The sequence below is a fragment of the Aptenodytes patagonicus genome, chromosome 1 (assembly GCF_965638725.1).
Source record: "Aptenodytes patagonicus chromosome 1, bAptPat1.pri.cur, whole genome shotgun sequence".
Taxonomy (NCBI): domain Eukaryota; kingdom Metazoa; phylum Chordata; class Aves; order Sphenisciformes; family Spheniscidae; genus Aptenodytes; species Aptenodytes patagonicus.
Window position 1 is genome coordinate 130,243,998 of NC_134949.1, and position 140,311 is coordinate 130,384,308.

Here is a 140,311-nt window from a genome sequence, read left to right on the forward strand (position 1 = left end):
AGAGCGGGGGCCGGCCAGGGTGGAGGAAAGGGAGAGGTGCAAAGAGCGGGGGGGGGGGGAGGGGGGAGCAGGCAAAGCCACCAGCCTGCAAAATGCTGAGTTTGCAGCATGCCGAGGAGCTGGGGCGCGCTGCAGTCCCGAGAGCCAGGGAAGGGGCGATGGAAAAGCAGCCTGAATGGGGCAACGACTGTCTCTTACAGACCTGGTGTGACCTATGGCTTAAAAAATCTGGCTTCCCTTTCTAGTGCCAGGGTGTACCTGCAGGGTAGTCTCAGCCTTTCTGTCTCCCGTCCCATTATTCCAGTACAGTCTAATCCTTGTGTTGTGACCTACAGCAGCGCTCTGATTTATTTTTAATGCGTTCCGATTCCTGTTCCGTTGTCAAGAGATGCATTGAGATTCATTTTCCATCCCCTGCTTTTCAGACTTCTGTTCTGCTGGAGGGACCCGCCAATAGAGTTTAATTCGATTTGATGTGATTTAATGAACACCTTTATCTTTTGTTTTTAGCGGGAGGATAGAGAATACAACCGCATTCAACTTTTGCTAAATCAGACACGTTTCCCACCGAAATTCTATCTGGTGACACACACTCACTGTAACATTTCATTAACAACCCCCTTGATATATTGATTTTTAATATTTGTATTAAATGTTGTGTAAAATTGAACTCAGGCGTTAGAAGAGATTGTGCAAGTCACAAGACATGACTCCTACTTAATTGTTATTTTTTTCGGTCCTGGAACAACAGTTGGAAAGAGGCCAGCAGGAGGGGGAAAAGAAAATTAAAAATAAATTCTCCACGGGGGGGAATAAAGGGCAGTGCCCGGGAAAGCGCGGGGGAGATGGGGAGAAAGCGCAGCCCCTCGGGAGCGCGGGCAGCAGGGCCCGGCCGCCCCCCCTCCGTGCCCCCCAGCTCCTGCCCGTCCCGCAGGCCCCGCCGGGGCCATCCCCGCCCGCCCCAGCGCCCCAGGCCGCGGCGGCCGCCCGGCTCCCCGCTCCTTCCCCTGCTCTCCCGGCTCGCTCGCGCCGCGTCGCCTCCTTCCCTCCTGCTCCATATGGTTTCTCCCCTCCTCCTCCTCCTCCTCTTCTCCCCCCTCCATGTTGTCTCCGTGACTCTCCCCGCTCCATGTTACGCCTCCGGCCCCCGGGGGAGCGTTTCCCCGCTGCGGCGTGGAGGGGCCCCGCACGGCGGCCCGGTCCGGCCGGGATGCGTGCCGGGCTCAGCCGGGCCAGCACGCAGTGCGGAGGGGCGAGGAGGCGGGGGGGGGGACGACACACACACAGCAGGGGAAGACTGGGGGTCAGGAGAGGGCCTTGGGGAGGGGTGCCAGCCAAAACTCGCGGCCAGAGAGTTTCTCGGCTGTGCGGGAGAAGAGCTTGAAGAAGTTCATCTCCCCCACGCTCCCCACCTTCTTGTTTTCTTTCTCTCTTCCCCCCTTCTCCCTCTCCCCCCCTCCCCAGGAATACAAGGCATTCACAGATCAGCATAATTCACCTGCATCAAAAAAAACCTCGCGAGCTATAAACTAGCGGCTGATCCTCCGCTTAGACTAGTGTTTAGCCGTTCATGCATCATGACTGTCAAATAAATGCCTGATTGAGGCCCTCAGCGGAGGAATTAGCTTTCCTTGTGCTGGAAATGCATAATAGAGAAAGTGCTGAGGCATCCTCCCCGGAGTTAGCTCGGGCTCCGCTCCCTGCGCTCCTCGTTTCGGGAGCTTTCCCTCCCGCACCCCGGCTCCGTCCCCCCCCGCCCATTGCCCGCCCTTATCAGCACGCCCAGCTGGCCAGGGGCGAGGGGAGCCCTCCGGGGAGGGGGGGGGGGACCGGGGGCGGAGGGAGCAGCCGAGCACCCCTCCCTGTGCCCGGGTCCCCGGCGCTGCCCCGCCGGCGCTGAGGGGGCTCCGCGGGGAGCGCTGCCCTCGGGCCGAGACGGCGGGAGCGGGGAGCGCCGGGGGGGGGGGCCTCCCCTCAACGAGCTGCTTGGCGCTTGGCCACCCTTCCGCGCCGGGGGCCTCATCCTGCCGGAGGGTACGACCCAGCCCCGAAGTTTGGTGGCGAAGCGAGGGGGGAGCCGGGCTGGTGCAGCGCTCGGCTCCGCCGGCCCGGCCGCCCAAGGCGGCTCTGCTCCGGGCTCGCTGCCCGGACGGGGCCGAAGTCGCCTCGGGCAGGGGATGCCGCCGGCGCTGAGCTGGCGGCTGAGGCACACAGGGGTTAACCGCGCCGCGGCCGGGAGGAGCAGTTAAAGTGCACGGGCTGCAGATGCTTTTCAGGCCTCGGTGTCTACCGTTTTAAATTAAAAAAATGCACCCGGCCCGACCATGCACCAGTGACCTGCAATTTCCCCTTCTTTTCAAACTGAAATATGGCCAAACTATCTTCAAGTTAACTTAGGGGCTGGGGACGGAGGCGGGGGAGGTTGGGGGGGGGGGGGGGCGGGAGGAAATCGCTCTGGGTTGAGATCTCTGTGTCAAGTTTCATCCCCTCCTGACATTTCTGGCTCCGCGCCAAAGTCCTGAAAATGGAAAATTGGGGAAGGGCGGGCGGTGGGGGGTGGGTGGAGGGCGGGGGGGGGTGGGGGGGAGCGGGCCAGAGCTCTCGGCGGAGCGGCAGTAGCGAGAGGCTCTGGCCAAGAGGGATGCGTGAGCGAGCCCGTCTGAGCGGAGCGCGGCGGCATCTTCCGCCATCCGTTCCGCCGCCCAGGCGCGTGGAGAGCCGCCGGCCGCTGCCATTGTTACCGGCGGGCGATGCGGGGACCGGAGCCGCCGCTCCGGCGAGAGATAAATAGCCCCTGACAGCGCCTCTTCGCACCCACGGCTCGGCAGATTGCACTCGGCGGACGGCCGCAGGTCTGTGTCGCTCCCTTGCGCGGGAGTCCCTTTAAATCACCGCTTCCCCCCCCTCACCTCTCCCGGGGGATGCTGCCGACCTTCCCCCCCACTCCCCCCCGGGCCCCGCGCGCCCTCCCCTGCGCGCTCCCCCTCCCGCAGCCGGCCGCGGCCCCGCTGCCACGGCTCGGCCCGGCGCGGAGCCCCGCCGCGGGGGGGGAGAAAAGTCTCTGCTGAAATACTTTCGGCAGCCTGCGCCCTTGCCAGGAGGGGTCTTAGCGCCGGGTCTTTTGTCTTGGGGCCTTCGCCTGCGTCCCCCGGGGTGGCCGGCGGCTCTGCCGGGAAGAGCCTCCGGGGAAAGCGCCGGGGCGTCCCGGGCTGCCGCCGCGGGCAGCAGCGCCCCGGCCCCCCGCTGCCAGCGCCCGGCCGGCACTTCTGCAGACTCGCCCGCCTCCCGGTTCCCCTCTCCCGCCGCAGGAGCCGAGGGGCTCGGGTGAGTCCTGCCCTCCGGAGCCCCGTCCTGCCCGCGCCGCCCCTTCGCGTGGTGAGTGTGACAGTGGCCCGACGGGGAGGTCCCTCGCCAGCCGGGGTGCTCCCCTCCACCGGCCGTCCCGGAAAGGGGGCCTGGGGGCAACTCCGGTAGCCAAAGCGCTACTTTCCAGCTGCCCCCCCGCGCCCGGCAGCACCGGGGCGAAGCGGCCAGGCATGTGCGCTCCGGAGCCCCTGGCACCTCTCCGGGCTGCCTTCGCCCGGGACACCGGGGAGCGCCACGTCCCCCGCGGGCGCCGGCGTGAGGCGAGCCCGCACTTTATATTTTTCAGCATCCCTTTCCCCCCCCGCCCCAGCCGAGGCCGAGCCGGTATGTGTGTCTGCGAGACGAGGTTATCGCCAGCCCGAGTTATTATTTCCAGGCCGGCTGCCGGGAGAGTCTCTCCCAGGTGGAGCCGGTGCGGGCGGCCGGTACCCGGGGAGACAAAGGCGGGAGCCCGGGCTGCGTCCGGAGCCCCGCGGCGCGGACAAGTGCGGGCGCTGCCGGCTCGGCCAGGCTCGGCCTGGCCCCCCCGCCGGCGGCCGGGCTCGGCCGGGGCCGCGGGGTGCTGCCGCCGCCCAGGGGAGCGCGGGCTGGGTTTTCCGAGTGCGTCTTGCCAGTTACATTGAATGCACTTTTAGGCGATTGTTTTCCCTTTCCACTTGTTTGTCTCCTGCTAGCCTCGTAAACTGCCTCATGATTTATTACCTAGGCTAAGTGCTTAATTTGTGAATATGAAACAGATTAAAAGGAGATCGGCGTATTTTAGCAGGCAGGCCAGAGCAAAGCCCGGCAGCTGTTTCGAGTTTGTAGGCATCTCCAATCTCGTGTTAAGCAGGCTAGCCTGCTAGTGATCAAGGGGGTATCCCCGGGCTCTCTCCGAGAGGCCCACCGCCGCGGGCTCCTGGTCCGCGCGGCTGGCGCGGAGACCGGCCGCGGGATGGGCGCTGTGGGGTTTTTTGGGGGGAGGGGACACCGATGCCGTCCGTCAAAGCGACACCCGCGGCTGTGGGATTCAGGACCCGCTGCGTCTCAGCCGAAGGCGGGCTCTGCCGGCGGAGGGCCCAGCAGGCACGCAGAGGGTTAACGACGACTCTGCCCTCTCCTTCAAAGGACTCACTCGAGATAGAGTAAATACGGTCGGGGCGGGGGGGGGGGTGCCGCTCTGGCCACATGATGCAAAAGTAAGACAAGCACACTCCGGAGAACAAAGGCTTCCTACCCCTTTCCTCCCCCTCCCCCCAAAATCTGTCTTAATTCTGCAAGTAAACTTGCGCAGCTATAAAACAAAGGGGAACGAGGGAAGTTATAGCCAAGGGACAAACAAAATAAATACCTTTGACGCAGTCCAAGCACGCACTCGGTATTTTCTGGACCCCCCCCCCTACCCTCAGCCAGGCGGGACGTCGCGGGCTCTCCCCACGACAGGGTTGACGTGCACCGCTGGGGTTGTGGCTTGGGCCGATTTAGGCCCCAGGGAACACCCGCTGCCCCGGGCCAGCCCCACCTCGCAGCCCTGGGGGAGGCAGGCCGGGCCGGGCTGCGCCGTCGGGGCCAGGGCCAGCGACGGCAGCAGCAGGGCAGGGCTGCCCCGGGTGTCCCACGGGGCCAACTTGCCAGGAGGACTGCGGGGCCGGGAGACATCCCGGTGCAATGTGCCCAGGTCCCCGAGGAGGCCATGAAGCACAGCGTGGGGCAGGGAGCGATGTCTGGCCCTGCAGCGAGCCGTGCCTCGGCCCTGCGGGCGCCCGACAGGAGCCAGCCAGGGTGGTTTGCCCCCCGACCTGATGGTGGCCTCGGCCCCGGGTCATGCAAGTGACACCTCCCTGCCCGCGACCCCCTGATCTCGACTGCCCTGGGTTTGCAGAGCAGGCCAGCTACTTTCATGCTTGTCAACAGCACCCTGGGGCAATTCCCAGCCCCAGTGGTCCACTGAGCCTGCCTGCTCCCTCTGCGCCCCCCCGCTCCTTGGCCAGGAGGAGGTTTTAACGCATTGGGCATGGCAGGGGAAGCGAAGGGGGAAAGCAGCAAGCCAGCAGCCTGTGCAGCCGAGCAGACAGCGAGGCCTGCCAAGTACAAAGTGCCACTCCTAAGCCCAAAAGCCAGAGAGAGGCAAAAATCTATAACCCACCCTGTACCTCTGAGCGCCGCTTAAGAACCAGGAGGAAGAGCACTGTGTCACTCCCGCTGGAGCACAGCAGACAGGGCTGGCTAGGAGGAAGATGACTCATGTGCCCTTGTTGCACCTCAGGTGGTTGCTCTCATGCTGCAGACACGGCTGGTGTCGGAGCTGTGGAAGGAACGGGAGACGGGGACAGACCCTGGGCAGAGCATGGGGACCAGGTGTGCGGTGGCACATGTCTGGGCAGGCTGAGCCCCAGTCTGCTGGGGAGCGGGAGAGCAAAAGACCACGTACATGGCATTTGGAAAGATCCCTATGTGTGTGCGTGTGTGAAGATGTCAGAGTAACTCTTGTCTGGGGAAAGCTGAATATAAGCTGTGGCTGGGAAGCCACCGTAGGTACAGGTGAGTGAGGGCTTGGGGACACCCCCTCCCACGGCAAGGAAACACCTGAAGGAAGAGTGCAAGAACGAGACAACAACAGATATGTGTGTGTCTACGCAACTGTTTCAGGTTGACTTGAGACAAGGTCCTTCTTCCGTATTTGGGGCAAGGTTTGTGGCAAACCAATGCTGGAACCCATTTCCCAGGGGCCTCATGGGGTTTGGGTGTAGTTGACGGGTCCCTGCCTTGTGACAGGAGAGATACTGCATAGGTATTATACGCCACCGCTGTTTCTAGCCCTGGGCCTTGTTGTTCACTGACTGAAGGTAGGACCGAAACTTTTGAGCAATCTGAAGAGCAGTAGGCAAAAATGGCCCCAGGGTCTCCGCACCTCCCTGTCAGTTCTGCACAGAGCTGTTCTCTCGCTAGGTACCTCCAGCATTTTAGCAGGGAGAGAAAAACACAGGCTTGTGTCATGATGGTAAGATACAGCGCTTTTCTCTTCAAGTAGTATACATAACGAGAAGCCGGAAAAAAAGACAGTGGCAATGGAAAAGAAAAAAAACCCTTTCCAGCTTGTTGGCTTGGCCTTTGCAGTCATCCTGACCTCAGGGAGGGCTACGGCCACAGCATTAAGCCTTGGTTACACTACTGAAATTCACCACGCTAAAAGTCACCTGGTCCCTCAAGCACTCTTGTAAAGCACTCCAGGTCCCCACAGAAAATGGTTTGCGTGTGCTTAAAACTATGTGAATTGGATTTGCTTCCAACAGCGCATAATGCCAGTTTCAGCCTGATCCTGTCTGGCTTTCACTGAATTAACGCCTGGATGGATCTAAGTCCAAATGTCTCAGACCAAAGTGGTTCAGATAGTCCTCCTGCTGCTGTCCCTCGCTGCCCCGAAGGCATTTTAAAATCTCCTTGGAAGTGCTCTTATGTGGCGATGGCTAAGCCTCAGAAACAAAGCAATGGAGAACACTACTAAAGCAGAACGGGCAAACCCCGATGGCTTGGAGCAGTCAGCAGGGACACCGAAAGGTATGAAAACTGCTTCAGTTTGGAGCACAGGCACACCCAGGATCCCTGCATAGCCCCGGCCCTTTCCTGCCAGCAGTAGCAGGCTGCAGGCGTCCCATCCCCGCCAGCCTGCAGGCCTTCTTGCAGCTGGGCTTACACCTTCGATGTTCGCCCAGTAACAGTTTCTCAAGTCACAGCATCTCTCTTTTTCACTGCTTCTTAACACCTCACCGCCTCCAGAATGCTCCTGAGAAGGGGAAAAATGATTTCAAAAGTCCTGTCGCCAAAAACTCTTAAAGACTTCCATGTGACCACCTAAACAATGTCTTCATATTCTTATAACCTCTGTTTATGCTGCCTGTCTGGGCTCCGTTTAGATTTGTAAGCTCTTCAGGGTATGACTGCCTTGCATCGCCTAATGCACTGTGGCTATCATCTAAACATAAAACAGCGGGGTGAAGTTTTGGACTAGGGTAAGGCTCAGGTTGTGTAGAGATAAATGGGGGGATCAACACACGCTAAATTTCAGTGGTATTTTATCTTTCCAGGTTTGCAAGTATTGTGTTACCTGACAGCAGCTTTAGTGTACTGGGCAGTCTGTATGCACAGAAGGCAGATTGTTCCTGCCTGTCCAAAAAGGGGAAGCAAAACTGTAAAAACTACAATGGCAGATGACCAGGAGAGCGATGCCGGTGGTACAGGGAGGCAGGCGAGCTCCCGGCTTCAGCCGCGGGCTCCTTTGCCACAGCTCTCTGAGGCCACCGCTCCCAAAGCCTGTGTCCTGCAGTTAGAAGAGAACAGTGTGCGTTTGTATGCGTGTGTTCATGTGAATGTAATTTTGTTTCTACATAATGTGGATTATCTTTCTTTTAGCAGCAAATCCGTTCAGGGGTTTAGATAAAAAGAGAAATCCTGCAGCCGTTCCCTCCCTGGGAAAGGGCATGTCTTCTGTTGCTTTCTCTGGTCCTTTTTCCGAGCGGTCCCCAAACACCCTTTTTCCTAGCTCAGCATCCGATCTCACCTTGAGAGCCTGCCCACTCTCAGGGTGAAGCGCTCTCACACGGAGAACAGAGGGAAAACGCAAGGAATGAGGCACAGCAGGCGAGGTGCTGCTCGGATGACTGGGAGGAGAAGGGAACCGGGGTGTAGGGCATAGAAGTACCCCCCAACAGCATTGCACTGGCTGGTGCAATGTGGGGGTTACACCCCCACAGTCCCCCAGGAAGCCCCCCTGGCAGGGAGATCGGGTGTGCCGTAGGTGCAGGACACCTAACGGGCTCTCTTCTTCTGAACCCCGGTAGGACTGCTTGGCTTTACAAAGTGTGAAGGCAACCTTGTCGGGAAAGAGAGCTCCATTGATTTAAATGTAAAATTACCCTCCCGCAGTTCTAATTTCCCAGGCGAGGGCCATGCAGGCTCTGAAAACATGGAAGTTGTTGATGTATTGGTTCAATTAATTTTTAAAATAAGTTTGAATGCCATTTGTTTCAAATTTGATAGGAAAGTGCCGTAGATTTTTGCAAGCAAAGACTGAGGTGAGTGTGAACGGGGTGTGTATTTTGCATAGCCTTGAACAGAGGGCTTAAACGAGGCATTCATTTAGTACCAGGCCTCCGCGCAGCGATGAGTGAGACCCGCGGTGAAAGAAAAAGACCTGAACATCTGTATTTGCTAAGTGGCACCGGCAGCAGTCAGCCAGCTTGCAGAGAAGAGCAGACATGGGGGTGTGAGGCCCAGTGGAGACTGCTGGGTCCCTGGTGCTTTTTAAAAGGAAATAATAGCTTGTGGGGGAACCCTTTCTGGTGGCCTTGGCTCCCGTGACCCCCCCTCTGATGTATGATATTTAAACAAGGAAATGTCAATATTGGTTTTCCACATACAGCCTCGTTCTGCTCTCCATGAAAACTAACGACAAACCCCTTGGAGAGTTAAGAGGAGAGCAGACCCCAAAACTGTTGCTCAGACCCAAATACAGTTGGCTGCAGCAGCCTGGAAGGAGGAAAGAGCAGGTTGTCACGGGCGGCTGGGCAGTGTACGCTTGCAGGTAAATTAGAAAGAGGAGAAGCAATCCCATCCTGCAGTACGCAGTGCCTCAAAGCTGCAGGTCTGATGGTTTGAATGATTATTGCTTTTTAATATTACAAATTGCATTTTGGTACAGCGAGTGAGGATAATGCGCTGAATTAAGTGCAACTCAAGGGTGTTTTGTTATAACAAAGGTGACTTCTCTGCACTTGCTTTTTCATGGCCGGGGCTAACGGAGAATTTGATTTGAACCCGATGGCTATCAAGCAGTGGTTTTGGAAAGGAGTGATGCCAATTGTACAAGAAGATATCCATAAACTGGGCCATCAGATACATCTTCTGATATACGTGTCCTCTGAGGTAGGAAAGTGTAAGTCATAGGAAGAGAGGGCAAGTGTGTCTGACTCATAGTAAAACGAGGGCACATGGAAAGTATAAACAAAGGGAGGGCTGCTACTAGTAGGACATGAAGGCTGTGCCATGTGTCATGGGAAAAATAATTTTATTGTGGATAATTTAAGCTTAAAGGGGCAGTTGTGGTGCAGCTGCGTGGCACAGAACATGAGGTGGGGCATATTCCCAAAAGCAACTTAGCCCTTAATCCTGTGCTGCCCTCCTCTTGCTGTTGGTTTATGCAGGCTGGGCCTCTCTAGGTGTTGCAGTAGCAGCTTCAAGGTCCTCTAAAATAACGTGAACTTCATCACAGTTCACCCCAGGGCAAAAAGCGTAGCTACACAGGCTTTACGCTGTATTGGCACTGTGTCCCTGAAGGCAATAGCAGAGTAAGTGGTGTATGAGTCCCTTAATCAGCTCTGTGCAGATGGAGAATCACTCCTATATGGGGAACAGCTTTCCTGGGCAGGTCGTAGCTGCTTTCCCACTAGAAGGTGGCCATGGTGCAGGCCCACTACGCTCACCCAGTCTCCAGCATGTGCCACAACCTCTGTTAGGGCAGAGATGTCAGTGGGAACCACCTGGGGAACTGAGCAAACTAGAAGATGCCGTGGGCCGGTCTGATTGCCATTGGCGGGAAAAGCACCTTTGGTCTGGTGCATGACTGTGACATCATGATTAACGTCAATCTCCAACTGGGACTATGGAAAAAGACCTATCGTTTGGGAGAAAAAAACCCAAAGGAGTGTTGCTCAGGTATGAGCCCTGCTAGGAAGCACAGGGACCATGTATGAAGCTGAGGCCCAGCCATTTCCAAGACCATGTCTGTCCTATGTGATTTTCTGCTTTTGAGGATAAATGATATGGAAAGAGATCTTTGGGGTACAGACTGTTTCACCCTCGTTATGTGAGGCCCAGCACAACGCAGTCCTAGCTACAGCTGAGGCTTTTGCGAGCCTCTCTCACCCAAATAATCCAGGGCATCTTGGCTACAACTCAGGCCACCTCTCACACAGAACAGAGTCCAGGCTTGCAGCACCCAGTGAGATGGCACTCACTGCATATGCAGTGTTTCCTGGTGTAGCGCAAGAAGATCGGAGATTGGGAAGGTACTGGGGCGGTGCAGTTAATACTTCTGTAATACATAGACCTTGGTCCTCCGGGATCCTGCCATTCCACGCTACCATTGCACAGCAATGAAAAATGAAAAATGGATGGACTGAGAAGTGGATGGGCATCACCAGGATAGGCAGAGGAAGGACAACTCCTCTTTCTTTATCAGAGGACATGTTTCAGCTGGTATCTAGTAGGATCAGCTGGTATCTAGTGAGACAGCTCTACTCTGCTTACTGTCCATCCTTTGGATCGGATGTTCACGTGTCTTCATAAAGGGGGGAGCCCTATCCCCCCATGAAGGGGGATAGGGAATGGGCTCGGGTGTGAAAGCAGACCGTTTGCTGTGGTTGAAGAAGCCCTCATGGAAGCTGTCTGTGAACTATCTGGAGAGAAATGTCTCAAAACCGAGCCCCACCATGGCCACTGAAAGCATTGAACTACCCTGAGTCTTGCTGGAACTTCACTGAGGCTTTGGCATTGCAGGAGAGGAAGAGGGAAAAGAGGGAATGGTGGAGCTCTGTGCGCGCACTTCTCTGTTAGTGCACAGCCAGGGCCAGTGGCATTGTGACAATATGCAGCAGTTGGTTCTTACAGATAAAAGAAAAAAAATACGAAGTCCTACTGAAGGCTAGGGCTGATGGAGCCCTGAAAAAGTCCCAGCTAGAAAAACTAAGCTAGCTCTGCAGTTTGGTCAAGCAATGCTCAGCGTTGTGAATTTGATGAACAACACTCGTCTGCATGAAGACAGGCGACTTTTTAAATGGGGTTTTAATAAAGTCAGTATTGCTAAGGCTATCTATAAAGGTAATCTGCATAGGGTTTTAAACAAGTAAACTTAATGATGCCGTTAACGCTTCCGACATGAATGAGACCGTTGCTGGAATACCGTGTCCAGCTCTGTTGTGGTGTTTGCACGTTAAAAGTGCATTGGCAAATTAATACGGGATCAGAAAAGAGCTGCAAGAGTGATTCAAGGTCTGGGAATCGCATCTTATTGCAAAAGACTAAAGAAATCCCATCTATTAATTTATCCAAGAGGAGGCTATGACTTGGTTTGATCATAGTCTTTAAGTGCCCTAAGTGTCTCTATGGGGAGATTTCTGATAGTAGAGATCTCTTTAATGTGGCAGACAAAGGCATAATGAGATCCTATGTTGGAAAATGAAGCTCTATGAATTCTGAGCAGAAATAGGTGCATTTTTTTTTTTAACCAGTGAGGGGACATAACCACTGGAACAACTGAGGCAAGCAGTGGGTTTTCTGTTACTTAAAAGTCTTCAGAGCAAGATTGGATGCCAGGCTAAAAGCTCAGCCAGAATTTATGAGTCTGATACAAGAACGTCTGGCTGAAATTCACTGGCCCATGATATGTAGCAGGTCAGACCAGCTGATCACAATGGACCATTCTTGGTTTAAAAAAATCTATGAATTAGGTATTTCAAGTCCCCTGAGCCCCGATATTACTGGAGGTCTTGAAGGAATGCATTATAAGCTGTCATCATTTAATTGTAAGCAAGCAGGGGGATTGCCTTTTTTTTTTTTTCATTAATAAAACTTCTTTTCCAAGAGCTTGTTAGGCACCAGAGTCAAGCATCTGCTAACAAACATGAAAACATTTTTTAAACAGTTCAACTAATTCTCCTTCTCCCGTTTGCTCAGCTTTGTTTTGCAGCGGCACAATTTCATTAACACCGCATCTACTGATGCTTCTCTCGACGCAGTCTTAAATCCCAGCAAAATAAAATAACCTACATACTTTGGGTAGCCCCCTTACCCCGTGCTCTCCTTCACATGCATCCCTTCATCCCACAGATAACATCGCAGGCTTTCTCTCCGCATCGTTGCATGAGCAGAACAGGGAAGAAGTCCATCCGTTTTCTAGTGCAGGCCCCTCGGAGAGGTGGGAATCCATTGTCTGTCACAGGAGCGCTTGGCCTGCAGAGCTCCTGGCTTGTCTGAATGAATGGCAGGGAAAGGGAAAAAAGGTATTAAGCAGACACCTGGTATTCCTGAAATTATGCAAGCTATTAACCTCCTTGAGGTTGCATAAAATGGCCTCCAGCAAATGGTCAGAATGTTTTTCTTACACGGGAGGAGTAGTTTTCAAGACAGCACAAACTTTCTTAATATTTCTTCGAAGGGGGGGGGGGGAGAAGATAACAAAAAATCCCAGTCATGGCTCTCGGGAGTCTTGAAAATCATACCCACAGTTGCGTGGACATACTAAACCTATGATAACATGCAGTGCCTCCTTAGTCTCAGTTATCAGAACCGAAACAAGAGGGGGTAAGGAGCGCAACAAAAGATGGGAGTTTAAAGTCGCTCGGGGACTGCGCTCCCGTCGGCGGGAGTCCTCACCCTCTCCCTCCCGCCTCCGCGTCTAAACCCCGCAGCGTTTGATGCAGGCAGTGAATCAGAGGGACGAGGCACCGGGGCTCGGCGAGCTGCTCGGCGGAGCGGCCGGGGCGGGGGGCGCCGCTGCCGCCCGGGGCGCGGGCGGGGAGGCCGGCGGGGAGCCGAGCAGCGGGGGGAAAGGTGAAGCCGGAGCCGAGCGGGGCACAAACCCATTAGTCGCACATAACTTGGGAAGACGCTTGGCCTCGCCATGACAACCGGCAGCCCGGGCTGCTTCCACGTCCCGCCGCCTCCCCCGGGAGCCCCTTTCCTTCCCCTTTCCCGGCGTTTGGGGAATGCGGGGCTGGAGGGACGAGCCCGGTGCGGGTAACAAAAGGGGATGAAAGGAGCTCTGTAGTTCACTTTACACGTCCGAGAGGCATTTTCGTGCTCCGTAATGAGAAGGGATCATTCCGAGGAAGTTCAGATCAAAGGGGAGAGCATCCCGGGCATTTGCATAATTGCCGGATTTCGGAGCACAAGCAGCCGAGCGGCGGCTGGCCAACCTGGGCACCGCACCGGGGGCTGCTCCTCGCCTCGCCCAGAGGCCTCGGGGAGGCCCGGAGAGAGGGGAGGCTGCAGATCGTGCCCCCGCGGGGAGACAGCGAGGCCTGCCCCGGGAGCGGGGATACGGAGGCCGCGGGGCCCCGGGCGCCGGGCGGGGCGCTGGGGCACGGCTCCGGTGCCCGACGGCAGGGAACCCTCGGGGGCTCCGAAGAGCGAGAATCCCCCGACGCGCGGCCAAGCGGTGCCCGGCTCCCCGGGGGCGCCCGGCTCCCCGGGGGCGCCCTCCCCCCCCCACCGCTGCTGCTGTTGCGAAGGTGGTGCCGGTGGGGATCGGCTCCCTGCTCCCACCCGGCGACATCCGCGCCGCGGAGCCAGCGCGGAGCCAGCACGTCGCCTCCCCGGGCGGCTGGCGGGTGGCTCCCGGCCCGGCGGCTCGCACCGCCACCAGCGAGCGGGGATAAAGGGATTAAGCGGCACGCTCGCTCCGCCGGGCGGGGGGACACTTGGCCGGCTCCAGCCTCCCGCTCCCCCCGCACGCCTCCCCCGCCGCCCGCAGCCCCGGCCCCGCGGCGCTGCCCCCGGCCGACCCCGGCAGCGGGGAGGCACCGGGCGCGCCCGCGGTGGCTCATTGTTCCCGTAACCAGCCGGGGCTGCCGCAGGCGGCCGCGGTGCTCGGGGCGACGGGGCTCGCCGCTGCTGCTACCGGGGAAGGGATGCCCGGGGACACCCTTTTCAGCCATTTTAAAGCGGCACAGCTGGCGTCTCGCCGCGGGTGCCCCGGCCCCCCCTCCTCTCTGCGGAGCCCACTCCGCGCCCGGCCGTCGCTCCCGGAGATGCGGGGCTCCCCTCCGCCCCGAAGCCGACACCGCCCGCACACGCCCCGCACCTGCGGTCCCGGGGCGAAACCCCACCCCGCCGCTCAGCGAGGACACCGCGCTCTCCCCCGCCCTGGATGCGGCCAGCCCCGGCCCCTGCTCCCGCTCGGGTGCAGCCAGCTCCTGCCCCGCGTCCCGGTCCAGCCCGTCCCCGCCCGAGCCGCAAGCTGGGATGCAGCCGGAGCCTGCCCCAGCCCCGGCTCGGGGTGCAGCCAGCCCCAGGCCGGGGTGCAGCCTCCCCGGCGGAGCCGCGGCTTCTCCCCGCATGGCCGGGCCCAGGCGGGCTGGCCGGGCGCCAGGGAGGTGAGGTTAGCCTCGGAGCTGGCTGGCGGATGGCATGTTATTGTGAAAAGCGAGCGGGGAAGGCAAATAGGAGCATGGCACCGTATAGGCTCGCCACGTGACCGAAATGTGTTTATCTGGCCCCGGAGAAGCCGGGCTGCCTGCGGAGGCCAACCTCGCTTTCATGGCACAGGCACAACTCCCCTGGCTGCGGACGGGGCTGGGCCCTGCGAGAGAGCAGAGACCACTTCTGTTTGCTTTTGCTGTCGCTTCGGCTCTTATCATTTGCCTTGTCATTCATCATCAACCTCTCCCGGTCCCCCTCCCCCTTACCCTCCCCCCGCCGCCTCCCCCAGGGTCAGTCGGGAAAAGACTGGGAATCCATCTGAGAAGGGAGACGTGGGAAGAAGGGTCGGATGGAGATGTGGCTGGGGCGCGGGGGGGGGTGGGGGTATAAAAGCAGCTGCATGCAGAACAAAGGTGCTGGAGGGTGGCTTTTGGTAGTGGAGCAGAACCTCGTAAATGGGAGATTTCCGTTCACAAGACTCCGCTTGCACAGTTTCTGTCCTGCCCTTGAACTGACAAGTGAATATCTGCATCGCAACCAGAAAGTAAATCACACCGAGCCTGGCTCGGGGAGGGAGCGCACAACGCTTCGGTCGGTTGCTAAGTGCGAAAAAGTGGACGATTTCAGCTTTCCAGCGCAGCCCCGCTTCTCCGATACAGTATTTACTTTGGGAGCCCGGCGAAATGCGCTCAGTGTTTATTACGGAGAGTGCCGGAGCAAGCTCGCATTTGCGTGATTAGGAGCAAGCGGAGGAGCGGCCGCGGTGCGGAATATCAAAGCGAGCCCGCCTTGGCAGGGATCCCAGGCAGGGCTTTACTGGCACCCGCGGGATTCCGCGGGACGGGGCGAACGCGGCCCGGGCGGCGGCGGGGGCTGCCGCTCCCCGCTTCCCGCTCCCCGCCGCCGGGGCACGGGGGGAGCCAGCAGCCCTTCCCGGGAGGCCGAAAGCAAACGTCGTTTCTGCCGGCGGCTCCGCGTTAACGAGGCGCGGGGCGCTCGCCCCCGCCGGCTGCAGCGGCTGGGCCGGGCTCTGCCCGCGGGCTCGGCGCTTCGCAGCATCAGCTGCGGCCAGCCGGCCGGTAATCTCATTAGTGCCGTCGCGTTTGGGGAGAAAAGCGCCCGCCGTCCCCGCCCGGCCTCAGGAGAGCAGACAAAGGTCTGCGAGGCAAGGCCCCGCGGCCGTGCCGCGGCGGGCCGGCCCTGTTTAATGTTCAATCGGGAGCGGGGGAGCCCTGCCTCGCCTCCCGGCTCCGCGCCGGGGGCGGGGGGGAGGCGCCGACCCCCGCCCGCCGCTGCCGGCCAGGCTGCGCCGAGGTCGGTCCAACGCAACGCGCCTCTCCGTCCTGCCCTGCCCTGCCGGGATATTTTCTCCTTGGAAGTTATGCTAAAATAACATTTGTGTGCACGTTAATGATTTATTTATGTGGCTAATAACGCTCACATTCTCGCTGATATTTGTCTAGGCGAAAGACCAGCTGCGAAATGCCCCGCAGCTGTAGCCAGTGCTAGAACAGAGTGCCTTGGAACCAGAAATCAATGCTCCTGAAATGAACAAGTGGACAACTTATTAGGCTCAGTCACTCCACACGCCGTCCCCTGATAACGAATAGATGAAGTAGGCGCTGGAGAAAGGACGCGTCTGGGAAGGCCACACATGCCCACTCCTTCGCGGCGAGGCTGGGTAATTCCACGGGGCGCAGCCGGCCGCACGGACATCCCTGGGCAGGGCAGCGGCTGCGACACGGCACTCGCGGGCTACTTGGGGTTAGATGGCAATAAATACGGCGAGCGCCCGGGAGAAGGGCTCCAGGAGTCATTGATAAAGGTGTCCGGTTTCCCTGCCGCTCCAGAAAGCACAACCGACAGGTTCAGCGAGATCACGTAATCGTGGCGTCTCTGCCTAAAATGGTCGCGCTAATTTTGCATTTTTACCGTCCACGGGGAGGAAAAATACCTGTCCTCCCGCAATGCAAATCCTTACGCAAATAGATCTGCGGGCGCGCAGGGAGCCGCTGCCACCCTGACCTCCCAGCCAAGAGTCACTGGCCCCGGATTCAGAGCGGCCGGCCGGCAGCAGCACGCCCCGAAAGCACACGGGATCGTGCAAACTCCTCGGCAGCCCCTCACAACTCGCTGCCGGCTGAGAAAAGTCCGAGCAGGAGCCTGCAGTTAATCTCCGAGGCCTTCATGCATCCCTGGTGAGCAGCGCCCCAGCGCTAAGTGCAATTAACATAACAGACACTAAAATAGGAGAGAGCGGCGCTGAATTTAATTTGCAGGCTTAAAAAAAAAAAAAGGGAAAAAAAAAAACAACTTAGCACTTGGAGCGGTCTGGTGATGAACGCGGGGAGCGAGGTGAAGAGTGGCGGAGCCGCCCTCCTGCCTCGGAGAGGGACCGCGGCCGGTCCCTCGGACCCGCTCCGGGAGCCGGGACCACCTTAGTGCGCGCAGCACCGTAAAACATTTCTAGACGGGTAAACTCTTCCGACGGGGATGCCTCCGGCCGCGCCGCCCCAGCGCGGCTCCCCCCGCACCACCACCCCCCCCCGGCGGGCGCTCCCGCGGCGGCGGGGGCAGCCGCAGCGCGACCAGGTCGCCGGCGCGGGCAGGCACCTCCCGGAGCCTCCTTCCTGCTCCCCCCCCCCCCCCCGACAGGCACACACCTCGATCCGGCTCGCTTTCCTGTCCCCGCTGCCTCGGGGGAGAGGGAGGAAATAGATGGGGGGGAGGGAGAAGCGGCTGGGTAACCCCCTCCCTGCTTTTCCTCACATCCCCCCCCCCCCCCCCCGTCGCCTCCTGCAAACTGCCTCCCATTAGCCGCAGAAGTTCACAAAAGAGCGAGACATAAAGAGAGGGAGAGCGAGGTTTCCGAGAAAAGGGAGAGGCGAAAACAGCGAGGTAGAGATTAAAAAAAAAAAAAAATAATCGTCGCAACCGAGGGACCCACCGATCGGCTGGGAAGCTGGTGGTATCCGGCCGGGAGAAGAGGGGGGGAAGGAAGGGAGAAAAGAGGGCTTTAAAAAACTGGAAGGCAAAAGCTGTTGGGGAGGAAGTGTAAGCCGAGAGGGAGGCTGGGGGAGGGGAGAGAGCGCCATCTTTTCATGTCACAGTCACAGAGACAGCGCTGGGCTCGGCCACAGCGTCTCGGTTTCTTTTTAACAGCGGAAAACGTGCGATTAGCAGGCAGACGGGCGGAGACTACCAGCCCTGCGCGCACACACAGCCCGCAGCTCTGTCTCCGCGCCGTGTAATCCCAGCGCTCAGCCCTGCTGCACCCCCTCATTAAAAACCCGGAGATTTCCTCCTCCTCCGCTCTCCGAGGAAAACAACGCCTGCCACCGCCTGAACCCGGGCCGCGCCGCCCGCCCCGCACCGCCCGCCCGGGGGCCGCCCGGGGGCCCCGCGCTCCCCGCCGCCCTGCCCGGCCCTGCCCGGCCCTGCCCGACGGGCTGCGCGGTCCCCGCCGCTCGGCCCCTGCCTCCCCGCGGGAGGCTGATGTTTACCACCCCCCATCCCAAGGGCCGCCCCCGCGGAAGCGCACGACGGGGGGGGGGGCCAGGCTGCAGCCCCCCCGTCTCCCGTCCCCGGGGGCTGCTGCTCCCCCGCTGCCGGGGCAGCTGCTCGCCGCTTCCCCCCCGCGCCCTCCCTTCATCCATCCCGAGGGCGAGGGTGGGGTGCGCCGAGCCGGAGCTCCCCGGGCTGGGGCCGGCGGCGGGGAGCAGCGCCGGGATCCCCCGGGACCCGGCGATCCCGCGGCGGAGCCGGGCACCGCCGCCCACGGCCCCATGAACGGCGCTTTATTCCGCAGCGCTCAAACCCCTCATTGTGTTTGGCAGAATCACCTGCCTCCTCCGGAGCCGGGCGATTAATTTAATGCGATACAGAGCGCGCTCCGTCCCGGCCCCTCCTCGGCGGGGAGATCTCCGCCGGGCGCTCTCCCCGCAGCCGCGGCGCGGAGGAGGGGCACGGCACGGCGGGGCACGGCACGGAGCGGCACGGCACGGCGAGGCGGGCTGGCATCCTCCGAGCACCGGCTCTCCCGGCGGCGCCCGGGGAAACCTTCCCCGCCTACCGTAGCGGCGGTGGCAGCTCCGATCGGAGCCGCACAAGCAGCAGCCGCGCAGACCTGCTCGGTGCCCGGGGGGGGGGGGGTTGCGAGGCGGGCGGGGGCCGAGCCGTGCCTGGCGAGGGGATTTGCTGGGTCGTTGGCTGCGCCTGGGGAAAGGCGGGCGGGCGGGGGGGCTTGGCTGCGCCTAGCGATGGGGGATTTGAGAGGGAAGGGGAGGGGGTGGCTGGGCTCGGTGGAGGGGGGGGGACTGGCTGCCACGACTGCTGGGGACGACGGCTGTTATTATTGTTATTACTGTTATTGTTATTTTTAGGGGGCGGCGGTGGTGGGAGCGGGGGGGGTGGGGCGGGCCCCGCTCGGCGGGGGGCGATGTGGAAGGGGGGCCGCCGGCTGCGCCCGCGGAGGGGGCATGAGGTGAGGGCGGTGGGAGAAGCGTCTCCTCTGTTTCTAATAAAGGAAACGACTTTTATTGAACGATAAATGCAGGGGAACGAAAGTCGTGTGGGTGCGCCTGGTGGGGGCGATTGATTTGGCGGAGGGGGGGGAGGAGGCGGCTGCCCGTGCCGGCGCGGGGTCTTTGGGGCGGGGGGCGCGCAGCGGCGAGGGGCCGGCTGGCCTCGGCCGCTCCTGCCCGGGGGGGATCTCGGGGAGGGGGCGTTGGCCGCCCCGGTGGAAGGGGGCGAGGGCAGCCCCTGTTCGTGGGGGGGCTGGAGAGGGGGAGAGCGGGATGCTCGCGGTGGGGGGTCCGGAGGGGGGGGGGGGGGGCGTAGGCCGTGGGGTGGTGCCGCCTGCCCCTCTCGGGCAGGGGGGGCTGAGGGGGAGGTGTCGGCTGCGCCTTGCCAGTTGGGATTTGATAGGGGCGGTAGGAGATACGTCTCCTGTTTCTAATAAAGGAATCGGCTTTTATTGAAGGATAAATGCAGAGAACCAAAGTCGTGTGGGCTGCAGCCGCCGAGCTTCGTTAGCTGCCGATGTGACTGTGAAGATAAAACGCTCCACGATAACTCGAGCGCGAAGAGCGCCGAGGATGGGGACGCGCACTCCCCGCCGGCCCCGGCCCCGGCCCCCGGCCCCCGGCCCCGGCCCTCCGCCCCCGCCGTGCCCCGCGCCCTCGGCCGCGGCCCCGCGGCGGAAGGTGCCTGGGGAGCCTCAGACCGTGCTAACGGCTCGGCCTTGGGACTTCGCCAAGTTTCTCTGACTTAGGGGAACTCTGGGGATGAGTAATCGCGCCAGGCTAGGGTTTGGGAGGTTTTTTTTTTTTTTTTCGCTCGCTCGCTCTCTTCTTTTTTCCCCTTGTCATCAGCTGCTGACCCACTCACTTCGAGAGCACGGCACCGACGGGTTTCTGAGAAGGGCGGCGGGAGGAGACGGGGGATGCGGCGAGCGCGGGGAAGCCCCCCCACCGGCTCCGCTCCGGCCCCGAGCAGGTCGGGGCTGCGCGGGGTCCCCGCTATCCCGGCTCCCGTGCGGGGGGGCCCTGGATGTGGCTTTGCCGGGGGACGAGGACGCACGCACGCCCACGCCACGCACACTCTGCTGCCTCGCGTGGAGGCCCGTGCGGAGGTTTCCCAGGGCAGCGAGGACACGGCGCGGCCGCGCCTTGCCCTCGGGGAGGTGTCGGGAAGCCTTTTCTACTCGGCATCTCGGTTTATCGCAGGAGGCGGCGGCTCAAGGACGGGAGGGGGAAACTCCGGGCCCGGGGGGAGGCCCCCGGGGACGGAGAAGCAGCGGGTAGCCCCGGCCGTGGCGGCGGCGGGCGTGGGCGCGCCGAGCCCCGCTGCCCGGCGGCCGGGGAGGAGCGGCGCCCGCATCCTGCTCGCGGGCCCCGGGGCGGGGGCGGGCGCGGCGGGGCCTTGCCCGGTGCCGCGGAGGGCAGGGCCGTCGCCGTGTGCGCCGGGCGCCGTGCCCGCCCGCGGCCTCCGCGTGTGCCAGCCGGGCGGCGGAGCGCGGGGGCGGCCGCGGGGTAGGAAGCGGCCGGGGGGGCCTCGGGGAGAGGGGAGGAAGCTGAAGCGACTCGACGCCGAGCGCGGCCGCCGACAGCGGATCCTGCAGCTTGGCTGGGGGGAGGCCGGGGGAAGCATCGACGGCCCCCCCGCCCCGCCCCGCCGCCCCGATGCCGTCGGGAGTGCCGCAGCGAAACGACCTGTAAAAGGCAGCCCGGCTCCGCTCTGCCTCACCCGCCGCCGCGTGTGGTGCCGGCGTGGGGCTCTCCCCAGCGCAGCTCCCTGCCCGCTTTACGGGCAGCCAGGGGCCGGTAAGGCGGGCCGCGTCCCCCGCCTGCGACGGGGGCGGCGGGCGGGCACGGCCGGGGAGCGCCGCGGAGCGGGGCGCGCTGCTAATCTCGGCGCCTGGCAGGTTTCAGTCCCCTGATAACCTGCGTGATTTGGCTTCCGAGAGGCGCGCTAGGAAGCGGCTGCTGCCCTGGTTTGGGTACCGCGGCGGCGGGGGGCGGGGGGCGACGTGGGGAGATGAAGTGACGACGGGGTTTTAAATGGCATTTCTGAACGGAAAATACTTTTATTTTCCCTCGGTTTTTTGACGCTGCTTTCGAAATGAACATTTTCTGCGATAAGAGGTGACCGATCAGAATCGCTGGGGGGAGGTTGTAAGCAGACGTTTTGCCCCAGCTTACTGTTATCTTATCTTTCACACTTGCAGGGCGAAAAAGTGGCTTATCTTTATACCCACCCCCTCTCGCCTTAATTGCTAAAAACACTGTGAAGTGTTAAGTACAGGACTAAAGAATCTCTCCGCGTGTCTGCCATGCGAGTGAAGGGGGAAAAAAAAAAAAGGATCCGATTTGAAAAATTAGGGGCTTTTCTCTGGAAAAGTACACACGTGTACACACCGAGAGCCCCTCCCTGCCCCCGCTCCGCTGCCGCTTTGATGTTGCAGGCTCTCATTTCGTATGTATGCACCCCGGCGAGCCACCCGCCGCTGCCGGGCTTCCAGCCGGGGCGCAAATCCTGCTCCGCACGCCGGCGAGCCCGGGGGCCGCGCCGCGGGGCGCGGGCGCGGAGGGCGGCGGAGGCCTCCGCTGTCACCTCTGGGGCGGAGTGAATAACCCCAGTGTTTATGAACCCGGGCGCGGAATTGGTATTCAGCGCCGAGCCACGGCATCGTCTCCTCGCTTTCTCTCCCCACCCCCTCCGAAACAAAACACAACACAAAAACAAAACCAGAAGGAGGACGGAGGTGATTCATCGACTGTATCCAATTATTAACATACAAGCTGTAGTCTGCACAAACACACCTTCAAACCATGGCGGTTCCCCCGGCCGCCGTATTATATTTAAACTCGGCAGCGTGGTGGCTGCCGTGCCTGCGCCGAGCCGCCGCTCGCTGCCGCTCCTCCCAGGCCGCCGAGGGACGGGGACGGGGCGCAGCCCGCGCTCCCCGGGGCTGAGGGACCCCACCGGGAAAAGGGGGTGCAGCCCCCGGCTCCCGCGCATCGCCTTCAAAGGCGAAGGCTCAACCTCGCCCGCACCGCTCTCCGGCCGGGGCCGGGGTTTTGTCTGGCTTCGGCTCCTGTCCTCCCCCGGCGCCCTCCCCGCCGCCCGCCCGCCGAGCCCCGCCGCGCCGCCCGCTGCCCCCCGCCGGGCTGGGGGGAGGCGAGGAGAGCGACAACCTCGCCGGCGCTATTTTTACTCCTCTCCAGACTTGTGCGGCGCACGCCCCCTCCCCTGCAGGGCCTTGCCTAGCGGCTGCATCTCCCCGCTGGCAGGAGAGGCCGGGGCTGCCGGCGGCCCTCCTTTCACCTCCTCCTGCCCGGCCGGCCCGCCCGCCCCGCCACCGGCAGGGCCCGGCCCCTGCGCCCGGGGCAGCGCCCCGCAGCAGCCCTCTGCCCGAGGGGACAGTGCGGGGGCGGGGGGGGGGGACACAGAGGCGCGCCGCAAGCAGACAAAATGGCCGAGGTATGCAAGTGGGAGAGGTGGAGGGGGCAGCTCGCAGCCAGCCTGCCCTCCTCCTGCAGCGGGGCTGCCGCCCCCCTTCCCCAGCCCGGGACAGGGGCCGTGCCTCCAGCCCGTCCCCCCGCGGCCGCCCCGGTGGGCTCGGCGCTGCGCCTTCCCCACCGAGCTCTGCCCGGGCCCGGCGACCGCTTCTCCCGGCCGCGGCGGCAGCCGGCCCCGGGCGGCGGTCGGCAGGCCGAGCTTCCCGGCTGCAGGCTGGCCGAGACGTGCGTGTGTTTGTCTGCCTGTCCCTCCCGGGCTGTCCGCTCCGAGCGGCAAACGGGGCCTGGAGGACCGCGGGCATCTCCGCTCTTTTGTGGAGCGGGGAAAGGGTGCGGAGCAAAGCAAACACAACCGGAGAGATTTGTCATTCGCCTTTGTGAGAAAGATAGCGGCGCTTAGTCCGTGAACCGAGCGCGTCTCGGGCTCTTCTGGGGAGAGGGAGAGAAAATAATGGATCTCCTGTCAACAGAGTAGCCCTGAACTACGAAGTAAAATTATAGTACTTCAGCTATGCAAAACCCCCTTGATTGCACAGGGAGTTTGCATGGCGGTGTAACAATATGCTGGCACCGTGTCAGGTCTGAAAGCGCTGCAGACCCTGTATAACGCCAATTGAGGCTTGTCTTGTTTTGTTATTCAGATTTCTACACTTCCATTAAAAACAGCCTTACAATAAGCAATGATAAAGGTCTGATTTAAGACACACTCAAGCAGGGCAATTCAAAGCTCAGGACAGTGATCTGTTATTTATGGGCTTTTCCTAGCACTCATCACCAGGCTGGCTGAGCACCTCGCTGGCATTAATTCATTTTACCTTCGCAGCGCCCATCTCCCCTCTCCCTCATTTCCCCTGCCCGGGAGACCCGCGTGCTCCGGTTGCCGTTTGGTGGGCAGGGGAGCGGGATGCGGAGGGGGCCGGGGGCCCGGCCTCGCCGCTCCTGCGGTTTAACCCCCAACTTCCTGAGGTGCGCGGGCCGAGTGCGGGGGGGGGGGGGGGGGGGCTTCCAATTAGAGGCGGCGCTGGAGGTAAATGAGAGCCGGCGTAAAGCCATCCCACTTGGAAGCCTCCTGCGAGAAGCCCATTCTGCCATTAACAATGGATTTGTCTTTACGAGGAGGTTAAGTACTTCGCATTATCGGAGCAGCCGTTTTTGCGAGCGCATCCCCGCCCGGCTCCGCAGCGGCAGCAGCAGCAGCAGCAGCAGCAGCAGCAGCGCGGAGCCCCGAGCATCTGTGCGCAGAGGCCCCCCCCGCCCCTCGGCTCCCGGGGAGAGAGCAGTGTGCAGCGGCCTGACCCGGGGGTCAGCTCGCTCCGGGGCGTGTGGGAGGGGGGGAGGCGGCCCGGTAATCCGCAAGGCAAGAGCATGCTCTGAATTTTCCGGGGTTAGCTCGGCGGTGCCCGCACCGGCGGCAGGGGAAGGCGGCGCGGCACGCAGCCGGGCCGAGCCAGGCCGCGGGAGGAGTGAACTGAAGCCCCAATGTCTTCGCCGGGAGCCGCCAGCCTCCCGCTGCAAAGCTCGGGGACCCGGGGAACAAAAAAAGCACAGAGGCGAACAAGCGCGGGTCTGTTCCTCCCCGCCACGGAAGAAACTGCGTTCACAAAGAAAGAAAGTTTAACTACGGTTAAAAATAAAAGTGGAGGGAGTTTACCCCGAGATAACTTGAAGTCATTAGTTAAAAAAAAAACCCAGCCCCAACCACCCAGCCCCACGCTGTAGGCGCACACATGTGATCCGGAGTTTGCAGCCCGGGGGAAGGGAAGGGAAGTGGGCGACTTTTGTGATGCAAGTGCGGGTCGATGGCACCGCGGATCCAGACGTGCGGGGAGGGACAAAGCCCAGATCAATGCAGCTGTGAAGCCGCGGCTGCGGCCACCTCGCCGGGAGACGCGCTAGTTCTGCTTTCCTACCGAAAGAAGCAATTTTAATGAGGTTTTCCCTAGGAAAGGGGAAAAAAAAAAAACCAATAGAGGCCTTTCCTCCAGCTGTGTGCCTGTAACTCACGTGTGTTCAGTCTAATAACTTTTAATGTCTAGCCCTAAAACATCTTTATAAAAAATAGCTTTACAGCGTAATAGGCCAGGTGTCCTTCTGCTTGTTATCGGAGATTAAAAAAACGTGTGGGAGCCTTTTCAAATGCGTGGCCCGCCGCGCCGGGAATAAACCCGGCCGCCGCCCGGGGCCGTGCGCCCCGCCGGCCGGCACCCCGGGACCGCAGCCCGGCCGCCGCGCTCGGCGGCTCCCCGGACTCCCCTGCAAGGAAGCCGAGCGGTGCGGCTGGAGTTTCGGGTTTCAGACGGCGGATATTTCACTTCTGCTTTAAGACAGGCGAGTTTTTTAAGAGAGACGTAGCGAAAACCCAAAGCCCCGTGATGGCAGTTTCATGAAATGCCAACCCTCTGGCCGTGACCCAGCTGCGTGAGTGTGTGTGGGGTGTGTGTGCACTCTGCATCCCCCTCCCCGAACATCTGGAGACCCCCGCGTTTTTTCCAGACGTGGCTTAGATTCTCGATTAAAAACTTCTGGATTTTTTTCTTTGGGGGGGGGCCTTTGGTAGCGACAACTTTCGGGAACTCGTGCTTTTCCATCTTCAGAGATAAACAGCAGCGGCGGCGGCCAGGCAGGCAGCCCCGGCAGCCCTGCTCTGGCGCTGAATACTCACCGCCCTGCTTGCTGCTTGTGCGCTCCCGGCGAGGAAAGCTTTTGCAGCTCGCAGCGTCTCCGCAGCCTTTTCGCGCAGGGTCTTGGACGTGGCGATTAAAAATCCCCCCCGGGGCCAACTGTCCGCGTTAATCGCCTGGCGTTTGGCTGGCAGTCGCTCCCACACGGAGCGGCGGCGAGAAGGGCTCGATGCGGCGCCGGTGGCGCTGAGGTGGCAAAACTGCCGCTTCCCCGGGAAGGCGCCGGGCGGTGCGGGGGAGCTGCGGGCCCCCGGGCCCGCCTGGCCCTGCGGCCGGGGCCGCCCCGGGAGCCTCCAAGCCGCGGGCTCCGCGGGACCAAACCTGAGAGTATCGGCGGGGATGGGCGTTATGAACGTGAAATTTACGAGTCGAGCTCGCCGAGCCAAAAGTTGCCTTGCCAAAGTAAATAGATGCAGCCGATAACTACCAAGCCGGAGATTAAAGGGCTCCTCAACCCGGGCAGAAATCTTAAAAGCAGCCGTAGAAATGCCAGCGAGGGAAACGGCGCTTCAGTCGCCACCCACCCCGGCTTGCCACACCGCTCACACGCGGCAAAAACCGCATTAAGGGCTGCCAAAGCCGGATCAGGCGAAAACGCGCTTTAATAAGGTCCCCCCCCCGGCCCCCCCGCCCCGCGCAATGCAGACGTTGACAAACGAGTGGCTTTTTTTCCACCCCGCTTCGGAGCTCAGAGAAGGGGACCGGGGGGAAAGCGCAAATCAGCGCGGCCGAGCCGCGGACCACGCGAAGTTGGGGACGGCGGGTGGGACGAGAGAGGGGCCCCGGGGCCGGGGGGGGGGGGGGGAACCCCCTCCACGGGTGGGAGGGTGCGAGCGAGAGGGTCCGTGCGCGCTGTGACCCGTGCGGGGGGTCAGGACGGCTGCGAGCCCTCGTCGGGTCCTCGGGCGGCGGGGATGCCCTTGCGCGACGGGGGGAACCCGGAGCCGGCGGGTCTGGGTGGGGGCGCGGGCTGCACCGCCGGGGGGGATCCCGGGGGCCGCGGTGCGGCGGGGCGCGCTGGGGGGAGCGGGTCGTGGGGGCCGGGGGCGTACGGCAGAGGGGCCGGGGGCGAGCGGGGCGGCGGGGGGCGGCAGCGCGGCGCGACCCGCCGCGGAGCCTCGCAGCGATGTCTGGCAGCGCCGCCGCCGCCGGGGTTTTGACAGCTTGGCGGAGCGGAGTGAGCGGAGCTTTATGGTAATTGCGGTTCTCCACTGGCCTTCTGGGTAGCGAGCGAGGGGAGTATCGGCGGGGCGGGGGGGCGGCTTTCCTCTCCCTGCCGGCCGGGGAGCGCGGGAGCGCGGAGTCCCCCCGGGGCGCCGCAGCTTGGCAGCGACCTGTGCCAGCCGGGGGGAGCGGGCGAAGCGAGGCGAGGGGCCGGCGGCGCGGCGGGGGGGGGGGGGGGGGCAAATCAATTAGTCAGGGCAAGGGGGGGGGAAGCGGGCGAGCGGCCGGGCGAGCCCTGCTTGGGCAGGGAAACGCAGCCAGGGGAGGGGGAAACTTGCAGAGGGAAAAAGCGGTGGCGGCGCTGCTGCTGCTGCTGCCGCTGCTGCCGCTGCTGCTGGCGGCGGCTCCCTCGGTGCAGCGCCTGCCCGGGGGGAGGGGAAGGGAGGGGAGGCGGCGGCTGGAGGAGGAGGAGGAGGAGGAGGGAGAGAAGGAGGGGGGATGCGAGGGGAGCGCAGCGTGCAGCAGACGGAGCCCGGTCTCCCAGCGGCAAGGTGAGGAAGAGCGGCTTTCCCGGCGGACTAAAGAGGGGAGGGGGGGGGGAGAGGAAGAAAAAGAGAGAGAGAGAGAGGAGGAGAAGAGGAGGAGGAGAATTAAATCCCCAGCCACACACACACAAAGCCGCGGCGGCCAGGGCACGGGAGACGGCGGCGCGGGCGAGATGTGGGGAGCGCCGCGCTCGCCAGCGCAGGAACTTCGCCCGGAGCAAGCCAGCAACATGGCGCTGCCAAACCAGAGCCGGCAGCCGGAATGAGCATCGCGGGCTGCCGCTCCCGCCGCTGAGCCCAGCCGAGCCGAGAAGCAAAGCCCTTCCCGCGGGCACCTGCCCCGTCGGCGCAGGCGGCGGCCGCGCTCCTGCCCCCCGCGCCCTGCAGCTCCCTGCCTTCCCGCACCCCTTCCCCGGCCCGCCCGCGCCGGGGCAAGCCGCGGCACACTCACCCACGGAGCGGGGGAGGGGGATCGGGAAACTTTTCTCGCCCCCCCTCCCGACGGGGCTGCCCTGCCCGGCAGAGCAGCAGGGCGAGGCGACGGTGTGGGGACCCGCGGCGCGGACCGCGCACGCCGCAGCCCCGCGGCGCGGCAGGAAGGTCAGTGCTCCGCTCCGCGAACAGCTCCCGTGCGGAAGCGCCGCCGCCGCCGGCGGGTCCCGCGGCGACGGGGCGGCCGCGGGCCTCCCCTCGCCCCGCCGCGGGGACGGCAGCGCGGGGGGGGCGGCGGCGCCGCGGCCGAAAGTTACGGCGCGGGGCAGCGGGGCTCGGGCGGGGGTGGCGGGCAGGCGGCGGCGGGGGGGAGAGGGGTCTCCCGGTGCGCCTCCGGGGCTGCGGTGGCGGAGGGGAAGTTTGGAGGCAGTTGCTTGTGAAGATGCCTGTTCGGGGCGGCGGAGGGGGGGGGAAGGTGCCGGTCGCGCTGTCGGCTCCGGTGCGCCTGTGGGGGGGGGTGGTGGTGGTCCCGTCGTCTCGCACTTCGCGATCGGGAAGGCGCCGGGGCAGCGGCGGTGCGGGGCTCCCGGGGGACGGGGCGAGCGAGGAGCGGCGCTGCCGACCCGCGGAGCGGGGACGGCTCCCGCTCCGGGCGGGCCGGGCTCCGCGCTCCCCGCTAAGAGCAGCGGGCGGTCCGGGGGCGGCGGGCAGGTGAGCGGTGAGGAGAGCCCGCTGCGGGCTGCCTTCCCCTCGCCGGGAGAGCCCGGGGCGCCGCTCCCCCCCCTCCCCTCCGCCCCGGCGGGGCAGGCGCCGCCGCGCACGTGGGGCAGGGCGGCCCGGGGCTTTCCCGTGCGCGGAGCTGTGCTGGCGTGAGGTCTGGCGTGACACGGAAGTTTAGTCAGCCCTAAAATGTAGTTTGGAGTTGGAGAGCCAGCCGGAGGGAGGCTCGGGGCTTGCCATCAAAGGGCCGGCCGGAGCGGGACGGCCAGGCAGGGAGGCAGCGGAGGCTGCCTTGTGAAGCCGGGGCCAAGCGGGGCGGCTCTGCGCAGCATATGAGGCATGCATTTGATGTTCGCGGAGCGAGTCCGGGGGCGAGGGCTGCGGAGCGTTCACGTTCCTCTTTCTTTCTCGATGTGTGTGTGTTGTGTTTTTTTTTTTTTTTTCTTTCCCTTTCCTCCCTCTCTGTCGTTTCCGCGATGTCTGTCGGATCCCGGTCTTGGTGATCGCGGAGGGGGCGAGGGGGAGGCGAAGAGCACCTCCCCTCTCCCCTGACAAAAAAAAAAAAAAAAAAAGCGGCGACCGTAGCGAGCGGTGACAAAACTGACAAAGTACGGGGACTGGCTTTAATGGTATCGCCTCGGAGCTCCTCGCAGCATTAATGCCCACTAATGAATCTTTTCCAGAAACTCCGTTCATTGCTTTCATCTGCTCTTTGGAGCCTGCAGCTTTTGTATTCGTATTGGTATTAAGGGGGGGGGGGGGGGCGGGGGGAGCCGCACCACGTAGCCCCGTAGCAAAGCCCCGGATTTTCCAAAGGATTCTATTAACTCCCCCCCCCCCCCCGCCCCCCCCCCCCCCCCGCGGCCCTACCGTGGGGGGCGGCCGGCGAGAGCCGTGCCCCGCCAGGGCCGCTTGGGAACAAAGCTGGGGGCGGGAGCGGGCGGGCGGTGCGGGGTCTCGGCCCCCGGGGCAGCGCCCGCACCCCCCGCCGGTGGCTCCGCCGCGCCCGGGTCGTCGCCGCCCGCGCTGCCCCCTCCCCGCCCGCGCTTCTCCCGCAGCTTTGTGCGCGCCGCTGCCCGCCGAGCCCGGCGTACCGCTTCCTCCGGCCGCCGCTCTCGCCTACTTTCGTCCCCGAGACGCTGGTGATTGCCGATCTGTCTGGAGCCCGGTGCCGTGGCGCTTGCGACACACCGATTAATTTCCTTTCGGTTCTGCTGTCGGAGCCGCTGGGTGGTTTTTTTTTTTCCCCCTTCCTTTTTTGCTTCCCGAGAGGTAGCCAGCGCAGCGCTCACCTAATTGCTTTTAGGAGGATTAGGAGCAAATTCCTCTCCCTCCCCCCCGCCGCCTCCCCCCCCCCCCCCCCGGTTGCCTTCGCGCGCCGGGGTTGCAGTTTATCCCTGGTGCAGTTCTTTGAATTGCTGTCACAAATAGGTGACTCAGAGTTTAATTAGGAAGTATGCACCGGATCAATGGGCTGCACAGCTCATTAGTTATTTCCCCAGCCTTTTGCAGCGTTGGACCTCCGGCTCTTCGCCCCGTATATACCTCTTTAATACGCAACCCGGAGGGCTGGCAGGGACCGGGGAGCACTTCGGATGAGGGGGCTGGGTGCGGAGGGGCGTGATGAATACGGACCTTGAAGTTCCAGGCTGGGAGGTTGCGTGTGGACGAGCGGCCGGGTCCCATCTTTCCCCCCCCGCCGCTCTGACTATCGAACCTGCCTCCCTGCACGGGCGTGGAGGGCCCTCGCCCGCCCCCGAGGTCGGAGGACGAGCCGGAATGTTACCAAAAAAAATAGGCACCAAAAAAAAAAAAAAGTGTGTGTGTTTATTGGAGCGTACGCTGAGAGAGCAGACAAAATCTCATTTGTCAGGCATGAAGGTGGGCTGTGTGGAAGGCTATAAATATACCGGGGAGGATTGCATCGCGGTCACTTTTCTGTTCTTCGCCATTTCTAAGGTGAGTGGCGGAGGCTGAGGGACTGGGCAGGGGCTTCTCCTCGTATTGTTTGTCCGTCTGTGATAGATCGGTCTAGACAGCCGCTCAGGCTCCCTGCGAGCTCAGGAACCGGAGCCTGAAAGGGAGAGTGGGGGAGTCGGAGAGGAAAAGGTCACCGCGATATTTTTTTCTTCTTTTCTTTTTTTTTTTCTTTCTTTTTTTTTTTTTTTTTTTTTTGGTGGCGATGGTTGTTAACCCTTAAAGCCGAGAGGGGATCGTGGCCGGCTGCTCCGGCCTGGAAGGATGCGGGAGCAGCAGCGGTCGCAGGGATGCTGCCGGAGCGGGGGGGACGGGGCAGCGCGCCTCGGGCCCCGGCGCTGCCCCGTCCGTCTAATGGCTTTATAAGAGCTGTTTCCCACAACGGGAAAAGAATTCACGAGGGCGAGTGCCAGGTTATTTCGTTCCCAGGAGTTTCCTCTCCCTGGAAACTCCGAGGAGCGCTTGGAGCCGGGGTCGGGCGGCCGGCGAGGCTGCCGCAGCCCCTCGGGGTGGCCGGGCGGGCGATCCCCGGCGGCGGGGCGTCCCCGGCGGCTCTCCGCCTCCCCTGGCCCCGCCGTGGCCCCCCCCCCCCCCCCCCTTCCCGCGGGTTGCAGTGGAAACCCGCGGCGGAGGTTCCCGGTCCCGCGGGGGGAGCGAGTTTCCGCGGCCGCCTTCAGGTCCCGTCAACTTCTGCCCCGGCAGCTCGGCGCCCTTCGCCCCACGGGGCCGCGTGTGCGCTCACAGCGCGGGGCAGCCCTCGGCTCGTGTCTGTGCACGCAGAAGCCGGGCGTACCTGCCTCGGGGCGTTTGGAAGCCCACGGGGGCACGCACGCCTCGTGGAGCGCAAGGGCAGGCGGAGAGCAAGGTCTGCGTTGGGGCTCGGGTGGGTCGGGGGTTATTTGCAGCTCCTACGTGCGCGTGTGCTTCCTTTTGTACTGAGACGTCCTCGGTGGATGAGATGCGATCGTGGCGTGCAAGCCTGGGCGGCACAGATTAAAAGCAGTTAAGGCTTTAGAGCGATAGATAAAAGCTGGTTTTGTTGGATTCGCCTGCAGCGCAGACCATTCCCATTCCTCTTTGTCTGAGCCCTGGTTCCGGGCGCTACAGCCTTATTGGAAATGCTCCCGAGCAGGTCGCGCAGCCAGGGCAGCAGGCAGCTCAGCGCTTATTTACACGTCACCATCTAAATACATCTCTAATTAGATAGAAGCAACGCCGGAAATGGCAGATTTGTTGCATATCTAATAGAGACCAGTGCAAACAGACTCAGCAGGGTTTCCCTCTCCCCCCCCCCCCCAAAAAAAAGACCAGCAAGACCAAGCTAGTAATCTGAGACCAAACAGCAATGACTTCTCCCATTTGAGTGCATTATGAACCACACTGGCGAATGTCTCTATTCTAATATTTAAAGCAATACTTAGGATGTGTGAACTGAATGCCCAAATATGGACTGGGTCTTGAAACAATACTGGTGCCTTGGCTTTATTCCTGCGCTGGTGGACAATCCAGGCTCCGTGTCACGCACTGTATCTGCCTTTACCAGGACGTGCCGAGAGCTGCAGCTTCTCAGGCAGTTCGAAATCGTTGTCCCTTTTTCCCTCCTCTTCCCCCACCCCATGATAATTCACTTTTTTTAAGGCTGATAAAAAAGCCAAGGTCCCCTAAGAGGGATGCCGGAGGCAAGGCAACTGAGCTCCAGGGGCTCCTGTACAGTCCGCGCAAGCAAACTTTGTGGATCTGTGCAGCTGTGAGACCACACAAAGTTGTTGACATGCTTTCGGGTCTCCGTTTGCGGAGAAAATGGACCCAGGCCACCACAGCCCAAAATAATGAGTGCTGCGCATACCAAAGTAGTCCTAGCAATCTGTGGCTGTCGTTTAAAAGGTCTCTCAACTTTCACTGGCCCCTGCAAAGATGGGCAAAAGGCCTGCTCCAGCTCAGGTCGTAGCTCTAGCAGCCACATTGCCCTCGGAGTAAATGTGGCTCGGAGTAAATTCATGCTCGGCACGGGAGGAGGAGCGTGCTCTGATTTCTGTGCGTCTTGACAAAGGTGTGGGCTCTTGCTGGGACTCTGCAGCGTAGCTGGGTTGCACAGGTGATATGCGATACGCTATCTTTCCCCCGAACACCACAATAGATCACGTTTTAGTGCGGGCTTAGAAAGAACAGCGTGAAGCCGGGTTTAATACTTCCTCCTTAGGCTGGTGTCGCTTTAGAAAGAATTGATGGCTGGAGTGGGCCTGCTCCCCTCTTTCTTGGTTTTGCAATAACCTGAGCGGCGGATTCGAGCCGGCTGGCTGGGGAGAGCTGGGCTAACCCCTTTTAACTATGCCGAGCAGCTCTCGCTGGCTGTGCGCGTGTGTGCAGGAAGCAGCGCGGCGGCCTAGGCTGCAGGCAGGGGGAGTTCCCCTGGCCGTGAGCAGCTCCCGTTAATCCTCGTGTCCTTTCAGGGAACGGGCTTACGGCGGTCGTTGCTCCAGAGCGACCTTTCCCTCCGAGCCGACCCGCTCAGGTCCCGAGGCTGCGGCGGGCAGGGGTGTCTCTCCCAAGGGAGTGCGTCTTTGGGGGTTTCTCCGAAGCGGGCAGCCAGCGCTCCTTTGAATGGCCGAGCAGACGAGGTGGGGACGGAAAGGAGGAGTCCAAGAACTCGTCACAAATGTGGATTTAGGAAAGTTCTGCTGCTTTCCAGCAGGGAATTCATTTTTCCTTCTTTGCTGGACAGCAGTTCTTGGCCGAGCGGAGATTTTTTTCCCCTCCTCTCTTCCACCGCTGGAAAAGTTAGCAAGTGAGAGCACGCTTCAGTACCTGCCTGCCTGACAGTTTTCCTTAACTGTTGTCTGAATTATTTGGGACTCCCCTCCGCATGCAAGCGCTCCTCGCACCCCAAACCTACCTCGTGAGCTAATAGATTTGGTGCCGTGTGATTAGACATGCAAGGAAGTCCACTTGGAGAAGATCGTGACAGCATGAAATATAATTTGTGATCTGAAAGACAGTTTCCAGTATAATCTCATTATGCACCACAGACTCCCAGTGTTATTTGTAGAAGGCGGACAATGATCAATTTACATTGACCTGGGGCTGGGTGAGCTTTTAGATGGTAATTGCCATATCGATTTGCATGCAAAAAGAAGACCTGCTAAAATTAAAGACCGGAAGCTAAATTAAACTAAATTTATTGTCTAGGTGCAAACTAAAAGACTTGTTAAAGTCTAGGGTAGACTTGGAAAGCTATGAAATTCAGAGAAAAATGATTCTCATCCCAGTCGCTCTGGGAAATGAATCTACATGACGGAGACCGGGGCTGCAAAGACCCCATTGTGAGTGGAGGCACACAAGCCGGGGCTGTTCCGTGTAAGCCCCGACTCTCTAAACAATCGGAGAATAAAATATCTCCTCTGTCCAATGAAAATCTCGGCCTGAATGTTGGGATTGTCGTGCTAAGGAAAACAAAGCTTTATTTGGATAAGACAATTAAAGTGGAAAGCGCAGAATCCACCAGCCACACTGGGAATGGCTCGTATAAAGAGCTGAGTGTGTTCAATAGAGCGCTGGGGAAAGGGGAGGCTCGGGGCTGCGGTCCGCAGCCGAGCCTGCACCGGGAAAGCCTGGCATTGTGCTTCCTCCGCCTGCTCCTCAGCCAGGAGGGGCGAGAGCGCTCCCAGCCAAACGCGCTCTCCTTTCCGCGGCTCCCGCTGCTCTCGAAGCAATCTCCCACGGCCGGGAGCTGCACCGGCGCAGCTCTGCAGCGGGGTCGTTCCCCGTGCACCTCCAGATGGCCTGCGATGGGTTGCAGTACGCCAGTGCTGCCAGTCCACCCGTTCTTTCTCAGAGCGTGTTTTGCTTTTCATTTTCAGCTGGAGTAGCTCTCGCTCTTACCCCAGGTGTTCATTTAACGCTCGGGAATACCTCACCTAGGGGCCTCAGTATTTGCATATTACAAAACATTTGGGCCTGTATCCTCAGTTATAAAAGTCAGATCTCCTCCTCCACGGGAGTATCGGAGTAGCTGGCGCCTGGCACAGTTGATAGCAGAGAGAAGTACGCCCGTACTTGCACAGGCAGCAGACCTCATGCCTGGGGCAGCCCGATGGCTGTCCCTGTGCTTGCGTGGACCAGGTGCCGTGGGGCTGCCTGTCCCTCACCCGCTTCTGTGTTTCCCCCACGCTCCCCAGGAGTGGGGCGGCATTGCAGCCGGGGGTCTCCTGGAGGGGCTGGGAGAGCTTTGCGGGGCCTCATTTAGCCACTGCTCGAGTATGGCATTTGTGCGTGGTGGCAGGTAGGGACAGAGAAGTGAAATCAAAGCTGGAGGGGCGTATTCTCAGCTCTCCTTGAAATTCACGGAGAACTCGAGAAGGGGTGGGCTGAGCTCCTCTTCTTTCTAAGTGTAAATTCCCTCCCTGGGCCAAACTTTCTCCATGTGAAAGCTCCTGGCTATGGAGAGATCCTACAGGGATTGCTGATCCCCAGGCAGTCCCCTTTGCTCCCACGCCCCAGTGTGCTGGGTTGTGTGCTAAGCCTCTCCGGCTTGCCCACAGCAGTAGGAGGCTGAGCTGGGCATTGGGGGAAAGCCCTTGCCACAGGCTGCAGTCCCCCTGGCTCACCTTGCTCTGGCCTGGTCGTGCTCCCCGCACGGTGTTTTTCTTTCCTCCCATTTCAGTAGTCAAGCACGAAGTGGATTAGCAAAGCCCCGTGCAGAATTAAGCAGCCCGGTGTGAAGTTATGCCGAGCTCCGCCTGGAGGACTCGCCTGCCTTCTCCCGGCAGACCTCTCGTGCCGTGCCGTGCTTTGCCGTGCCAGGGCAGGCCAGGGCCAGCGGGCAGGGGTGGATGCTTCCCTGGGTCTCCACACAGCAGTGGGCGAGGAGAGAAATAGCTCCGGCTAAAGTTGCGAGCAGCAGGGGAAGCCGGAACAATACTTGCAAGCAGGAAGTGATCTCCCGGCGTAAACGTTTTAATGGAAGTGTAACCTGGCATTGCACAAAAACCCAACCCAGGGCGGCTGCTGCCAGCTGGGGAGGATGCAGGGCTCGGGGAGATGCGTGGGAGGCCGTGCTGTGCCGCGCCAGGGGCGCCCACGGCAGAGCCGTGTGTGCGGAGCTGGGGGCGGGCTGCGGCGCGGCCTGCCCTGAGCAGGCGGCTGAAGGTTGTCTTATTTTAGCTACAGAAATCTCTCTCTAGATCCGTTACTGCGAGATCTCGTTTGCAATAAACTGTATTGGCTCTCCTCTTTATACAAATTGCTGGTATGAAAGAAAACCCAGCCTATATGCATGGAGGCAGGCATGAGCTAGTGAGATCAGGTTTCCTACTGAGCTCCCGGAGGAGAAGTCAGCATTTGATTGAAGCTACACTTGGTTCTTGGTTCCCAGGGGACAGCAGCCCTGAAACACGAGAGCCCTCCCTCCTTTTTTTCCCCCTTCTCTCTCTCTTCCTCTAAAAGCCTTTGTGCTGAAAGAGCCTCAGTAGGCACGAATCGCCGGTCTCTCACAAGAGTGTGTTGCAGCCTTTGCCGACATTGTTTTGTTAGCAGTGGTTTTTACCAGGCCAGCAGATTTCTAGCTACGTATAGGCAATGAATAGTCGATGATACTGACCTGTGAGTTCGTACTGGCATCATTTGTCGGTGAATTCCGATTCGGAAGTTGATTGGAGACATATCACGTTGGTGCGAAGCACCTTACCTGCCTGGGGAGCACTGCCCTTTGGCAGGAGTCAGGCCAAGATGGAGATGTGCTCCCGATAAAATCAGCTATTTCCCCTTGCTGGTGTCGGCTCCCAAACTGCATATAAGCACCTAGAAAATGCACTTCCAGCTCCCGTGGCCTCTTCAAGAGTTCGTGTGGTACACAAATTTCAGAGAAAGTTGCCGCGTTGTGGTTTTCCCTTAGAGATGCACAGTTTGGGTAATGCTAGGAGTCAAACTGGGCAAGGAAAGGTTTCCTCGAGTTGATTTATTTTTCCCTTGCTTCTGTTCAGTAAATTCCACCTCTAACTTTGCCGCCAATACAAAAATAAGTAAGGACAAGTAAGGAGGTACAGGGATTTACACTCAAATTCCAGCTGTGCCCAACAAAAGGCCCGCTGAGGGTGTGCGGCACACTCCTTTGCTGCCAGGTGGTTGTATCGCGAGCAAGTTGGACTCGTGTTTTAGGTTATTGGGGTTTTCTGTCTTTTCTTGCTTACGAGGGAAAGGGCTGAAGGTGGAAACGCGTCTCTGCCGGCCGGCTGCGCGGCGGGGCCGGGGCCGCCGCGGGCTGCGAGCGGCGGGTCGTCGCCCGGGGCAAGGCCGGCGGGGCGGCCGGCGCGGCGGAGGGGCCCCTCGGCGGGAGGTTCGCTGCGATAACAGGTCGGGCGCTGCTGCCGCCGGCCCGGTGCGAGGCGGCAGGGCAGGGGGTGCGGGGGCGGAGAGCCCGGCCTCCCCGGGGAAGGGCTGCTCGGGAGCGCGCCGCTCCGCGGGGCCCTGCGCAGCTGCTGGCGCGGCTTTCCCCGCTGCTGCGGGGCTCCCCCTCGCCCTTCCCAAAAGCCAAACCGAGAGCGGAGCTCAACTTCTGATAAGGCTTTTCGTCGGGCCGGAGTGCGGGCTGGAAACCCCTCCTCGCTGCGGGCGAGAGCCCCGCAGCGCTCGGGACCCCGCCGGCATCGGGCGGCGGAGCAACCCCCCCCCCCCGCCTCCCCCGGCCCCGCAGAAGCCCCCCGGAGCAGCGAGGCTCCGCCTGACCAACCGCCGGGAACAAGCACGTTTCTGGCCCCGGGGCGGGGGAGGTGGGGTAGAGGGTGTTCCTTGTTTCGAGTAAACCAGCTGCAGGAGTTGATGGTAAAGCAAGGGAGGCAGACACAATGCTGCTGTTGTTGGTTTGATCTCTAACTGGGGATTGTTAGTCTGGATTTAACTGTGTGGCGAGGGGGGAAGGCGAAGGCTGTTTACAGCCAGTGCAAATAATGTGACAGCTGTTGGAGCGCGAAGAGCCCGCGCCTCGCCGGCACTCGCACCACACAAAAGCTCTCGCTGGGGCCGGAGCACCCCCGGGGCCGCCCCGCCGCTCCCGGAGGCACCGCCCGCCGCTGCGGGGCCCGGCGGGGCGCCCCGGGGCTCGGCGGGCATCCCGGGCGGCGGCAGGGCGCCGAGCCTTGCTCCCCGTGCCGCCGGCGGCGTCGCCGCTAGGCGGGGAGAAGCCGCCCCCCGCTTCTCTCCTCCTCCGCTTGATTTACAAGCGCAGGGAGGCTGCGGGAGGAGCGGCCGGCTCCGCGCCCGACCCCGGCCGGCTTCGGCGCTGGGAAATCCCTCCTGCCGGTGGAAGCGGCGGCGGGTTTGCGGCGGCCCCGGTGACTTTGCGAGAGCGGCGGGCGAGGCGTCCCGGGAGCCCCGCGGGAGAAGAGGGCAGCCCGGCTCGGAGCCGCTGCGGGCCTCGGGCAGGGCACGGTGCGGTGGCTGGCAGCGCCTGCCTGCTTCCCGAGCACGTGTTGGCGGAGAGAAGTTGCTGTCTCTTGAGATGGCAGCGCGCAACCCCTGATAACCTGGACGTGCAGGCACCCCTGGAGTAGGTCCTCGGTGAAAAACTCCTCCTGCGTTAATAGCCCGAGCAGCTATTTTCTCCTCAAAGCCTCTGCGTGTAAGCCCCTCGGTTCGCCTTTTGAGCGAAGGATATAAAATGCTGCCCTGTTCTTGAAGTTTGCTCCGGTACCCAAAGTGATCTCCCGGCCCTTTCAGAAGAGCCTCTGGAAAGTCGAGGGAACTTGGAGAACTGGGTTCCGGCCTATATTTGTACCTGACACAGTTTCGCTACCTACGAGAGTCGCTGTTTTATATAGTAAGTGACCTCCACGTACTATTGTCTTTTTGACGAGGTGGCTCTGGGATGGAAAGCAGGTAGGAAGGGGAGATGCTTATTTCCTCCCCCACCCCCCTTTTTGTAATTTCGGTCGATGGGTTGCCTTTATCTATTTTTCTCCAGTCAATCTATTTTTTTTTTCTCTTTCGGCCTTGACTGTCCCCTTGGTCCTTTATGGATTACGCTGTGCTATTAGCGGCGAAAGCGCGCCAGTAGTCATTCAACAATTTTACCATCAATTCCTATAAACTGGTGTTTTATATGACATGTGCCATTTTTTCTGCAAGAATACTGGTTGCGAAACTAGTTTCGCCTTGGAGCAAAGGCGGAAAGATAAACAAGCCTGCATAGCCAAAACACTGGCAATCTCTGCCTCCTTCCAAATCTTTTAAAGTCACGGAGTAATATTTCAGGATTATGCTGCTGCCTCTGAGGAGAGAATGTCGCTGGCGTTAAAAAAAAAAAAAAGAAAAAGAAAAAAAGCTAATGCAAATTAGAGAAAAATAATTTTCTTTCAGCGATATGCAATGTATTAGTCACTTGTTATCATGCTTAGAGGCAGACCTCATTTGCGCGTCTGCCAACTCGTTCACATCTGCTCAGAGCTGTTCAGGGCATTTTAACCTTGGCGGTGTCGTGTCGTAGTCCCACGGATCAAGAACGAGTAATTAAAGCTCTAAGCAGCAGCAAAAAATTCATAGCCGCCCATCTGCATCGCAGTTGATTCGCTGCTTTGTTTCGGCGCGGAGCGCCGGGATGCGAAGTCAGGCCGGCGGCGGCGGCCTCCGCGCTGCCCTCCTCTCCGGCGGGGCATCGCCGCCGCCCGCAACTTTATTTGCCTTTTTTTTTTTTTCTCTTCATTTCCCCCCTTTTTTATTTTATTTTTTTTTAATTTTTTCACGGGAAAACCGAGCGTTGTTGTTGGGTTTCCTTTTTTCCCCGGTGTTTCCCGCACGCCGAGACGGGCGGTGCGCGGCGCTGGCTGTGCCCGCCCTGGACGTGCGTTTCTCCTAAAGGTCTGGAGAAGGTGATGATGTGAGGCTGGGACACAGAGTTGCGGAGACGTTTGGCGAGGTGCTTGTAACGCTGCTTTTCGTAACCGAGGGCTCGCCAGCGCTTTCCAGAAGTGCTCGGGAAAGCGTTTCCCATCAAGGAGAAACGTTAGCGCCGTAAACCCGACATAAACTTTGGGGCGAGGCTAATTTTTATGCATTGTTTAGCAGAAACCGAGCTGTTTATTTGTTTGTTGTTGGGAGGATGGGGGGGGGGGGGGGAAGGAGGGAAAAGCCCCAACTTCCCAAGCACTTTTTCTTACATACGGCCGCCGAAGGTCCCCGTGCACCGGGTGCCGGCCCCGGCCCCGCCGCGGCTGTGCAGACAAAGCCCTGCGGGGAGCGGGAGGCTTTCAGGCCGGCCGCGCTAGGTAAAACGAGAGAGGGAGGCACCTAAGTTTAATATTTCGCTGTTGTGAGCCGGCCATTTGCTGCATGAGGCGCGGAGCCGCCGTCCCCCGGCGGGGCCGCGGGGCTGCCGCGGGGAGGGAGGGGAGTTGGGGGGAGCGGAGGGAGCCGCTCCCCATCCATCAGCCCCTCGACGCTGTTGCTCCGTAAATGAGGGAACCACAGGCCCTGTCAGCCGCAATTATGCAAAATGAAGTCGTCCGTGATCAATATCTCCCAACGTCCCCGACGGATGCGTGGGGGGGCCGCCCCCGCCCGGCGTGCCGCGGCGGCTCCGCGCCGGGGAGCGGTACGCCGGGGTGGCCGGAGGGAAACCAAGGGCATCACTCCACCCACCGGGGGTGCGGCGGGGGCTGGGGGAAGGAAACGGGGGCCGTGCTCCGGTATTTCTGCAAGGATAACGTTGCGGAAGTGAGCGCAGGCTTTCGCCCAACTCTCTCTCGCCGGAGCGCTGGGACTTTTGTATTCAATGTGGGGGGGTCTTCCCCCCCCCCCAGCCCCATAAGTTTTCCGAGCTATCAAAGGGGGAGGGGGGCACGGCGGGGCTCGGCGGAGCCCGGTGAATGGCGAGCCCGTGGCGCTGCGCTCGCCCAGCCTCCCGCGGCCGAACAATGGGGGACGGGCGGGGGAAGGGGCTGGCTTGGTGGTATTTTTCTTTTTTTTCCCCCTTTTTTTCCTCCCCTCTCTCTTTTCTTTCTATCCCCGTCATGAAAAGCAAAAGCCACACGGAATAAAGGCAACAATGAAGGGCTCCCGGGATGCCGAGTGCGCGGCGGGTTAATGGGGTGGGGGCGCGCAGGCCTGCGCTCTCCCTTCCCCGCGCCGGGAACGCGGCCTTAAATTACCTGAAATGCACATTTCTGCCCGGCCCGCGGTGCGTGGGTGTGCGTGCGTGCGTGTGTGTGCGTGTGTGTGTGTGTCCTCCTCCCGCTGCTGCCGCTGCTCCTCCTTCGCAGCCCGGGCTCGGCTGCTGCCTGTTGTCTCTGGCAGCAGCAGCGGAAACCTCGCTCCCGTGCGTGCGTGTGTGTGTGTGTGCGCGCGCGAGTGTCTGTGTGTGGGTGGGAGTGTGTGTGTGTGTGTGTGTGTGTGTGTCTGTAAATGGCGCGGACGGCCTGGGCAGGGAGATGCCGCGGCGGGTGGGCGAGGGAGGGAGGCCGGCTCTCGCCGGGGGGCCCCGTCTGCGCGGGGGCCGGGGGTTTCTGCGGCAGAGCCGGTTTGCGGCTCCCTCCACCACCGCCTCCTCCGGCAGCCTTGCTCACGGCACGGCGCGGCACGGCACGGCGCGGCCGGAGCGGTGGCAGGCTGAACCGCCGGGCTGCCCGGCGCGGCTTGCAGGGGAGGAAACCCCCGGCCCCCCCCGGAGAGAGCGGCCTGCCCGCACGCCGCGGAGGCATCGCCCGCGCCGAGGGGGCCGGGGGGGGGGGGGGGGCGGGCGGGGCGCCGTAGCGGCGGTGCGGAGCTGCCGGTGCGGCGGACGGGGTCGGTGTTTTCCCGCGAATCCCGGGAAGCGGACGGGGTCGGTGTTTCCCGCGAATCCCCGGGAAATCCTTCGTGTAGCGATGCCCTCAAAGTTGGGTACCAGCCACCTCGCCTCCTCCCCGGTGTGTGTGTGTGAGCCTTTGCAGCCCCTCTATCGCACCCCCACGATGCGTTTTAACCGGGGGGGGGGGGGGAAGAAATGGGAGCGAGGGCCCCTACCCTGCAGATGTCCCGTAGCCTTCAGGTGTGGGCATCGCCGTGTGCGGAGGCAGCCTTGGCCCCTCCGGGCCGCCCCAAGGAGGCGTGTGTCTGGGGGTCCGGGGCTTCCCCCGGGGCTCCGTGGCAGGCAGTGCCGTGCGGGCTCCGGGGGAAGGCGGCCAGGGTTATTTGAAGGATCGCCAGCCATTTTAACTTTCCCTTATTGGCCTCTCCCCCGCCCCCTTCCCCAGTTCCTAGGCTTATCATTAATTGAAAACTTTTTTTCCTCCCCCCCTTTTTGGCTGCCGCCGGCGCTGAGAGCGATGCAATGATTCGCCTCGCAGCATATGGGAAAGGGGGAAAGCGCCGCTGCCGCTGCGGCGCAGCGACTGTCTGTGCAGGGTCCAAGGCGTGACAGACGGCGCGGGGGGGCGCGGGGGGCCGCCTCTCCCTCGGGCCGCCTGTGTCGGGGGGGCCGCCCCGCCGGAGCCCCGCTGCGGGCGGAGGAGGCGGGGGGGGGGGGGGGGCGGGGCGGCGACGGCTCCGCCGGGCCGGAGCCAGGCGCAGCGCGGCGGCCTGCCCGGGGCGGCGGTGCCCGGCGGCGGGGAGGATGCCCCGGCGGCGCTGGCGCTGGCTCGGCGGCCCCGGCTGCCCTCGGACGGCTCCGCCGCGCCGTGTTTACACGGCAGAAAGTCCCGGTCGCCGTCCGTCACGTGACGGTGTGGCAGCCGCGGGGGGGGGGGGACGGGGACGGGGACGGGGGGGCGGGCGGCTGCGGCAGGAGCCTTAAAATAGACGCCGACCCCCTTGCGCTGCCGGCACGCTGCCTAAACCGAAATGCACTACTGTCGTGCATGACTCAATATGTATTTTAAATCGGTTTAGCGATCTCGCTGGCGCATTGTGCTTAGCTTTATGGTTAAATGAAATGCCACACGTCCCGGGTAAAGGTCAAACTTCTTCTCTAATCCGCGGATCCGTGCGGCGGCTACTTAGTCTGCAGCTTCCTCCTCTGGTTTACAAAAACGTGTCACTAGCGGTGATGCCGTGTGGAGATTGCAAAAAATAACCCACGGTACTTTTTAAAAAAAAAAAAAAGCGCAGCCACCCCTGTTCTTTAAATACTTGTCTAATATTAGATCGCTGGCTGCTGCCAGAGCTTTATACAGGACATCGTAAACGGTACAGCAATACAGCGTCTTTAAAGTCTCCTTTCTAGTGGTGGCACAGGTCGTTGTTTTTATAACTCGTAAATATGTAAGTCGGAGGTACAAGATAAACGAGGTACCTAAACACATTCATAAGCAGCTGCCCATATTTAAGCTTATAAATACCGTGCGAGCGCTGCCCTTTAAATCAAACTCCAGATGAACGGGCTGAGGGCTAATCGAAGTAGATCGCTACGAGTCCCCGACTGCTTTTCACTCCTCTCTCAGGGATTTTCACAAATCTAGAAATGATCCTTTCAGTGGCCTAGAACCGGGCGGCGGCGGGGGGCGGGGGAGGATGATGGGGAGTATCAGAGCCGGGTAATTTATTGCATCGTTTTTAATTTCCGAAAGGCCGGGTTGTTTGCCGAAGCGCCTGCTGCTCCGTCGGTGCCACCGGCGCTCGCAGAGTTGTGTTTTTTTTTTTTTTTTCCCTTCCCTTTTACCCCGCGCAGCCCTCCCCGCCGGCTGCCGTTGCGCTGCTGCTGCTGCTGCTGGCTCTGTGGCTTGTGCAGTGGAAAACTGGCGGGCTGCCAGGCGGAGCTCGGAGGTGGAAAAGAGTAAAGGCGCCAAAAGGGAACTCGTGCGCCGCTGCAATTCTCCTCCCGCCCCGCTTCCCTGGCTCGCTGCAGCCGCCGGCCCGCCGGGCTTCCTCCATCCATCCTCTCCTCCCCCCCCCCCCCCCCCCCCCCCCCCCGCCGGAGACTTTCACCTCGCACACTCCCCGCCGGGCACCCCGGGGCCGGGGGCCGAGAGCAGGCTGCCCCGGCCCGGGCGGCGCTGCCCTCTCCCCTCCTTTTTCCCCCGGAGGCACGGAGAAGCGGCGTCTTCCTCCTCCTCCTCCTCCTCCCCCCCCCTCCCCGCGGGCATCGGGTTTTTCTCGTTTCCACGCCAGGAGCGTGTTAACAAAACTTTTGCTGCTGCTGGCGTCAATGGCTGCCAAAAGTCTGTTGACGTTGCGAGGGAGACCCAAACGTTTCCTTTTCTAATCGGCTGCCCAAACAGCGCGGTGTGTGTCTCTGCCTGCCTCTGCGGCGCGGGGCCGGCGGGGCGCGGGCAGCGCCGGCCGGTGGGTGTTCGCGGCGCGGCTCGGCGCGGCTCGGCACGCCGGGGCCCCGCTCGGCAGCACGCCGGGAGGCAGGTTAGTGCTTGCAGGCGCTTTTTCACAACTGGTTTCACACGGCGGCATCGCTGCGGAACCGCGTGTGCGTTGCGCGTCTCGCCCGTTCCCTCCCCCCCCCCCCGCCTCCCCCCCGCCTCCCTCCCGCCTCCGTGCATTACCGTCTATATTTAGCCGCAAATGGCTTTATCGGCCGGGACACCTCCCGGAGGAAATGCCGTGCGCTCTCCGGCGGCCGAGCCCCGCTCCGCGCCCCGCCGCGCAGCGCAGCGGGGGCGGCCGGAGGGGGCTGCCGCGCCCTGGGGGAGCGCTGACAGCGGCGGGGAGCGCGGGGCGGGGGGAATGCGCGGTGGCCCGGCGGGTGATGGGCGGGGGAGGGAGGAGGGAGGGAGGGAGGGAGGGAGGGAGAGAGAGACAGACAGACAGACAGACAGACATGTCTTCGGTTTCCTCCGTGCGCTGGGGCGCTCAGCCCGCCGTCGGGGTTGCATAACGGGGCCGGCTGCACCCACCCCCGCGGAAGCTGGATATGAATAGGAGCGGTACCCCCCCCCCCCCCGGTCCCCGCAGTGCTGAGGGCTTGTGGAGCTGCCGGCGTTCGACCGAGCCGCTGGAGTCCCCTGCGAGCCTCCGGCCCCGACGGGCGGCCGCTTGCGGGGAGAGAGAGGAGGAGGAGGAGGGAAGGAAGGGGCGTGCGAAGAGTTAAAAGTCTGCTGCTTGTTGCAATGAAATTATGGCTGGCAGTGGCGCCGCTGCTCGTTCAGCAGACCTCCACTTTTAAACAGTTCACAAGAAGTTCATGAGCGCCAAGGGGCAGCTTTTGGGGGAAAAAAGGGCTGGCAGCTGTCGGGGCGCGGGCTCTGAGCTGCCCGGGTGGGCCCTGGGACATCTCGCTGCCTCCCCACGTCCTGCACCCTGGCAGGGCTTTGCCCTTCTCCAGGGGTGGTGGGACGTGGGGCCTCCAGATTACCCGCTGTGGCTGGGGAAGCTCTCGGCCCCCCGTGCAACTTCAGCGTTTTGCTATCTGCACATGTCAGGGATTGACGGGCTCTAATTCAGGCACCGCACCTTATCTTAACGATACACTTCCACTGAGGAACCAGCTGGCACAGGTGGCCCCTCCGAGGAGCAGCATGGGTTGGCCTCACGTACCCCCGAAGGAAAGCGGGGAGCGGGGCTGTGTGCCGCCGAGGCCCGTCTCCTCCGAGCCGGCATCCGTCCCTCACGGGTGAGGCAGTGCATGGGGCGGCTACTAACCTTATGTAAAACCCTAAATCACTCTCTCCATGCTGCTGCTGCCTCTATTGAAAACATTACGAGCGGTGCATCTGGAAACCAGTAAATCTGTCCAGAAACCGTCTTTCCAGTGAAATAACTCCTTTTGAATGATAGCGCGGTATCCAGTCTCCGTGGATTTTTGTTTCCTCGCAGCGATTTTTGCGGACTTCATTAGGGAAAGCTAACCGTTCTGGAGAGAGGAGGGTCAACACGCCGTTTCATTAATATACATTTGTTCCAGACGTGGAGTTTTGCACAAAAGGCCTCTCGGAGGGGAGAAAAAAGTGTTGGGGAACAAGGCTTTCCTGCCGTTTCAGTTCTTAAACCTCTCTGAACGTGTGTGAAGTATTGTGTTCAAGGCCCAATCTGGGCTTCTTCCCCATTAAATGCCAAAGTGATCATTTGCATATTTTGTAGCCTGACAAAGGAAATGAGTTTGCTGGGGAAGCATGGATGCTTTGGGAGACGTTAGGCATTAAACTCCCAGTGGTCAATCGCCCGTTACTGGCGTGTGTGTGTGTGTGTGTGTGTGTGTGTGTGTGTAAAAGGAGTATCATGCCTCCCGCTTAAAGGCTTCTATTTTTGTGAGAGAGGAAGAGCTGAGGGATATCCTGTGCATTAAAGGCTCCCCCTACTTATTAACCCAGCATTTAGCAGCAGGATGCAGGCTGAAGCTCAGTCAAAAGAAACGACTCAACCTCCGAAGAGCAATTAAAATCTTGCACTGGAATAAATCATGCGCCGCGATAATCCTGTTAATAAAACGCAGCTTGTCCTGACACTTCGCTCATGCAGCAAACTAGAATTTAATGTGAGCGGAGGTGGCATTAGGCAAGGTAGAGGGGAGGAAAAGCCTTTCCCTCTCCACTGCTGGACGCGAAAATGCGGTTACCTTTCACCTGCCTCTCTGGCTGCACACGGCGCCGATCCTCTTGGACTGCTAATACTTCTCCAGCGAGCCCGCTAATGATTTCTTTCCCTGGAGTGAGCAGGCATCATTGAATTACTGAAAGCACTCGCAGCAGCAGCAGCAGCAGCAGCAGCAGCAGCAGCAGCAGCAGCTCCGATGCAGAAGCCACCAGAGCTCGGTGCTTAATCAAATCAAGGGGTGGGGAGCTCGCCAACCCGCTTACTATTTTTAACCCCTTTCTCCAAGTTAGTCATGTGCAGATGCTAAAGGGGAGGTTTTTATTTAGATCTCTTCTATAGCAGCGTCTCTTCAGTTTTAAGTCCTCGCGTGAAAGCTTTATCAGCAATCAGCGTAGCTAATACACACGGTATGTGGCTGTTCTTGTGATGCACTCCTGCTCCTGTGCGTTCCTAATGCAGGGCTTTTGTGAGCGCCTGTGGGTAGTTTTGCATGTTCCCCCAGCCTGTGGGGTCTCCCTCCATGGTTCAGCCTGTGTGAGATGAAGGTTTGGGGACTGGTGTATACTTGGCCGGCTGAGTCATTTCTTGTTCAAATGAAATGCAGTGGAGAAACTTTTATTTGTCGATAGCCTGGAATGATTCTTAATTTTCTGGATGTGTGCTGGGGAAAAGATCCATCTCCTCTGACCTATAAATGCCCTCAATTTGCTCCTTTATTGCAGGGTATCTCCCTTAGCGGTTAACGTAGGCAGCTCACTCCCCGCACCAATCCTGCATTCATTATTAATTACCCGGAGGGAGGCTGGCTGCTCCGCCGTGATGTTTGCACTTCCTCCTAGACAAATCTGCTCAAATTTTTTTTTCTTTTCTTTTTTTTTTTTTTTTAGTAGAATATAAAACCGTGAAGAAAAGCGTCGATTTCTAAGAAGACGTCATGCTTTCTGCAACTCCCCTGTATGGCAACGTTCATAGCTGGATGAGCAATGAAAGGGTCCGCATGTGTGGAATTAATGAAGACAGGTAAATATTTAAGCTTCTGGCAAGTTAAACCACACTAATTCTGCAGCATGAGGTCTTGGAGTTCGCTCGCTTCCCTAATGCTGGAGTAGATAGGTGCCGCCTTGCATCGAGATCAGCCCAGCTTGGAGGGGGAGTGGGGAGGGAGAAACAAGACGTGCCTAAGAGCGGTAGAGCAGCCGCTGATTTACTATTTAACAGGCAACCTGGGTCAGTGAAGCGGGGACGCCCTTTAAAGAGATTACTCCCCAAAGCAGCCTTTAAACGCGCTTTTACAATTAATTTATTATTTCGTATTTGTGAAGGGGAATTAAACCAAATAGTGCACACGTTCTTGCGGTGACTCTATACGGCAGAGGGGCTCCTGCCTGCAGCTTGGCGTTCCCCGCCTTCGGACCAACAGCTTGTCCTGTGAAATAGGAACAGCAGCCTTTCCGTCTCCCACAAGTGAATTTCTCTTCCTTGCCACCTTTTTTTCCTGCTGAATATCATTCATTCAGTGATTAAAATTACAGTCTCTAATAATTTTCAATGGGGTGACGTGGGCACTGGCCGGTGTCCTCTTCCCTTAAACCCCAGCTTTTTAAAAAGTGAAACGACACTGAACAGAAGCTGCAGGTACACCTGTGGTTCTCTGTGCCAATTTTGTGTAGTTTTAGTGTTTTTCTGTCTTTTCTTTGAGCCCATGTTCTCACCATTGTGTGAAAAGCCTCCCAGAAGCTGGGGAAAGTTTTTGGTCTTTGCAGGGAAAAACTATTTGCAGACATAAACTGGAGGAAAACGGCCAGACCTCTCGCTCTGGCTTCGTACCCTCTCTCCCTGTTTTCCTCTTAGTTATTTAGGCATAATGTTTTTACGTATTACTTGCAGGAAAGGTGAATCTTTTAAAAATGAATAAACAAATACATGAAAATCTTAATTTCTGCCTTAAGGTGATGATGTGCCTTTAAGCACTTTGATTGAAAGGAGTTCTTTTGGGTAATGCTGAAACTTTCCTTCTGCTGCATGTCAGCGATTTTTATCCCTGGGATTTGAAATTTGGCACTAAGGTATATTCTCTGTTGGTGCTTTCTGTGATAACAAGTCCCAGTGCTGCAACACTGGTATGGCACAGATGTGCAGCTCCCTCTTTAGCATGGAACAGCTGACGTTCGTATGATATTAGCGTGTGTGTTTTAATTTTCTCATCGGCAGCGTTTATGGATGGTACATGAACAGGGTATGTTTAAAATAGTGTATTCTCTCCTTGGAAAAAAAAAAGGGCAAGGGGCAGAATAGAAAACCTTGACAAAGATCACTTGTGTTGGAAGAGGCTGCTCTGAGGTGTGCTCGGTGTGTTCTTGCTGTGAAAACCCTTTATACTTGTTTTCAAACGGTCATTGCTTTCTAAAGTAGTCGCTGTGCATGGGTACGGAGGAGGAGAAGTACAGTATTATATGGGACTTCTCTAGGGGAATCAAAATATGGAGGTGATGTAATCTTGTACTGATCTGAGATGCGCAGGATGTTTTCAAATAGTAAGCTGCTGTTTTTTAATAGGAAAATTCCCGTTAACGATGGCGATGCACCGAAAAGCAGACTGGAGTTGAGGGAAGAAAATCACCTGAATCACAGCGTGGTAAGAAGTTAATAGCTTCATGCTGCAGCTGAATCCGTGCTTGTCCTCCCCACCCTGTCTCCCACCTCTGGGTGTTATTACATGATCCATTTGGAGAAATTATTGAAATACCTTTCTGTTGCAGCTCTAGCCAGGCTTGGGCACATATGAGTTGTTTCTCTGAAACAGTGAAATGGGACTTTATTTATCTTGTTAATCTCTTGATGCTGACTTTGTGGTGTGTGTTGTAGGACATCATATTCTTACTTTTGCTCCATAATGGGTAATGTCACGCAGCATATGGGCCTGCGTAACAAAAATAGTTCATGTAAGCGTTAAATACATCAACGTTTCAGCAAAGTTGATGGTTTTCTCCTGTGAGTGTACGCGGGGAGCGGCGAGTGGGGAAGAAATTCAACGGTGGATCTTTCTTCGTGCTGCATCCTCAGACGCCTCGCCCTGTGAATCGTGTGGCGGTGGTGAGCCCTGGAGCAGAGCTGCAGCGGAGGGAGAGGTTCTGGAGGAGGAGGAGGAGGAGGAGAGGCTCTCCATCCTTCCCTTCCCGCTCTCCATGCCCCTGCCCACATCCTCTTGCTCTGGCTGGGCTGGGGCTGAGGAGCCGGTTGCCGCACGGGAACGGTGCCACCGAGCATTGTCTCTGGGCCGCTTCTGGCTGCTTGGGCTATGGGTCCTCAGGCCTTTGTTTCTAGCTGGTGAATTCTGGATGCGGAGAGATTTGTATGGATGTTTGCGGTGATACATATTGCTCCGTAGGTTCCTGTTGTCCCATTCTCCAGCCCGATCAGCCTCTGTATGTTTTCACGACTAACAGTGTGTTTGCACTGGTATTGTTTCTCTTCCAAATGCTAACATGTCTGTAGCTTGAGCGGTAGTCATTGTAGCAAAATGTGAAAGTAACGTACTTCTTGTTCTGTAAAGGTGGATGCAACTACAGCACATCGCATTGACAGTCTCGCAGCTCTGAGTATGGACAGGTCTGGACTCATGCGAGAAGGACTCAGAGTCCCCAATAGTATTGTCTATTCCAGCTTGTGCGGACTCGGCTCGGAAAAATCACGAGATGCTACGAGTTCGATAGCCGGGCTCGGATTTACTCCTGAAAGAAATCCAGAGATACAGTTTAAATCTAATCCCCCCGAAGCAGTAGAAAACGCAGCTGTCTCTGGAAAAGCCCCAAATGGCTTCAGCGCTATCTACAAAACGCCACCTGGAATACAAAAAAACTCTGTCCCGACAGGGGAAACACTGGGTTTGGACCGAGCTGCAGGTGACAAGCAGAGTCCCCTCGGTGTCAATGGTGCTAGTTACCTAAGGCTCCCCTGGGTAAACCCCTATATGGAGGGCGCAACACCCACCATATACCCTTTCCTTGACTCACCAAATAAGTATTCGTTGAACATGTACAAGGCATTGCTACCTCAGCAGTCCACCTACAGCTTACCGCAGCACCTGGCTTACTCGCCCGTATGTACGAACGGTGAACGTTTTTTATACCTGCCTCCCTCCCACTACGTTGCCCCCCACATCCCTTCGTCGCTGGCGTCACCCATGAGGCTCTCGACTGCTTCAGCTTCACCGGCGATCCCGCCTTTGGTGCACTGTCCGGATAAGAGCTTGTCATGGAAGATGGGTGTCAGCCCCGGCACCCCTGTTGATGCGCACGCCTACCCCCACATCCAGAGCAGCAAGCAGCCCCGGGTCCCTGCTGCCAAGCCGGCCCCCGCCAACATGCCGGCAGACCCCGCGCTCCTGCTGCCGCACTCACCCCGGCCATCCCCCCGCCTTCCCCTGCCCACCCAGGTTGGGGACGCCTATGCCGATTTCCACAAACACTTCCCCAGGATCACCACCTCTCCCTCCTCCGCCGTTACCCTCCCAAAGCCCTACGTGAATGTCGGCGGTGAATTTCCACCCTCCCGCCTCTCCAACGGGAAGCTTCCCAAAGGCAGCGACGCCGGGGAGGCGCCCCCGCCGGCTGCCCCCCATGCGAGGAAAGCTGGCCACGACCGGAAAGACGGCAGGTCCCCCCCGCTCCTGGAAAAGCAGACCCCGACCAAAGACGTCACCGACAAACCACTGGACTTGTCGGCGAAAGTCGTCGACGCGGAAACTGTCGGCAAGTCAGACCATGGTAAGAAAATGACGCCAACGGTGCTGGTGCACAGCAGGGCGGGAGGGGGAACCCACTTGCCCAGCGGCGACATCGTTCAGAAAGAAACCATTTCTCCCGGGAATGGCTGCCCCATCTACAGGCCTGAAATTATCAGCACGGCACCCTCCTCCTGGATCGTTCCTGGTCCCAGCCCTGGTGAGGAGAGCGGGAAGAGCGTCCAGCTGAAAAACAAGGCGCTGGACTGGGTGATTCCGCAGCAGCGGAGCTCCTCCTGCCCCAGGATGGGCGGCACAGAGGCAGTCGTCGGCAGTGTTTCGGGGACGGTGTCGGCCGGGGGGCGGCCGGCGTCGGCATCACCGGCTCCCAACGCTAACGTGGATTGCGCCAAGATGGCCAGGAGCTCCGCGGAGAGCACTGCCTCAGTCATACAGCACGTCGGGCAGCCTGTCGCCACCCCCGCAAAACACAGCAATAAGGTGGCCAAATCCTGCAGCCAGGAAGCCAACTTCAAGGCGAACGAGACCGCCCTGGCCTCCAGCCCCATCTTCCTGCCGCCCAACGAGGCGTTTCGCTCCCCGCCTCTGCCCTACCCCAGGAGTTACCTCCCGTACCCGGTGCCAGAGGGGATAGCCATCAGCCCTCTCTCCCTCCACGGGAAAGGACACGTGTATCCGCACCCCGTCTTGCTGCCCAATGGCAGCCTCTACCCCGGCCACCTGGCTCCCAAACCCGGCCTCCCCTACAGCCTGCCGGCGGGGCGGGGGGAGTTCATGACCTACCAGGACGCGCTGGGGATGGGGATGGTGCACCCCATGCTGCTGCAGCATTCGGCTTTGGAGATCAATAAGGAGGAGAAGGTGGAAAGGAGGTCGCGGTCTCACGAGAGGGTCCGCTATGAGGACCCGGCTCTGCGGGGCCGGTTGCCGGAGCTCCTGGAGAGCAGCGGGAAGATGCATTTCGAAGTACCTGGTGACAAGAGCGTGAAATTGCACCAGAGCTCCGGCCACAGTAAAAACTTGGCCAAAAGTGACAAACACCTCTTCCCGGATCTTCTGCGAGACGAGCAAGAGGCTAAAAGCGAAGCAAACGTAACGAAAGCCGGCTTTGCTGCGGAAAGCAGTAATCAGGCTAATGACCCTACAAAGCACAAGGTAGAGCAGGCGTCGCAGCACAGAGATTTTATTGTAACGAGAGAGGAGTTTGGAAGAAATAATGATCTTCATGAAACCTATAATTTCAAGCAAGCCCAGAGTTCATCGGTGTTCGGCTTAAGGAAAGAAGATTTATCTGTGAGCCAGCCTAAAGAGAGAGTGACGGTCCAGCCTTCTCCTGCTTTCTTGGAAAGTGCTCACGAGAGCGATGCTCCGGCTCTGGCTTTTGGCAAGGTGCAGGAGGACGCGAAGCCATTCTGCATGGGGACCGCACCGCCGAGCATCGATGCCAACCAGACATATACCAAAGACGGAGCCGACGACGCAGAATCTGCCGATGGCAAAATATTGAAACCCAAGCCCTCTAAGTTGGCCAAGAGGATCGCAAACTCTGCCGGTTACGTAGGTGATCGATTCAAGTGTGTGACGACCGAACTGTACGCGGACTCCAGCCAGCTCAGCCGGGAGCAGCGGGCATTGCAGGTGAGTCCGCGCGGTCCAACGACCGCCGCGCTTTTTGTCGTTATTTCTCTGTTGCAAGTCGCAGTCAAGTGTTAAAGTTGAGAGAAGCAACACAAGTGGGGAAATCAGAAATTTTTTTGCTAGGGCATACTCGCCAGAAACGGTTTTAAATAGCAAAGTAAGTTTGTTAATGAGAGCGAGGCGATGTAAAGAATAGTATGTATGGCTTTTACATATGTACGCGCTAGTAAGCTTTAAAGGGCTTTTACTAAGATCTGATAAAAATGTTAATGTACGTATGAAATGTTTGTGCAGTTACAGAGGGGAGTCGGACAGGCATGCATGTTACCTTGGCGCTAGCGATGGCTGTAATTTCTCGGCTGGCCTGTAGTGCCAGCTAGCAAAGCGTACCCAGAAGTTGTGATTAGTATGCCAAACGTGCCGTTTGATGGAGAGGAGTCGCAGCCATGCATTAGCGGGTCTCAGGCAACGTTTGCGCCAAGCGAACGCGTTAGGAAAGAGTAGGAGCGGTACTGAAGGTTGATGCTGAGGGATGACAGACAGATACTGTATAGGAATATCCTTAAGGTATTTTACTTTTAATGAAGGGATGAGTTAAGCCAAATTGTTTTGCATTGTTAAGAAAAGAATTGGTTTATGCTTATAAAAATGGATGAAATTATCTAAATGATCCATTGAGTGCCCATTTTAATTACATAGATGGAAGGATTACAAGAGGACAGTATTTTATGTCTACCTGCTGCTTACTGTGAGGTCAGTTCTTCAAATTTTTATTACTAGACTCTTACATAAACCTTTGAGTTAAATTTCATTTCCAAATACACAAAGGGAAGTTTGTGGGCCATGGTCGTCTTTATTCATTGTACAGTTTTGTGTTGTTTTTTTTTTTCTTTTTGTTTTTGTCTCTTTTTACCTCCAAAATGGAATGTTTTTGTTTTATATACAGTATACGTTTATATATATCTTATATATATATACACACACACTTATATATGAAAGAATTGTGTGGCTATTTGCATATAGACGCTAGAACACTGTTTTACAAGTCAGGTGTGTTAAACTCCTACCCTAGCTATCTAGCTCAAACCTTGGTTTTGAGCCGATTTTTCTTTGGAAATGCTTTCATATAAGGTAAGGTAAATGAAGTAGCTTTTATCGCAAGACTTTTTTTTTCATATCAATTCTCTTTCTAGCGTGCAATGATGCGCTTCTCAGAGTTGGAGATGAAAGAGAGAGAAGGCCAAACAGCTACCAAAGACTCAGAGGTCTGCAGATTCAGCCAGGCAGACTGGGAAAACTTGAAAGGAAACAGTGAAAAGAAGCCAAAGTCTGTCGCTCTGGAAGATGCCATTGCTGACCAAAATGACAATGACAGATGTAAGCGAATTTAGATGGCTTTCTGAAGCGCGTACGTGTCTCTATGCCGCGGCACCTTGCCGCAAAGCTGCGCGGGCAGCGTAATGTTTGTGTGCTCGCGGTGTTGCTGGTTGATGTCGCTGACCTCAGGCTCTGCAGGTACGGAGCTGCCATGGCTGGTGCTCTCCGTGCTTGTTTTGGGGTCTGCAAGTTACTGGTTACGGTTGTACTTGCTTTTTCAGGAGATAGTTAACTGTCACCGAAGTTACTGTCTTAAAGAGATCGTCCTTTTAATTGATGGGGTACCACATCAACCAGTGAAAGCAAAGGTCTAAGGCTATGTTTTAAATGCAGAAAAGAGGTGGGGGAAGAGTGAGAGGTAACAAGGAGTTCAGCTTCCTGAAGGTGCTGTAGCTCTGGGAGATGCCAATATTGCAGCTTCCAGGCAAAGCAAGGATGGAGGACAGAAGGGTGATGGGGAGTGGGAAAAGATGTGATCTGTCAGGCTGGCTTATCCATAAAAGCTGGCTGTAAAACTCCAAACTATGAGAAGCTAGTTTGCCTGGGTGACTTCTCGCTGCAGTTGCTGGGGGGGTACGTGTGCCTGGCTCACGCAGGTCCTCGAGGGCAGGCGGGGGGCTGTGAAATTCCCCATGGGGCTGGCTGCTCCCTTTAGGCCATGGCAAAGTATCAGAGGACTATGGAAAATGTGTGCTAGCAACCCTGCCCTAAAAGCAAGACAAACTTATAAATAAATAAATAAATGTGGTGGGTTTTTGTTTTTTTTTTTTTTTTCTGTATGTGAGAAAAAGCACTTTTTTTTGAACTCTCGGTAAGCATCTGGCTTCCATCAGGTTTCCCAATTTTTTTTCTTTTACTCATATAATTAAGGAATAGACCAGTTCTTCCTGCTGCTACTTTGTTTTTAACTCAGAAAAAAAATTATGCTGAAAGTATTGCAAAACAAGAGGAAACACACTGCAGACAGCATCGTGCGTGTGTGTGCGCCCGTGTGTGCACTGTGTAACTTGGTGGTTAAGTCTGCTCTTCCATAGGTGGAGATTCATGAGTAGGGCTAGTAGAAAATTTCATTCAGGCAATTTAATAACTTTGAATTATTGTTCTGGTCTTTGTTTAATGCTTTTGGCAGAGAGCATGCTGGTCAATCGTACTTGCTCGGTTACTCACCTAAATCAAGTTACTGTGGTATTGCTGTCACTGAAATAACAGCCTCAACAAAAATCGGCCTGGCAAAATAGCAAGGGAAAGTTTTAATTGTGGAAATGGAGAAGGTGCCAGGGTGGGGAGAGGCTGAGCCCCTAGAAGCTGAGCGGGCTTTCCCTTCTCCAAGCTATACCGAGGCGTCTTCGGGGAGGAAGGCACCGCTGCCATTGTGGTCCCAGTGCTAAAGCTGAGAGCTCACCAGGCTGCTGCCTCGGCTCTCCCCCTTGCAGCCCCCCTTGCTCCTCGGAGGGCTCCGGGCACCCTGGTGACATCCTCTGTTAAATCCCACCCTGTGTGTGCTGGAAAGCATAGAGAGCAGCAGCAGCAGCGGAGTCCTGCCAGCTTGCTCTGGCAGCAGGGCAAGATGGGTCTGGGGCGGGGAGAGGGGGACGGTGGTCTGTGGGGTCAGGGATGGGTGCAGGGGATGGAGGGAGAGCCTGCTCGGGGGGCGTGGGGCATGCTGCTCGGGGGGGCTGTGGGGAGGAAGAGCGTTAGAGCATAGTTGTTTGCTGAAACATCCCCCCTCCCATCCTTGCAAAAGGCTGATGATATGGTGCGCCCTTAAATTCATCATTTAGTGAGGTCTCCAGCGCTTGAATCTGCTGGCTAAAATGTGTTTGAGGTTGTTAAATGACTGTTGGAAGCAGGGAAAGTATGTTTAGTCTTATGTTAGTTCGTTCCTCTCCTCTTCTAATTAACTCTGACTTAACAGGCTATTTCAGAGTTTGGCCAAATGTCTAAACTCCTAAAAGCGCAGATCTGTTCTGCTGAGGGAGCTCCTCTTCCGTATGCCCGGCTGTACAGCCACGAGTACTTACCGGTACAGATTCAGTTCTCGGCAGAAGTTTTTTATCGTGGTGGTTCACCTCCTGCCCCTCGGGATAGCGGCTGATAAATCAGGAAGCCGAGTTTCACACTTCTTGAATGCCTCTAGTGTAGCGGCTTGGGCTCTGGTGGGGCTTGAGCCGCCAGCGGTCTTGATGCATCTCTCACCGAGCGACTGGCAAAGGGGCGATGCGCTCTGCCTGCTCTTCCCCTTCATTTATCACCAGTGAGAGCCAGGGCTACTTATCTCTTGCCTTCCCTTTCCCTCCAATTTCTAACCATGCTGGTGCTGTGTTTGGCTTTAAAGCTCTCGAACGGGAACTAGCTGATGGTCTGCAACCTTTTCCATTTCCCTTTCTGCCTCCTGCAAGCGATCTTGCTGCTGAAAAGATGTTTCACCTCATTTTACGTAGCGTTCGTCCAGCGCTGGCTAAAAGCAAAGCAGCGTGCCTTTACGTGTGTGAGTGGGGAATTTAGGAGCAAAACCGACGGTGAGCTGTTAGGCACAACCCGCGCCACGAGCACTTCACCTGCCCGGTGTCGGGGGGGGGGGGAAGAGGAAAACCGCAACCGAAACTGTGATTGTGGCACGGAGCTGGCTTGCAGCGCTCCTCCACTGCCGCCTCGGCGCGGCTGCGGCCGTGCCTGGCGTGGAGCGCAGGAGCCGATCGGGGCCCTAGCAGCTGCTCACCCCCTCGGCATCTCTAAATCTACCAGTGCGACGACAACAACAACAACAACAAAAGGCTAAATAACACAGGCAGGTGATGCTTACAGAGGCATCTGATGAGATGGAAACTCCTTTTTTTAGCTTGCCCTGGAACTTGCTCGTTTTCCTGGCTGTATAGCACGTGTACGGACTTTTTTGGAAGCAAACGAAGGCGCAATATCCGATCCCTTAAACTTTTCCTCTGACTTGGCGGTGCATGGCTTTGCCGTACCGAGAGTCGTCTTAAGCTTCATCGTGCCTCCTGGAGAAGGGTAAAAAAGGTGGGGTTTTTGTGTTGTGTTGTTTGGTTTTGTTTTTTTTTTTTTAAAGGCCCGATTTAAGGGAGGTAGCCGTGTTAGCTAATTAACGAGCAATTAAAGCCAAGGAGTAAAGTAGAAGTGCTTTAATTCTCTCCCATCTCGTTTAGGTTTTGCCAGGCATTCTGAGAGCAGCTGCGAAGCTGCTTTGTTGCCAAGGTGACTTGTAAATGTTGCTGAGGCGATGCTGCTCCGGTGCATTTCCATAGCACAAACATGATAAATTATGGGATGCATATGTCATGAGTCATGGGATTGTTCAGAGATCAAGTGATTTAAGCTATTGGCACAGACACGCGCATCAATACGGGCATGTGATGATCGCATGTCGGTTCATAACAAAGCTCTTCTAGCGGTATTGAAAATCATACCCGAGTGTGAAAGATTGAATAAATTCTACAAGCTGTGAATTTCTTGATTGGGGAGCGTGATTTTACCCGTTCATCTAATTTCCTAGGAGGAAGACACTGCCCGTTTAAGCCTTAGCTGGGAAAAATAAAACCTGATACATTAAAAGCCTGATCTTAAGGCATGAGGTCATGGGGAAAAACTTAAAGCAGTTTCTATGTGTGAAAGTAAATGGTGTAATGTGCCAAAGCCTTTAGAGCTGATCTTCAGCATCAGAGCGAGGTGCCGGTGTCCCTTTGCATGGTAATCCCCTGCTTTTCTTTTCTCGCTGGGCTGTGTGTATACCTGAACAAATGAAAGATGGAGACAGTAAACATGTCCTTTGCCCCGGTCAGTTATTACCTTCCTGCCATGGGACATAGTGCAAAAAAAAAGGGGAAAAAACAAAAGTCTCTGCAGGAGGAATGGCGGTTGCTTGTTTGTGCAGTGCAGTAGGCTTGGGCAGAAGGAAACAAATGTGGAAAGCTCCCAAGCAGAGGTTCTTGGAGGGAAAAATGAAATCGGCTGGGTTCCCTCTGCTCCATGGGATAGTCAAAATTGGATGCTGAAGGTGACTTACGGAATTTTCTTACTGTTGTTGTGATCTCCATGCTGGATACTGGGTTTTAGCATTTGGATAGTCATTACCCTCCTTGGATGAATAAAGGGTGCTTTGCATAAGTGAGCGCAATGAGAGGTTGCTCCAGGGAAGAGGAAAGGCTGTTTTTAGCTGCCGTGTTATTTGAACAAAAGAATCGCAGCTTAAACACTTAAGATGTGTTTCCTTGTTTGCATCGCACGGGCAGGCCAGGTCTTAAGCAGCTTGACAGCAACAGGAAAATGGAAAAATGAAGGAAAGTTTTTTTGGGTAGCGTGTTGGTGCGTGCATGTAACTGTTTCTCGTGAGATTGTAACCTGTGCACTAAGGAGATACTGCTTCAGGCAGAAACCATATGTGAAGAAGCATCTTCTTAATTCTCCCTTGTTTCTAGTTTGGTAGGACAGTGAGAAGTGGTTTGAGTTGTTGGTGCTGGTTCTCACAGCTGGTGTGAGACTGGCAAATGCTGGAGGCTTGAGGAAGGAACACATTTAAGAGTTTAAGCTCCTTACTCATAGAGGTGTGTTGCTATTTATGCTGTGTTTCTGGCTACCTCGTCACTGAATAATGATGATATGAAAACTCCCAAGTATTTTGTTGTTGTTTCCTTCCTGGGGTGGAGAAAAGGATGTTGTAGATACATTGGGGGGGGGGGGCGGGGGGCGAGTAAAAGCTAATAAATCTCCTTGTCCTTGTTGGGCATGCACGATATGCTTATGTTGCTGTGCCTCATGTTGACATTTATGTCTTAATTTGGGGAGACATCATGTCTGATCCAGGTTACTTGCAAAACAGTTTGAGGACAGAGTGGAATCTGGTGGTAAAATATTAATAGAGCCTGTGCTCTGTGAGGCGGTTGCCGCTGTGCCAAGGGGAAAAACCTCTGGGTGCACGACGTGTCCGTGCAAGCTGCCTAGAGAGCCTGACAGCCTGTGGGTTATGCCGTGTCCTGAACAGCGACTGACCTTTGTTCTTTTGTGGTGAAAAGCCGGCTGTAGAAGAGGCGGGGAGCGTCCGCGGTGGAGCAGATAGGCAAGGACGCGTCCCGCGCGGCTCCCCGGCTTCGCTGTCGCTGTCCTCCCATGTTGATGCAGGATGATTACACAACCCGGATTAACTTGCGGAGATGTCGCTCCTCTAATGGTCTTAACTGCATCTAGCAGGACGGATTTCAGAGGCGCCTGTGCAGCAGCCAGTCTTTGAGAGGGATTTCTGGCTTGGTGGCCGAGGAGACATAGTTCTGGCCGCCTGTGGGGTCCCCCTCGGATGTGACGGGATAGCGGAGGCAAAGCTGTCGCAGAGCCGCTGGCAGCGAAAGCTTTTTGAATAAACTTCAATAGGTGTGTGCTGCTCTCCGTGGCATGCAGAGCCCCGGAGAAATGCCAACGGTGACGAGCTGTTAGCGAGGTTACAGCAAATGTCTCTCCCCTCCTTTTTACTTTTTAGCACGGACGGTCTGAGTGAGCAGCGCTTGCGGCATCCCTGTGCCGAGTCCACTTGCAGATAGAGAAGGAACTAATCTGCAGCGGGTCGCTTTCGGTGGTGGCAGGCTGGAATTAGCTTGCTGTTTCCTGCAAGCCCCAAAGATTAAGACCATCAAGCCCCCCCACCCCCCCCCCCCATAGCCTGCTACTTCCTCTGACCCTGTGAAAGCTTCTCTGGGAATTGGTCAGGATGTGCCTGCCTTTTCTCAGGCCAGACAGTGTTAGGAGCAGGAAAGCTGTCCCGATCTAGTGACTCTCAGCGTGAACCGTGGCGTGTAGCTGTTGGTACTGCTGGAGACGTGAAGGTGATAAACAGCGGGAACGTGGCAGAGGGTGCCCTTACCTGATCTGTTCGGGGCAACTGAGCAAATAAGTATAATACTTCCTTATGAAAGGGGGAAAAATAGCAGATTGCATTAAAAATGTAAAATGAAATCCTACAGAAGCATTTCTAAAGCGATACTTAAAACGTGGCTGGTCCAGCTGTGTGAAACAGCACTGCCGGTGCTGTTAGTGTGGTTATAGGGTACAGCTGTTGGGCAGCATCTTCATGCCAGATGTGCAAGCACAGGGTATTGCCAGATTCATTCTGGTTTGGGGGGGACACTGGTGATTTAGAGGCACAGTCATAGTGAGCTGAGATACCCGTTTTCTGGAACATGTCAGCATTGCTGGCTGGAAGAAGTGTGACAAACTGCGTTTTAAAGTCTTGAAGGGAGCAGGTGTTGGCCAGACGGCCCTTGCGGAGGGGAGCATCGCCAAATAGCAGAATGGCCCGAGCGTCCCACTCGCCTGGAAAAAGTCAACTTTTGTTTTGATTTTTCTTGGCCAAATGTCTTCTGCTGTTTTATAAAGCAGCCCTGCAGGCAGCTTCTCAAGCAGTGTAAAAATGGTCCTGGGGTGTCTTCTGGTGCCTGCAAACATCTCCAGAACCCTAGGTGCTACTTGGAGCCATTTCCAAGTTGTGGGGAAGAAAAATCTCATCAGAGAAGTTCTTTTTCCCCTCTCAGCCTTCCATTGCTGACAAGAGGTATTTCAAGGATGGTCATGAAACCAGAAGGTGTTGGCAGAGCTGTAGGAAGGTGCTCTCAAGATAAGGTGGGATAGAGTTGGGCTGCATCCAGAGGCTGCCAGTGCCTGGGTGCTGGTGTGGTGGGTCTCGGAGGGGACAGGAGGGGAGAGAGGGCTGCAGGGGAGCAACATCTGCCCTGGCGAGGGGGAAGAGCAGAAGCTGAAGGCCAGGCTGTACGGGGGAGGAGGCTGAGTAAGGATGGGGAGGATCAGGGGGAGGGAAGGGAAACGGAGCTGTCGGGAGTCCAGGTAGAAAACCAGCAGATGTGTTTGCAGGAAGGGAAGTGGGAGGAGGAAGAGCAAGGAGGAGGAAGAGGAAAAGGGACAGTGAGCCGTGGGGAAGTAGGACGGTGCATACAGGCAGTTTGCCAAACAGCGGCAGACGTGCAGAAAGAGTATTGGTCAGCCAGGGAGGGCTAAAACGCATGGGAAAACCAACTTGTTTGTGAGAATTGTAAATAGGAAGCTGATTAACTGTGTTGCAGTCTGTACTGCATGTCTGCCTAACCGTGCCTCTGCTTGTTTGGTTAAACCCAAGAAAAAATACCTGTTCAAGATGATGATTAAGTGTCATTTTAAGTCAAGCATCCATTTAAAATTGCTTAAGCTGTTTCTAAATTTGGGGGAACAGTCTTGGAGAGGGGAAGCTGAAGTTAGGGCAGGCATGGCAATGTGGGTGTTTCTGTGGCTAATTTGTCAGACTAGTTTCTAGTAAGCTTTTCAAAGCTCACTCGCTCGCTGCTGCTGGAAATACTCCCTGAAAAAAGTGAGGTCTTTTTTAAAAGGAGGCGACAAAGATCATGTGATGTACAGTGACTGTCTGGTTACTTGAAGTGAGGAAGCCTTTTTATAACCTTGGATCCAAGTAGTGCTTTTTGCAAAATATCACAGCTATTCTTAGTGGTATTCCCATGTACGTGTGTGCACGCTCCGTATCCCATTTATATCTCCAGAAGAAGGGACGAACGTGTTTAAGTCAGACTCTGCAATTCAATGCGAGAAGTTAGGGAAGGATTAGGAATTAGCAAAAGACTAATACTTTATTATCATCAGAAGGTATTTTTGAAAACAAAGTCATTGCAAAACGGAGCTTGGATTATTACTTACCATGATTTTGGGGGGCGAGGTTGCTTTCTGAAGAGGGTCTGTGCTTTCGATATCTAAAGGTGTTTATTAAAAAAGCGTATTGTGATGTTTCGATGGATATAAGTGTTGTGAATATTGTACTTCTTAAATTGATGTAAAAACAACACAAAGTGTCACGCTTTTGGGGTTTTGTACTTAACTGTTGAGAAAACTGCTGCCTTAGGCTGACCAGAGGAGACTTGTTCCAAAGTACAATTTTGTGTTTATTTGCATGCGTCATGAGCCATGTATCATGATGGAGATGACATTGAAGAGATTAGAGAGCATAGCTTTCTCACAATGAATTGTTTTGTATTTATTAGGCCTTGTGGTGTTTGTTTTTTTTTTTTTTTAGGTAACTTTACTAGTACAGAAAACAACCAAGGTCACTTTCTTGAAACCCCAGAGGAAAAAGATCTCTCAAATGAGAAATGTTATTTAGAGAGACATTCTATATATGAAAAAGCGGAAGACCAGCCAACAGAAGATATTGGCCAACATCCATGTCCACGTCTGGACAGGAAGCGTAAACACTCTGGTGAGAGAGTGCAAAATGATGGCAGCCAAAATGAAAACTTTGTGGATGAACTGCAGGATGAACTTATATCAAAAGCAAAAAAGAAGAAGAGCTCCAAAGGTAAGACAGCATTTTGCTTTGGTCTCTCTCAAGGAATGTCTTGTGAAAGGAACGTCCCTTTGGCTTAATGTGTTTCCATTTTTGAACTTGATAGTTACTAATGTGAGCACTGTCATTTCACTTAAAATTATATATATGTATATATATATGTATGTATATATATGTGTATATATATATGTATATATAAAAAACTTGGTATATAAGGGTAAAGCACTAGTCATTGGACACTGTAGCCACAGCAGTGCAAGTTACTGTAGTGCATGTAACCCTTAATGAGCGAACCTTTAAAATGCATAGTGTGGTGGTAAAGCTGAGACTATATGCCCCGAAAGTGAAATGTAGCTTTTGTTTTAAGTTGAGGGGGCTTTTTGATTAATTTTTAGTTATTTTTCCATTAGATGACTGGCCTGAGAGGGAAATGACAAACAATTCCTCTAACCACTTAGAAGAGCCCAATTGTAATGAGGTGACCAACCTGAAGGTGTGCATTGAATTAACAGGGCTCCATCCCAAAAAGCAGCGTCACCTGCAGCATCTTAGGGAACTATGGGAGCAGCAGGTGTCACCAGAGAGATCCCCGTCCGGCAAGTTGGGCCGGCAAAGCAGGAAAGATTTAGCTGAGGCTGTTCAGCCAGAGGCCACTGCAAAGGTCAAAGACTTCACAGAAGAAAGGCACACCAAGAAAAGGTCAGAGGCCAAAAGCAATAGAAGTTGGTCTGAAGAGTCCCTCAAAACAAGTGACAATGAACAAGGTATGCAGAGACTACTAGGGAAACCAGCCGGCTTTAGCATTTACAGTGACGCATGCTGCCACCGATGTTAAGGAATTGTCGAGAGCTTTTATTTTTTTTTTAAATTATATATATATATTTCTGTAGATGTCCATTTGTATAAGGACTGACACCTCCTCTTTAAGATTTGCACTGTAGCTGATACTTGGCAGACAAGAAAATGTGTTTGTGTATGTGTGTGTAACTATGTGTTTGTGTGTGTGTGTGTGTGTGTGTTTTGGCTTTAAATACTCTTTCATAGATAATATGAAGATGAAGTTTATGTCTCTAGAGGAGAGCTGGGGGGGCATACAACGCGGGCATGCTTCTGGGCGAGGGAGGGAGCAAACAGGCTGCTAGTTGGTGTAAGAGTGTTTAACCACATGTAGGATTTGAGGGGCTGTGACCCTCTGAAACAGCGTCAGCACAGCTAGCAGCTCTTGATCTCGGGAACCCAACGCCTCCAGCACCCTCAGCACTGCTGGGTTTCCCTGCCTTTCCCAGGGCATATGCTCAAGAGCAAAGCTCATCCTCCTCCTGAAGAGGATGCCTTGCTGGTTTGTTCCGGGCATGTCCTGTAAACCCCTGTGGCCCCATTCCCCGGCCCCTTGGCAGAGATCTTCCCAGCAGCTCTCTCCTAAGGGGTCGCTTCCTCAAAGCACATCATCTTTCCTTGACTTGTTTCTGGCTGCTGCTTTCCCTCTCACTCTGCTTCTTCCTTTTCCTCACCCTCTCCCTCTTTTCTGCCCATTCCCTATCCTGGGGGAGAGCCCGTGGAGGCAATCTGCCAAATTTTCCTTTGGATGGACGGGTCACTCTCCTGTCCCTGCTGTCCTCAGCCCCCGGGCACATTGTCTGTTCTGCTGCTTTTCCCCTTCCCTGCGATGTTTGCTGCTGTAGCTTGGTTGGAGGACTGGTGGGGAACGGCAGCGCGCAGCCCACATGGCCGACCCACCTCGTGCGTCCCCTGCACCTCATCATGAATCCCCGTCTCCTCTGGGTACAGCAGGGAGCCCCTGTCTCCCCTTTCGGCTTTTCAGGTAAAAGGTTGCAAATACTTTTCTTCCTTCCTCTCCTCCTCTTACCCCTCCAAGTCCTCTGCCTGCCTTTGAGGAAAGGCTGTTTCTGGGAGGGAGAGCTCCGAGTTTAAAGTTTGGGCTCCTTCGTCCTTCACAGATCTGGGAGCTTCATCAAACTGGTAGACATTCACCCTCCAGCTGGCCTAACCTGTAGTTTAGCTGAGATCCCTGCAAAAGAGAGAGGCACAAGGAGAGTGGGTCCTCTTGTCCCATGCCATGGAAAGGACCGAGTCCAGGTCATCCTGCGCCAGTGAGAGTTTTCCTGGGTAGCATCTCCGAAACGGTCACAGACAAAAGTATCGGCTTCCCTTCTGTCCTAAAGCTCCTCACCCATCTTTCCCCTCAGTAGGATTATCTGAGGGCAGAAAACCCCAAACTTTGATGCTTATTGATGGGGAAGGTACTCCAAAAAGATTTGTGGAGCAGGAGATCAAAACTTAGTTTAAAGGAGCTTTGACTCTTACTCCCTTGCTTTTTGTGCTGCCTTGGCGAGCATGGTATCGGCTCAAACATCCCTGCCCATCACCTGCTCCCCTTTGTACTTTCAGAAAGAGATACCGTGTAGAGATTAAACGAGGGTCACTAACAAGAAGCTGCATTATGTAAGGATGCTCTAGCTTTCCCCTGCAATGCCTCCCGTGGCAGCGACAGACTTCTCTAACGCACGACCTCGGGAAAGAAAAAGAGGTGGCTCCCGATTTATGCACCGTTCCCAAAGGCATTCAGATTCAGTCACCCCACAGCTATGAAAAACCTCTTGGTTTTGGAAGCCGCTATAAAACCGTAAACCTGACTAAATTACGCCTCGCCATTCTTTGTGCAGAGGCACTGAAGATCGTTCAGGTCACTTTGCTGATGCTCCTCCAGCCCCGTTGGAAGTGTAAACCTTTCAATCTCCTTTTTCTTAGTTCACTAGGACGAGGACATTTTTCCCTGTTGTGCAACAGAGCATCCTCTGCGTGACAGTCTCATGGGGATGGAGACTTCCAGCTTGTCTTTCTTGCCTGGGACTAGTCCTCAAACTTTTCTTAAACAAGCAGATATTGTGAATATGAGAATTATACCCTGTTGCTTGCAGCTTTTTTCTGCTCTGGGGCTGGGAGCAGCTGTTCCTGGTGCCGAAGCACTGCCTGTGAACGTGGCAGTCTCTGCTGCTGGGAAGCTGGTTGTATCCCAAGAAGTGGGCTGTAACAGGGCATCGAGGTCTGCCCCTGCGCCCGTGAAGCCTTAGTCTAACAGCAGGATGATTTGCTGCCTGTGCCTGCAAATCTCCGGGAAGACGGAGGGTGCTGACTTCTGGACTTGTTGCCCCAGTCATGTTCAACTTGGCATTTTAGTGTGGGAAGAGTCGGGCGTTGGATTGCAAGCCGCCACCGGGCTGTCACCCCTTTGTCCCCTGGTCAGTGCCTGCCGGCTGGGTGACTAAGCGGTGGCCGCTGGAAAAGTTCCCCTGGTGACTCTTCCGGCTGTCACCTCCTTGCAGCCTCACTTGCGGGTCAGAACCACAAGAGCCGGGATGTGGCTTGCCTGAAATAATTTCAGGGCCCTGCCTCATCCCGCTCGTGAGGTGACGTTGCCTGTGCTGGCTCTCCGGGGTGCAGCAGGTCTGTGAGCGTGGGGATGCCTGCAACCTCAGGGCATCGTGCCGCTCGCCCGGACTCATGGCCGAGGCAGGAGCCACGGTTTCTGCTGGGGTCCCAGCTCCCGGTGCTGCCGGCGGTGCGGTAGCCAGCTCTTCCGACAGTCCCCCGGGGAGCCGCAGCCGCTCGCTCTGGCGTGAGGAGAAAACCTGGGCAGCGCGGAAACAAAAGGCCCGAGGAGAGGAGCCGGGAGGATCTTGCCCACCGGGAAAGCTGCTGCCTGCCCCTTGGAGCCGCCTCGGGTTGCAGGCAGCACGGCGGCCGCTGGCTTGGCAGGCAGGAGGAGGCAGCTGCCGGGTGGGAGCTGAACAAGCGAGCATTCAGGTGACGCGGCAGCAGCTGCTTTTCCGTGTGGATCTCTCTGCAGCCCGCTCCTGCGGGAAGGGAGGCAGGTCCTGCTCTGAGTCAGACTCGCCACAACCCACATCAGTCGGAGGCCTGGGTTTTTTGGGGGTTTTGGTTTAGGGTTGTTTTTTTTTTTCATGCGTATTTGGGGATATTCCTGCTCTTGTTTTTCTTCTCTCTTCACGTATGTAGTGGTCAGAAAGATGGGGTGGGATTCCAGGATTAATCGCTTGCCTTTTTTCTGCCTGTGTGTCTTGCATTTCCCAGGCTGACGCTTGGCTTTTTTTGGATAGCGCTGGCCTCTTGCAATGTTATTGACCCCGAAGCTCCTGGGCATAGCGCTGCTACTCTCCATCTCTTAGCTGTGGCGCACGTTTAGCCTGCTGCCTGCTGTCACCACTGTGGAGGGTCGAAGTGGAGCACAGAGTTTACGTGGAGCTTGCAGGCTGGAGTACCCATTTTTTGTGGTGATTAAACTTCTGCTTTTAATGCCTTGGCATCCCTGCATGGGAAAGTCTGTAGTTCTCTGAGATAGGCTTCTCTTCCTGCGTTTTTTTCCTCCATCCTTTTGGTATTTCTGTCCTTCTCCAGACCTGTGAGGTTTTTTTCTTTCTATTCTAGTTTTTCTACGTGCAGCAGTTTCTTGCTTCCCTTTGCACTCACCAGACCTCATCGCTGCTGCTTTCCATCTTTGCAATTTTTTTAGTGAGTGATTAAGTAGATAATGATGATACTTCTGTATTGGAATTGGGCTTTTCACGTGCTACTCCAATTAGGTTAGTTGGGAACAGGAGAATTAAACACTCCTTACTTTATGCTGTCTGCAGAGTTGGAAAGACAGCCTTGCATCCGTAGGCTCAACCTACGACTAGGCGCCTTCCTTCAGGATTGCAAAGCCTAAAAAACTTACTGGATTTTTGCTGAACAATCTGCACATTGTGTGTCCCATAAATTCCCTGACATCTGCTTGGCAAGCCACAGTATGCATCTTTTTCTAGAAAGTGGCTCGAAAGAACTGAGGGATTTCTGTTTTCATCTTTAATCTAGAAAGCCTTCTGCAAGTTGCTTTCACAGATCTATTTAAGGAAGACAAAAGTGTGAAGCTGCCCACCAAAAGGATTCTAGATTTTATTTTCTTCTTTACCGACTGGCTCTGGATCGAGTCTCTTTAAATAAAGGTCTCTCTTCTCTGAGCAGCTGCCTTATTTGCTCCTGCCATCTCTTCTGTTCTGAAAGTAGCATCACTTCAGAGACTTCTCGGAGCAAAGGAGCCTCTTTCAAGTGCTCAGGTTTTTTTCCGCACCTTTTCTCAGTGGTGTGGTATTGTTTGGCTGAAGTGTCCCTTCCTTTCCAGCAACCTTTAATTTTTCTGCAGAGAGGTTGGTTCTGAGGTCACCTCAATTCTCTTCCCAAGGGAAATTCAGACTATAAAAAGTCAACTTTCCTGTCCTTGTTTTGTTGTAAACTTGCTTGCACTCTGGAAAAAAAAAAGTAACCATGCTTTTTGCATGTGGCCCAGATTGTGGGTTCCATCTTGTTAGACCTAACCCCCGGAGAAAACTCGGCCCTGCCAGTATCCTGCCACGGGCGGCAGAGCACTGGCCTTAGTTCCCCGATGTCCCAGGGCTTTTTGGTCTCACGGAAAGACTCACTTCTGGATGGAGTCCTCGGGAAAACGCAGCCGATTGCTTTTCCTGCAAAATCCCTGCGCTTTTTGATAGAGAGTTTGCACAGGGCTTCTGTAGGGACGGCTCCTTGAGTAGCCTTTCTTCTCTTGGTTTGTGTTTTAAGTAAAAATGCTGCCAAGGAGATGTCCCCCATCTTATGGCCGTCTTAGGGCTAAGCTCAGCGTTCCCCCCATGCCGTCCCATTAAGACCTCATCCACTGCTTTCTTGCCTCTCTCGCTTTCCCCTCTTCCCCCGCCATCCATGTATCTGCCCTGCGACCACACCTAGCCAAAGGCGGACAAGCCCGGCCGGGCCCAGGCTGCCGGAGGAGTTGGTTCCCCTTCAGATAAAGCAGTTCCAGGTAAGGAGGCGAGTTTTTCTCCCAGCGAGGCGGTGCAGCGGCGGCTTTCCGCTCTGCCTGTGGCGGCTGGGCTGCGGCAGCACCAAGCTGGCACGGCACGGCATGGCACGGCACCGTACGGCCTTCGCGGAGCCCCGGCACCCGGCGCGGGGCGTTTATCATTTAGCGATTTTTATCAGAGCGTTATAACTGTTAGCGTAACGTTAACTGGCAAGATGCTATTTACAATTTGAATGTGGAACGCTTAAAATATTAATGATTTGAAAATGCAATTGGTAGATCTCTTAAGCAGTCGAGGAGCTTGTGTTAAGTGCTAGCAATGTGTTTTCCTTTTAACACACCATGCAACGTGTAATGCCTTTCCTTCCCATTTAGGCTTGCCCGTATTCCCAGTGTCTCCGCACATGAAGAGCCTTTCATCCACCAATGCAAACAGCAAAAGGCAGGCTCAGCCAAGCTGTACTCCAGCCTCGAGGTTGGCTGCCAAACAGCAGAAAATTAAAGAAAGCCGGAAGACAGATGGGCTGTACACAGACGAAGAGGAGGATTTCCAACATGCATCTCTGCTGCAGAAATACAGCGAGTGTGAGAAGCCATCAGGGAAACGTCAGTGTAAAACAAAACACTTGGCACTGCAGGAGAGGAGAAGGAGGTCATCTCTGACAGGGGATGACACCACAGATATCGAAAATGCTGAAGATAAGGTATCTTTATTTAGACTTAATTGTCCACCAGCCTCTCAGAAGGCAGAGCCAGCCTGCTTAAAACTAATGTGCTGTCATGCATGCAGGGTAGCGGGGATTGCATTCAAATTCATCTGTGGATGCTTTGCACATTTTGTATTTGCTTTTCTCAACCCGAGTTAAAGGCGCTGTTGCAAGGGGTGAGGAATCTTGCATTTAAAAGCTGGAGCAGGTCTTTCTTAAAATATTAAATATGAGTAGAAAAGTGTAATTCTTTGCTGGCAAAATACAATCCCACCGCCGTGTTGTAAAAACGAGGATAAAAAGCCCGCCACAATCATGGTTTTGACAGGTCGCGATAACGAGGAAAGTCAGGAAGCGACCAGAGCCTACTTCAGACTGCGACTCCTCGCCAGCCAAGTCGTACGAGCAGAAGCTGTACGATCGCCTGCAGCAGACTCCCTCTTTGCTACCTGTCTCGCAGCCCTCGCAGCTGCCGATCGCAAGCCCCCCTCAGGAGACCACCCCGAGCCGGCCCATGCCGCCCGAGGCGCGGAGGCTTATTGTCAATAAGAACGCGGGGGAAACGCTGCTGCAGCGGGCGGCACGCCTGGGGTACGAGGTAAGGGTCCCTCACCGCCCTGCGGGACAATGGTTTTTTGTTTCAAAAGTTAAAACCTTCTTTCCAGTTTTATAGACGGAAATTTTGCGAAGCGGCAGCTTTGAGTTTGGTCGTTGAAATTTGCAGGCCCCCTCTCCCCTGCTGCATTCCCTTCCCCGGCGTGCCGGGTCTAGGGGCAGGTTGCCGTGGGAATGGGTCCCCACTGCGGTTGGGTCAGCTGGCGGGGACGCAGGGTAAGCAGCATCCTGCGTGAATGAGCAAAGGGTAAAGTTTTACTGGTAACACTCGCTTCCGTTTAAATGTAAGCCTTCTGCAAACAGAATGAATGAATGGGTTTTTTTTAAAGTAGTCTTTATGGTGATCTTTAATGAGCTGTACGATTTTTGCTTTTGTTATGTGTGAAGAGCATGTAGTTTAGGAGAAGGGTTTTATTTTTTGTTCTTTTCTCCAAGGAGTATCTGGTGTCTGACACGGGATGTAGCGCTTGGAGTGTTCTCTTGCATGATCAGATGCATTGTAGGAGCACCCTGCATGCTTTACGCTCGGAGTCTGGAGCTGCTCGGCGTAGCTGGAACAATGTTGTCTAAATGGCCCCTCTCTTGCTAAAAAATCAGAAACTGATGAGTCCCCTAGCTTCGCTGTTTTGAAGCATGCTTTTCTTGGGGAAATAGGGGCATATAGGTATGAGCGTCATTGCTGCTCAACTTCAGATCTTGCAAAGAGGTGTTTCATCGCAGAGAGCGATTGCTGCAGATCAGCGCAGCTGCAGGGTTCGCCTTGGTGGCGAGAGGACCGCTTGGACCTCAGAGCTGGGCTTGAGCCCTGCACTGGAAGGTGGCATCAGCCCGGGCCCAGGTGGGGCCTGCCCAGCCTCAGGGGTTTGTAGAAACCTCTAAATGCCCTTTGTATAGCTGGAGAGCTTCGTGTGGAGAGAGGCCTTCTCCGGTTCTGGAAAGGCAGGGTTTGTTGGAAAGGTTTTGTTTACCCTAGACAAAGGTTTCTTCTAACCCAGGGCACTTCAGCTCTAGCTGGGAAGAGGAGAAGTGGTTGTTACAACGTTGCTATGGTAATCTCCATAATTTAAATGATTTAATTTCCTACGGAGCTAAAATTTCCTATGGATCCAAAATCAAAATGTGTTGTAGCATGTGCTCCAAGCTATTGGAGTGTATTTTCTTCCTGCACGGTGTCTGTCAGGGCGAGTACCGCTCAAACGTAGCAGGCTGCCGTGGGATGCTTGTGCACTTTGCTTTTTGTGCCTGTCGTGCTCTCAATGGGGGCAGCTCTGAAACTTGGTGATGGGCTGAGGTCTTGCTCAAGCAGGGGCCGAGGGCTCTCCGTGTGCTTTGCTGATAGCAGGAGCTGTCTGCAGCGTTGGCCATTACTGGGCTGGTTGCAGAAAGCTGGGGATGCCCGGGCTCACCAAGGTTGGTGTCCTGGGGCCCTGGGGTAACCTTGTGTCCCCATTATCAGCTGGTCGGGGATTTTCTGACTTGAATTCACCCAGAAGTTCAAGCAAACACCACGTTTTTAATAGGCTTAAATATTCCAGTTGTTTGCCTTGATCGTTTGGTCAGCGTTGACAGCGCGGCAGTGGGTCCTCTTGTTGGCGGAGCGTGGGGCAGGAGAGCCAAGCGGGGCAGGGAGGAGAGCCCAGTCTGTGTGCTCGAGCTGCTGCCAGGATCCGGCATCGCCCATGTCTTTCAAGGACCGGCGCGGTGGGTGGCCACGCCGCCCCTTTGGGGCTTCATTTGGCCTGTGGTGAGCTGTGATAGTTTGTTCAGCCATGGAAACTCCGTAGCTGTGTTTGTCTTGCTAGCGACCAGACTACTGCGGTTATTAGAAAGCTGAATTTCCTCTGTCTCCAGAAAAATCAGAGTGGTCAAGAAGTTACAAATTCCTCTACTTTAAAAAAAAAAAACAAACCAAAGTTGTTGGGTCAAGCTAATTTGATGGTTTGTGACCTGTGGCAGCTGCACACGTCTGTTTTCTGCCGTCCCCGTTAGCAGGGCAGCAACTTTTGGTGGCTGCAGCTTGATGGCTAGGGGCTGATGCTGAAGTGGGAGTGCTGGATGCTCACGGGCACACAGGGGCTTCTCATAGCTGCTGCGGTGGCAGCAGGCAGCCCTGCGGCCCCTCACCAGCCCAATGGCAGAGGAGGCGAATGAGTCTGCGCCACAGGGGCCATGGCTTGCAAAGGGACGTCAAGTGCTGGTGTAGGACTTGGAGCTGGAAGTGGCTGGCACCACAGGGCACTGCCGAGCCCTGACGGCAGCAGGGATGTTGTACTGGGGCAGAGCAGCACCAACGGCTCTGCCCTGGGACTGGGTGAGCTCGTGCCTGCCCTTGGCTGCCTGCCTGCCTGCTTGCCTTTGCAGCAGAGATGCCCTGCGACCGTGCAGAGATCCCACCCCAAACCCAGAGGCAGCACTGGCACCTTTGGCATGCAAAGATGCTGGCCAGCTGTATATATCGCTCCTGGACCCACGGGGAGCCCTGATGCTTCTAGCTCAGGTGCCTCTGCCCCACCCTCAATCGCACAGTACAGATGTGCCCCAGATAGGTGTGGAGAGGCGAGACACACGTGGTTACGATTTTGCCTGTAAAAGCTGACATGAGAGTGAAATGTTGAAGGACGAATGCGGCTTGTGTCCGGTCAGATAAATTGCAGGGCTGCAGCCAACAAGGCTACGTAAAGACAGTGCAGCAAATGGTCTTCGGCTCTGGAAACCCATACGGTCTGAGCAAAACCCCGCCGAAGCTCGTGGGAAGCTTTGCCTTTTCTTCACTAGGCTTCTGCACCAGGCCTTGCTTCATCAGGATGTTAGCAACCCATCCCAGTGCATGGATGCTCTCGAATCCATTCTGTTTTCCCCATTTGAAACAAATGACTTGAGGTAATAGTAGTCTTAAAACTGTAATTTACTTTTTGTGAAGGGGGAATTATAGGCAGCGTAAAGTCTTTTTGGGAAAAAAATTACAAAAGGCTTGCGTAATGAATTTGATGGGAGAGGAAACACGGGTTGTCTTTGTGCCGCTTGTTGCTTTTTGGTGTGTGTCTGGACTTGGAAAGTTCTTTGGTGAATTTGGGATTAAATCTTGCCTGGGAAGGCAGTGAAATTAGAGGAGTGTGTGGTGTGTGATAGGGGTGGGGAAAAGATGGTGTTAGTTTCCAGGGCGTTTAAACACTCACGAAGACAGGGCCTACCCAGGCAGGGGGAGAGGGTTTGCCCTGGGGATGCCTCACACGAGGGTCCAGCCCTGGGTCCCTGGTGGCACCGCTGCAGGAGCAGGAGCTCCTGAGCATTGTCCTGCCCTTGCACAGCTCCCCTGGGGCTCCTGCGCTCTGCCAGGGGACGAGCATCACTTCTGGGGTTTGGCGCAGTGCTGCAGGGAAGCGTTACAGCTCAGGTTATAATGCCTCTCCCAAGGGCCATGTTTTGAGGTTGGGTGGAATGGAATAGTGCTGCTTGGTGGCAGCATGCTTGCCCAGGGCATGGGGGATGCGCAGGGCATGGGGGATGCGTGGGGGGGATGCTGACCCCTTCCCTTGGAAAAGGGGCAGGAGCTGCTGCAGAGCACGGGTGGGAGAGACTAAAGCGAAGGGCACCTCTTTGTAGCTGAGGATGGAGCATGCAAATTCGCATGCACCTTTTAACGTTGCTGTTTGCAATTTGGCCAACAAACGGCAGGCAGCAGAAGCGGCAGTGGCACATATCTTGGCTGGTGACGTGCTAGCTTGACTCTTTGGATTAACTGTGAGAGATTTTCAGATTGCTGGTTTAAATAGAGCACCTGAACAGACATTAAATTGCCCCGTGGCACTGTCGCAGCCTTTCTCTAACGTTAGCGAGAGATGCTTTTGAAAGCAAAAGTGTGTTTGTGGCACCACATGTTCCTGTATTCGGCAGTGATGGCTAATTTTTTTGTAAATTGAATAAATCATGTTAAAAAAGTTAATGAGGCATTTAATTAATTAACAATGTAGAGTTTTATGGTCTTTATGGTTACATTTTGTGGTTAATGACATTCTTCTTATAGCCTCTTAACACAGAATTGCCCGACAAAATTAGCCTTTTCGTCCAGTAGTAGGTATTCCGCCCTAGGACGAGCCTTTCCTTTTTACAAAAATAGATGAAAGGTGTTCCTTTATTTTGAGTTGCAGAATCTATTTTAAGTGGTAACTGCATGCTAAAAGTGGAGCTGAATACAGCAGCAGCTTCTGCTACCTATATCCGTCTGCTAATTTGCCTGGCAGGGTGGTCTGGTTTTGAAGGAAAATTCATACCTCCGGGGTATAATTTTCCACAGCCCTTTCTTAGGGGCTTGAGCGAGTGCAGGGTGAAGAGCATCTGTTCTGGACCGATTTTTGGTCTTTGGGCTGGTTAGCAGGAACATTAAGAGCCCTCCTTCGGCGAGAGGCGGGACAGTGGGGATCCCAGGTTAAACCAGTGGGTGCATCAGGTGTAGGTGGTGGACTGCTCTGTCCCAGCGGCAGGTGAGGGGGATGCTCTGGTGCCTGGGACAGGCAGCTCATTAGCTCCCTGCTTTAGCCTGGTTAGTGAGGGCCTGCTAAAAGAGCAGCTTCATGCTGTATCCTGGATACCAGCTCTCGGGTCAGGTATACCCAGAGCACAGATTATTGCGGGCTTTCCGGTAGATTTTGAAACGGGAAGAATAAATGCATCGCACCCGGCGGTTGTTTTGTTCTCTTGCCTTTGGCAAAGCAAACACTCGCCCCCTCCACGCCGTATCCCGCTTTGCGAGGATGTCACTCAGCCTTCGAGAGGAGCAAATGCAAAATTAATGGCTTGCCACTAATCTGGGAATGCGGGGGCTATTTTATACATGCAGCACCACTTAGAAATGTGGGTTTTGGGTTTTTTTCTTTTGCATCTGAGACAAATAGAGGAAGACTCGCACCATCCTAAATTTTTGGTTGAGTGATGGAGCAGTCATTGTTTCAAGGCCACACGACAGCGTAGAGCTGAGTCTGGCCTAGGCTCTCGACCGTGGTATATTTGACTGCAAGATGAATTGTGTTAAATTCACATGGCTTCCCACGGCGCCAGGCTCGTTATTGGAACCTGGCGCCTGGCTTTAGTTGTGCATGCAGAAGACCAGGGTGGGTGAAAATGGGATTTCCCGGATCTTGATAGAGTAGGGCTTTTTTTTTTTTTGTTTGCCAATAGCAAACCGTCCTTTGTGTGTCTTAAATGTGTTTTGTTTCGGGTCATGCGCTTTTTCTTTTAAAATCAAACTGATGCTGGCTGTGCTGCTGTTGTGCTTGCAGAATTTTCTACTAAAAAATGCAGGTGTAAGAGTAAAAACCTTCCTGCTAGCTTTATGCACGGAAGTTTTGAGAAGTGGAAAGCCGTGAGTTTTGTCTGTGAAATTTGCACGTTCCCCCTCTGCGACGATTCCTGATGTTGGGGGCTGCGGGAGGGTCCCAGCGGGGCGTGGAGCTCTCGGCGCTGCTTCGCACAAACTATTCCGCTCGTGGGAAGTCGTGGTCTCCGCTATGTCTCCAGAAGAAGCAGGCCTTCCAACGGCTTCCCCTTTTCTTTTCCTTTTGACTGACCCATCTCAATGAGGGTAACTTAGAGGCATATCGTAGGGGTTTTGTGTCCCATCCCCCCCCCCCCCCCCAAGAGAAACCTGTGCATCTCCACAGCAAGAAATAACGTGATGTATCTGTTTCTCCTTCCATTTCCAGGAAGTGGTTCTGTATTGTTTGGAAAACAAGGTGTGTGATGTGAATCATCGTGACAACGCGGGTTACTGTGCCCTGCACGAGGCCTGTGCCAGAGGCTGGCTGAGCATTGTGCGGCATCTCCTCGAGTACGGGGCTGACGTCAACTGCAGCGCTCAGGATGGAACCAGGTTAGCAGCATCCCCGGCCCAGCGTCGGGTGGTCACCACCACCGGGCAGTAGTTTCTTTGGTCACGATGGTGGGAGAAAGCACCCCTTCCCGCTCTACTTCTTTATCCTCCCCTTGTCCCCCTTCCCATCCTGCATGAAACCCCCAAAGCGGGTGACGTGCCGTGGCCTCCTTGTTGCTGGTCCTTGGGCAGGAGCGTGCAGGTCTCGGTGACCTCCTCCGCTCTCCGGTGAATAAAGCGGTGGGGGCACACTTTCCTTGTGCCTCGAGTTCAGCGTAATTTTTTTCTCTGGGAATTTTAATACGTTTGTTTTGTTTTTTTAAAGAGTTTGTGAAATTCCCAGCTGCAGGGCAAGAAGGAATGATACTTGAGCTGCGGCTCTGCTCGTGTGCGCACCAGGTCCTTTGACTTGTGCCAAAAGAGTGGGCTTTGCCTTGTTAGCAGGGTTACTTTTAAGAGCACTTCAGGCTTTTGCGGCGATTGGGTGTGCGAGTCCTATATATGCTATATAAAAATGTTGTTTTGCTGAACTGTTAAACTCTATCTGCTCATTTGATATTTTGGATTTTTTTTTTTTTAATCCCGAATTAGGCTTTTTTTGTTTCCTTCGCAGAATAGTAGGGGTGCTTAGTTCTTGCACTTGCAAAATAGATAGTGAGCTTTTCCTTTTTATTTTGCTTCGTGGTTATAGAAATGCTGCTCCACATCTTTTTTAAGCTTCTTGTGCATCTCCTAATGTACCTCTGACCACCTCTGCAGGGCTGACCTTGGGGTAACTTTTCCTCAGCATATGCAGAACGTTATCCAGTCTATGCATTTTGGGGACAGGTCGCTTTGTATTCCGTGAAGCTCCTGCAGCTTGTTATCTTAAATGGTTTATCACATTCACTATCACCATCCAAATAGCCAAGGAGGTAAAATTAGCATAACTAAGAGTCTGGCTCTTTTGTTTTTAAGCCCTTTATTTATTAACTCGGGAAGGGAGGAGTCAGGAAAACAAAAGTCCCGAGACGGCTGGTTAGGATGGTCCATTAGAAGTTCATGATGGTCAGTCGTTACCGGCCCATCACGGCCGAAAGGAGACATTTCTGAAGAAACATTGAAACTCTGGCTGGATTGTCAGGTTCCTTTTGCATCTCCCACTTCTTTCTAAGAAGTCTCAGCTCTCTAGGCTGACAAACAGCTCTGCATTTTCTGCTGTCTCCAGCTTTAATATGTGACCTATGCAACAGCGGCGAGTTGCCATAAAAAGAATCCTAAATTATTTTTGTCTCACTTGCTGGAATAACCTATATAGAAAATTAACCCCGGGAAGTTTCTGACCAGTCTTAATCACCCGCCAGTTCAGAGTCCACCTTCGATTTCGATTCACAGATGGAGCTAATTTTCAAGAAAGACACTTGGCTTGTGTACCCTGAAAAGTTGTTTTGGGGAAAACGCATTTTAGAAATGAACATAATAATGATCTGATCGTAGATGGTAAAGTCAGAACTCGGCTTGCGGTCCCCTTTCTTTTCTGATGGCAGACTTATTTTTTGTTTGAAAAGCTGCCCAACAGACAGTGTGAATCCAAAACGCATCTAATATACAGATGAAAGATGGTCTCGCTGCCCTGAGTTGGGTAGGACAGAGAGCAGAAGCTTCTGTAAGGAACTTCTGATCGGTGTTAGCCCCTGCCTTTTGGTAGAGCCAGACTTCTCTGTCTCTGTAGAGTAAATCATGACATTCGTAAGACAAATCCCATTTCCTCTCTTGAAGCCTCAGTAAGTTTTTCTCCTTTAACTTTTAGGAGGAAAGAAGCGTCAGTCTTCCTCAACTATGTTGCTTTTTAAGTTCAAATTCCTGAATTTGAACACATTCCCGTTCCCAAGGTTTTAATATTTTGGGAAGATATTAAAATCTTAAAACCAAAAAACGCCAAACACATGATCGAAGACTTCTCCCCCTCCCCTGCTTTTTTAACTACACTGCCTTATTGCCCCCTCCGCCACCTCACAAGCCCACTAGCCAAAGACATTTTTGGTCATGCTGGCAGCTCTCAAGTCTCCAGGCAGTAACAGTGGATGTGTTTAGTTCTGCTCAGCCAGTTAACGTAAATCCGCATAGAGGAGTGATGCAACTGCACGAGCTGTGATGTTAACTGCGTACGCTGGATTTGTTAGTGTGGCAGCCTGGGGTGTCACTTGAATCCCAGCTGCCTGAAGCTTTGGTCTGCGTTACTTGCCGCCTGCCGCCTCTGCGGTCAACTTTTTGGAGGATGCTCTCGAAAAGTTGTGACAAGTGAGGATATGGCTTCAGTCTGAACAAAACGTCCGTATGAACGTGAGGGATGTAGGAAAGTTCTGCAAAGTCCGTGCATCTCTCCTTTCAGTCCTGTCTGCAGTGCTGCAGGTGCTCCGAGCACTGTGGTGGTTTTGCATGCATTTTGTTTTGAAAGTGAAGGAAAGACCTGAGCCCCTTTCTTTGGTGTTGCCTTTTATGTACCTACGCAGCCAGTCTGTCGTGAGTTCAGTAGAGGAGGTCGGCTTTCAGCCTCTGGTTTCTGATACTGTCAGAAATCTTGGTGAAGCCAAAACCAAACGAAGCGCCAGACTGTAGCGGCAGGGCAAGGAGGTGGCGGCGTTTGGGGGGGTGCAGGAATGGTGCAGCCCTTCCCTTCACCCTGGGCTCAGCGCTGAGGTAGCCCACCTACCGCTGCCTGCAGCGCACCGCGTCCCTCTGTCTGCCCTAGTCACGGCGCATCTGGCCAGGCTAAATACAGCGGTCTTCTGCGGTTTTTTTCCCCTTAAACTCTATGCTGATTGTGGCTCTCCAAATGCAGCACCTGCAGGCCCTGAATACACAGGCGCTCTGCTGCTGAGTTAGTAGCTAATCAAAGATTATTGTAGAGCGGGGCGAGATCTTTAAGACCTGTCTCAGAGGTGCCACAGTCACTAAGGACTCTTAATCGTCTTACCTATAAATAATAATAGGCGGTGCTTAAGAGGTGAGCGCTCTCCTTCCCTGACAGGACACCAGTAAGTGCAGTGGCTCAACAAGGGGCGAGCGATGACCAGTGCCTGACAGTAGCAAGGGTGGTTGCCGGTGTAGTTGGCCTAATCTCCTTGTTCTTCTCCTCTTACCTCCACAGCATGCCCTAGCTGAAACGGCGCCGCTTTAAAAACAAAGCCACATGCCAAAAATACAGGCACCTCCTGCCTGTTAGCGAGGCCTCCCCGTTGCTTCAGAGTCCGCTCGCTAGATTCACTCTCTGCAGCCAGTTTTGCTTTATCCTTCTCGCTGGCGGCTGATGAGCTCAGCCTTTTTTATTTTTTCCCTGGGAGGACCATGCCAAGATGGCTCTCTTCCTGCGTCCTTTCAGCTGGTCTTGGCAGAGCGATACCCTCCAGCAGCTAATTGCGTTAAAGAAGAGGCAGCCGACGTAGCTGCCCTCCTGCAACTTGTGCCTTGCCTCTTCCGTGGGGCAGTGTTGCATAATAGAGTAGATGGAAATAAAAATAAACCGCCAAGATATGGTATTGCTCGGCGAGTTATGAGACCTTATTGCAGTGAGGAAAATTCTGATGGTGCCTGAAAGGCTGAGAGCAAACCCTGACTGGTCTAAATAGTTTATGATTTTGGTGGTGGAATGATAAACCCCCAGTGAAATGTTTTCCTAACTCTAGTAGCAGTAAAAATAGTAGGAAGAATTCGACAGTACACAAGAGAGGGTTGAGATGTGTGTCTCCTGTAGGATATTGCAGCTCTCAAATGTCCCCAGATCCTTCTGGGGCCTTTCGAAGGGTTTGTTTTAGAAACGAGCTGTACTACCGTTAACTGTACCATTAGGGATAGAGAGTGTTTATTTCCACAATGCTCAGGGCGGAAAAGATTATATGGGCAAAGCAGCCCAGGAGAGGACTCCCAGGGATCTTTTTTTCACATCTGAAAAAGTTGCCGGCTCCGTAGTCACTTTTGCATCCTACAGAGAGGATGGTTAAACTCTGCCAAGACTGAAAAATATTCCCTCCTCTGCGGGTCCTGGTGGGAGAAGCAAACATGAGTAGCTGTGCCTTTGCATGGTCCCGCTCATGAGCTTGCCAAGAAGCTGTGCTAGCCAGTAAAAGAGTCTGTCAGCGCTCTGTTACTGTCTTTTTTCCCCTGCCTTATCTGTGGGGAATCTCCTTTTTTTTTTTCTTTCCCTTCCCTGCCAGTGTTTTCTTTCCTCCCTTCACTTCCTTCTGTTTATTGTTCTTCCTCCTTCCGCGTGGCTTTACTTGCGCCTTTCCTTCCCCTTGCCCCTGTAAAGTCCCCTCTCGTGCCGGGGGTGGCCTGCCTGTCCTCTGGCAGGCAGCAAAGATGGGTCTGCCTGCCCCACTGCTTGCCCTGCTGCCTGCTCCGCTGCCTGCCCCGCTGCTTCTGCCCCTGTCTGCACTGCTGTGCTGGGCTGGGTGACCTGTAGAAAGGGAGAGGGGGGTCCCATCCCAGGGTTACAGCCCATGCGCTGCGATTTTTCCTTCCTGGGGAATGCCCAGGCGCCCTTTAATAAACTCGTCCGGGTGTCGTTAAATCGATTGAAACACTGGGCAGTGATTTAGATGCTGTTTTTAATAAGTTAAGGGATCTTCTTGAATTCATTACTGCTTCAAAAGCCACTTAGGTAAGTCAGTTTAAAAAAAAACAAACAAGAAAAGCCACAAACCAATAAACCCACAACACTGTCCCCCCGTCCCGTCCCCCCCAACCAGAAAATCCTAATTCTAAAATAAAATGGAAAACAGTTCAAAATGAAAGACTCCAGTGAAGTGAGGGAGTGGGGGAGAAAAAGCGTCCCCAGCATTTGGCGGCAGCCGTAACTCTCATCTGTTCTGGTGCCTGTTGCCAGACTTTCAGCCAGGGATGCTTCATGCCCAGTGGGGGACAGGAGGGTTTGCAGCAAGGCTGATCTTTCCCGCTATAGATGCTCGGAATGTTGTGACCCGACAGCTCAGGCCTCAGATGCTTGCTGATAGCCAGAAACACGCGATACTTCTTCAGCCTCCATGTCAGCACCCCTATTATTTGTTACCTCTTGTGTTGTATCGCCTGGGATATTTAGCACAGGCCAGGTCCTGGATGCGCTGGGTGCTGCGTAGGCATGCGATGCTGCGGCAGTCCCTGTGCGGAAACACTGCGTCAGTGGGTGGAGGTGGGAGGGTGAAGCTTGCAGGGGACCCCGGGAATGCTGGCTTCTCCAGTGCCGTCTGTCTCAAGGGCATCAGATAGTTTCAGTGTTATGTTAGAGACTTCCCTGAGAAATTGAGAAAGGGTTATTCTGATCTTTTGCAAGTGATCCTTACGGACCTCTCTGGTCTTTAAATTTGAAAGTGGCTTTCCGAAGAGCAGCACGTCTGGCTTTGAAGGCGTGCACATGTTGTGCTCTCTGGTGCCGGGGGTCTGAGGGGTGGCACAGGCTGGGTTGAGGAGGAGCATGCTCAGCAGCTCGAGGATCACCTGCTTGTTTGCTGTGTTGGTGGCCTGGGGCGTGCAGGAGGCAGGCAGTGCGGGATAAGCCCTCTCTCCATAGGGAATGAGCTGCAAACTCTCCAAGTGCACCTCTTAATGTCAATATAGCGTGCATATGCCAAAACCAAAACTGCCCACAGCTTTCCAGCAAGATGGGGGCAAGTGAGAGTGCTTCACATGTGACAGATGTTAATCACCCTAAGTCACAGCCTACTGGAAAGTACTTGGAGTAAACACACCTGGAACACACTTCTTTTTGAGGTGGATCAGAGTCCCCCTCCCACCAGCAGCGCTATGTAATAGGTGGGAAAACGGTGGTGTGCCTTCCTCTTCTGACTGTTTTGATCTGCCTCTGCTCTGTCCCGAGCTCACGCGGACGCCAGCCCGTACCAAAGCGGTGGTGACATAGAGGGGACATTGCCACGTGTGGCAGAAGGAGTGGTGGGACGTGGCCTCTTTGCAGGAGGGAGTTTCAGCCCTGGTTGTTAGCCGAGCGTTGCTTGGCAGATCGGTAGACGAAGTTGGGGGGTTTGCTTGTCTGTGCTTCCAGATGACTTCTTGTAACATCATTCTGAAAGCTTTCCGGGAAGGCAGTATGTGATCCTCGTTGAAGCCCTTCCTTACTTCTCTTGCCTTTTAATACATCTGTTTGAGAGCTTGAAAGCCTTGTTGGGGGACAGCCTAAAGGAGGAGGAGTGTAGAGTTGAGTTGAACTGCCATGATCAGTGGCCATTGCATTTGTCTCCCCTTTCAGTTCCCTGCTCATTGCATCTAAGGAAAAGATGGGATTTTAACACATCTTCATTAGTCTGAAGGGTAATATGTTCTACTTCCAGACAACTCCCCGTTACGTATAATCAATTTTAAAGGCAAAAGTTAATGCGATTTATAATTAGCGATAAGGAATTCTAAACCTGGAATTGCAGGCATGTGTATTAATGAATAATCCTTCTGTAGGCTCATGAAATCTGGGTCTGAGCTTGTATAGATTGCTCATGCCGCATAAAATGCATTGACTTCTGGGTGGACTAAACTTAAAACAATATGTTTTTCTATTCTCCGAGTAGAAGGGTTGAATTGTGCTGCAAATACATTCGCAAGTACTGTTTAAAGAGGATATAGCACGGAAGTTTAATTCCCAGCAAATTTTCGTAACTTATTTCTGTGTACATAATTTAGGAGCTTTGGGTAACTGATTTCCGTGCTTGCCCAGAGGCAGGCTGAATGAGCCCTTACTCCACAACACGCTGTTAAATTGGCAGAGATTTGGAACGGTAGAGTGACTTCCAGCAAAATGATGTTTGTGAGGCTTCATGCAAACTCCTGCTTTCTGTTACAGCGGTGTAATTATTTTGCTGGCCCTAGAAATATATATGGCAATGAATAGACGTAATAGAAATATCTGCCCCAAGCAGTCTGACTGTGAAAAGACAAGAGGGGAGGGGACGATGTGCAAGTAAAACCAACAATGAGATGATTGGCAGCTGTATTAATAGTCTTATTTTCTATAAATAACTTTGATCTGAAGTCAGAAGTTTCTTGTCAAACACATTTGCATAATACTGTTGAGTCAAAATGTCACGTCGTGATCTTTTTTATTTCCCTAGACCAATCCATGATGCGGTCGAAAACGATCACTTGGAAATTGTCCGCCTGTTGCTGTCTTATGGTGCTGATCCAACGCTTGCGACCTACTCTGGGAGGACCATCGTGAAAATGACCCACAGTGAACTCATGGAGACCTTCCTCACAGGTGCATGGCCACATTGCACGGGGCTCTGCTGGTCGTGGCAAATGGGGGGACGTTCCCTGGCCCCCCAAGGTCCCTGCCGCCCAGCGGGGATGGCTCCACGCTGAGGAGCGTTAGGGTAGGCTGCAGTAGCTCCCTCTCTGCCTGCAAAAACCCAGCCGCTGCAGGTGGGAAGCGTAGCCATGCATGGGGGCTCCTTCTAACTGAAACTCTTAATAAGTCATAAGGTTTATACCACTATCAGATTTGATAGGTAGGAGGTCAGCGGGCTGTTTCAGTGCCTTCTTTTTTCTGCTTGAAATGAAAATAAGAAACTTGCCAAATCGAATAGCTGTTTGTTAAACATAATCATGTTTTCCCGTGGTCTTGCTTTTTATCCTTCTAGTACTTGTCTTTTTGCAAATTCTGCCTCATTTTATATCTGAAATGCTGTAAAACTGTATTAAATGCTCTTGTCTTTAAATATGTCCATGTTCTAACACGGTTTTAGTTTTTTTCCCTGTTTTGGATAAAGACACTTGCATTCCCTAATAACTTCACCTCTGAAAATGTTTGCAGTGTTCAGAGTCAATGAGTTTAAGTACTCATCCACTTACCTGTTCAAATGGTGCAGTGTAGAAAACGCATAGGTGTATCAGGACTCCAGTGAAGTCCAGTATCTTGGAATTCTAGCGTCTTGAATCCCAATACCTTTTCATCAGCTCAACTAGCAAATCTCCAATTATGTCTGTAGAAAAGAATTACATCTTCTGTGTGGAAAAACCTTTTCCATCTGTTTCTTTGGGGCCACTGTTTCAGCCCCAAGTTGGTGTCCAGAATAACCGTGCAGGCTAAAAAGTGTGCTACATCCTATCTTTCACAAAAATAAAATGCCGCGCTCAGTTACTGAAGCTTAAGGTTGGGTCTGTCCCTCTTAGACCGTGGGTGATTATTCGATGTGATGGGAGAAGGGACGCAGGAGAAAAGCAAATTCCAGGAATATTTGCGAGAATGGTGTGTGTATACGCTGTTCTTTGTAGCATGTGCATCAGGAATAGGGTGTGGGTTTTATTTGATGGAAGGTATGGAGGATGCATAGTGAGACTGTATGACACACTGTCTGCTAAACTTGCCAGCTTTTTGTTCTCATCAGTATGTTTTTGTTGTTGTTTTTTCCTCTCCAGAGTATTTAACTGACCTGCAAGGTCGAAGTGTTGATGACCCTGGTTTGTACTGGGATTTCTATGGCAGCTCTGTGTGCGGTGAGCAAATGTTACCCTTTATTTCTTTGTATGCGGAGACTTCCAAAACATGCGGCACATGGGGGTGGGGGCTGTTTTGTTTTTGTGGTGGAGGAAGCTAGGAAGGAAGCAAACTGATTTTACTTACAGATCACGTTATTGGAAGAAAAAGCAAGACCTGCAGCAGTCTCTTCGATGCTGACTTGGCACCTTTATTCAATTTTATTTAGATCCAAAAGATGAATCTGGATTTGACATCTTGGCAAATCCGCCCGGCCCAGGTGATGAAGATGAAGATGGCTTTAGCGATGTGTTTGAATTTGAATTTTCGGATGAGCCTCCCTTGCCGTGTTACAACATTCAAGTGTGTCTCTCTCAAGGGTAAGAACAAATACAGGTTTTGGGGTAAAAATAGCTGCGATGATCTGCTTGGGATGACGGCCATTTGTGTCCGTGGGGGAAAGCGTTTGCATTTATCTAATGTAAATGAGAGAGCGATGCTGTAACTGCCGGGCTTTTTAGAAATAAGCTAATAGGTGAGAGAGGGAGAGGCTGACTTGTCGGGGCTGTGTTTTGAGTGCCATACTCCCGAGCAGGACGAGTGATGTTTGAACACAAATTCCTTCCCTCATCCCAGGCAGGCACCTTGGTATAACATCCCAAAATACAAGTGCTTCTAGCACTTAAATTTGGATGTCGTGTTTGTAAAGTGTTCTTAATTTTATTTAACGGGCTGTTCTGTTTTGCTGAATGGACACACTTTTGTGGATGACGAAATGACACCGTTACTGCTGTTCTAGACTTTGCAGCAAAACTGGTTTAAAGCTCTGAATTGGATCAAACAAATAAGCATCTTACAGAAGATGCTATGGTACTTAATAATAAGCAAAGACCTGGAAAGTTTTGTTCTCTATTATATTCAAGATACAAATTAGCTTCGTGAACAGCTACCGTTTGTCATTTGCACCAATTCTGATGACAGCCATGGGAAAAACAGTTTTAAAGATTAATCATGCAGGAGTGCGGGTTTTAGCATGTTTTTATTATTTGGGTGATGGATATAACTTAAGTTCTCTGAAGTGGACAAATACAAAGATTGAATTAAGAAGTGGTATTCTTGATCTGAGAAAAACAACTGTCAGCTCTGTTGACTTATATTTAATACGGGCATCTCTGGAAGTCAGAGGTGCTGAAATTTCTGGTTATAACTATAAGCCGTCTCCCAACTTGCTAAATGAGAGTTGGGCTCAGCCGGGCGAACCTTCAACCGTGTGAGCAGCCGTCGGGATGGCTGCTGACCCACGCGCGCTCACGAGTCCTGGGTTTGTAGGCTCCAGTGCCCCTGCATGCCTGGTCCCCCTCCTTCCTCAAAGCTGCGGGCAGCAGTAGTATGAGTAAACGTGTACGCGCCTGCACACCTGTTGCATTCGGCCCCCTGGGCAAGGGCCTTGATTTCAGGGGGGTTGTTTGTGCGGGAGGGTTTGTCACACGGCGGTATGGTGAAGAGTCAAGAATCCCGTGACTTAACGTCAGTTATTGGAGCCTGTTTCTCCTTCGCTTCCACAGACCACGAAACTGGCTTTTGCTCTCGGACGTGGTGAAGAGGCTAAAAATGTCATCTCGCATCTTCCGCTGCAACTTCCCCAGTCTGGAAGTTGTCACCATCACGGAGGCAGAGTTTTACAAACAGACTTCCCTCAGCCAGTTGTTCTCTTGCGCTACGGACCTTGAAGCTTTTAACCCGGAGAGCAAAGAGCTGTTGGACTTGGTAGAGTTTACAAGCGAACTCAAGACTTTGCTCGGCTCCTCGCTTCACTGGTTGCATCCGCACGAGGACCCTCCCTTCGACATCCTCTGGTGAACCATCAGGCCATTTAATGTACAGTGCTCTATACAGTTACTTCTTTATGTATATGTGTTCAAATGCAATTGTTTCTGTAAAGAAAGGACACTATTAAATATGAAAATATCTTTCCTTTATATAAGAGATCTGAATTCCAGTTGGATGGATTTTGGAAGAATTTTTTTTTAACTTCAATCAGTTTTTACAAAATTGTTATATAATGTTTCTTTAAATGCACACAGGCTTTGGGATAAGTTTGTTATTACTCGGAACACATTTTTTTTTTTTTTTTAAAGAACACACCCACACATTGACTTTGTTTCATACAAAGCACTGATGACACAGAACATACTTTTTCTAGGTGATGTGATCAAAGTCGTGTGGCTTGTTTGGGAGATAGAATTCAGTAAGGCACTTGGTGATATTATTTTTGTTTTTTTGTTTACAGAGTTACCTGCTTTGGCCAGGTAAGCACTATTGAATATAATTCAGTAGTTTGTAATATAAATTAAACCATATCCATACGCATCAACTAATTGTAAGAACTTTTATATCCTAATTTAAAAGCTGTGAAATTTAGTTTTCACACATCAAACCGGATTGTTTATATATGTTTAAACATTTTATGCTCTTTATTTAAAGAAGACTTTGAACTATTTTTTCTGTACCTTGTAAAATATTGAAAAACTAACATATGTTGAAGTTGCTTGAAACTGTACATAAACTAAATTTTCTGAATTGTGTGTTTATGTTTGAGATCTGTGTTTTAACTTTGTAAGTAAATCTCCTGCCTTTGTATTTATATTTTACAAAAATTTTCTTAAAGGCAATAAAACTGTTGAGAAATGAAGAGGCTAAAGTGACTCCCATTAATTCCGTGCCTGGCTGCGAAATGAGCTCCGACTCATTAATGTTTATGAAAGGAGGCTCCGCGAGCGGTTCCCGAAGCGGAGCAGAGCTGGCATAGGTGCTGGCGAGCAGCTGATGAAATCTGAGGTAGAATCTGCGGTGGCTTTCTAAATTCAAGGTTATAAGAAAACATCGGGCGCCTTTTGTGGGACAGAGGTTTAAAAGCGGTATTCACAATACTTTCTGCATTGCCTTTTAGTTAAACAATTGTGAATAGGTTCCATTATTTTCCCTCCTTTGTCATCGTTTTAAGTTGAATTGCCTGAATTCTCTTTTCAGTGGTGCCTGCAGAGGGGAGGAAAATAGTACCGGGGTAAGTGCTTTAGTTTTAATGCGGAGCATTAAGGCTATGAGCACCCTTTGGGGGGATCTGAAGGGACAGTGAACAGAATGTTACTTTTACACAGCTTGGGAACTTGATTCTTAAGAGACTGGGCTCCCAGGGCTTGGGCAGGCCCTCTCTTAGGGGTCTGGGTCTGCCTTTCCCCGGTGGAAAGAAGTTCCCGCTGTGAATGAGTTTTGCTTTGGGGCTGTTTTTAACAGTAGTATGTCCTGTGATAGCCAGAGGCTTCAGCTGAGATGTTTAAATCGCGCTGCTCTTCTGATGAGGGCCAGGACACCCACCAAAAGGGTCTTGAGCAGAGCACCTGGTCCATCTGAGAAAAGTGTCTGGGAAAAAGTTTCTCTGCCTGGAGCAGCGAGGCTCAGAGGTTTTGATTACTGGACAGTGTACTGCAGGTTAAAGCTTGTGCTCTTGGGGGAGCATGAGAAAGGGTGTGAATTACCCTCGTCCTGAAGGTAAGGGAGAATGATGCCTCATTCCTGAAGGTGCCCCAGAGGGAAAGACGCAGAGCTGATGCCTCTTGTGGTGGGTTGCCATCGAGTCTTCTGCCAAATGTTTGTACTATGTGGCTTACAGTGGGACTGCTTCTGGGGGTAAGGTGGTTTTGTAGCTGAGTCAAGAGGCGAGAGAGGGGTCTGACAGCTGTCTGCTGCTGGCAGCTGAAGTCCCATTCCACACAGGACAGGGAATTTTTAGTCCTAATACAACCACTGATATCTTCCTCCAGACTTTGGATAAGGATCGTGATGGGTCTCTCCTCTATGGCTTATACGCACACCCTGGGTTTCCTTTTAAGCCGGCCTCCAGCTTTGTAAGGAACTGAAACACAGACATCCCGGCTCTCCAGTGCTGGCTGCTTTTACCCCCTGATTTTCCCGGAAAGCAGAGGTGGGCCAGAAAAACTAAGGCAAGGGAGAACGTTAAAAGCAATTGTTACAGACACGTTTATCTGATCGGCTGCGTAATGCTTGGATGGTTTGAGCTGAGCATAAATCAGCTTTGTACCACTTCCAGGGGTGCGTGGCAGACACCTCACTTCTTGCTGTGCCCCGCAGGCAAACAGAAGATTTACGCGGCTTCCTCTTTTGGCCAGCTCCTCCTCAAATGATCTTGAGCACGTGCTCCCCAAACGTCTCCGCTTAGTCAGCTTTCCACTATCTCCATCGAGTACAGTTGGGCCTTCTCCATGCTGGCGCTTGCATCCGTGCTCAAATACAGTAACAGTCTCATGCTGTTGTAATGCAAGCGTGTGCCTGCCCCGGGGCTTGTCTGCACTCTGAAAATAGGGTCGTGGCGGGGAACACCTGATCGCAGTGCTGTCCCTTGACATAATGCAACCATTTTATCTTCTCTAGGATGTACTCTTTTTAAAGAGACTTTGCTGTGTGAGGGTGCTTGAGAGAGCACGGAGGGTGCTGGGCACACGAGGCTGGCTTGGCTGACCCTATTCTGGGCGGTTTGGGAGAGACTGACACAGGAGAGGCTGGCTGCAAGCATAGTTTTGCAGTAGGCAAGCCCAGGGGGCAGTTGCTTCGGGGAGAGGAGAGATGGCAGCGTGCCGGCAGGGAGTGAACTCGGTGACAGGGAATGTAGGCAGGGGAGTCGAAACGCTGGCCGCCTTGCCAGCATCGGGACTGGCTGGCTCCTGCACGGCACAGGGCTGGGGACTGAGCTAGTCCCAACCAGCAGGGCAGGGCAGGGCAGGGCTGGGAGGGGGCTGATGTTCAGCATTTCAGCTTCTGGACTCGCACTGCTCTAAAGCACTTCCCTGTGCATCCTCCGTGGGCCAAAGATTCTCGCTTCGCACTGCTGGCATTGCTCCAGGTTAATAAAAAATAAGGAAACAGAAACGCAGCCTTTGGGGATGGTAAAACCCTGCCGATCCCCTGTCCTGCCTTCTGCAAGGTGAAAGTGCAGTGTTGATGCTGTTGGGGCCCAAGCCAAGGTGTTTCCTTGAGTTTCCCCTGCTTATCACTTGGATTTGCCTGGCTGGAGGTGTTAGAGAACCGCTGGTGCAATAGGGAAAAAACCCATCTCCAACTAGAGCAGGCAGGTGAGCCTCACTGAGGAGAGTTTCCTTTGTCAAACTTTACTTGGTGCTGGCTGGGAAATCCCAGGAAACACCCAGCTCCAGGCTAGCTGCCTGGCGGGGGCTGGGGGGAAGCCACAGCACGAGAGAAACAATGCTGCTGAGGACCGCAAAATACTGAACTCCTCCTTTGCCTTCTTGCCTTACCCAAGAGGGCTGGGTTCTGCGTAATGGGGTCAGCCCTGGGAGTTTCCCATTTGGGTTATTTCTGCCTCCAGACACTGTTGGTTCTTCTGCTTTGCTGTTGTCCCCCCCTTTTGCTCTGGTGGCCTAGCCGGAGACTTGCACCAAAGACACTGATATGGTGAGTGGCAAGTAAGGGCCAGAGGCATTTGGTCCTTGTTGGTGCTCTTTGGGGAGCAATCTGCTAAAGGGAGAGCCCAGATGCCCCCTGCAAGCCCGTCCCAGCTTCTAGTTTGTAGGATCACAGGAGCAGAATGGAAATTGTCTAAAAACTTCTCCCAGGGGCCAAGCTCACTCTATGAATCAAAGAGTTTGAAGCTGACTCCTCCCTTCATTTCTGTGCTAAATAACGAAACTATAGACGAGACCCATCGTTTGTACATTAATATGAACAAGGTGTCAGGGAGTGGTAAATGCAGGCAGCTGCCATTCCCAGGCTGTGCGGGACTGCTGGTAAACATTCAGCATCATTCCTTCAGTTTGTACAGGAAAAAGGCACACATTGCTACTTTAAACTTGTACAGATGCAAGCTAACTGAAAAAACACTATCATATCTGTTTAAAATTGTTTGCAGAACATCTTATTTTCATTTCAGCATGGGTCCAGTGTTGGTAGGAGAGGGCTTGGCGCCACTGCACAAGACAGAAGAGTTGAATGCCACAGTCACGAAGACATATATTAAGTCTTTTCTCAATGTTCTTATTCACCATTGCATTTCTGCGAGGAGGAGGGGCAGGAGAAGAAAGTGACTGGAATCCAACAAGTTTCACTTTGTGAGCTTGTAGTGCTGTCAGGGGAAAAAGTCCCCAAACAGATCTGAAGAAGATGAAGTTCTCTTTAAGTACTGCGTCTAGATAGCCACACGCTCTTCCCACCTACGTAGTCTTGCTAGTTCTGCCTTTCACCCGTTAGTGTGCTTTGCATGGATTCACCGTGATTGCGGAGTGAAGAGATGGTATTTTCCTGCAAGTTAAGTGTGATGAATCATTAGCAGCAACTCTGCCTTCTACCCTTGAGCTTGGGGGTGAAGGCAGCGCGTTGCTTATTTCTGGTTTGCCAGCCCCGAAGCAAACCTTGTCCACAGCACGTGCACATTTTGCTCCAGCAGACCGACGTGAATGTAGACGGTTGCTCTCTTGAGCCAGGTATGAACCACAATTCTGCCACTAAATAGGTTTTGCTTTTGTTGTCATATTAATTTGCAACTCATTAATAGTGACAGCAGTGAGGTACTGCACTGATGCAGATTTGCATATTCATGACCAACTTCTTATTAAACAAATAAGATTTCCCTAGCTTAGGAAGCACCCAGGGTAATGCCACATTGTGCATTATATCAGCCTGGATGTTTTATTTTCTCTTTAATATGTTAATAGATGCAAGGGGTGCTCTTTTTTTAAGTAAATGTTCATCTATAAAATAACATGTAATTTAAAAGATCAGAATCGTTTAAATAGTAATCCACTAACAAACCTGTCAATAATTGAGCAGGAATACCTGTTTAATGTACAAATCAATGAATCAATTCTAACTCCTTGCTTTGTCGCCTGATGACCGTAATGCAGGCAGTACCAGCAAAGCACAACCGAGTCGCTGTACCGGCGAGGTGAGCGAGGGGCAGGCAGCTGATCCCGTGATTTATGGTTCGTTACAGTCAAATTGTTTGGTTTTCATAGTTGCTTTTGTTTCTTCCCCCCAGAGGAGTGGTGGGAGAAAAAGTGAAGACACTGCCCGGCGTGGTGCCCGCTGCTGCCCTCTCGTCTTACGCGCACCTCTCCGGCATGGCTGGGGAAATGTGGCCATGGTGGTTTGGTGGGGCCCCCTCGCTCCCTCTTATCTCCGCGGGCAGCCGCTCCCTGCGGGTACCGCCTTGACACCAGCTATGGCTCAGCCCCGGGGAGGAGGAGGGCAGCGCTCCAGCCCCGGCGGAGTCACCGTGGCCCCGCGGCGGGGATGCTGGGGCCGGTGGGGGGCGTGGGGGTGGGCAGCACGCTCCCCCTGGTGTGGTGGGGAAGGTGCATCCCTGTGCTGAAGAAACCGGGGGGGGGGGGAAAAGCCCCTGGAGTTCAACAGCCACTCAAAACCTGCAGGCAGGAGGAACAGGAGATGCAGGGCGCGGGGCCGTCCTGCAGGTGGGTATTTTGGTTTGCTTGCTGGTAATGGTGAAGGTCCTTTCCCCACAAAGTAGCATGATTTTTCTCTATTGGGCTATTCAAGACTAGCTGGTATGCATGTCAAAACCCTTTTCAGCTCCCTGCTGCATCCATATTTTTCATTCCTTTCTGGCTCTTTTAACAATTTGTAGGGTACTGGGCATAATTACATGTGTGGGAACTAGCTGGTTATTGCAAAGTTCCCCTCAGTTCTCAAGTTATTTTTTTTCCTGGCTTGACTTTCCAGAGGCTTTTGACAGCGTTGCCTAACCATGAGGCCAAATGCGGTTCTTACCCCATCCTGCTGTTTCCTTATGAGTCACAAGCCACCCCTTTTGAACCGCTGGCCCGTGCTCTCAGCCTCCCCAGGCTCAGGAGCTCCCGTTGCTGGCTAATTGCAAAGGGCTTATGGCCCTGAAGAGACACAGCTAAAACTGAGGATGGTGAAACGCAGCCGTAAGTCACCCCAAAGATTATATCCCTGCAGATACAGGGCAGGGTGAGGCTGTTTTTAAAACCCGTATACAGCAACCTCCCAGTGCCCTTCTCCAACTGGGGGGGGGAAGTTGGAGATGTGGGATCTGTCCTTATCTTCATCTCCTGTCTCGGGTCCTTCCCTGGCACAGAGGGGTGCCAGTGGGGCCGTAGCCTGATTTCCACTGCTCCGTGGCTACAGCCATTTCCCCGCACTGAGGATGTAGAGGGTTAGGCAATACATGTGGCAGACGCTCGTGATGTCAGAGACAGCGTTTAGTATTTGTAGCTGTCAAAATTTCAAGGAAAAGGCTCCCTAATGAAAACCCTTTTCCAATATGCCATAAAACTCCTGTTTAAGTAAAGCCTAGGCGAAGGCAAGTCCTGACAGGCCTCCTGAAATGAAAAGGGCAGATTATTTAACAGCTGATCAACACTAATAACCCTTGGCAAATACAGTATGCAAATTTAGCACTGGAGCCAACATGCGCCGAAGGGACTCTCTCCAACAGCCTGGCCTGGCTGCTCTCAAACCACCGCTGTTAATCACAGAGCCCAGCGCTGGGAGCGGGGAGACCTAGGCTGCGACTGCCACGTGTTAGGTCAGTGGTCTGTGGGTGCTTGTTTAGCAGAAGTTCCTCCACCACCACAGGAATCTAATGGGCGTTTGGTGTCTGACCGCTTGGTGGGGCCAGGCTTGGGCTCCCTTGCTGAGATGCTGAAACCAGTGGCATAAAGCACCGAGGGAACTGAAACAAATAGTTTGAAGCTGGATATCTTACCACCCACCCCCCCCCCGTGACATCTTAGGGGAAATATCAGTTTTGAGTATTTTTGTGATATGTCAGTCTACACAAAAAAATCCCCTTTCTGAATTGGGCCAACCCACGGGCAGAGTTAAGCTGGGCTCTGCTCTGGGTTTCTACGCAGAGGAAATGCATGGGATGGCAGCAGACCCAGAGTGAGGAGTTCATCCTTTTGCCCCTTAGCTCCATGTCATGAGGATGGCTTTGTAGTTGCCCGGCTGCCCTGGCCAACTCAGCTTCCCTGGCCCAGGGACCCTACCTGCGCTACCCGCTGGTTGCTGCAAGCACCTGGGAATTTGGAGTGCCTCGCTGCAGGGCCAGCTCAGCAGGCAGCGATTGCGACGGCTATGTGATAGAGCGGGACCCATCTCAGGGATCGCTGCTGCTAGATGGAGTGGTCTCAGCTGGGACCCCCATGAGCTGGTTGCACTCACTAACTCAGCAGAAGCCAGACCCAGAGGACCCTTGGGGTGGGAGATACAGGGTGGGAGAGCACCCCAGCCCCCTGCAAGGGGAGGAGGCAGCGCTGCCTGGCCGTGGGAGCGGGGCAAGGGGTCAGGGATGGGCAACGAAGCGTTGCCCTTTTGGTGGCAGTGTGGCATTACCTTGGCTCAGAAAGCTGGTTGAGCGTGTGCCTCTGGAGCCTGGATGCTCAGCTCATCCACCAGCTCCCCACACAGCCGCTAACAGTCTAGTGACCAGAAGTGCCTGGTCCCCAAGGGGTTACCTCGCCTGAAATGGCTGCCATGCCCAAAGAGCCAGTGTGCCTTTGATTACCACTATTTTCAAAGGCTCAGGAGTGAGCTTGATTAGCAAAGTCAACAAAGAGATGCAAATAAGCTGCAGCAAAAAGGTGCCTTGTTAGTTTGGGAGTCAATGCCCTGGGTAGCGGCAAGCAACAGCTCTCGATGTTGGGAAACATTAGAGAAGGGAGGGTGTGTTATTCTGGAGAAACTGGTGGCTCAGACCGGCTCATGGCTCTGCGGACACAAAGCAGCACCTCTGTCTTCAAGGTTATTTAACAGTAAACAAATGCCGTCAGGAGGAAAGCAACCCACTGCTGCCCAAGCGCTCGGGCTTGGGCTATTTTGTGGGCGCAGCAGGAGCCGTGGCAGGGGCAGCACAGGCTGGAGAAATCCAGAAAGCCCCTTCCCAGGCTTATTTCTACAGCTACATATCATCTCGGAAACGCAGCCTTGTGCTCAGCCCGCGTTTGACTTGCCAGGGCTTCAAATATCCGGCTAAGTTTCTAACAATGTTATAGTCTTTCCCGCTCAGTGTTTGCCTTAACTTCACCTGCGGTAACTCTCAGTGCTCGGTGGTGCCCTCGGCGTTGCTTTGGAGGCAGAGCAAGGTGAGCTAGCCCCGTCCCTCACCCAGCCGGCGCTGGAGGAGAAGGAGAGCGGGTCTGCTCGGCAGCTGGTGCTGAATCGCAGCAAAACAGCCCCAAGGACGTTCCCATACACGCACCCCTCTTCTGCTGCCGGCAAGCGCGGAGGAATGCAGTATCCCAGGCAGTCTGTTTGTGAAGGCGTAAGGCATTTTTTAAAATACACAACAGTGACTTCTGCAGGGCTCGGTCTTTTTGTAAAGTAAATTTATTTGACAGGTTTATTTCTTTATCAGGTATTTGTCTAACCCTGTGACACTGAGAGAGCTGATTTCCTGGTACAAATGTTAAAATGTAAACTCCCAGAGATGTGTACTGTCACAGCCAGTGTCCAAAATATCCTCACCTCAGTTTCACCTAAGTGTCCCAGAGTGACAGCAGGGGACCCCAGAGATGCTGGGTAATCTACACAGTGATCACCATCACCATGATGTACAAGAGCCAGGAAACGAGACGGCCCCAGTAAGAGGACAGGAGACAGGCTTCTGGCTGGTCCTGGCTGAGTGGCTGGTGGATTCAGGGGTTAAAACCAAGCCTTTTGCAAGTGGTGCCTCCATCAGACAGGATGGGGAGATTAGAAACACCTTAAGCGCCTGAAGGTTTTGCAGCACTGCTGACTGATCAAATAAAAATACGTGAATCATAAATCAATGTAATTTAAAGCAGATTTATTTAGAAAGTGAGACTGGGCACTAAGGGGCTTATTCAGATCACTCTAGCTTGCCATTAGCCTCCCCGCCCCGCCAGTGCTTACTCTCTTGGGGGGTGCAAATGTGCTGCCTCCTGTTTAAATCAGACCTGGGCAGGGGGCTGGCAGCTGGGACAGGGCGACTGGGGAGGTACCCAGGGTGAGGGAGGGACTCAGCTGCCTGCTTACCCTGGGTTGCTGCCTGGCGCTGGCCACCAACAGATGACAGCCAGACAGGAGGAGCAGGCGTGTGGTGCGGCTGCAGCACGGCATGAGGTCTCAACGCAGCCCAGCGTGTCAGGGACCACAATCAGTCCCAGCAGCGATGGACACGCTGGGGAGTCCCCTCGTTCACTCGGATGCTGGCTTAACAGGGAGCCTTTGCTGTGCTCCTGCCATCATCTGCCATCTCCCCTCCTCAGCATGCAGCAGCCCCGAGCATCTGATGTGGGGAGATGCTGCAGTTCTGCACAGTGTGTGCATGTGCATGTGTGTGCATGTGCAGGGGAGTGCTGGCTGCTTGTCCCTAGCCCCAGCTGTGCAGGAGGTCCTGTTACCTGACCCAGAGCAGGAGCCAGGAGGGGGAAGGTTGTCTCCCTCTTCCCATCAGGCCTGCAGTCACCCTGCAAACACATTAGTTTTCCTAAAAAGGCACCGGACAGCTTGAACAGCAATACCGCCGTGGCATTTATTAATTTTTTAGCATAGCTCTCTCTCTCTCCCCCACCCACTGTGATTTGCATACCTGTTAATCCTCTCCCTCCTGCAATAATTCTGTGAAGGATAGGGAAATTATATCTGAGCAATAACTCCTTGACTCCAAAGCTGTGGAAGACCCTGTGTGCCATCATGCTCAGAGCAGAGACTTCCAGCAAGTGGAAGCAGGGGGTTTAACCTCCTAAGAGCTGCACAACATCTACAAGACCCAAGGAAAGCCAGCCATCTTGAGTACGTGAAACCCAGACCTGCCAGTCCCGGATGGCTCTGGCCTCAGGAACCCCCTTGCCCCTGGCAAAAGTTTGCCTCTAGAAACTTGACGATGCTGCTGTCCCTACCAGCAGTGTCTCCCCTGCGGCAAAGCTGCTTCCCGGGGGAGAGAAGAGGAAAGCCCTACACCCTGGAGGTTTCATTGATGCCCCCAGCCCTGCCTGGGGAGCCGGGAATGCCACCTGCCTTCCTGCACATGCTGGGACTGAGCATCTCACGGCGGGGCTGTGCTGCGGGGCTAGCTCTGACCCCACGGGCTTCGGATGGCTTCTGATGAGCTCTGCCAGTTTTAGCCAGCAAGAAGCTGCAGACAGATGTGTGAGCCTAGCAGTTTAATTCATCACTTTTCTTACTGCTCTCTTTATCCTCTTCCCCCCGACTTCCTATTTCATTTGGTTCTGTGGATGAATGACATCTCTTCCAGTAAAAATCCTAAAGATGGGCCAGTCAGGTCTGGGGAGAGAAAGACAGCAAATCCCTCCAGAAATCCCTGGAAAAGCCCAGCCAGTTTTTCCTGTCCTCCTGCCTCCTCTGTGACTGAGAGGGGACAGGGCAAGTGGGCAGAGGAGGAAGGACAGAGGAGGAAGGACAGCGGAGTGACGAGTAGGTGGTGGAGAGCTCTAGGGAGCTTGCTGCCCTTATTTGGAGCCAATGGTGTGGGTGGACAACAGAGGGAAGCACAGGAGAAGGGCAGGAAGCTAAGTTTTAGGAGGAAACTTTTATCACACGGTGATAAGCCCCCAAACAGCAAGCATTGCTCAGTGGAAGAGTGACTAAAACCCCCGTAAGCTGCAGCCCTGATAAAACTGCTATGCTCCGGCTCTGCTGGAAAAAGAAATGATTTTGAAGGTCTGAAAGCTGCACCTTTGAGGGCTCTGGCATCAGCATAGCATCCTTCTGTGCCATGCGTGCCCCTCCTTGCTCCCTGCCCTGGGACAGCTGCATAGGCAAGCATGCAGTGGTGAGGGAGGTGAGAGGAGAGAGGTGACGCTCACCATCGTATCTGGCCTGTGACCCTGAGATACAGTCCCCGTTGCTTTTTGCCGAACACAGGCAGTGGTTGCTGGACGGGGCATCAGGACAGCAAACCTAGCATATGAGCCAGGGTGAAGAAAGACTACAACACCATCCTGTACGCCCATGTCAGGGAGTGTCCCCAGGCTCCCTAGGGACAGGCACCGAGCTCAGAGGCTCACGCCACGGGCAGGGGGAGCCGGGAGGGTGGACAAGGCAGACCTGGAACAGGCAGGCTAGCGCAGGCAGGCTGCATGCTCATGCTCACGCCGTGCACAGTCTCGAAGCACGCTGGAGCGGTCGTTTGCCAGGCACGTTGGTGGCTATCGGCAGGGTTTGCTTCATCAGGCACTGACAGCAAGGTCTAGGAGGTTCCTCTTTCTGGACTATATTAAGGCGCTCACAACAGCTTGAGGGTGGGGGTGAGAGGAGAGCAAGAAGTTGTGAAAGAGCAGCACGCCGGAGCCCACGAGTAACTAAGGCTTTTTGGCAGTGTTTCAGAAAATGGGGTGGTCCAGTTAGGGAGTTCAGGAAATTGTCTGAGCTAGATTAAACATTTTCTAAAACCTTCTGGGTGCTTGAGAACTGACTTGAAAGTTGGCAAAGTTAAATAAAACAAAAGTTAACACATTCCCCTCAATTTATTTTGTTACAGGGCTAGTATAAAGTCAGCCTATTTTTCATTAGTTTCAACATCCCCTTCCATCTGAAGGCAGGAGTATCCATACAGTAAAATCCCGGGACGCTTGCACAGCCATGCAGGGGGCCACATGTGACACAGAAGAGCTTTAGTAAACATTTCAAAAGCCATAAAACACATAACTTTTAGGCATAAAACTGAACCTCTCTCTAGCTGAAGCCTGGGTGTAGAAGAGTCTCCGTGGGTCTGTGGCTCGCTGGAGTCTTCCTTCAACCCTGCTGCTTGCTCTCCAGTAGCTGCACGCCGTCCTGCAGGAGACAGGGCTGCCACAGCTCAGGCAAGAGAAGCATCAGATCTCACATCAGACCTGCACAACAGCAGCAATGGAAACAACAGCGGGGTTTCTCTCTGGAGAGGATGGGGGGATGCTGAAATGCATGGTGCCTGAGCAAAGCAAGAGCTCCTCTACCCTCATGCCCACCGCGGGCAGCCTCTGAGAGGGCTGACCTCAAGCTGCATGTCTCCCCTTCCCTTTGGAGAGCAAGTGGTGTACAAGCTGCCTGGAGCAAAGGATTTCCACTGCTCACGCAGGCTGCGCGCAGCCAGGAGCTGCTGAGCAAACCCACACCCTGCACCTATCTATCTCCCTGGTGGAAACAGAGCCCTTGATAAAAAAACCCCGCCAGCCTGGGAAATTACCTACTCCTGTCTCTTGGGAAAAGTTTCTACCGGTGGAATCGGAGGTGGTATCAGGCACAGAGCAGATGTCGGCAGCTTCCTCGCTCCATGGAAATAAGGAAGTAGGGAACCCATTTAGACAAACAGTCCCACATAAATCTTAGCCTGATGTTTCTTGCCTGTGCCCGATTCCGTACGATGTCTGCGAAGGGTAAATTGAACTCTGCTTCATTGACGGAGCCCAGTGCTATTAGTTATACCTGTCTTTACGGCAGAGCTGCTTTGGGTGAGAAAAGAAAAGCAGTATGGCCCCAGGAGAGAGAGAGAAATCAGAACATAAATGCAGGTATCAAAGCAGAAAAATGCAGAGAGCGGTAGTAGCCCAGGGTACGTTGGAGAAGAAAACAAACTCTTATCACAGTAAGAGCAGAGGAAGCCATCCCACTGAAGGGAGGAGACACGGAGGACAGCTGACATCCTGCAGAGAGGGAATCTAAGGTCTGGGGGAGGGAGAGCACGACCCCAAAGGCATGGCATTGGGAAAGGATGCAGCTCTTAAAGACACAGCTTCACCGAGTGCTTCTGCTGACAGGCAGCCAGAGCCAGCCAGCCAAACGAGCAATCCCCGGGCAGCGAGGGAGGCTGAGAGCAGGTGTGTGAGCAAGGGTATTTTTAAATGGTGCGGTTTACAGGCTCCTCGTCATCCACCAAGTCCCAGGAGAAAGTGAGAGCCTGAACATCCACCTGGAATCTGGTCAGATGAAAATGACTTATTAAAAGAAGTGGAGATTTATTACCTTTAGAAGATTTATTAACAGGACAAGGAGAACAACTTTCTGCGTGAGCAGTGTCAGGAGGCAGGGGCAAGAAACGGAGTTTTGCCTTTGAAGGCGGTTGGCTGCAGGGAGAACCTGTTTATGACCATGCAGGGGGTCAACGGCACGCCAGCTCCCACTCGGTGCCCAGTCCCCTTTGGCAGATGCCTAGCATCCGAAGGACAATGCAGAGGGACCAAGCAGAAACGCTAAGGACACTTCCCCTTTCAGTGTAGAAACCTCACGAGTGATGGGAACTTTGGCTAAGCCCTGCGAAAGCCAGGGAAGCCTGTTTGCTCTGCTTTTGGAAGGAGCAACCGCTGATCCACCCCCAGGCATTGGATTTCCAAGATGTCCCTTTTTTTATAGCCAGGAATCGAGAAGCGTGCTCTGACCTCTAGCAGAGGAGGAGTGACGCTGTGGGGACGAGGGAAGGAGGAATGATCCAAGAGAGGATTCCCAGCAGTGAGTCAGAGGGGGAAGAGACTGAGGTGGAACTGGTAAAAATAGTTCGGGGAACAGGGACAAGTCCTAAAAGAAAACAGTATTTGTGCAAAGAGGATAAAATAAAATCAGAAAGGGCTGGAGCAGCACTACAGAGATAGAGCTGAAACTGAAGACCAGGAAGAAAAGGCAGAAGGGGAACACAAAGAGAGGATCCTGCCAATCATTGTGCTTTATGTAACATTTTAACACCAGGGCTTATTGCAGGGATTGCTATTTCTAGTAATCTGTGAATGTTGTCTGTACTGGCAGGTGGGGGTGAAGACACTTTCCCTCCTGACTTATTATGATGATGTAATATGACGCTGTATTATGACGCCAGAAATAAATACAATTTTTCTCTGGAAAAGCTGCTAATTACATTCTTCATGTCTGAACGGGGACACTTGAGGAAGAAAAGCTGAAGGAAAGCCTGGTCCCCATGTGCAGATACACATGGCGCACACAGACCCCCACCCTCTCACAGCTTACCTACAGCTGGGTGGAAGATGGAAAATTACCAGTGTAACCTTCAGAAAGCTGTCTGCAAGAATGTGTTGCCATTAATGCTGCTAGTGGGACTGCGACTGCATTGTTTAAGATAGCCACAATTGGCCGACAAGCAAAGCTGAACTGTACGTGCACTCCGTGTAAAAACATTTTGCTTTGCTTGCTGCCTGAAATGCGGGTCTTGGTAAGAGAGGTGTTGAAGACAGCCCAGTGGTTTAGGATCTTGCCCTGTCCGATGACCAAAATTCACCTGTCAGTGTTCAGTTGCCCGGTGTGAGACTGACCAGGCAAGGACGCGCGCAGCGCTTGCTCGCAGGTGGAGTGCTGGGCCTGTGTCGCAACCACGGCCAGAAGCGTATGTCCAGAACCAACCCGCTAGTCAAAGGCATTCATGTATATCTCCCCGTCTCAAACTCTCAGACTGATTACCGACAAGGTACATGGCAGCACAAAGAAGACATATTTCCTAAAATGTAACTACTGTGTCCACCTCTGATACTAGTCACACTCCTGTAAGTATTCTCTGGTGAGTTCCCCTCATGTTGGAGATGGTAAGGAGTAAAAATTCCTACTGGCGCCCCTACCCTGCGAAACACCACAAGACAGCAACTACTCTGCAAATTCGGATTCCGCCCTTCAGTGCCCAAACCTATGAAAATGAATGAGGTCATTTGTCTTGTCACGTCCCCTCCTTCTCCAGGGGATCTGTCACAGGAGCAAATTACAATTACAATGAAAGGGACTAAACCCGCACGCTCTTAGACTTCCCACAGATTCATCCCTGCTCCTCACCTGCTGTCCATCTCTGATCATCCACTTCTGTGCAGGAAGGGAGAGAGAGGACCCTGCTCTGCCTATGCCTCGCATTTTCTTTTGAACTTTTATTTTTCCTGCCTGTGGTTGAATGTCCCGGCATGCACGTAACATTTCATTCATGTGTGTAACAGTGACACTGGCCACACCATTCTCAGTGCAACAGAAGCAATTTGCTCATGTTGATTTACTGTAACGGCTGCTGTCTTTTCTTGACCACGATGTGAACTTTTGCTCGTTTTTACTGCGACGCACAAAGAAGTGTAATGACGTTACTGCAGCTCAGAGCTGTGACACAGTCCAGAGGAAGGCACCTTGGAGCTCTGACAAAAGCTGCAAGGGAAGTCCCCCTCTGATCCCCGGGGCTGTGGTTTACAAACCAGATGGTAACTTTTGTGCACGGGTGGCCTTTAACCGCTCTAAGAAAGACACATATTTGCAGAAGACCTGGCCTGCTGATAGAGACTCTGTATTTGCAAACAAACAAGCTCGTCAAGAAAAAAACAAAGTTCCATTTTAAAGTGTGTTTCACAGGAGACAATACTAAAACCAAGTCCAACCATTATATTCAAAAAACAAGTAAACTCTCTCCCCACTCCCCATATCTTGAAAATCCCATTATCTCTGGAACAAAGACTAACGGGGACCAAGCTCTTTGTCAGAGCTGTCCTCTTAGTGCTAAGTCACACGGTATCTGCACCGGGGTGCTTTGTAGGTAGGGGAACACTGCTGTTCTGTACTGGCAAAGCGCCTCTACTGTGAATGCAGATGTAGCAGTAAAGCTGGCTAGATAAAACTACAAAAACAGGCCTGCCAAAGAGCAAAACAAGTAGCTTTAGCAGCCATCAAGCTAACTGTGACTGGTTAGCTTGATGCGAACACGCCTGCGTGAAGCAGGATCACACTAACGCTCTCTCACAACTGGCATGGCTGTGGTGGTGGACGCACTCGGTGCAGAGCTATCTACCTTATAAGAACTCCCACGTGTTCTATTATCTCTTGCAATGGTGCGTACAAATACTTATCCGTAAAGTAAGTTAAAATAACAAATTCTGTGGTGACTACTGGACACTTGACATGAGAAGATGGGATTTCACCACATTTAAAAAAAATAGGACAAGCCACTAACTCGTCAATATTCTTATTATGCTAGTTAACCTACCTCAGACAGGTACACAACAAGGCCAAGCAATTTTGGAGTGTGTTTGAGCTGAGAAAGGAAAAAAGGAAAAAAAAGAGAAAGTTCTCTAAAGGAAAGTTCAGATATATTTCAAAGCACTACAGCTCTAAAAACACCAAAGGAGTTTTATCAAACTTCCCAGAAAAACTTTTCTCTGAGAGGAAATAGGGCAAGTGAGGTTTCAAAGTGAGATATTTTTTTTCCTGGGGTGCAGAGATGACTGAAAAAACTCCAACCCTAAGCCTCCTGAGTGTGCATTTGTCCTGAGCTGTACGTAGCACGGCTACTGTCAGGCTGTAATTAAGACGAGAATATGCACTAGGTTCACTGACTAAAGTTCTGGATTAATCCTGGATATAGTTGAGACCCTAGATTCACCCAAAGCAGCTGAGTTACCACAAAGCACTGATTCACCAACCCTTAGAAAGAGTGCAGGATTTTTAATTTTTTTTATTATTTAATTCCTCCACTAATTAACAGCAGGTAGTGAATAGGAAAGTGTTTATCCTCCCCCCCTCAGCTCACCGCCCTGCTGTGTTATGACAGATGGAATGTTAATTAACATGACCTGGCAGATAATATTTAATTCAAGACAGAGTATCACGGAAACATCTGACTGCCTCAGGGCTGGTCACCTACCAGGTACGCCCTGAAAAACCCCTCCCGTGCGCTGTCCTAGGGGCACTGATGGCTTTTAGTTGAGCTAATCCAGAAACAGGCTCAAGACTGTGCCTACACTAGGTTTTCTGGCTCCTTTTGCCCTTGCTGCTGCTCTCCCTGGGGCAGGGTGCAGGTTAGCTGCCCGGCTTTGCCTGCCGCCGCTCCCCGGCTCCTCCAAGCCAGGCTGGCCTGGCTGTGGGCTTGTCCAGGCCCCGTGTCTGCCTGAGGGCGCTGAAGGGGCTGGAGCCACATGCTGAGGGGAAGGGCCTCCTCAGGAAGGAGAGGTTTGCAGAGCTACCTCAAGGCAGTCAGTCCCTGGGTGAGCTCCCCGTTCAACAGCCAGGTGCCTCGGCAGCAGGAGCACTGTGTCCCTGCTCCACGGCCCCCGTGTGCCCGGCCTCCTCCTCTCCCTCCTCCCTCGTGCAGGCCCAGGACGCCTCCTCCTTCACCAGACGTTTCGCTGAGTGAACACCGCTCGCTCACCAGCGTGCCCAGTATACGCCCAGTGTGCCCAGCCGCAGTCAGCTCGGGGCCAGAGACCAGGCCTCCATCTGGCCGCGCGAGCCAGGCCCCGCCAGCCTGGGGCAGACGCCATGACAACCCGCCCGCCACCCTTGCCTCCCCTGCCTGCCCCGCCCTCCTCCTGATTGGTCCACCCTGAGGCATGCACGGTGTTGCGATTGGCTGGCTGGGCAGCGTGTGTGCTGCGACGGGATGGCGGTCCCGCCAGGTGCCTGTGGGTGTGGCAGGGCCTGCCGCCATGATGGGAGCGGGGCGAGGGACGGCAGCATAGGCGGCGTGCTGTGGGCACGGGGCTGTGCGGCAGGAGGGAGACGCCTCCTCCGGGGCAAACAGAGCCAATGCCACAGGCGTTCAAGCCGACAGGACAGAAAAATGTGTATTTTTATGTACCCGGGTGACAGTGCTGTGTACAGCCCTGCCGCACCAACATTAGTGCCCCTCGGCGCTGCCTGTAACACTGCGGGACCAGTTTGCTTTCCCCTGCGCGGACAGAGCCAGCGCATACCTACGGCCGTCTCCTCAGATAGAAACCGCAGGGAGTATTTAAAGAGAAACCACACAGACTGTGACTTTATGAAGCCTCAGACTAATGCCAATATATGCATGTGGTCGCAGAGCAAAACAACAAACAAACAAACATTCAGTGGAGGCTTTTTAGAGATCTGTGTTGCCACAGAGGGACTTGAAAGGGGATCTGACTGAAAACTAGCCATGAAGAAAAGCACCTGACTCCTCTATTCTCACTCGGTTGGCTCCAGCCGAGGGAAGGCAAGGAGGAAGCAAGTGCTGAATTACAGGTTACCGTATTATTTTTCTAGTAATTAGTGCATGGTTATAAACACAAGTAAAAAAAAGAAACTTGTTCCCTAGGCCTGATGTGGGCATCAGGACGACAGCTGTTTGGAGACTGAGAGGTGCTCAGCCCCTCTGTGTCCCCCGCCTGCAGAGCGATGGGCTGGGCTCAGCAGGAGCTGTGAGTACACAGTGCCCTGCACATCACACAATTTTTATACCAGAGTCAAAATGTGAGTGCTTCAACGTGAGATGCTGAGTCTGAGCGACTCAGTTGTGATTTTAAATTGAGGGTATTCCTTTAAAATAGCGCTATTCGTTTGCAAATACAGGAAGATACTGACATGGTGAAGAAGATTTGCAAAGCTCCCCCTAGCCCTGTAAGTGAAAGATTGGACTTTCTGTTATCTTTGAAAATACTAATTTAGCAGATGAGTTACCAGATGCTATCCCTTAAGAGATTTGGGCCAGTGATTTCTAATAATTTTAACAAATATAAGCAGTATCATGGACGCACGCACACACATACACACACAAACACACATCTTGAAATGTAGGAATCAAAAAGCTTCTGTATCTGCAAAAAACTATATACTTTTTTGCCAGGAGCAGGCTTTCTGACCACAGATATCTAAAAGACAGAGTGGTCTTTGGGTACTATTTAGTTCCAAAGGGGCTATAAAAGGCAGATGGTCTCATTAGAAACAATTTATGCATATATATTTCTAGGAGTTGAACACTGCCAGAATAGGTTTAGCTCTTTCACCATACCGAGGAAAATATCACCACTTGCAAATGTTTCCAGTTTGCAAAATAATGACCTATCCAAAGTAGCTAAGCAACTAATTACTCAAATACTAGAAGGTTATATGCCAATATTATCACATTGTTGGTCTCCTGGGCAAACAACTTCACATTCCTCAAACTGCCATATAGTATCATTAGACTGTGCAGGAAAGTCCTTTCTTAGTACAGCAGCAGCAGCCCCAGTGCCCCTGTGCTTATGCCATCATTTCAACTATTATTTCCAATCTCCAAGTCAAATCACTTATTAATTAGAGAGGCAACTCTAGCAAACCCAATTACCCGCAGGCAGTTTCTTCCCAGATGTGAAGCCCTTCTTGGAGATGGATCATGATCCCAGTTGCTGGGGAATGTTTGTGATTTTTCTCTCCAACGTATCAACCTTTACACTCAACCCTGGCAATACCTCTCCCAGCCCCTGCCTGCGACATGTCTGCTGGATGCATTCCTCCCCCAAGCTCCAAATCCTAGAGAATTCAGCCTATACAGCCTCAGGATGTGTAGAGACAGCCATGTGCAGGCATGTGTACTTTTAAGGCCTGTACTCAATGTCTTTGAACGTTTCTTGGGGGTAGAGCAGGCAGAGCACAAAGAAAGCAATGATGAATTGTGTAGAGAAGTGGGGTTGGCTCAGGAAATTGCAAAAGACAGCAGCTCAGAGACTTGGTTTCTGGATTCACTTAAAACAAATAAATACTTTTGATGATGGATTTTTCGTCAAAAAGGTGGACAGAAGCCCTGTTTCGGGAGGGGAGAGTGCTTTTGTGGAAGATGTGCGAGGGATTATGTGGAACACTGGCTTTGTGTGCCTTTGTCTCTGCTTTTTAGGATGGTCTCAAGATAGCATGCGTAGCAATAAACATGAACCGTTCTCCCCTATAGATTAGTGACTAGAGGGGCCGTCACACACGTTTAACAAGTATGCTCCACATGCAAAGACTCCTTTTGTGGCACTTGTGCATTTGAGTTGTATGGTAGTGTTGGAAGAGTGGATGTGGTGCCTATAGCTCACCTATGGTGTGTCTCATGTTGCGTGTAGGGTGCCAAGGAAGGAGAGAGCTTTTTGGCAAATATTGGGTCTGTCCTTCAGAATAGCTGAGGAACTAATAAGTGCTTGGGTCTGTATAAAAGAGGTTGCATATAGGATATGGGGATAGAGAAAGAGAACAGGTAGGGGGATTAGGAAGGCGTGCCTGTTTTCTTCAGATAACCTTCTCATGATATTGTATCTTCAGGATGGCTGCATTCCAGTTCAGACATTCCCTTGGGAGATGGTCACTTGCACTAATTATGCCCATATAGGACAGAAGTGTCCTCAAGACAGGAAACTATAGAAAAATCTGTGTCAGCATGAGCAGCTGCAAATTATGTTCTAGCTTCCTGAAAATAGCCTTGCTTTTGCAAGGCGCTTGTATGGTACCCATCCCCACAGCATCCAACAGCCTCGGTTTGTAATATATGTCTACACTACCCCAGAACGGTAACAAAACAGTTTGCCATCACCTTCTCTCCCACACACGCTTCAGGTACTGTCCCAGTCATTTTCTGCTCACCCTGCTGCTGTGGGCCTGCAGCCTCCCTTGTAAAGGAGCTGGGATTACCCAACTGAGGCCATGTGCCTTCATTCTTCTCACCTTGCCTTGAGAAACAGGATGATGCTATTTTACAGTCGGCGAACTCAAGCACAGAGGCTAGTGGCCATATTCTAGGATATTTACGCATAGGTGTCACATGGAAAAACTATAGCAAGCAGGGACTCGAATCCATATCTCCTAAATCCAAGGTTAGTAGATTAATCATTTCCTCTCAGCCATCTGTCCAACAGCGAAGTACTTCTGAATTTGTATTGGATTTCTCCAGGAGAAATTAACCACTGACATACTTTTACCTTACAGGTGGTGTAAAAATAAAAAAAAAGCAAAAAAGAAAAAAAGAAGAAAGTAATTTATTACATCATAGATATATATAGCTTAAACCTTTGACTTAATCTGACTCCTCCAGGACTGATCTTCAATTTGCTGCAAATTGTATTTGCTAGAAGAAAACAAAATGTATGGCACCACTGAAAATAAGTAACTAACTTATGAAAAAGTTGCCCTCCCCAAACAATACAGGAAAATATAGGAAAAAAGGGATGTAAGTTGAAGCAAGCTCTCCCTATGTGTTTATTAGTCACCCTACCAGATTTCTGGGAGCAATTTCCACTTGTACAGCACCACTGAACAGGCGCAGCATAAAGCACCCAGTATATCTTTATGTACTGGTTCGTGCTCCCACCCATGTAAGGTGATCCCCATAGCAACATACTGCCACGGCAATACAGAGCCTCTAAAGGTCAGCCTAGAAAACAACAACAGTATTTCACAAAATCTCTAAAACAAATACTGTTTTATTTCAGTGACATGGAAATTAAACACACTCTAAATTCTATCAGACCAAGGACATTCAGGCCTCCTTTCAAAGCATGACAAGGAAAGCTCGACAGCCTTTCTGTACTATGAAGAATCTACCTGATAGACACAACCTGCCAGTGAAATTTCTGACAAAAAAAGAATTGGACAGAGCATAACTCTGTCCTTCTTGCATAGGAGTAAAAGCTGCAGGTCTAACTTTTACAGCCTATCATACTTGATGAAATAAAAGATTTATGCAGAAGATCTTCACCTACAGTTCTCAAGCAGTTACTACTTATCCACAGGGAGGCCAGCAGTGGCAACCACAAAATGCAACCATACTGATCCTTTCTCACACTGAGCACATCAAGGCAGACAAAAAATCCTTATCTAAAATTGGGAAAACAGCTAAGTAGCATTTATTCCAACAACTATAAAACAGTGCCATTTACAGAAAGTTCATACCTCTTTTAGCAACTGTGCCAAGGGGGCTTTTTAGCTATTAATGGACCATCAGTCATTGCAGCTCAGATATCTGAATGATTGGGAAGGCGCAGGTGTGGGCACAGGCAGGACAAACTGACCTCACGTGATGGTTGTGTCTTAGTAGTGGGGAACACAAACTTTCAACCGTTCATTCACAGAAGAAACCTCTCCTGGCATCTTTGACCCATGATCAACCATTCATATGTTCCGCAGAGCTGCCCTCCCCTTCAGAACTCTCCTTTGCTGCTGTGGCTGGTCGGGGTAGGGAAAGTCAGGAACGAAGAGCTATGGGAAGACCAGCTATTCCCATAGCATCTCTTGGTGTTAGCCCCATCTAGCAAACCAGCTGTAAGCAGCTAAGGAGTTTCTGAAAGCCAGTGTGCTTAGTTCTTGGAAAGCGAGTGCTCTGGAGGGAGAGATCATTGCTCCCTGGTGCCCCTGGAGATGGGAAGATTCACACACCTATCTATTTTACACTGGAGGGTTATCTCCAGAAAGGTCTCCTTTCCCTGTTCTTTTTGCTCCTGTCAGATCTGTCTCTGTTAAATCAACATTACTGGCTCAGGACATGAGCTACAGCCAGAGGCAGGGGCAGCCAAATCAGGTTAGGACAACGCAAAATTAGGTCTCAGCCGAAAAAAAAAAAAAAAAAAAGAGAGAAAGAAAGGAAACCCTGTGCATTTCAGTACTTTGAGCACAAAGTATTTGAGGGGAAGATTCTTTCCCTTTTCTTCAGCCCTTGTATTCTACTTGGGGGTGCAGGGGCTGTGAAAGCTCCAAAAAGAGACACTGGGGACTCCCCCGGTTAGGACATTATAGCAGGACACTATGGCCCAAGTTGCTCTTCTTTTCTTCTCCTCTACAACAAGGTCCAGGAGCACTATGGGACTGAGGAGTTTCTGCAGGGCAAACTGCAAGGTGCCTGGGGAATGAAAGCCCTCTTTATATTGGAGCAATTGATTTTTGTCAGAGGGCTGTACGGTTCCTTACTGCAGCGTGGGATCGGAAGGGCGCAAACCCCTCTTTGTCCCCTCCTTCACTTCAACTGTGCGTCCTTTTCTGCCACTCCCAAAGTCGAAAAAGATAATTTTGGCCCAAGCCTTTACAGAAGATAAAGTCTAAATGTCAGGTGTCTCCCTAGGCAAGCAGCAAACACTCCTTTCACCACAGAGCACTAGAGGATGAAAAATTAAATCCAAAAGAAAGCATGAGCCATCTATATATCACTCCCTAGGCTTCACAGTACTAACCTCTTACCAGTGCAACAAACATCCTGTGCTCAACCTGAGAAACAGTCAAAACACTAAAACATTCAAAAGGCAATAAACCAGGTCAAGGAAAACAACCTTGACCACAGCAGGTTGCTTGTAAGGAAGTGACCTGACCTTGTGACAATGAAAAGGGCATAAACCAGGGTGAAATCTCACCAAAGGCACTACCCATGGCCAGAAACTGGAGATGGAAGCCATGGAAAACCAAGGCAGAGCTGATTACGCCACCAGTGTGACAGAAAGAAAAAACCTGTTTTTTTTCTAGTGTCCAAAGTGCAGGAAGACATAAAGCAGCCCACTGCAGTGTTAAGAATGATAAGAGATTTTTGAAAGTAAATTCATGTGGTAAGGCAGGAAGAGCGAAGAGAACAGCTCTGCATAATGCTATCATCTCTAGTACTTACTAGTTGTTGTGTCTTCTCGCTTACTTAGGATATATTCTGTTTGGTGCAAAGGTCAGCTCTCTATCTATTTTCACACAGCATCAGGCACAATGGGATCCTGATGTATGTTTTGCTGCAAAAATAGAGATAAATATTACAATGGCTATTTGCTAATTCATTAAATACAAGTGGACAAAGTAAGCTGAATAAAAGCCCTAAGCAGTTTGAGTCTCCATTCTGGGCAGACTGCATCTACCTCTAACGAAGATCTAAGGGATGTGTTTCTTGATTTGGCAACCACAATGTAACTTGCCCTGCCAGTAGAGCACCATTGACTTGGATAGCGTGAAAATCCGTGTGGGATGTGTGGACGTACTCATGGTGCCTGAGTTGCACAGAGAGTTTGGGAAGTCACTCCTGTGGAAGTGTAGGGGCTATATTTGGGACACTTAGAGAAGTATGTACTGTCTGTAAAGTATACGGGTATAGAGCTAGGTAGGGAGTGCTTGGGAGATATGCAGCACAGCCCTGGAGTCAGGACTTGCGTGTTTGCATATGCAGAGCAAGACTGGTGGAGAGATATGTTTGATGCGGAGCAGTTGTTTCTGCCGTAGGGTTTGTCCATTGTAGCAGTGTTTGAGAACAGCCTGGATGGTCAATATCAGTGGGGTATGGGCGAGTGGCGAGTACAGATGAAGAGCTTGTGGCACAGTGTATAACGGAGCTGGTGTGTGACTGAGGTGAATGCAGTTGCAAGAGTGAACATTTCCTAAAAGGTAGGAGCTTGTGACTACAGAGCTCTGGGTTTTTAGGCCTCCCTCCTCTAATGGTCCGATCACACCGCCTTGCTGTCTTTCCACTCACTCTCCTGTCTGTTAGAGATGGATTACATGTACCTCTGTTGTTAGTGCTTCTAGATCTACCGGTGTGTGCACACTTCAGCTGTGTGTGGCTATATTCGGGAGCAAAGGGGTGTATGTAGGGTGTGGAGTGAGTCTGGTATGCAAAGGAGGCCAAAAGAGAGGGAACCCTTTGCATGGTGTGACGTGCTGTCTTTGGCAGTGTGTAGCTGAAGGGTATGTCTTGTTTATATTCTGGCGAGGCTTGCAGAGGCTGGCCCTTGTGTGAAGGATTGCCTGAGCCCCATGTGTGAGAGAGGCCGTGCGTGAGGGCAAGAGGGCACACGGGAGGCTGCAGAGGGGCTGTGGGTAAGGGAAAAGGTGTGCAGAGGTGGGGGCCGCTGGGCCATATGGCCAGGTGGGGTGTGCCCACGAGAGCAAGATGTGATGGGGTGCATGGAAAGGTGTATAACCCTGACTCTGTGTGTGTGGATATCAGCAGCAGGGGCAGGCACTTGGGAAGTGCTGACTCTGGAGGACTTGGTAAGGGCTGGTTGGAGAGGGGCTGTGCAGAACTAGGGGATGTGGGGGAACAGAAGGCTGTGGGGGGCTCTCTGGGAGGCAGGGGAGCAGCACTGCCAGGGTAAGCAGTGCCACAGGCAGGGCATGGGGAGCAGGGCAGTGTGAGCAGGGTGTGGGCAGCCTGGGCAGGGCAGGCAGTAGGGAGGCGTGGGCAGCAGCGTGGCACGGGCAGGCCAGGCAGGGCGTGGGCAGCAGAGGCAGGGTGCAGGCAGGTCAAGCAATGGGGCAGCGCAGGCAGGGCATGGGCTGGTCCAGGCTGCACTGAGTCCCACCACTGTGCTTATGGCAGCAGAGGTGGCAGCATGGCCGCGGGCACTGAGCCTGCCGGCCGCCCTGGCTCTGCAGCCGCCCAGAGCTGTGTGGGCAGGGTTGGACTGCCTTCAGGGGCACTGCCCTACCAGGAGCAGTTGTGCAGCTCAACCCTGTTTGGAGAGGCGCCCTGCCAAGGAGAGGTGGCCATGCCCTGTGCCATGCATCGCTGCAATAATTGGCGGTGCTGTAATTGCCACCTCTGGAGGCTGTGTCCCATCATTGGCAGGAGTAAAGGAGACTTGGCAAGCCAAGGAGAATACCCGCTGTTTTGCATCTAGGAATACAACCCTCATTTCCTTCACATCACGTGCATTAATGCTCATAGCCATCCCCATTAAGTACTGTTCCTCTTTCATAAAGGGGAACTAGAAGCTTGGAAAGATTGAATGATTTGTTCAAACTATTGGGCAGAGCTGGGAATGGAACCTAAATCTTCGAGGGCCTCCTGCTGTGCTTTAACCACAAAAGGAATCCATCCCTTCCCGGTATGCTTGTGCAATCCATTGTTTTTAAATTATGTCCTTACGAGGTTGCACAGATGTTGCTGGGGGTTGCATTAGCCCTCTAGAGTCATCAGTAATGGGGAAGATGTGGAGGAAGGACAGACTGCAGCTTGGGTCTCCAAGTCTCGATGTGTTTGCAGGAGCATGAAGTGGAATCATTATATAAATGCTCCGGGTGCTAGACCCTTTTCCCCCAGGAGTAAACTAAGGCATAGAGAAGCCCAGTATGATTTTAAGTCATACTGAAAATCTGTGCCAGAGATTAAAGCAAAACCTACTGCTGCTGATGTTCAGTTGTACATCACAAGCCCACCTTCTTCCACCGGTAGTTTGCTCTCTGTAAAGAGACACAGTCCCTTTATCTGCTGCACAAGAATATCCCCCACTGCTGCACACTGACTGTCCCTCACCATCCACAAGCTCATTGGGAGGTTCCACTGGGAAACTGATGCCAGTAGAAAGATACTTTGCCTGATTGTTACGTCTTTCTCTATTGACTTTTCCCCTTTAGATGGACATTAACTCATTATGACCAAAACTGTATGTTCTTCCCCACCAAAAGAAAAGGGATGGATAAAGAAAACAGAAGAAAAATGAATGATTATGGAATGAAACAAATAGAAAAAGGGACTGGGTGAGGGTGAAGACATCCATACTATAAGAATAAGAAATGAGCTACAGGGGGATGCTGAGCAGATGACTTGTGTCAGCACTGTCATTCTCTAAAAGGGTCGAAGGGTCTGTAAGGTGCCCAGTGGTGCAAGTGCTGCAAGCTGCTGGAGTCGTGACTGGCAAGAGCATAGATGGGGACTTTCATCAAGATTTCTTTTGCTGGCTTAGTGGAGGATGGGAAGGAGATCCTGCAACTGTTTACATTTGAGGTGGGAATATTCCCCCTCTCTCCTCATCAAAGTTACTTGCTCTTAGGTTTGTGGCTTTTCTTGGGCAGTAGCACAGCAGGACATTCCCCTGTGGAGTGCTGACTTTACCCAGAAGCTTGCTCAGCTGCAGTGGAAAGGGCTGATCCTGAACTTCACCTTGTCATGAGCCGTGTTTCTGGCCATCCAGAGAACCTCAGCCCAGTTCCAGCAGGGCACACAGGGCCCTGGGCTGCTGGACCTTGGCTTGCTCAAAGTAGCTGCTCTTGCAGACCAGTGACCCTATGGCCATGATAAACTGCAGCCCAGCTCAGGAAGAACAAACTTAGCCTCAAGTCTTGCCTTGCTTCTCTGCTTTCCATGGCCCCACATAGTGACTCACACTTCCCCGCTGCCACTGCCTGCATAGGGAAATTGAGACGAGGTGCTGGCTTGAAAGGGCCCTTGGCCTGACCTGCTGCAATAGCCATTTATGTTCTTACATGCAATATTAAAGCAGTGATACCAGGTCTCTTGCAAAGACTTCTTCTATGCTTGACATTTTTTGACCCGTAGTTTCCAAGGCAGAGAAAGCAACTGTAGTCTTTCTCTTGCCATTGCCACCCATTCTGGTATAGTTATTTCTAGTGTCATGGTACTGGAGCACTATGGAGCCCTTCCTCTTCAGACGGCATTTGTGACTTTCTTCTTTCAGGCAACACCTGCACAAGAGAATGGAAAGACAAGAGATGAAAACATTATTTGGTGTGTTAAGTTTTGTGGAAAAGTGGGAAGACCAGCTCCAAACCCTATGCTTTTCGTAGTCCATTTTGTTTTTGACTTCAAGGCCTGTTTGAAATCCTCCTACAGAAAGATATATCTTCCAAGGAACTCCAGTATCTTGAACAAGGAGAAAAACGTTGGTATTCCCCATTCCCTACTCCACCCTCTGTCAGTAAAATCTGTGGGTACAGAGCAGTAATCAGAGAGGTTTTTCTTTGGGGTAGAAGGTGCATAAAGCACACAAGATCAGAAAGCTTTCTTAATGTTGAATGTGAAGTTTGGCTCTGTGGTAAATTAGAAGAGAACTGCCACCCAAAGAAAAGCAGATAAAGAAACCAGCATTTGTCTAGTGTGTTGGTCTTTACAACTCATGAGTTCAACACTAATGAGTTATGGGTTGGCCCATGAAAACATAATGTGTAAATTAGGAATTTAATGATGTGTAAGATTAAAAGCTGTGCGGGTTGCATTTATTTAAGGCTGCCATCTTGTGTTCAAAGAGGAATTACTTTATCAGACAATGTCCCTTTCACTAGGTTTAAATTGATTCCGTTATGCATGTTATGGAGGGTACTCAAGTGCCCGAGACTGCCAGCTGACAGTATTTCCCACTAAATGCCCTTTCTGTAGCTCTGTTTGCAGCTTCATAATAGCAAACATACCGTGCAAGCCATAATGACTTCATCTGAACTTCCAGAAATGAGTAAGTGCAGATTCCACCCCCCCCATCCCTCCCGATAAATTTAGTTGCAGGAAAGCTGGGATTCAAGACGAGAGATGCAAAAACTAAAGTCCTTACTGCTTCTCTATTTGACTTGCTTTCCTGATGCTTCACTGCTAGGGCTTCTACACCCACCCAAAACCTCTTCCCTCTCAAAAAAACCCCCAAAACAAAAAAACCCAAACCAGATTAACCAGTGACGAGGACCTTTACATGCCCATTTTCATTGTAATGTGTGTAGTTAACTTCTAGCTACTTGCTGGATGGCATCATGGCAGTATTTTGCAAACCAGGAATCCTAGTTCTCAAGTCATGTTCTACTGACATTGGTAACTGACATGAGCTCTTTTAGGGGCTTGGCACTGAGCCAAGCATGCATGCTAGCGCTTCCTGGGATGGCCAAGGGACATTCTGTGGGAAGGGCTCGGTCTGTTTTGTATGCCCTGATCAGCACAGTTTAAAGTTGCATAACTCCTTCTTGATGCAGCAAAGAAAAAGAAGAATGATGGTTGAGTGTTCTGCTTATCTGCAGAGCCTTGATGGAGAACAACTCCAGTCTGATTTGGTTCACGCATGTAGCAAAGTTTTAAAATAAGGCCTAAATCAGCTAAGGCATTCAGGCATCTAGTTAGGTATGCTCAGAGGCCCATGTTCCCCACTTAGCTACTTCCTGAGATTGTGGGCAAGTTCCACCCATCATCCGTTGGTTAGAGCAATCTCTTAACAGATGGAAAACCTGTTTTCAGAGCCTCACCCAGCCTAATTTGGGCAGATCTAAGCGCTTCTCATAGTGAAGTGGCCTGACCATCAAGCTATTGACGATCCCAATCAGAGAGCATCATGACTGTATAGACTGATGAAAAATTAGAGCTAAGATGGTTGCTAACGCTGTGATCTTGTGGCTAGGGCATCTCCCTGAGCTATAGCAGAACAAGATGCCAGTCTCTGCTCCAAGGAAACAAGAAGTGAAACAGCAGCATGAGGAGAGGCTGCACCCATAGAGGTTCAAGTCTGGGCCAAGTGGAGTTTTGAGACAAGTGTCCTTCCTACCAGTGAGTGTCCTGAACCCATGGCTATTGAGGAAAATATGATGGGTGGTTATTAACGAGGCAGTGGAGCAGAGCGGTGCGTGTCTAGAGAGGATAAGCTTCTGTTGCCAGTCTGAAGTTGGGAGGTTGACTCTGTACAAGGGATGTGGTTTAAACCTTACCCCTTTCATTAGCGTTTCCTCCTGACTAGCGGAGGGGGCTTCATATTTAGCATTTGAGCTACTGTGCCTTCTTCAAGCCACGTATGTTTTCAAAGTTGGGTTCAGATAGGACAAGCTTGGATCTATCTATGTTTGCAGCTGATCAGATATGGACGACCCCAGCCTGAAGCTGTCGCTGTATTTGTGTGCCATGCCTGTGTACAATTTATTCCTCACTGCATATTTACAAGAGCCATTATTTTTAATAGCAGAACAGTATAGCTTTTCATAATTTACTTGTCGTCTTTAATTGGAGTAGAGACCATGCCTTACTATCTGTTTATACAGTGCTTAGCATTGAGTTGCTCAGAGTCTCAGGGGCAAGTTCAACAGAAATATTAGCAAGAAAGATATCTGTAAACATGCTAACAGGACATAGTTCATATTCCTGTTTTCAGCCTCGTTTCCTAGGGACACAAAAGTTACACAAACACACCATTTATCTGTTAGTCCCCAACTATGAGCTTTTGAGCTCCACTGGTCAGCATGGAGTCAAATTTGGCAGAGAGCAGTGGCAATGGCAGTACTCAGAGGAGAAAGACACTAATTAGTACTCCCACCAAAGAAGAGCTGGAGAGAAGATGTTACCCATGCTGTTTGGTATCTGACAGCTCCCTGGTCCAAATCTACATATTTCTGGTTGAGTCACAGCACGTGCTGTCTCTTGCCAAGCTGAAAGGCTGGAAAAGTGGTGTGAGGGCATATGTGGGCATGGTAGGAGTCACACAGGACAGGAGGAGGGCACTGCGGAGATTAAAAGATGACCTAGTTTGGGTGTTTAAGGAACATGGAAGAGGTCTGAAGCTATAACAGGCTGGTGACTACGGGCTTGGGAAGGATTTGGGGTGCTACAGTGGAAATTTCATAGTGAGATAAAGTTTTAAGTGTCATAGGGAGGAAGTTTTGGCGTGTATGACCCAAATTTGTAAGGTTTCGTTAGTTCCCCTGCATATAGAGCAAACCACATGTGACCGCTGTACTTAGTTTGTAGTTTTAAGTGTTGAGAGAATTTTTTTTAAAAGGTTTGCTGTTCTGTCTGTAATCTAGTGACTGTTGTTTTATAGAAGTTCTTATGGGGGAGAGAATTGCTCCAGAAAGCTCACAGTAATATTTGTTTATTACCTGCACTATGGGAGTCTAAGCCTCCAATGCAGCAGGCACCATGCAAATATGCTACTGTTACAGTAAATGCAAAAACACTGGTGGAGGAGGCAGGGAGGCAACTTTTTCCCTTGAGTACTTTATACAAAATAAGGATTTGGTGGTAAAGCAAACAAATTTAAATGACGCCCACAGGGAAAAACTTGGTTTTGGCCAGGAGAAGCTGGCTTCAGTACCTGCTATATATAAAAACCAGAGTCAACCAAAACATTCCTCTAGGCTTGCTTCTGCCAGCTGCTAAGGTATCCAGAGGAAATACAATGTGGACTGAAAACCAGGTTACTACAGAGGTTGTTCACTTGCAAGAATAGCCTGAAATCCTGTTCTGAAGCTGAACGCTAAAATGCTTTGGCAGTTCAGTCATTGATTGGCATTCCTACTCAGCCAATGTATGTGACTGCTGTTCTGCTGCCTATTTTTAACAGGATGTAACTGTTTATCATGTTTCTGGCTGAGATTTTTATAGTTGAGGCTCCTGCCATCCATCAGCTCCAGACGATTTATGTGGAATAAGGCTTTCTCTCAGGATCGCTTTGAGCTCTCCAGTCTAACAAACTGGCATATGACTTTGCCATCGGATCTGGGGAGAACTCGAATGTTGCAATGGAGTCCAAAGCCTCCATCTGGTCCAGCCACCGGTATGTGTCACGTAGCTCTTCTCTTGCTCCTAATGGCAGCGGCATCTGACAGGCAGCGTGCCGCGCCAATGGGAGCGTCTTACCTGCTGTCTCTGCTCATGCAGCATTACAGTTTCAGCAGCGCATAGGACCAGGAGCAGGCCAAGGTTTCCTTTGTGTCTCCAACTCTTTGATGTTGCATCTAAAACATTTTATTTTAAATTTTAGAAAGATTGGGGTCAGAGGCGAGAGAAACGGAAACATCTTGGTTGCTGTTTCTAATGTAAGACAGTGTCAGGGGACATGGTGAAATCTAGCCCCTCTGTTTCCTGTCCCTCACCGAGAACTTCCCATTGACTTCAATGGGGCTAGGGTTTTCATCCCCTCTGCTTTTAAAACTTTGCTGACATGGATTTAACAAGCCTTGAGATCCATGGGCTGTGCAGGGGATGGGGTATTCTGTTGCCTATTTTGCACTAATGTCTTTCAACAGATATAATATTGCTGCTGTTAGAAATGTAGAGAAGAAGCAAACCCAAATAATTTTCTCTCTGCCATGACAGACTAAAATAAAGCTTTTAGCAAGCACAAACAGTAGAACCTTATCTTCTATGCATTAGAAGGCCAGACTCCGATACCTTTACATCTGTTCTTTATTCCGCAAAATAACCTGCCTTGCTCATGGTGTAAAGTATAAAAAGTGCATGTGAAAATATGAAAATCTGTTTTGTATCTACCAGCAAGAATCAAAATGTATATTTATTTTTAGTAGTACTTTCCCCCCCCAAAATGGCATGATGATGGAAAAGACCATAAACTTCTCAGCTGCTTTAAAAAGTCAAGTATAAAACGTTTTTATTTTACTTCATTACACTTGCAGACTCTCACTACAACACTCCAAATACAACAGAAACTGCTGCTGACAAGCCCTCCTTTGGTGTTACACACTATAGAAAACTCATCCCTGCCCCAGTCCTGCTCTCTCCACATCGTTTTCATGTATGGATATTAATTTATGTGTTCACTAGAATACAAACGCTCCCCTGTCTCTATAAGTTATAGAAGCAATCATCCAAGGAAGCATCAGAAACTCCTAAAGTCAATTCTGGTGTCATAATTTCATACTCTAACCTGAGATGCCAAATCATGGGCCTTTATAGATGAGAAGCGGGTGTGTGAAAGCACTCCCTTTTCAGAATTGCAGACTTTATTTCTCTATAAAATATATTTATGCTGGGAAATAATAAGTGGCTAACACGGCAGTGCAAAGGGTGATCTGTATCCCTGGGGACAGCTTCGGGAGCTTGCTCTGGTTCTGGGGAAAGGGAGCACCCGGAGTGCTCTTGGGCAGGGGTGGCTCGCTCTTGCTCTGCATCCTGTGCACGTAGCACAGCGAGACTCCCACGATCAGCCACGGTCTCTGATACAGATGCATTAATAAATAAACAACAGCAACAGCAGTAATAACGTTGAGTAACCCTCTTAGCCTACCCCATAATGTTATGAGCAAGCTCAGGAGGGAGGGTTCATCTGCGCCTTCTCAGTCACATAAATCAGCCAGCCTGGCAGGTGGTTTCTGATGCATGTGAAACTCCCATGCATTAAGTCCTTTGGGTTCCTGATTTTGCAGCAGTTGTCCCTTGGCTAAACTTGACCATTTCTTGGGCTGTTTCATCCTCTCTTCTCAGCTAATTTTACACCGCACACTTTGGCACCGTGACTTATGATACCTTTCAGCATTTTCCTCCCCAAGGTAACACAAAAATCCTCTAGAAAGGAAGTCATAGAGCAGTAAATACTACCTGGGATAACATTTCAGTAAGAAGAGCTCTTTTATGGACCACCTAAAACTATGTCTAACACAACCATGGGCAACCCTTTCCCGTATTTGATTTGTGCAGCTGGGAATGCTATTTTTTGTAGTGGGGAAAAGGAAATGTCTTCTGGGGTATTTTTGCATTTCATTCCTTTCCTCTTTCTTCCACACTGAGCTCCTGAAGACGATCAGCTCATTGTGCTTTGTCTTCAGGTATTTCTAGAGTCATGCCAGCCGTTGGCCACAACTGGCGTCTCCTGAGAGTCACCAGAGTCTCATCTTACTCCTGGTGTAGATCACACCTTACCCAAGGCGCATCTGAATCCTGCCAGTCAAGGGTGCTTGTGGCTGACCTGGATTCCCAAACTTAGACCGCGATCCTTTTAAAACTGTGTCCTGGCTGGAAACCATGCAGCACCTTCAGTCCCAGCATCCATAGCATTTGCTATTACAGGACTCGCTACAATGCTCATGAGAACCAAGTCATTTTGGATGATAAAATATTACCCCACTTACAGAACCTGGTTTAATTACACAGTGCGTGTGTGGAGTAAGCAGGGGATGGAACATAGAAGCAGAATCTTTCGTGTAAGGCAAATTCCCAAGCAACCAGCTAATAGGAGAACATCAAGGATGTTAAGTAGATTAGACACATCAATAGAATCTACATAAGTGATGCCAAATTTAGTAACAGCAAAGGGGAAAACAGTTTTATTTTAAGTCAGACTCTGCTAAGCGGTGGCACCAGGTCTATTCAGGGTTATGTACTGTGTTTCTTTGTAGCACACAAAACATTAAGTGCAGAGGAAGAGTTAACTAAAGTAAATGGGGTTGAAATTTCTGCAAAAAGAATGATGTACTGTACCTATGCATTTTATAGCACTAGGTAAGTAGTTTAATGTCTCAGCCAATATCAAACACTTCATTTGCAAATCTTAGTGTGCTGGGCTCCCTAGTGGTTTGTGTAATAAAATGGGATGGTTAAAGGGCATGTCCTTGCATTAACTATTCCTTCTAAATTTGAAGGGCCCAGCCGTTATGTAAATATTTACTATAATTAACTGCTGGAGTTCACTTGTTGTCCTAGTTTGCAGGAGTTGTCTGAAGTTACTCTTATCCATAGACAGGGAGATGCTATCTGTAAATAGTCACTTTTACCTTGACTGAGTGTGGTGGAAGAGGAGGTTTGCCTTGTCCTGCTCATCACATATGACCACTACAGTCATCATCGCCCTGTTTTCGTATCCGCTTGCAGTCAGTTCCTCACCATCCATAGGCAGTTTAATTAGGTTGTGGATTATCCATAACAAGGGTATGAAGCTGGAACTGCCCTTGTGCATAACAGCCTGAGCTGGGCTCCGGCACAGCGCTGTGAGGATGCAACGATCTGCTTCCAGACCAAAACAGGATTGGGACCCCATGTGTTCCCAGAGTGCTGATTCTGCACTACTAACTTCTGCACACCTGAGATGGCTTTGTAGGCAGGGCCATTGGGGTGTCTCTGCACTGTGTTCCTAAAAACACAAGTTGGGGCTGGAAGACAGAGGCACCTGAGGGCACTGCATAAAGTCAGCTCAAGCCCAGCTAGGTTTAATAGCTCCATCTCAGTACAGGCAGTGCTGCATCCAGGTTGTTTCCTGAAGAGCCACTCGGATATCTCTGCATCGTGCTCTGCAGTGCTCTGCAGCACTTCACGTAGCTGAGGGGCTGTGCTGTATCAAGCCACGGTGCCAGCAAAGGCCGGTGCTGGGCTGATGCAGCGGCCTGGAGCCCAGAGTGCAGCTCGAAGACACCTGGGACCTTGTGCCACCCCAGGCCTGGCAGAAGTAGCCCCAAGCCAGAGCTAATGAGCTCTGCTGGATCTGACCGATTCTTTGTGGACCGTCTCAGCTGTCTTCATGTCATGCTGACTAACATACTTGCAGGATTCTCATTACTTATGTTTCTTCATTGCCTCGGGTGCTCCAGCCCCTCTGACTACACCACTCCGTAAAAAAAAGAAAGAAATCAATCTTGAGCTTACAGGTGGAAACAGGAGAGACAGGGAAGGCCAAGGAGTAGCAGATGTAGCACGGGGTGCCATGCTTATCTTTGCGCTGCATGCCAAAACATTCTGGCTGTGTTTTTTATTCCCCCATTCTCCCTTAAAATCTCGTTTGACGCGTTTGGCTGCTACACTGCGCTGGTATGTATGTGTGGGCTTCTGGAGCTGTCTCTGAATCTATACCCGGGAGGAGGAAGGAGTCTTTAAAAATTAATACTGCGAGGCAGCTTTAGTGGCAATGTTGGCAGAGCAAACGGAACCGCGAGCAGGGAGAGCCCGGGATCTGCAGGGGGAAACAGGACCCGTGGCTCTGTGCCAGCAGAGGTGACGCACTCCCGCTCCCGCCGAGAGGAAAACTGCCTGCTAGCAACATTTGTGTTTGACCCTTCTGTGAAGCTGTAAGGATGAAGGCTCTGAAAATAAGCACTAAAATGTCCCTTGCCTGGCCCCTGTGATAGAGGCCCTCTCTCTGTCTCCCTTCATCTGCTAAAAGAAGAGATCAGACATTCAATAGCATTTCCTAGCGTGCTTTGCCTTCCACTCCTCAGTGTGTGCCACAGTGCTCGGGAACACAGACTTGGTGGACTAGATGGTCTTTTTCCTAACGTAGCATCGTCTGGCTTTAGTAGTCTAAAGGATTTAAATCTTGGCCCTCCCTTTACCTTGTGTTCAAACCTTTCCTCCGTGCCAGGACACCAAGCGTAGGGCAGCGATTTGGCCCTGCAGATTCAGCTGCAGCGGTGGGTGACATCCATGCTATGCTAACACTCGCTCTTGCTTTGGCCAGTGCTATTTATGTTTTGCCAGCTGCAGGTGCCCTTTGGCTTAGTGGATGGGGTCAGTGCTGAAGAGCAAAGCTGGCTGGGAAGGCAGGATCGTAACCACATTTTTTCCTTTTCCCTTTTTCTTTTTTTTTTTTTTTAATCTCAGGCTTTATTAAAGCTTCTAGCATTTCATCTCAAATATGGCTAGAACACCTTAGCAGTCCTGGCATGAAGCTAAAGCACAGGGACATTGAATCGTCTGTCTAAAGGATTCTGGCTGGTGTGACCCCTGCATGTCTGATGACTAGGCTGCGGAGGGAGCCGCGGTTTTATGACATTAAATATTAACAGCTGGATATTAATAATGAAGGCTGACAGCTCCTTTTCCAGTTCCTGAGGTTGTTTCTCCCCCAGCTGCAAGTCCAGCAGGATTTGTGTTTTTTCACTGCCTGAGCATTATGGTCAGGGCCCCCTGATCTCGAAGGGTCAGGGAAGGTAAGAAAAATAACATGGAGGTGTCACTGCTGTGAATAGGAGTCGTCGCCGCCTGCCTGGGCCCTGCACTGCACGGGCTCTGGCTGCCTCTGGTTAGCCTTGTCACAGCATGCTGATTGGAAAGCAATTTACTGTTAAAGGCAGAGAAAATGTAGGAGGTTAATAATAAAAAGGGGGAAAAAAAAGGGGCATCAGGAGACCTAAAAGCAGATCTTCCTGCATTGCTCGAAGCCAGAGGAAAATAAGCTATTCCAACACGTTTGTGTTTTATTGCTGTTTGGCCTGTGCAAATAGTGCAGTTAAAATTTTCATACCGTGCCCTCTAAAATTACATTTTTCTCTCTTCCTTGCTTCTTGCCCTTTCTTGCCATCCGCTGTAGCTTCCCTCCAGCCTAGGACAGCCGAAATGCTGCTTCAGTCTGTAGCTATATCAGTCTTGTTCCTAAGATAATTTACAGAAGATGCTAATGCACAAGGCAGACTATTCCCTCCCACCAGCAGCATCACCACAGCTGAATAAGTCATGTCTGTAGCTCAGATCAGGTGGCTGGAGGACAGAGGAACACAAGTCCTTTCTTGAACTCGTGACCCTCAAGCCCTGCCTTGCAATGTGCTAAATGTTGCTGAAAAGTCATCTCAGAGGAATTTGAACAGGGCTTTATTTGAATAAAGAAATACAGCACAGAGCACACAATAGTTGCTAATAAATCACAGGTTGGTTTTATTTCGCTAGTGCAACTCTGCCTTATTTTTTTCCGTATTGGACTTTTCTCCAAATTACATTTTCCCAGTTGTGCACTTTTGTTCTTTTTACTATGTGACAAATGGAGGTGCTGTTTATTATTTATTCTTTGGCTTTAATGTTGTGCAAGCTAGATCAATTCAGTTTTTGATAAATAAGTCTGCTTTTTGCAGAAATTACCCAGTTGGATCAGTACTCTTTTCCTCTTTCTCTGCAAAGGCCGACCTCTAACCCTGTCTACTCTACAGTGAAACCCCATTTATCCAGACCACTTTTAAACTCTGTCTTGGTCAAATCTAGACCATGTCCTCTACTCTGACCCTTGTATCAAATAACAGCCTAGTACCCTTTTATGGAAATAGTTTCTAATGTTCCCCATGCCTGTAGTTAAATGGAGTGAGCTGATGCTTTGGATTGACAGCACATAACTTGGAGTAAAACTCGGTTTTATTCTGAGTAAAAGTAACGTACAGCAGATGGCTAAAAAGACATGCAGGGGAAGCAGGACAGAAGGTTTGGGCTGCGTGAGGTAGATCTGGGCCATGACGTGAGATGCTGAGCATGAAAAGAGACCTTAGAAAAAGGTAAGGATGCTTTCAGCTTTTTAATTCTTCTTTTTAACCCTATTCTGTGTGCTAAGGCGTGCCTTCAGTTCAATATTTTCTCACATCTGAACACAATTGTGTTTGCTGTGTTATTCGACACAACATTAGACATGGCTTTTGGGTCACAGTCGGTGAGGAAAAGGCATTTTGGAAGTGTATCTGTTGTCTGTATTTGAGTCGCTGTGCTTATAGTACTGCTGAGTCCAACTGGTGTAAAATCAAGAAGGCCAGCTGCTCCCTTGGTCAGGAGATTAAAAATCTCAGTGAGGAAGAGGGTGTCTGTCTATTTTTTGAAACTTTGAGGTTCACAAAGTCAGGAAGCTATATGAGGGAGACAAAAAGAAGTCACGAAGAAGTATATGCAGAAAAGAGACTGAGGTGAGATTCTCCTGTAATCTGAATCTTGGAACACGGGCTTTAAGGAGTATTGGGTATCACAAGGTCTTTGGTAAAATGATGACACTTGGCAACACAGGGGTTAAAATTGACTCCGATTTGCTCTTGTCTGCACTTAAAGCTGAAATGTGTTCAGTTGTGGTGATTTTTTGGTGGTGACCATGTTCAAACACAGCTACATGCTGTAGTAAGACTAATCCTGTGGACTTTTTTCTTCTGTCTTTTCCATCCATGTACCCGTACCCTGTTCAGAAGAGGTACAGGCTCTAATGAAATAAGCACTGACCTCACCAGCTCTCACTACAGCTTCGGCAGTAGTAGGAACAGTGGTGGCTGGAAGGAGAAAAAAATAATCTGTGGTACATGGGATTTTCTGTCAGACTAGGGAGGGCTCCTGATGCAAAAAGTAGCCCAGGGAGTGGCAGGGGGAGGCTGATCTGTGACCTTCTTCTGCAGATCTGTTGGGATGTGAAAGCATGCCCAGGTGCTCAATGGACAGAGCAGGTGGTGTGTAACGCCAGTGACCTTCCCTTTTCTTCTCTAAGTGTTAATGGGAGTCTCAGATGGGGAAGGGTCTAACGCAGCAGGGTCAAACGTATTCTGAGGAGAAGGCCAAGGCTGTGGCCTGGAAGGGATGAGTACACTGGGGAGGAACAGCTTTTGCAGTTCTGACTGCAGGTTTTGCCTCTCCACTTAGCTCGAGGGACTCTCTCCCCACCCACATCTTTCCTTAAACAGCAAAAGGCTGCGTTCCTCGCTGGCAGGAGCAGTCTAGAGCCTGTTCCCTGGAGGTGGAAGTGGCAGAAGAAGCAGGATGGGGAGCGTGGGTGAGGATGATACTCAGCCTTGGTGAGACTTTTGTTGGAGAGCTTGGCCACAGTACTAGAAATCCTGGGAGGGAGGGGATGATAGGGTCCTAGGAGGCTACATGGCAGTCCTTGGGGGAGAACGGGAGGAAGGGAAGAAGCAGCCTGATCCTTCCCAACCTAGGACAGCAGCGAGCTTATGGGAGAACCCCTGAGACTGCGCTGCTCTTAGTCAAGAAAAGTGTCAGGGAGGACAGGTGCTGGAGCAACAGCAGTTTTTAAATTAGGTTGAGACAGAATGTTTCTGTAAGTAAAGTGCCCTGGGTCAAATCAGTGTGAAGTCAGGGAAGCCCAAAGGCCTGCAAACCAGAGTGGCAGAAGTTTCTTGCAACCCTGAAAGCTGCCTCTGCTCTGGTTCAAGATGAGTAACGGCAGCTTCAGGGAGTGGGTTTGAGGGTGTTGCCCTATGATCGGAGGCAGGATCGGTCGGCAGGGAAGGGGTGGCCTCCTTCCTTACAGTCCTGAGGCGCTTCACTCTCCTGTGCGAAGTGGGTGTAAATGCCTTGATGTCCAGGGGCTGAAAGAGTTCAGGAACCATGTTATAAAGGCGAGGGGATGTAAGGTTCATGCATTGGGAGATGGCTGTGCTGGATTTCTGCTAGGCGAGCTGTTCCACTGGCTGGAGGTTAGGGATGAGAGGCAAGGGGACGCTAGACATGTTTAATTGCCTGTAACTAATCAGGCATATACACTCATCCTTCCCCTCCTTGTTCTTCTGAAAAACCACCCTCTCAGACTCTCTCCCGATTCCTGCGGAGCCAGCGATGAGGCAGCTTATATGGACACAGACACTGTGAAGCGCAGAGCATCGCCGGCCTTGTGCTCAGTCCCTGCTGTCAGGCTGGAGCATTAGGACAGGCACCATCAGCATGGTCGTCATTACCGTGCCCTTTCAGCAAAAGGGGCTATTAAAAAATGAATAGCAGCTGTGACAAACCCAAGGAATTGTTAGAAGAAGAACTTAGATCTATATATCATAAAATCACGTAGTATTGCTGGGGCATAGTTCTTTACTGAGACCCTGAGATGGGAAAAGGATGTAGGACGAAGGGATGTTTTTTCATAGCAGGAGCTTAAAATGATGTGCAGTGAATTCCGTCATACTTAATATTGGTTTTGAACATCTTGGTACCTGGATTTTCAGTGGAAATAATTAACTACGATAAACTATGAATTTTAAATCAAGTTGGACAGAGGTAATTTTGGATAAAATGAGAGCTGTTCTTCACAGGGAAAATGTTCAAGGCAAAATTCCCAGTCCTTGTAGTGGCAGTGAGCAAAAGGATTTTGAAAGTTCTGGGGGAAAGCTCGTGGCACCCATTCGCACATACTTAGCTGCTCCTTTTAAAAAGTCGCAGTTTCTCAGTAGAAGGGGTGCCTCCTCAGCAGGCAAACCTTCCTCAGGAACCCAACACAACTGCTGCTGCTCGGGAGCTCATAGTGGGAGAGGGAAATTGCCTGGAATGAAGCAATGGGTAAATCTCTGTGCATCCTCTCTAGCCTTTGAGCTGGCTGCTCTTCTGAGTCACTGTGCTGGGGAGGTTGAGCCCCTGGGCTTAAAGCAGTGATCACGATCCCCCGGTTTAGGGTGAGACCCTGGCTTAGAGTGAGACACAAAAAGCAAACATAACAGCGCTGCCCTAGGGAGTCCAGTTGGTTGGCAGCATTAGCAGTTAGGTGGCTATATTAGCATTTTAATCAAATAACTAGATATCCTAGAATTATATGTTTGAATCTCTGTAGGCTAAACATAGCTTCAGAGGCAAATAATTTCCATGTAATTTTAGGGTGGAGAATGTCCTTTGGGTAACAGCTGCCTGCTCTGCATGGGCATTAAAAATCCTGTGGCACTTTATTGAAAGCAGAGGTTTGTCTCGGAGGCCTTGCTTAAAACATCCCTCAGCATGCTGGCTGTCTGCCCGGCTGCAGTCCTGACACCCAGGAGGGCATGCAGTTCAGGGGGAGATACTGCAGCTCCTGTTCACTATATTGTTTGTAGAGTGTCATGGGAGCCTTGATATAAACGTGGACAACTTGTCCAGGTCACAGCAAGGATGACCTTGCTGGCATTGGTCTAAGCATATTTGCTCATGTGGTACAGTGGGTGCCTAAGCCCTGGGAAGAGTAAGATCTTTGAGGACAGGAAAACAGGTTGTCCAGTCACAGGCTGGCCCAAATCCTGCCTCGTCAGCAATATCTGATGGCTGGCTGTATTGACCTGGGGCAGTCCACCGGTTCCTGCGGCGGACATGCATCTACAGGCCCAGGTTCAGTATGAAAAGTTCTCAGGAGGGCATCCAGGCTGTGCTAAACCTGACTTTACATATTTGTTTCATAACGTCAGAGATGTTAAAAGTTCTAATGATAAACCATCTGGAATAGGTTTCTTTTAAAAGAAAAGAATGAAATAGATGTGAGCTGGCAGGAGCTTTCAGAGAGATTTCCCCAACCCCCCCGCTGTTTATATATTATGCAGAGAACTCTACAGGAAAATGGGATACATGAAGCTGAGCATTTCATGAAAAGTTGTCACATTCTGTGCATTAATTTCTGTAAAGTGTTAGGGACCAGTGGTGGGAGGAGATATTAGGTCACTCATTGCTAATCCTGGAAAGTTTAGGGGACTTTGCATGTCCTTTGAGAGTGTCCCTTTGATGGAACAAACATCACCTGTCCAGAATTATTCCTTCATGGTGCATATAATCCACCCATTTATTTGATAAAGGTATCCATAAAAAACCAGAAATGACCCAACAGCACTCCCAGTACTAATATCAGTCCTATCCTGCTGTTCATCTCTATATCTTCCAGCTTTCTACTGCATGAAGTAATGAAGAACTAAAAGTAACACTCAGTCCTTTTTCTTCTTAAAAGCACATTACAAATACTAACCTTAATTCCTCTTCTGCCTGTTTTCAGAAGGTTAAGTATCAGTTTTTCAGAGGATTTAAGTGCCCACAGTGCATTTGAAGGTCTTTGAGTGACAGATGTTAAGAACCTCTGAACATCTGAGCCCTGTTAAACGCTCCCCACGTGCATGTGAGGGACATATCAGAACCAGCATCAGAATTCAGATGGTCCCCGCTCCTAACTGTGGTCTAATCACACCTCTTTCAGGTGCTGTTTGCAGATGATGGCAGAAGGGCATTGTATTTCTGATGACTCAGCATTTGCAGGGGAGGCTTGCTTTCGGACATAGCTCTCCTGCATTTAGGAGCTCCCATATTACTCCAGCATTACTCCTGAGCGGTGCATGGCATCACCGTCTTTGCTCCCTAGGAGGAGGGTAATACTGGATCAAACACTGCTATAGGGGCTTAGTGGGAAAAAATTGATTTTTTTTCTCTTGGCAGTGTTAGGACACAATTTCAGCCTCTAATTTCTCACAGCACCTTCCCTCCCCCTGCTATTTCATGTAAACTTCTCATGAAAGCAATAGTCTTTCTGAAGGTGTATTTGGGGTGTTATTGCTTAAGCCCAAAGGGAGAGCACATCCCTCACATAAATTGTGGTTGATGGTGAATCTGGACTGTGCTTGTACCATTGCACAGACCCTGGCTAGATGCAGGTGTGAATTGCTGAGGTCCCCAAACCTGCAGTTTGCCCAGACATTTTCAGTGGTACCCTCAGAAGGCAGTAAGTACTGATAAAACTTGGAGCACTGCTCTGCAGAGCCCAGGACATATTTTCCTTCAACTCTATAAAACCACTGTCAGGTAGAACCCCCCTGAGTAAACCTCACTGTTGTAAATGCCCTGTCCACAGCCGGCCCAGCCCATGGAAAAGTCCCTGGTGCAGGGGACTGCCAGGAGCACGTACAACATTGCGCACCCAGGCTCTTCATAGACAGTGTGAACAAGGCAGAACTGCACTCATCACCCCAGAACCGAAGCCAAATCCCCTTGGTCAGCTAGTTTGTTCCCACTGCACAGATCAAAATACAAGCCTCAATCATAATATTAAATCTATCTCCCTCCCTGCCGTGCTGTATTGTCTAGGTGAGGAGGAAAGGGGAAACTTTGTTTTCATTCCCTTCAAATTAATTAGAAATTCATGTGGGGGGAGGACTCATCCAGACAGTAACAGGGGTTATTATGTTTCATAACTGCATCTAACCAAGGATGTGTTGCACAGAATTCAGAGTCAACAAGAGTCTCTGGTATCAGGGTCAAGTCAGTACATCCTCTGTAACCAAAGTAACTCAGCTCAGCACGCTACCTGTGTAGGAGAGAGGACTGGGTGGCCCTTCAGACTTCAGCTCTCTGAGAAGGCTAGTAAGGTATTGCTTACCGGCATACACAGCAGTCCTTTCCAAATTTGAATCTCAGCGCTACATTTTCTCTTTGCATATGCCTTATCATGAATGCAAGTGGTTAAGCTTTCCTCCTCCTTTTTAAAGATCACATTTAATTTTTCTTTTTTTTGCTCTAGTGATTTACACAAAATATTTAAGCTCACTGCTGTAAATCCCCTTGGGGCACCTACCAGAAGGTTGTGAAACCTGGGTGAGGGATGGTGGAAGGGCATACACTGTTAATTAGTGGAGGTTGGCAACCCCCTAACACTTCGGCTTACGCTCTTGTCAACGGCTCCGAGGTCTGGCTTTGTGGGAGCCGATTCATGCAGGCGTTTGGAAATAACCGGACTCTGGCAGCAACTCCTACTCTGACAGAAGAGAGCCAGCAACCAGCTTAATAGGTTGCTGCAGCCAGCGAAGTCCTCCGGTGAGGAGCAGTGAAGTGAAGAAAAACAAAGCCCATTCCAACCGCTGCCACAGCAGACAACAGTTGAGAGCAAAGAATCATTTTATTGCATATGGAGGGGGGGAATGAGGGAAAGAAAAGAAAATGAGATGGCATTTTTTACAGCTAAGGGTTTAATGGTTTCTTTCCTTTCTCCCCTTCCCATTAAAGGGGACAAAAATACACGGAAGGAGAATTCCACAGATTTTCATTCTTCTTGTAAGAAAAGACGGCGCAGCTGAAGCTTCTTCCTTGAATTAAGTTTTCAGAAGGAAAGTTGGTTTCCCTTTCTCTGGCTCCTCATAGCGGCATTTTTCTGGCTCTAGCAACCTAATAGGTTGATTGCTGAGCCTCTTCTGTTTCAATTACTTTTGATTGATTCTCAGGTCTGTGTCAGCCACTTGGTGCAGCCACCATCTCAGGAACAAATCTGCAGCAGCTGAAGATGAAAATAGCTTCCATGACCACTTAGGAGGGGAGTTCAAGCATCTTTTCTAAACATGAGGTTGCTGTAGCCTTCCCTCAAAATCGTGTCTCCGGCCAGGGCTGCTCATGACGAGGTTCCTGTTCCTGATGGCTCTCTGAGCTGCGCTTAGCCTCAGCCACAGCTAGGAAGGAGGGTGAAAGGAACTTTAATATCGTTAGGCTGCTCAACGTGTGATTGCTGGAGGGCACTGCCGTTATGCCCCAGGAGAGGGACTGCGGCCTGGTAGAAGTCCCTCTAGGTTTAGAGAGTGGAGTGGGACAGGGAGAGGTGGGACACAGGGCTTGTAAGATGAGTCTTGGGGGCTTGCTTTATTGTTTGGGTTTTTACTGAAGGAGCAATGGGAGAGGGAAGGGAGAGAAAGGGAGTTGGGAAAAGGAGTGCAGGTGATGGCGACTGGTTCCTCACAGAAGCAGCCAGCCTCTGCAGTTGCTTTGTACACATCTGACTCTTTTCTTAGCAGTGGTAGCCTCAAGCCTTTAGACTGGCAAAGGAGTAGTAAGGAAAGATCTGTACTGATGCCCTGGCTGAGAGGTAGTCTGGCTTCCTGCATAAGTCAGAGCAGACTGAGAATGAAAGCAGTCTGGAGAATTGGGGCTATTTGTGTCAACAGTAGGATTATATTTCTGTATTTTTAATTTCCTACTGTTGCTGTCCAATTCAACTCAGCATGGGATCACAGCATAATTCAGGCTGGATGGGACCCTGGGAGGCTCAGAGCTGGGTCAGCCCCAGGCCAGACCAGGCTGCTCAGAGCTGTGTCTGGTCGGGGCTTGAAACCTCCCAGGATGGAGCCTGTGCAGCCTCCTGGGCTGCCTGCTCCACTGCTAGACTGTCCTCATGGGAAAATTTTTTTCCTTGCATCTAGTCTGAATCTCTCTTGTTTCAATTTATGCCCGTTGTCTCTTGTTTTCCTGCCACACACACCGGTGAAGTTCCCAGTTCCCTTTTCTTGAAGACCTTCCTATAGGTATGGGCAGGCCTCACATTTGCCTTTCTTTAGTTGTCAGGGAAATCCCTGGACCTCCACAGTCTTTCGAAGATGTTAGAGAGTGGCCTTGCAAGGACATAGGCCAGCTCTCTTGGCACTCTTGGATGCAACTGTTGGGTCTGATGGACTTGAAGAGATCAAGATCTCTCAGGCAATCCCAGAGTCAATGCCTATCTGCTTGCTGGTAGTACTCCTCTGAGCCCAGAGGCCTGGGAGACCTTGTTGATGAAGACTGAGGTAGAGAAGGCATTGAGTACCTGTGTCACCAAATCACTTTCCCTATTCAGCAATGGGCCTACATTTTCTCTGTTTAGCCTTTATTGCTAATCTAGTGGTAGAAGCTCTTCTTGTCATCCTTGATGTTCCCTCCAAGTGACAACTCTAGGTGAGCTTTGGATCAAAGGTAGCTATGGGGGACCGTCCGAAAGGCAACCAGCTCACCACATTCAAAGAGCTGGGCTTCCAGTCCCGGCCTGAGGTGGGCTGATGCAACAGGGTGCTGCTTCAAATGACCCCTGGGGAGAACTTGTACTGTTGTCTAAAGCAGCAAGTGTGCAGTGGTAAAAGATTTCATGCAGGGGAAACGCGGTGCACCCAATGTTGAACTCAGAGCAGCTCTGCCAGGGACCTGCGTGTCTCCCCGTGGGTCGTCCTCAGCAGCCAGGCAGGAGGAGAGGCATGTTTGTGTGCCTCCTGACTGGTGGGGCGGACGGCTTTGTCTGGGAGGCACAGGTTCTCTTACAGTTAATGTGTCTTCTAGAAATACCCACTCATGTCTGCTGGGAGGAGCTGGCGCAGGGTAGCAGAGTGGCATTTGGGGGGTGGGCTGACAGATCTCATCGGGGCTGCCTTCCTCCCACCCTGAAAAAAGGGAGCGGTGGCGTCAATAAAGCGATCCAGCCCCACACTCCTGCCCGTGCCCCATGAGCACCGTGCTCCTGGGGACGCAGGGGTCCCACTGCGAGCGAACAGCCGGAGACAAGGCACTCGCTCCACTCCTATCCCTCCAGTACCCGGGGGTGGTGGGGAGGGAAACAGACTGCAAGGGCAGGTTAATATGAATGGACATGCTGTGAAAAATGGATACTAAATTATTCCCTGATCCAATAAACCTCTCAACCCACACTCTCAGAAAAGCCTCGGTGAGTAGACAGGCCTCACGAGTTGCTCAGCAGCTCAATAAAATCTGTCTCTGCCCTGTCAGATCGAAAAGGGAAACAAATGGCAGAATTTGGAGCCCTCCCCCGAGGAGGCCTTGCTCCTACGTGAACGGCTCTGCCTGCGATGCCAGCTCCCTGCCTGCAGCCTGAGGGGACTGCACCACAGGCAGTTGCCTGCAGCAGGACCCTGAACTTGTGAGAGTTTCCTTCCTCCGTCCTTGGCTTCCAGGTGTTCTCATGGAGAGGGTTTTCACCCACACACGCATGACTGCTTTGAGGTGCAGGAGCCCTCAGAGTGTTTGCAGCCAGCCCCAGCAGAGGGGCTGTGGTAGGGGCAAGCGGATGGAGGGTCAGTCTCCTGCACCACGCCAGCCCTGCCATGCACCCCAGGTTGCTCAGTTGTTTGGAGGTGGCTGCCTGGGTAGGAGCACCCTTACAAGGCTGCGTTTGCCCTTGCAGGGGGCTACGGTCAATGCCCTGCCTGGAGGAAGGGCTTGATCCCATTATGCCAACACTAGTTTCTTCTGCTGTCTCTCATGGGGGTTTTTGCACCTCTGCACATAGGTGTAGGATGATTCATGAGCATGCGTTTGTGTTGTATCTGCGCTCAGGTTGTGCTAATCCTGTTTAGTCATTTTTCAGTGGATTTCATTTAGATACCGGGCTGGGGCTCTGCATGCCCTTGACAATACTGAGCAACACCATTGCTCATATTTAAACTCACTGACATAGCTAGTGATGGTGAAATTAAAGGAGACAGTGACATAAAGCTCTCACCCAGCAGCAGTTTGCCTCCTGCCAGTCACTGCTCTTGTATTTTCCCTCCCTTGTCAAAACCCAAGGAAAAGGGGCAGATTTTGTGGCTTACCTGGAAGACCAGCAAGTCTGAGCTCTTCTGGACCAACCTGTGTGCCCAGGCCGCTCCAGCTAAGCCCGCGGAGCGCAGAGGAAGATCAGGCACCACCTGCCGTGCAAACCCTCTGCGAAGCCACAGCAAACCCCTCGCAGAATGTAAAGCAGGTGATTTATGCCAGCAAAGACTTTCGGCCTCACTGCTGCGAGCAGCTCGCTCGTGCTCACCCAGCCGGTAGCAAAGCTAGAAATAGCCTGGGCTGCTGGGGCCCAGCACCCGGCTCTCGCCTCCGGTCCGTGGCTGCTCTCCAGCTCTGACTGTACATGCCAGTTTGCTGTCATGGCCTCTCTTGCTGGCTGGTGGAAGGAGAGGTCTGCTCCCCGAAATGGCAGCTGAAGACACAGATGTCACACGTTTTATTCCGTGGCTTTTGATACTAAGCAAATAAGTCACAACTGGTTTACCGCACTTTTTTTTTTTTTTTTTACTGTTAGCAGAGCTGAAAATATGGCTTCTTTTAACACTGCGGCAATGGGAAGAAAAGGTTTGTCCTGCAGTTCTGGTTTAAAAATAAAAATAAAAACAACTACAGAGAAACAGCTTGTGCCCCTTGTGAGTAGATGTAGGCTTTAATTTCATCTCGGGTTTCTACCATCATAACACTTGACAGCAAGTGCTGTAGTCACGAGGATCCAGATTTGGAAGGGCATTAACAGTGTCTAATTTTTGTTGGTTTTAGTGAGCGGCAGGTGCCTAAAACCCTTTACTATCTGGTCTAGGATTTCTGTGACTATATGCTCAGAAACCGCTTCTTTCTATTAGATACGTAGTTTCCTTTACTGTTTTCAAAGATGACTATAGAAACAGGGCTTTGTGAAACTTAGCAAGCGATAGTAACTGGCCATAACATCTACGTAATTATTAGCTATCCACAGAATAAATGAAAGATTAAAAGGCAGTAATCTTCTTTCCTCTTTGTTGCTCGCTATTAATGGCTTCTTAGTCTACATACTAAATGGTTATCAAGGCAGTGTTCTGTTGCAGAAAATCTGTAGTGTTAAAATTTGAATTTACTGAGAGGAGAGAATAGGTTCACTTGAACAGGGAAGGCAAAATGATAAGGAGTTTTGGTTTACAGGGACTTTGTCCCAGTCTAAATCCAAACAATGCTTTTCACATACCGGTGGTCATTGGTGGCACTTGAAACTGGGAGCAGACAAAAGCCTTTGTAGGAGCCAGGGGCAGTGCTCGGCAGCCCGCTCTCCACGGACCTGTAAGGGTCTGTGGAAAGCAGCAAGGAAAACTAGTTTCAGCATTGTCATAAATTCTGTCCTGTGTGGACAGCCCCATGGCTACTGAATTTCTAAAGGGGGGCACTTCTACCTTAGAAAATATGCAGGGTCTACAAATTAGAAAAGGTTAAAAACCAGGGCACTAGGACAGAAGAAAGAAAGTACTTAGCATCCAGCAGACATGGGAAATACTGAATGCGGGGTGAGGAGCCATGGCTAGGCTAGTCATTGCCATATAACGAGGAGGGAAAAAATCAGTCTTTCCAGCTCCATGCCTCATAAAATCCAACTGAAATCAATCCAGGATTTTGCCAGTCATGAGTTATTCAGCAATCCCAAGGTCAGGCCATCACACATCATCATCTGTTCTTTTTATCCCTGTACTGCAGACAGGAAATCAAGAGACAGAGCTTGATCACTGCAATATAGGCAAACATTTGGGCCCAGACTGCAAAGTAATTAAGTGTGCATTAAGGCCCACTCCCGTTTAGCAAAGCCCTTATGTACATGCTTTAAGTGCCACTGCAGCTAGAGACACACAAAGAAACACTTAAATTCCTTCCTGGATCACTGCTAACTACAGTATAAATATTTAGGAATATATTTAAAGACTCTCTGGGCTGAACACAGCTCTTAGTGCATAGACAGGGGCTGGAAGAATTGGGATCTTGCAAGTTGCCATTGCAAGTTGAGGTGCATGGTAGGTGCTGGAGGCAGACAGCCAGCATGGAAAGGGGGCTTTCTGTGGCAGCAGGAGAGCAAATGTGAGTGAAGAGAGGGTAGCCAGGGGCTGCAGAATTATAAGTGCATTTTATGTGCATTTAAGGTTGAATGTTTGTACTGAGATCGTTGCATCTATGTTGGGGGTGATCCTGGGAAACTGAAAAAGCAGAAGCCAAAACAATTCCTTCTTTTCTCCCATGATATATTCTTTTCTTTTCTAATACAGCCTCCCAGTTTCCATAGAGGGGAAGGAGGGCAAGGACCTGATGAGGGTTTTGAACTCTTGGGGTGAGTAAATCAATGGCAGTGTGGTTTCAGGGATATATCACCCCTTGTATTTAAAAGCACACATGCACATTCATCCAATTGATATTCTTGGTACGAATGGCAAATGATTGCCTGAACTGCTAGACAGGGAGGAGGGCCAGGTCCCTGCCCTGAAGAGTTTACAGATGAAATGTAAAGAAGAGGATGGTGCTGCAGGGGGAGAGGGAACACAACATGAGCTGAGGCACAGTTGTTATTCCTGGCACACTCTGAAGCCGCCTTCCCAGTCTGTTGCCTGCCTTTGATGTGGATCATTCCTCCTTTATCAAAAAGCTTTCTTCCCAGGGTGCTCCAGAGCCTTTCGCACTCCTGGTTTTCATCCTACCTCTCTAGGTGTTCCTGCATTGTCTTCTTTCAGCACTTTTCTCCTCGCTACTATCAGCCTTCCTTAGGACATTGCCCAAGTCCCTCGCCTTGCTCCTCACTTTGTCCCTAGGTAGCTTTATGCTGCTGCACACTTGAGTGATCGTTTCTGTGCTGACAACTCAGAGATCTATTTCCTCAGCACTACTCAGCCAGTCCATTCTCTGGCAGCTCCTGCAGCCCCTTCTCCTTCATGTCCCACCACCATCCCCCTCACCAAGAATTTAATGTCTCTTCCCAGGTTGGCCCTCAGTCCTCTCCCTTCTTGCATGCTGCCGTACGAGTTGCAACAACCCTCCTACGTGACCCAAAGGCTGTCTGACTCACTGAAACATGTCTTCTCTGTCCCCTTCATCCCACACAGCAACACAGGCAGGCTTAGGAGCAGCCACCATACTCCAGGTCAGTGGGCTTTGTGCTCCTATGCCACTTGGGGAAATCCGCCCCCTTGGAGAGCCTGCCTTTCTTCCTGCTAGTTTGTCCTGGCTAGTTTGTCTGCCCAGCGGAAAACTCACAAACCCTGCTTTTCAGCTAAATTTCATGCCCTTCTGAAAGAAAGGCCTCTATTTAATCATTCCAGCAGTGTCTAAAAACCCTAATTCCTTCAACATAGTGACAAACAGTTCTGATTATTTGTAGAAAAGCTTGAAAAGCATTGAGCGTATTTTATTACCCATGAAAAGTGCCAGACTGGCAGCCATGGAGACTTGTCCTCTATTTATCTCTAGAACTGGACGGCACAAGCAGTACACATTTTTCCAGAATGTCTCTCCGCTCACATTTTGAAAGGCACATGGTGGCCTATCACCATGAGACGATGGTACTTTCTGTTCAACCCACTGAGTATTTGCTCAGTGCCTGGGACATGAGTGAAGTACGTCAGGTTGCTAGTGGGAGCAGCTGGGGAAGCCCCGGAGGGACTCACCACAAAAACAACTGCCCTCCCAGAGGGCTGTGGGTGATTTGGTGTGTGAAGCTGCGTCTGCTCCTGTCTTTTCTGGCAAGCCAGGTCTCATCCAAAGTCAGTTACGATCTGTGGAAGTGCTGCTTAATGGGCTATGAATTGTCATCTGGGGATGTATGGAGGGAGCAGACCCCATGCTTCCTCATTAAAGCAATAAATGCAGTAGATTTGCTGGGAAAAAACCTGAGGCTTCTCTTTTGCCACCAAAAGAATTAGATTAATTTTGAGCACCCTTCATTGCAAACCTTAGCTGTTACTGTTGTAAACCCACAGAAAGGCAAGATCTCACAGGTATTATCTGCGTGTGAAGCAGCAGAGGTTATGGGCAGCCCCTACCAGCCCCTGGCAGCAGTGCTCTCTCAGAGGCCAAGTGCTGCAGCAGGACCTGGACCCTTCCTGCAGAGGCACGCTACTGGCCACGCAGGACTTCAGCGCTCATCCCTGCTTTGCAGCAAGTACCAGGGAAATTATTCAGCAGAGAGGTAAATAGCTTGCAGGATCTCTACTGCTTTTCTTCTTCACGTTCCCCCTCCTCCTGCCCCACTTTGCAGCAACACACACCAAACACAGATGTGCAGTGACATTTTTAAATCATGCACTGATTTGTTAGGGTTATGCAAAGAGAATATTAAGCACTCTTTGCTACTGTTCAGGCTGGGCCTTGTGTTTTCTTTATGTGCACTGATGTTAAAAATACAAAGAAGCAAAACTTTCAAGCACTGCCAGTTTGGATAGAGTCGTTTTTTCTTCCTAAAATGAAGCGTAGCCTGGATGGAGGACTTTCTTCTTTGTCAATAATTAAACAGCCCTGCACTTGTTGAGGCAGTCCTGAATGTAGGTACCAGGATCAGCCAGCCTTGACCACAAGAGGCTAAAACTTTCTACCCCATCTACAGTATGGATTTTTTTTTCCAAGAAAAAAAGTCCTTTTAGTATTAACCCTGTCGAGTCCAGTGGCAACAGCAGACCTTTACAGCAGATGGGATGCCAAGTAGCCATGTGCGTTGAAAGAGTTGTTTGGGTTTGGCCTGCTTTGAGCAGAGTTTCATGTGAGGGTGCTTCCTAGAACGAAGCCGGGTACAGCTGGTTTCTGTTTGGCCTTTTAGCATTGAGGTAGAATTCAACTGCTGCTGGCGATGCTGGGACTGGATTGCAAAACACCTTTAGTGCAAACAAAGGGGAGGGATTTCTGTCAAGGGTTCAGATTTATATTTCCCTCAGAGTGCATTTTTGAAGCACAGTAATGAAATATCCAACAGTATCGCACATTTTGGAAGTTCATCATATCCTTGAGGGCGTCGCTGTGAACTCCAGTTGAAGATGGGCACGTGAGAGTGTTGGTACAGAAACGAGAGAATATTTGGCCTCTGGCAAAAGCCCCTGCTTTAAAAAATAAAAAATAAATGTGAGTTCTTTATCTCTGGTACAGGGCAGTCAGGGCAGAGTCTCAGTAGAAGGAACCCTCTGCTGTCCTCTGCAAAGGACATGATTTATTTACTTCAGAAAGCTGATGGGCTACAAGTCATCACCAGGTACTGGGTGGGGGAGCTGGATGTTCATGCAAATGTGGAGGGACAGTCCTGCAGGACTGAGGGGCAGAGGAAGGGGTAGCTTTCTGCCTTGGTCTCCAGGCAAAGCTTTCCTTCTCCTGCACCACCATTCTTGTTCACCTGCCCTTTTACCCATCATTTGGCAATGTAAAGCACTCTTGTTGTGGGAAGGACTGTGTCCCAGGTAGGGGAAGGAGGAACGGGAGTAGGAGAGCTGAGACATGGAGATGTGTGCTGTCTTCCTGCCCCATGGGTAGCAAAAGAGGTGGAGGGTTAATACAGCAGTGGGAAGCTACCATGTAGGGACAGGTCCCTGAAAGGCAGCAGGTAAGGGAAGGCCTTGTGTCAGGGCTGTACTGGAGTCACAGTGCTGGAGGGCTGGGGCCGGGGAGAGAGCCCTACTTTGCCCTCAGACACTGATGCCTGCAGTCAGAAGAAAGCTCTGCTGGCCTGGAGGGATGCCTCCCCCAATGTAAATGCTCTGGAAAATGTGGGTACAGAGGGTTTCCTGTGGCTAACTTTTCTTCTTCTCAGGGTCTGTGGGTCTGCAGGTCTGCAGACGGCCTCAAAAAAACCCCCAACAACCACCCTCTTCTTCCCCTGCTCCTCAACATATTATGTCTCATTATCATGCTGGTTCCTGGTTATCTGACCATGGTCCTACGTGTACTAATCCCTAAGCAAGACCAGGAGGGCTGAGGAGGCTGATCCTAGCTGCTGGGAGCAGACGGGTAAGCTGTAATGTAAGCACAGCTCCGTGTCCTCCCTAGAAACATGAGGAGTCAGGGCTGCTGCTATCAGAGACAGGTGAAAACCAGACCTTTCCCTTCCCTCCTTTCCTGCTTTCTATTTTTCCTCTTTATTTATGTTAATGTGTTCTGCATTGGAGCCATAATTAAATACATATTCATACAGAAAATGTACAAAGCTTCTGCCTGTACTGTGAAGCTCTCTGAAGCTTAACTGCTTGAGACTTGTCACAGGAAAATATTTCTCCCCATGAAAAGAGGCTTCCTACAGCTGGGCTATATTATTGCCTTTTAATATTGCTGTCTCTGCCTACCCTGGGAAGGGTTTTCTGACAAACTCCTACTGGAGATACAGTTTTTGCCAGTATAACTTATACCAGTTTCCTGAAGAAACTGGGGCTTTCATTGCCAGAGGTATCTCACTGATGGTTGTAATTTGTTCCCACACTCTCTGCTATGCTGGCAAAACTTGAAAGTGCGGTTCACTGTTTTTCTCTCGGTGCCTTTTCTCCTAAGTTAGCTTTTCTATCCCTGTGCTTACCCCAGCTGTTTCCCTGGGCACATCTGATCATCTATTGTCTTCAGAATAGCTCTAAGTAATGAGAGGGGTGGGAAGATAATGCTATTTGGAAGGTCTAATCAGATGCTGGTTCCCCGTAACAGAGCTGTATCAAAACCTGGAGCCTGGTTACACTTGAGAAGGGAATGCAGTGATGGAGGGAGCCAGGACAGTGGAAATGGGGTTTGGGAGTTGATTTTAAGTAGGAAGCTGGGTCAGTATGGCACAGAGGGGAGCAGGGGACAGCCTGGGTGGAGGAAACTTCCAGCAGAAGGCAAAGGCTACGGACAGTGAAGGCAGCTAACAGAGACAGAAGCATCAAGACAAGACAGACCACGCTAACCATCATGTGTCAAGGCCATTTCCGTTTCCAGTATCTCAGCCTGATGTTGGAATCAGTTTTGTTTGGATCTGGCAAGGTGACTGGTGTCATACACAAATTGTCTCTGTCTCAGGCATTTCACATCCTTAGACAAACACTGCACATTATGAGTTGGGAAATGGAGTCCTGGATGTGTCAGTGATACGCCAAAGCCCTAGCTAGCATCGCTGCTACAAACCCTGTATCCCAGACCCTTAACTTTGTGTGTTTGTGCTCTGTTAAAGAAAATATCCCGTTCTTCTCTCTTTTTTATTTTTTAGTGCTGATGAGATTGAGGAGAAAGGCCTGAAAGTTCAAAGTAAGTTCCTGAAGACTCCTACAGATTAATTGTTTAAAAAATCCTTAGTGCAGTGGATATTTTCATTGTACTGCCTGGAGAACGGAAGGGATGCTGGGATTATGGATCAAATGTCTGCTTGGTCTAAGGCTACTGGATATTACATCTCAATCCTTCCTTTCCAGCAACCGCCCTATCTGAGAGGGTCAAACCCCTCCTCTTTCACCTGCATATGCCTCTCCTCACTTCCTGTGGTCTGACTCATCTTCAGACAAGTGATGCAAGTCTTGGCAGATTAAAATAGTTGTGTGATGAGGTGACACACCAACATGCCCCCATCAGAAACATGGCAAGTGGTAGTCTTGTGTGGGAGGGAAAGGGGCAGCTTCCTCCATCCTGAAGGGAGATTTCCCATGTTGTGCAGCAGAACAGGTCAGGAGCTGAGGCTTCTTGTGATAGCTCCTTGTGTCACCTGTTCCCTGGCCCCTGCAAAACCACGTATGACTCCTGGATGCTCACTCTGCTTGAATGTCCTTGCAGGCTGGCAGCTGGCCTGGCACAGTGCTGCCTCCAGGCTCCCGGCTCGGTACTGAAGGGATCAGAAGATGATGTTGGAAGAAGGAGATGAATTTTGGGGCTTCATGATCTTGTTGATGAGGAGGAAGTGATGTGCTTTTGGGTAACTCTTGGTGTGATGTGCTTATTTTCAGAAACTGCACAAAGCCCTGTTCCCTGAGCAAGATAGTGATTGATCAAGCCCGAGCTTCACAGTCATTTCAAGCAGGCATGTATAGTCCTGCTACTGAAAGCAGTGGTCGCACACACAAAAGATCAACCAGGCTGAGTCAGAACAAAGCCAAGTATCCTATTACTCTTTGCTTTGCCAGCCACCAGCAACAGCAGCTGCACACAAAATGTTTCAGTACCTTATGTACTGGTATAGGCTGTCCTACAGCACGACTGCAAGAAGTCCAGGCTATCTTGGACTTCAAACAATGGGATAGATTACCTTTACACCCAGAAATTTGGCAAGGCACCAGAGTCAGCATAAGGTGTGTGCCCAGCAAGACTGTGGAGTTCATACCGTA

General features: G+C 52.5%; 1 protein-coding gene and 1 long non-coding RNA gene across 11 annotated transcripts; one reads left to right on the forward strand and one right to left on the reverse strand.

Annotated features, from left to right (window-relative positions):
- Window positions 1–2,665: 2,665 nt before the first annotated feature.
- On the forward strand, window positions 2,666–85,838 carry BCOR (BCL6 corepressor). Of its 10 annotated transcripts, XM_076355419.1 has the most exons (16): window positions 26,910–26,958; window positions 46,413–46,545; window positions 48,082–48,160; window positions 49,079–51,907; window positions 52,607–52,660; window positions 53,101–53,284; window positions 61,359–61,640; window positions 62,039–62,392; window positions 67,879–68,207; window positions 68,539–68,808; window positions 74,525–74,691; window positions 81,783–81,928; window positions 83,089–83,166; window positions 83,376–83,526; window positions 84,712–85,024; window positions 85,437–85,838. In XM_076355419.1, exons 2-15 carry the CDS (start codon window positions 46,460–46,462, stop codon window positions 85,004–85,006), a joined length of 5,304 nt encoding a protein of 1,767 aa, XP_076211534.1. In that variant the 5' UTR covers window positions 26,910–26,958; window positions 46,413–46,459; the 3' UTR covers window positions 85,007–85,024; window positions 85,437–85,838. The 10 variants fall into 10 exon arrangements, with proteins under 10 accessions (XP_076211508.1, XP_076211517.1, XP_076211534.1 ...); XM_076355393.1 differs by lacking the exon at window positions 26,910–26,958 and adding an exon at window positions 2,666–2,852 and having other exon boundaries at window positions 84,712–85,838; XM_076355402.1 differs by lacking the exon at window positions 26,910–26,958 and adding an exon at window positions 2,666–2,852 and having other exon boundaries at window positions 46,416–46,545; window positions 84,712–85,838.
- Window positions 85,839–128,594: 42,756 nt separating this feature from the next.
- Window positions 128,595–132,162, reverse strand: LOC143155916 (uncharacterized). Its single transcript, XR_012994504.1, has 2 exons — window positions 132,053–132,162; window positions 128,595–129,157 (listed from the first exon to the last, which is right to left on the reverse strand). It is a non-coding gene; the product is annotated as an uncharacterized LOC143155916 (long non-coding RNA).
- Between the last annotated feature and the right edge of the window lie 8,149 nt (window positions 132,163–140,311).

Bases quoted from the DNA above. Each gene is read 5' to 3' on its own strand.
- BCOR (XM_076355393.1), top strand. From the start codon at position 46,460: ATGCTTTCTGCAACTCCCCTGTATGGCAACGTTCATAGCTGGATGAGC. The intron at 68,809-74,524 runs GTAAGGGTCCCT...TTCCATTTCCAG, and splicing joins CGGCACGCCTGGGGTACGAG to GAAGTGGTTCTGTATTGTTT. The intron at 83,527-84,711 runs GTAAGAACAAAT...TCGCTTCCACAG, and splicing joins CAAGTGTGTCTCTCTCAAGG to ACCACGAAACTGGCTTTTGC.